The sequence below is a fragment of the Platichthys flesus genome, chromosome 11 (genome assembly GCF_949316205.1).
Source record: "Platichthys flesus chromosome 11, fPlaFle2.1, whole genome shotgun sequence".
Taxonomy (NCBI): Eukaryota; Metazoa; Chordata; class Actinopteri; order Pleuronectiformes; family Pleuronectidae; genus Platichthys; species Platichthys flesus.
Window position 1 is genome coordinate 20,116,572 of NC_084955.1, and position 144,179 is coordinate 20,260,750.

The 144,179-nt window shown below is 39.7% G+C and overlaps 1 protein-coding gene and 1 pseudogene across 1 annotated transcript; one reads left to right on the plus strand and one right to left on the minus strand.

Moving 5' to 3' along the window:
- The window catches only part of LOC133965177 (protein NYNRIN-like), a 7,560-nt pseudogene extending 1,153 nt beyond the window's left edge, over positions 1 to 6,407 (minus strand).
- Positions 6,408 to 32,111: 25,704 nt separating this feature from the next.
- On the plus strand, positions 32,112 to 110,914 carry grik3 (glutamate ionotropic receptor kainate type subunit 3). The gene is made up of 16 exons (XM_062399783.1): positions 32,112 to 32,554; positions 74,306 to 74,479; positions 74,624 to 74,881; positions 75,376 to 75,557; positions 77,997 to 78,050; positions 80,692 to 80,862; positions 81,849 to 81,992; positions 85,452 to 85,559; positions 87,641 to 87,754; positions 91,239 to 91,442; positions 97,282 to 97,505; positions 100,682 to 100,800; positions 105,971 to 106,188; positions 109,164 to 109,389; positions 109,622 to 109,872; positions 110,590 to 110,914. The coding sequence occupies exons 1-16, from the start codon at positions 32,440 to 32,442 to the stop codon at positions 110,782 to 110,784; spliced, it is 2,757 nt and encodes a 918-aa protein (XP_062255767.1). The 5' UTR covers positions 32,112 to 32,439; the 3' UTR covers positions 110,785 to 110,914.
- Positions 110,915 to 144,179: the final 33,265 nt, after the last annotated feature.

The window sequence follows — 144,179 nt, forward strand, 5'->3', positions numbered from 1 at the left end:
AAACAGCTGTACTTGTCAGCACTGCCCCCTCTTCACTGATCTTTTGCTTTAATCATTCATTGTGGGTGCAGCAGGTGGATGTTCTGGTTCTGGGACTCTCTTGCAGTGACTGGCATGAATCCATGTTGTCCTCTCAGCAACCTTCACCGCCGTGTGGGTCGTTAAAAGGATCTGGTACGGTCCTGTCCAGCGTCTGTGTCGCCAACTTTTCCGCCTTAGGTCTTTTACTACAACCCAGTCGCCTGGCTTCAGGTCATGAAGTGGTCCAGTTGCCGGGGTAGGGAGTGCGTCTTTTACCTGTTTGTGGATGGCAGATAAAGCAGAAGAGAGATTTGTACAATAACATAGCATTTCATCTTCACAGAGAGATGTTGAGGGCATTGGTCTTTTAACAGGTCCAATGCCCGTGTTCGCTGGGCGTCCGAACAGAATCTCAAATGGGCTCAATCCATATTTTGGTCTGACCCTCATTCTCATTTGCATGAGAACGAGTGGGAGAGCCTTAGGCCACGATAATCCAGTTTCCTCACAGCATTTTGCCAATTTGTTTTTTAGCGTGCCATTTTCTCTTTCCACCGCTCCAGCACTAGCTGGGTGGTAGGCACAATGTTTTCTCAGATCAAAGCCCAAATACTTACTCATTTGTTTCAGTGCAGCACTAACAAAAGGAGTTCCGTTGTCACTGCTGATTTTACTCGGGATTCCCCATCTAGGAATAAGTTCAGTGATCAACGCTTTAACTACGGCACCTGTGTCTTGTTTCGATGTGGGGAAAACTTCAACCCATTTAGAAAACATATCAACTATAACCAAGCAATATTTTTTCCCTTCACTCGGTTCAATAAAATCCATCTGTAGATGATCAAATGGTTTGTCAGGTGGAGGATGTGCAGCTTGTGGGGCCTGCATTCCTCTACCAATGTTGTTAGTAGCACAAATCATGCATGCTTGACAAAACTTCTGAGCGTAGCTAGAAAACCCCTTAGTGAACCAATGTTGTGAAATAGCAGCCATCATTGATCCTTTTGAAACATGATCCTTCCCATGCGTTAACTTTGCATAATGAGGAAACAGATATTTTGGCAGACAAGGTTTCCCCTCAGGGCCCACCCACACCCCATGTGTGTGTGTGCAACCACTTCTCTTCCAAAGTCCTCGCTCATCTGCTGTTGCTCTAAGTTGAAGGTCTTGCAGGTCAGCCGTGGGGGTGGTGGGGTCGACCTGTAAGAGGATGTGTGAAGCAGATAGTGGCTGGCGAGCAGCTGCTTTCGCTGCTGCATCTGCCCTGGCATTTCCTTGTGATACTGGGTCATTGTTGGAAGTGTGAGCATCACATTTACATACAGCAACCTGTTTGGGGAGGAGGACAGCATCAAGCATCTGAGACACTAGAGCATGATGCGCAATTGGTTTGCCTGATGATGTAAGGAATTCTCTGTGTTTCCAAATCGTGCCAAAATCATGTACTACACCAAATGCATATCTACTGTCAGTGTAGATGTTAACCCTTTTCCCCTTAGCCAATTTGCATGCTTCAATGAGAGCAGTGAGCTCTGCTGCCTGTGCAGACAGGGAAGCAGGGAGAGGTCGTGCAATCAATGTATCATGTGCTGTTACCACAGAGAAACCAACTTGATTTGCTCCTGTGTCTGAATTGCGAGACGCTGATCCATCCACAAAAAGTTCAAGGTCTGGATTCTGCAGTGGTGTTTCCTGTAAATCTGGTCTGGGGGAACAAACTTCGGTTATTGTTACTACACAATTATGTTGTTCACCATCTCCTTCTGTTGGAAGAAGAGTAGCTGGGTTAAGAACATTACATCTTTTCACAGTGATGTTAGGCATTTCCAACAGAATAGCATGATAACGGAGCCAGCGTGCAGCAGACAAATGAGATGTCTTTTGTTCCAACAAAATCATAGACACAGCATGTGGTACCAACAGGGTGAGTGGGGAGTACCCCACTAAATCCCTGGATGCCATTACAGCCTTCTCTGCCGCTGCTACAGCTCTGAGACAAGTAGGCAGCCCTGCAGCAACTGGATCAAGTTTTGCTGAGAAAAATGCAACAGGTCTCTGTTTGCCCCCATGTTCCTGGAGGAGAACTGAAGTCATGTAGCCCCCCTTTTCGTCAACAGCCTGTGTGAAAGGTCGGTCAGGGTTGGGTAGCCCTAAAGTCGGAGTCGTTTGTAAGGTCAGTTTCAAGTCAGTGAAAGCTTTCTCCGCGTCATCAGTCCATGTCACTTTGCTATATGCTTGTAAGCCTTGCCCGTGTGCGATTGCGCTAAGGGGCGCCTCGAGGACAGCATAATTAGGAATAAATGATCTACAATAAGAACACATTCCCAGGAATGACATCACTTGTTTCTTTGTGACAGGTTTTGGAATATTTTGAATTGCTAATGCTCTCTTAGGGGAGAGGGATTTGCCCTCTGCTGTGATCACATGCCCTAAAAATGAAACTTGTTCTTTTACAAACTGCAATTTTTTCAGGCTTGCTTTGTGGCCTTGTGCATCTAAATGTTTTAAGAGAGCTACAGTATCTTTTTCACATTGTTCTTTAGTTGGTGCACAAATCATTAAATCGTCAACGTATTGCAAAAGTGCACTTCCTGGTGTTATCTCTAATGAGCTCAAGCTGTCTTTTAGTGCCTGGTTGTAAATGGTAGGTGATTCACAGTAGCCCTGACACAGGCGTGTGAATGTATAACTTTCTCTGTTGAACTCAAATGCAAACCAGTATTGACTGTCTTTATCAATTTGAACGCTAAAAAATGCATTTGCCAGATCAACAACAGAGAACCATTTACTAGCTGGCGGAACTTGGGAAAGGATTGTATAAGGATTTTGGAACCGACGGAGCGCGCTGCTGTACATTGACAGCTTTCAAATCTTGAACAAATCGCCAATCATCAGGTTGTGATTCATCGCGAACTTTCTTGACCGGAAAAATCGGAGTTCTCACCGGTGAATCCTTGCAAGGAACAATTACACCTGCCTTCAATAGAGAGTTGAAAACTGGCGTAATACCATCGATGGCTTCCTGTCTGAGTGGATATTGTGATTGATGTGGTCTGTAGTCGGATTTTGGTTTGATGACTACAGGTTTCATGTTTCGAATTAAACCCACATCATGATTGCCTTGAGCCCAAAGTGTCTTAGGGACCTCTTTTAGAGCCGGGTGTGTTTCTGAAATGTTGTCTGTGTCATATAAATATGCATGTGCATTCTGAGTGTCTGTGTATGTGTCTGGTACCAGTTGAACAGTTCTGAATGTGTGAACAACAGACGTAAATCGTTTTCTATACACTTTCAAAGCAGAATTATACTGAACCAAAAGATCTGATGTCTTTTCCCAGACGTCAGCATGGACACATTTTTTTATCCACGGTCCCAAGTCTTGCCATTCATCATTTTTGTGTTTTGACAGTGAGACATGTGGATGGGAATCAGGAACGTCATAAAGGGAAGCAACCTCTGAATATCTGTGAAGGAACTGAGAGGGTGACTTATATTCTGGTTTAGATAAAATTACGGAAACAGCACATCTATGTTCATTCCAGAACATGCAACTTAGTGTTAACTTCTCTCTCACACAACTTTCTCTAAACCATCTTTTCTCAAATCTTGAATCTTTCCCTTCGTGTATGTGTGCAATGCAGTGTAAGTCTTCTGGATGCATATAAGTGGTGTCTGTTCCTAGTGTGACTGAATGTGCCTTATCCACTAGATCAGTGTTGATTGAGGTGACAACAGATGAGCAGAGCTTCCATTCATATGCATATAGCAGTGAATCAGCATTATACTTAATGCATGTGTAAATCTGTGGTTGATCCAGATCAGCCGTTCGGACCACTACGACACCTGATGGGGTGGAAATTAAAGAAATGCCCATAAGACACATTACATCTCTTCCCATCAAATTAATTGGACAACATGAGGATAGCAAAAATGAACACTTAAATTTTCCTGTGCCGCTATCACTACATATTAAAGGAGTCGTGAATTTTTCAACCACGGTGCTTCCTGAAGCCCCCACAGATCTAACAAATCGTCCACTCATTTTAGGAGGTGTTTCAAACATATTGCTCTTGATGACTGAATGTGTTGCTCCTGAATCTACAAGGAATGTAATGTCTTTCCCTAGCACTGTGAGTGTGTGCGTTGGCATATGAGCATAAGCATCTGATTGATACTTAACATATGTTTCTATAAGTAATTTGTCTTTCTTTTCTAAAAAATCTTTTACTTCTGTGATAGGTGTTTGTGTTGGTGTGGTGCATTCACCCTCTTGATGTGTGATGTGTTCCTCACGGTCTCGTTCTGTGTCCAAAGATGCTGGTTCCTCCCTCTCCTCCGCCCCCGCCTCGGTTCAATCAGCATTGTAAGGTTGCTGTCTCCCCGGACAATCTTTTGCCCAATGTCCCTTCTCTCCACAGAAAAAACAAATGTTCGGATCATAATTCCGCGTGCGATCTCCCCTTCTTCCTTGAAATCCTCCTCTACTCCGTCCGCGCCCTCGGCCTCTTGAATACCCGCGAGGTGCACCCGCGAACATGGTCAATGTGGCGTGATGCAGATCAGTCTCTCTTTCCTCCTTCTTCCTCTTGTCTCCATCTCTGATTAATTTCTCAGCATGCACTGCATGTGATTCTATCAAGCTGAGTTTTCCAGAGTCCCACTGGATGCATGTGTCCCCCTCCTCTGGTGTGAGGTGGAGAAAGGGGTTGCGGGTCTGGAATGTTGTATGGTGGAGGAAGTGGTGGAAGAGGTGGTTGAGGAGGTGGTGGCAAAGGTGGTAGAGGTGGAAGAGGTGGTGGAGCTTGGGCTCCTGCCTGTGGAAAATCCGCTTGCAGTGCAGCTTGGAGTTGTGCAGGTTGTTGTCTTCTTGGCGGGGCAGAGTCGAGGTCGGAATCCTGCATTTTGAAACACTGAGACACTTGTGAGGGTTTATCTGTCTTTACAAATGTTTGTTTTTTGTCCCTACGTTGTGCTTCTTCTAACCACATTCCATATCCCTTCCATTCTGCCTGAAATGTATGTTTCACTCTTTCTTTCTCCTCTAACTTTAGTCTCAACTGTTTCAGCTGCCTCATGCTAAAACTCCCCCCCTCTGGAAACCCACATTCATTCATCCAAACTTTCACCTGGTTTAATGCTGTGTCACCATAGTTCCTTCGCATAAAATTCATATTAGGACTACTCAGATCAGTTCCATCGAATTTTTCTTTACTGTTACTTTTACCCATATTAAAAAAAAAATTATGTTAAGTTTTAGTTATCTTAAATCTTTAATCAATCTCCAAAAACACTTTCGTAAGGAGCAATATAGGAAACGTAATAATATTAATATCCTCAAAACACTTTAGTATCCCCTATATAATAATCAGTAGTAATTTCCTTATAATTACTTGTTCAATTAATTTCTCAATTCGTCTCTTTTTTTTTTTTTTTTTTTTTTTCTTTTTTTTTTTTTTCTAATACACTTTTAAATATCCTGCCTACCCAACATAAATCATAGTGCACTAAAGAAGTTCTCTACATAGCGCGCTTTTTGTTTGAGTTGTCTGACACAATGCAAATACACTCAGTATTATGTCCTCTCTGTGGTTGCAGTCGAAACAACTCCTTAAGGTACCTCGTCAGTCTACCTTCCAGGTTTCTTCTAAACCTTGGTTAAAAATTTACAGGGCTTTCACCTGTCTGGAGGATCCCGTTCCTCTTAGACCAACTTCTCCGTAACACTATGCTTTGCTTGGTATATATTACACTTGAAATCTCAGATTCTCACCAGATAGATCGCAGCGCTGAGACGATCCGGGACTCGGGTCTTTAGTCCCTGCATCTCACCCGTATGGGGAGGTTAAGGTTGGAAACTTTTTTTTTCCAAGATGATCGGTCAACCGTTGACCCGAGTCCAGATCCGTCCAGACGTGCGATCCCACTTCTGACACCAAATTGTGATGGAAATCTGGAGATACAAGAGGCTGGAAACAACAAAGTTATCTACGTGTATTTAATAAGGGGCTTTCTGCAGAAAGGATCAACACAGGGAGACCACAAGGATCTCAGAGTGAGGATGAAGAACAGTCAAAAACACAGATCTTATATAGGAGGATTTAGGGCTGTCCTTCTGAACCAATCCAGGAAGGATACATGGGTGGGGGAAGGAGAGGAATCTAAACATTAGCAACTGATTCACATGTGTTTCCTTAGGTGATAAGAAGACATCCACTCCTTCCTTTGATGGGTAATTAAGTAACAAATGGTCTCAACGTATTTCAACACTAACAGTCCCGACCATAAAACAGCTCAAGTCATAAAAGTCTCTTGTCAAGGCTTCAAATGCTTACTATCTAAATACAAAATAGTTTGTCAACCTTGCTTAGTTAATTTTTCTACTACACAGTGAATAAAGGTATTAAACCTTTGTAGAGAGACTGAGTCCTCCTGAGTAGAGACAATTCTGCAGAAGGAACCCAAACCGATGCATTAGTCAAAGCAATTTAGCTTTGCAGTAAAAGTTGTCTTGTTTTTCTGCATCTTACAGTATTTTCAGCATCTGAAGATCTTAAGGTCTGAAGCGGCAGCATTTTTATATGAAAATATCTATGGCCTCTCGATCTCCAACTCTGAACCAACTCAAGAGTTCAAACTGTAGCTGCTCATGTTTTCTGCCCGCACAAATCTATGTGAGTAGAAATTCTATTAGGCTCAACATTTACCACATTTAAGCTTTAATGAGGCTGCCTCTAATTTGATCACATTTCCCTTTTTTCGAAGCATCAGTAAGAATCGTCCACGCCTTGTGAAAATTCTAAACCGTGATGCGAGACGAGTCTTATCGGGGAAGACAGATGGGATTGTCGATAGTTGACAGACATGCTGATAACGGATTTTGGTTTTATCTCCAATCACTTCATGGGGTGGAAAGCCTGACAGGCTGCATCTTCAAAGCAACAAAAGGCCAGAAACACACCACGCTCTGACAGATGGAGAGGCTGTGTTTTTAATAACCTCAGTGCCACCGCGACCCTGCGATGATGGCTGACACAGGGGTGCCAGCGAGGGACACCACACTGTCGCGCCTTCTTGGCCCTTCACATCTGTGCGGAGGCAAAGGTGGCAGCATCGTTTCAAACATCACAAAAACAGCAGATCAGTAGAAGAGGCACTTCTGGAATATGCTCTTCCTGTTTGTTTTGAACGATTAGTGATCAGATTTAAACGCCAGATGTCGGGTCACTGCTTTGCATTCCTCTGCTGCCTATTTTAAACACAATTAAATGCACAGCTCCCGAGGGCAAAACAATGAGATTCATGTGGTATGGCAGGCTTTTATATTTGTTTGTTATTCACTCACGTGCCGCAGCCTTCAAGTAAACACAGTCAACGGCAGGTCAGAGTCGTTTATCTTAAGTCGCAAAGCTCAGTCCATGTGACGTCCCCGTGGCTAAACTGACATCTCTCAGGGTTCAGCAGCTTTAACTGTCTCTGTGACAGTTACAGTACGAGCCACAACTGACCACAGAGCGTTAATGTGAACTGATCCCAGCGTTGAGCACTGCACTGAATTCTAATGTCAACAGTCACGCTCCTTTTTCATTGCTATTATGAATCATTGCCTGGCCATTTTCCTATTGCCCTAATGACTCACTGCTGGGTAGGTTAGCGGCTGCATAACTGATCAGTTCCCTCTCCGGATTGAAATCCAGCGAAAGCCCCCACATTAAAAACCAAGACAGTTCATATTTAAAACAATAAATTACACAAAGGCTGAGAGGACGCTTGTTCTCCATCACATATCATATTGCATGTATAGAGTGAAAGTGAAATCCCCGTAGAGAAAAGGCTATTGACTGACCATTTATAAATAATGGAAAACTCTACAGTGCAATTGGATTGGATTGCAGAGCTGCTGTACTGGGAGCTACTCCATGTATCAGAGGTACACAGTTTAAACAGCTTTGATGGAGTACAGGTAAAAACTTTAGTAATTGTTTTTGTCATTGATACCGAGCCCAGAGACAACTGGAGCGTAAGAATGACAGTGACAGTTGAAAAAGTTCATACTAAAACACTTACTATACATGTGTACCTGCTGTTTGTGAACCAATGTGTTCCAATTTGTCTTCTTTTTTCTCTCATAGCAAGCTACGATCAGCAAACCAACACATTTATGTTCAGATTATGAAATCTGAATTTATACATGTGTTCTGATGCCAGTCGCCTAAGTTGACAGCTCTCAGTTACAGCTAGAGTTTGAACTATAAATAATATGATAGAATTTATAATACAAAATGCACTGTATTATAAAATAAGTCATTACTTATTTCTTACTCCCACAGTAGGCAGAGGTGCTGCCTGGCTGTCAGATTCCCTGTAGATTTCTGTTGTTGCATCTAAGCCTTGTACAGCATGTCTAATGTGCCATGTAACAGAGATGAGCTAAAATGGCCTCCAGACCAGTGTTCCTCAAATGGGGATCTCCAAAACGATCATGATACATTTTACTACATTTTGTCAAATATCTCCCTTAGACATTCCTCTTGTGTTGTTCTTTTAAATAACAATGTAGAAGTTATAAAACAAAGGCTATGTCAAATTATTCCAAGGGACGTAAATAAGGGGGTTTATATCTTGATTGGGTCCCAAAATATGTCAACTCTAGAGTCTTTCAAACTTGGCTTCTTACTTGCTGAAGGGAAAACTAAAAAAGCCCATGGCCATGCAAGCGGCTCTGTCAAGCTGTGTTTTGAGCTAAATGCTATTAAGGCATAATCATGATGATCATGCTGACATTCTAATGTTAGGCAGGTCTGGTTTGTCCTATTCGTATGGTAATGTTTGCTAATAAACCAAAATACAGAGTAGGTAGGGCTGATGGGAATGTTATTTGGTTTGCATGTAATTGGTTATAAAGGAATTCAAATTGCAGAAAGTTCAACTTTGACTTCATAATGATGCTGGATGAAAAGTAAAAGGATCAGTAAAGTCACAAGTATTCATCCTGAAGCAAAGATTAATGAGTTTTGGCAAAACTCATGTTGGTGCAAAGAAAAAAAGAAATCAAGGATCGGCAGAGTTATAACAGTTTATCCTCTCATGAGCATAATTATCAGTTAAGTTTCACAGGAGTCCATCCAATAGCTGTGGAGATATTTATGTTTGGACAAAAGCGGCAGACGTAGCGCTCCGACTCCTCAGAGCAGACTTCGGGGAAGTGACAAATTTGCTCAGTCTATTGTTTTGTCTGAGTCACCTCCACCTAAAAAACTCTGCAGAGCTGTAGTACAACCTGTCCCTAAAAATAACAGCAGACTGTTTACAAGCAGCGGGGAACCTCAGGCTCAATCTATGCACATCTGTCAGGCAGGTTTGAGTAAGAGCATGCTGCATTATTGACGATGAGCAGCTTAGGGAGGATTTGGAGGCCAAGCCTGGGGAGGACATCTATCAAAGAGCAGCACATCTCTTTCCACGCTCAGGTACTGCAGTCCAGACAGGTGTGAGGGGAGAAGTGTGTGTTTGACAGGTTCTTTTGGACTGACCTTCAATTTCGTTACCTTTAGTTATCACCAAGTCTTCCTACTGGTTTTCCTACATTACAGATATTCTCCATGTGCAGTTTTACTCAGCTTTGTCAGACAACACACTTGAGGCTATTTTAGAACTCATTAGTTTAATTGGCAATAAACTGTAATTATTTTGCAGCTGCAAACAGCATTTCTACCCTACGACAAAGAGTGTTGGACGAGAGAATGAAAAGAAAGCCAGCTTCCCTGGATTTCTCCCCCTCCACGCTGCATGGCTGTATGGAGAGATAATAATTACAGCTGAGAGGCTGGGCAAGTTCATCTTAAAAGTTCCCCTGCACCAAAGGAGTCAATTTCTTCTCCCCTGCTTTCACAATAATACATTTGTGGGCTTGTCTGCGGCTTTCCATGACTCAATAAAAAATAGATGAATAAATAATAAGCTCAATTGAAGGCACTCGGTCAACATTCATGCTCCAGCTTCTTCTCCCTTTTACACAGAAACCTCCCTATTCCCTTCTCACATCCATTATTCATACATTTAGGAACGCGAGTGTGTGGTTATAAACCTGGCTGATGATGGGGAGTTGTACTCACAAATAACTTAACAGTAGGTATATTGAAAACACTGCATTTCCTTAGCATTTTGTGTAAGAGTTTATCCACTAGATCTTATTACAACCACTTGGAAATCCAGGGTCATGAGCAGAGGTACTGAATAAAACATTCAGTATTGTACATGATAGCATCCGGTGTGGTAGCATTAGATGTTTGCAGATTATAAATAACTGCACCCTACTATGGCATACTGTAAAACAAAGTAGGTTGGAGCTAAAGCTCATACCTTTGCCGAGGTCAAACAGCTGCTTTAAATTCAATCAAGCGGCAACAAATTGCAAACCATTCATACAGTTGTGAAGGAAGTACTCAAATGTTTTACTTAAATTAAAGTACAAATAAATCAACACAAATGTTCCCAAGTGAAAGTTCCACATTATCGTGAAGTAAAAAATACAGATATTTGCTGATACATGTTGTGGAGTATAAGTAAGAAGTCAATTTAAGTCCAATTTAAGGTTTCGTGTGTAGAATTTAGGGACATCTAGTGGTGAAGTAACATGTTGCAGCTGAACACTCCTTACATCACTCTCCCATTCCAACATGGTTGATGAGAACCTGTGGTAGCCTTCAGCTGTCAGGGGTTTAGTTTGTCCACACCGGGCTACTGTAAAAAATATGGCGGCCCCCGTGGAAAGGTAAATATAAAGTATTTAAATATAAAGTGTAAAGAAAAAACAACAATTAATACAATTTAGATGATCACACTGGTGAAAACATCACTAGGATAATTTTACATTAAACTTCTGCCAAACGATCCCTTTCACCTAAATCTTACACACTGGACCTTTAAGTAAGCACAGATACATGAAACATTTAGCAGATTTGCACCAAAATTTTGTCTGGTCTTTCTTGACCCAGGTCCTATAGTTTCTCCAAATCCCGTATTAATCCATTCAGTAGTTTTTGCGTAATCCTGCTGACAATCAAACAAACAAACAAATGCACACGGGTGAAAACATAAACTCCTTGGCAGAGGTAAGAGTGTGAGCATGTTTTCTCAATGAGAAATGAAGGTGGACGCTGTTTCCACCTTCACAACCAAATTAGTGGAGAAGGTAAACTAAGTGAAAGATCAAATCTCATCTGTGGCCAGTTAATGGCCTCATACCCAACTGTATGAGATACACCAGAGAAGGACAAGGCCTGGTTCAAGACTGGTGTGTCAGAGGTTCTGCTATTAACCTCTGTGAATGATTGTTTATTACGGAGAGATGAATAGCCTTTTGTGTGTGTGCATTTTTCTCTTTATATTTTTTCCACGTGTACATGTAAACATGTGCGCATGTGCACGTGCAAGTATCTCTCCCAGGCAATGAGACCTTGGACAGAAGAGTAATTGATTCAGAGAATCTTCAAATCAATTCTTGGACAGCTGGGGCCGAGGAGATTAGAAGTGAAGCACAGGCGGCCCGGAGTGCAGTCAGACAGGCCCCAGAGCAAACAGTAATCTCAGGATTATAGACCTGGGGGAGATGAACCTGTTTTCTCTCATTTCGTACCCTCTTTCTCTCCCAGCAGTGACAGTCTATATTCACTACTAACCACTTTCACCTCAAAATGCTGCACTCCTTTTTTTCAATCTGTAGAGCTGCACAATAACAAGGTGACTAAAAGCTCTTACTGGCATAGAAGCAAGATTTCAATGTGAGTGCATGAAAGTAAGGAAGTTGGTGTGGATGTAGACTGACAGATTTATATGGCTAGATGACTTTTGACCTTTTATATTCGCTGCATTTTCTTAATATAAAGCTCATTGTCGTGGCCAAGTCAGAGTCAAGTGAAGATTATCCGGCCTTGTAGCTCAAAGGGAACCACTTAACCTAATGAAGTAAATAAGGTAATGTGTTCAAAGGTTATTTGTATAATTGTTTTGCTTGGACTGAGTGCAGACGAATGATGCAGACCTTTGTCCCACGGCTGGAATATATCTCATTGCCCTTTCCAATTGATTGAATTAAATCACCAGAGTAAATCTGTCAGCTTAATGGTGGAAAAATTGGCCTTAGAAGGAGGTAAGGAGGAGTAATTTTAAAAAGAGCTCTGGAACAGATAGAACCACAGGCTGTGGTTGACACAGAATAAAACCCCCATGTGCCTTATTTGCAGTTTGACTTCTGAGTGCTTTTTTAACTCTGCCTCTGAGCAGCCATGAAAAATATAATACATAAGCCCCTAATTAAACGAAAGCCCGGGAGGTCCACTGAATGTGTATTTGCATTCGCAAAATACGTCTTAATACGAGAGGGGAAGAAAAGCCAAATCCATTACGATATTTCCACAGTTTCATTTGTTTCTCAGGAGATTTTAATGAACAATGCCACAGCTGAACATAGGGCAGTGGGGCAGAGCATGCTCACCAGTCACTCACTCAAGATCCTCTCCAGGGTCGCTTGCTTCTCATTAATATTCAGGAAAACCCACACGGTCTGAGTGAAAGTGTTTAAAAGTTCAGATATTAAATGTACCTTCATATCTCTCACAAATGAGGATCAAATACACCTTGACAACGACTCACTGTGTGTTTTGTTTTTGTTCATAACCATTTTAATAGACTGTAGCACAAAATATTTACTCCCATGAAATAGTGGCAGCTCTGCAATAAAGCGACAACATGTTGGCAAAGAGTAGCAACAGAATGCATAGCTATGCAATTGAGCAGAGACTACCAAATGAGCAGTTACCATAATGCTGTATAATCTTCTGGGACAAATGAGTCACTCATGCCTGACTTATCATTCTGTTCATCAAACAACCTCATGTTCCATTTTGCACCGCAACACTAAAACACTGCTCTTATTTGCACTGAATGGACATGGAGTCTATGAGAGGGTTTTTGGGAAAATAGCTCTAATTTATGATCGAGCAGAAGCTAAAGGAGTTGTTGTGCTATTGACATCACTTGATCAGCAGGAGATTGACTAATACTTGATAAAATAATTTAACAAGCACAGATTGTATATTATTTAATTTTTTTTTTTATGTGAGGAGGGTAGGTTTTCTTCTGCGTTTGTTTATTGGTTAGCAGGATTACGCAAAAATTACTCAACAGATTTCCATACGATTTTGTAGAGGGGTGGGGTATGACAATTTTATAAAAGCGTAATGGGAAAAAATTGAATTAAGTGTGTGCAGATTAAGTACAGATCTACTCAAAATCAAGATCGAGTGAATTTAAATGTGGTTTAAGAGGCCAGCCATGGAGGTCTCTCCTCACAATTACTTCTGTGAAAAGCTTTGAAACTGTTCTGTTTGAAGAGATTAGATGAGGAACAATAGCTGGAGGATGGATATCCCATCAGCATATTCCTGCTGGAGGGAGTTCAAATGAGGCCCCGTAACAGGATGAGACTTGTGTCAGCTGTGTGGTCACATTGATGAGAATGATGTCCCCCGCGATGCTCCGTCAAGGGCTCGACAGGCTCTTAAGGTGATTACTGGCTGATTAGCATTACAGTAATTACAAGATGATTCCTGATGTAGAAGTGTCTGTTGCTGTGCACTTCATGATCTCAGCAGAGGCATCCTTCCTGGTCCAGTGCGAGAGATGAGCAAACCTCTGACTGGATTGAGCTCACATCAGGGACATTCAACATGTAAGCCCCCTTCACAATGCCTGTTAATCAGTCTGAAATCAGAGCCTATTGAATTAGTGCCAATTTATGTGAATATAAGTGAGTCGTATTTATCACTGTACAAACAGGAACCAAGGTATGGAAACTAATATTTAAATAAGACTCATTGCTCATTGCCATGACGGTAACTGTGAGGATGTATCATAGACTGTATATAGTCAACATTACATGTCAATTGCCTTCTGGTGGCTCACTAAAGTTTAGGTAAACCCCACCAATTCCAATTAAAAACAAAAATACACGGGAATTAGATATTTGTCAAAGTTGTACAGTTGATACAGACTCACAATTGGTGGAGCATGTGTATCGGCAGGACCACGATACCACAGCTCCTTCCCCTGATCAGTACTGAGCAGACCGTGGCTCCAAATGACAACCTCAGAGCAAGAAGGCCTCATACTTAAAATGCTAACACACTGTTGATATTTTAGGTATGACACAAATGTCCACAGCAATTCATTCATGTAGTTGGAAATACATAAACAAAATAAAAATAAAACATTAATATCAAGATGGCGCTAGGAGTAAGGTCAGAGAATCAGTACAGTTGAAACTGCAAAGCAACTCACAACAATCCCTCTAATTGCAGCAGAGATATTGCTTTGGGGAACACACTGACCGACACACTGAAATCCATCCCCAGAGCCACAAAACCTTTAAATTACCATAGAAATTTAGCATACTATATTTAACACAGAGAATAACATTATATATTAATCTCATTATTGTATTATAAAAAGTGTAGAATTCCAGTGAGTTGCACTTTAGCAGTGGTGGAGTCTTACAGGGACGTTGGCTTTCAGTTTTCCAGAATTAGATGTAGAAGAAGAGGAGAGGCAGGCAGCCGGGGCTTGAGAGCAGACACACCATGGTTGTAATGCACCACAGTATGCGTGCAGCGATCCAAAACGGGGAGGGATCCGGAAGAGAAATTAGAGGAGCTCTTCGCTAAGCTTTCCTCTGAAAGCCTGGGGTTTGACAGAGCTGTGCAATTTTTATACTTGTCAGAATGTGTACCAGATGCATAACATGTAAATTGAACTGGCAACAAAACACAGCCGACAGGGGCAACAAATGCAACTGAGGTTTGAAGTTACCCTAAAATATCTAAAAGTATTACGAGAGAACACAATGAGTGTGAGTGTGCTGTTGTGGCCGCAGGAGTGGCTCTATTACTCCTTGCGAAAAAACAGTTGGAGGGTTGGAATTCTTAACATTGCCAGTGGCAGGTAAAAAATCAATAACTCCAAAATAAGACCACTGTTCCTCCAAATCCTCTATGATTACTCCCACGTCATTGCCTCAGATACTAATCGGATGTACAGTCTGAAATTACCCGTAGCTCAACATGGACTTGCAGTGTTGAGGCGGGGAGGAGTCCACTCTGACAAAATGATGATATCTACAATATATCCAATAGAAAATGTCTCTAATATGTCCTTGATAACATGCTTTAAGATAAAAAAAGGACTCCTATTTCAGCCATCGATAGCAGCTGGGTCTTCCCTGGCTGACATTTGAGTTTTTTGAATCACCTGGAGCAGAGCAACAATTTGGCTGCAACCTGAGCTGTTTTCGGTCACACCACATTGTGCAGGATTTAGTTAGGTGTGGCTTTTATCGTACACGCCAGCTGGAAAAACCTCGAAAGTGCAAATCCGGGGGGGATTTTCAATGGCAGAGAGAGGTGGCAAGAGTCCAAACATCGTGGACAAAAAATAATCTTCAAGAACTTGTCATGATCAACAAATCAGCTCCCTCAAATACAGGAGATGCCTTATAAATCCTAGTCTCAGATATATTTATTTTATCACGATGCTTGTGGTTTAGCAGAAGAGTTTGAATTGACCTTCTACTCTCTTTTAGCCTTTCCTTCTTTAACATTTATTCTGTACAGTTTCCCTGAGTGATTTTCTACATTGCCATAGAAAGAAGCACCTGAGCTTGTATTCATACCGTGTGGTTAAAAACAGCGCGAGGAAAACAGAACAAGTAATAAAGTGAGAATTTTTTCAGGTCACAAAAAGGTGAGATGCACCTATTACTCAAAAACCTGCCCGTCATCGGTAATGGATTTCGTCCTGTATGACTGCCGAGCATTGAGGCAAGAGGGTGCATCTAAAAAGAACCTCTTGCCCTCTGTGTCTCAGGGAACCTGATCTTTACATGTTGTAGATAGCTGAGGTATTTTAAAAATCTAAACTCCAATGTTGCTGCATTGAACATTTATCACATGGTTCACAGTTGACCAGTTATCCACAACCAGATGGAAAAACCGGACAATATAAAAGTGATACATGGAGCTTAAACGGAATTTCCTATCAAGTACAAAATATAACAAATACTAAAATGTGGACATGATTAAAAGAAAATGACTGCACTCTCCTTTGCTCAAACAGATCCTATGAGAATCCAGCTTTCTACTTATTTGTGAAATCTGAACGCTTTGATTCCTTATGCATTCACGCAGCCTCTTTTCAGACCATGGATTAGATTAGTGTGATTAGCAGGTGGCCACAAATGTTGATTAATGTGATTTGATACAAGGATATAATTCAGCCTGATGCCTTATATTTATCAGATCCAAAAAACAATTGACATAAATTATCATTGTTACCAATGCTCCTGGCATGAAATGTTCTCATAACCTATTCCCATATAATTAAACACCAGGATAGACAGATGGACGAAGAGAGAAGAACTGACAAATAGATTTAGAAAAGACAGACAGACAAGTAATGAGTAATGCCACATAGCACAGTGCAGTTTGTAATTTGAACGTTTTCATTGGTTAGTTGGTTGTAGGTAAAAAACGCCAAAACTAAATCCATTTGAAAAGGTAATGGCGACACCAGAGACTTTTCAAATGCTTTACAGAAAAGTCCATCAAACCAAAGATAAGCCAATCAGCAGCTTTACAGCAATTGAAACATATCAAGCAGATTGTGTTGTTGCACAACCTTGCACATGCAAAGTCAGGGACATCGTAACGGGGTATGCAAAGTAGGCAATCGCTTTGGGCACCGAACACAGAGGGGGGGGGGGCTCTGAGAACAGCTGATTACATTAGTCCACTGCAACGACAACATCTGAGAAATCCCCTAATCAGCTAAGTACAGGAGACTCAACAACACCATGGTTAGAGACTCACTAAAAAGCTCCCATGTCACTAGGGTTCAGTCAAAAGCTTAATACATTTAGAGGTTTGGTTTTGTGAAGGGCTCCCAGGACCCATTAGCGTGGGGCTCCAACAGTCCCTTGAAATGTTCCTGTGCAGGGAATAAGTATGACTGTTGTTTCTATACTGTGTATTTCCAGTGGTGATGATTGAAAGTGCAGTTATGACTCTTTTCCCAATTCATTTAAAAAGCGGTCTACTATGGTCTTTATAGCACAAAATAACTGCCTGGGAGTGTTACCACGATGTCTGTGATTATTAGATAGTATACATATGTCACGCAGGAAATCCAACATTCACAGTCACATTTTCAATTGAGACGCAAGAAGTAAGATATGGAATTATTTCACTTACATAGTCAACAGAAAAAAATGTGTAGAAACAAACGCAGACTACTGGAGGCAACACAAACCTAGCAGAGCATTTCACCAGCAGATGTGACAATGTGTTGGAAGGAAATTCAAAGAGCAACAGCTAAGTGCCTCCGATAGATGAAATAACTACACCATGTGTTAAAATATACAGTAATTCCTACTGCTGTGATCTATTTTGTTAACTGTTTTCACCATTAGAGTTCGCTAAGGCCAATAAGGACAATGATAACTGATGTGAACGTGGAGAGCAAATACTGGTTTGGCTGGAAGATTAAAATAAAAAGATTGATCAATAAGGGATCCCAACTGATCTATGAAGACTTCAAGTGATCAATGTCGTTTTTCTCGTCTGTAACACAAGACGATTGTTCTGTTGAAGTGAGTGAGCTGATCCTATAGGCGGAGCTCAGAAACTGCCTCTCCCTGCGATGGTAAAAGACCCTTGCAGTGGCTCCCTATTCAGCATGCAATGGAAAAGCAATAAACAAGCCTGAGGGTGAGGGGGGGGGACAGGACGGAGAGATTGATAGGCACGCCGGTCTGATCGCTCAACCAACAGAAGCTTACTTTACCGGTCCTGTGCTTTATGCACATTTGTGTTTATGAAATTGCAATCGATTGTTTCAATTACATGCGCGGTTGGACCATAGCGTTGTCACAATTGATGTGCTACTCCGAGTCAAACTTTGTGAAAATCATTCAAGTTGTAAGTGTTGTAAAAAAACAATTTTTCAGACAAATGCTTCTTTCATAATATGCCACTGTAGTCTGGCAGTACAGTTACACAGCCTCTGCATTTGACTGTGGTGGTAAAGCTGTTGTAAACGCCAGAGCTCTGGTCTTTGGATCAACCCTCATCGAAGGAGCTTTGGCTTGTTACAATAAGGAATAAATTATGATATAAGAAGCTAAATTAGGTTTCTCTTGGTTGTACTGAGGAACTCGGTGATCAAAAAAACACCTGGAATCAAACAGTTATGTAGCCCGGGCACATGCTACTTACAGGATGTCACCTGGGCAGTATTGTGACTTTCTGGAGAGACTAAGCATTTGTCACTTTTCAGTTAATGAACCACCAACATTGTCAACTGAGTCACTTCTTGAACTGAAGCTCCCCTCAATGTAACTAACCTACTGAAAGACCTCAAATCCTAAGAAGCAGACATAACACAATAATTAAGGTGGGGAAAATTGGTTGCCGAAGGTATGAACTTCAGAAAAGGTGCACATATGGCTATTGTAGTACTGAACACAGAAAGCAAAGCACACAATTGCCTTAGGCCCTGAGCGGAGAGGGCGCCCCTCCAGAAAGGCTGATCAACAGCAATGAAACTTTCTGAGAACCCCTTTGGATTCTATGATCACTGTACAGGATGTTACAACACTCTGGTTGGAAACCCCTTAATGAGGCCCCATGCCACTATTGTCCGGCAAACGTTTCGTAATTTTAGAGGTTTGATTCAAAGACTCAAATGTCTGTCACGTTCCATGTACCGTGTCCTAGGAATTAGTGTGCGATTTAAATATATCACAGCAGAAAGTAAATGTTTGTAACCATGAAAATGTTGTAACTTCATATAGTTTGTTGTCCTTATACAATATTGGACGTGTGTCAAAAGGAAGTTAAAATGCTAGCACTGAATGTTGTCACTTAGAGTTCTGGCAATATGTTCTGCATTTAATGTTCATGTGGTCCTTTAGATAAAAAAACTACAGAATCACTAACACATTTATGAATTAAACTGAAATAAACCGGCGATGTGATTTGCATTTTTTCCTGTACTCTTCACTGCCTTTCACCCCTTGAAACCATGAGACAGCTAATGAGGAAAAGCCCTTTTGGCTTCACTCCTCTGTTTATTACGACAGGCCCGGCTTGGATTAGGCCAAAAATATATGGGGTCCTTACTCAACTATATGATTTAGATCAAGTGTACTAAGCATAATAAGTTAAAAGTCCCACAGATAAGTGTTTTATCAAATTCAGATTCTGCCATTTTACCACTCTCTGCAGAGTGGTTGGTGCTGTTTGAGTTAAGAAGCACTGCTCCTCCGGAAATTAAGGGCAAATATTAGATGTGTAGTGTAGTAGCCTCCCACAAAGTGCTGCTGCTTTTTGTGTAAATGCACTCTTCAATCTTGTCGCTGTGTCCTGTACAATGGAAACACAACTTCAAACATTACCAATGACAGGAAGGCAAAGAGTAATCTATGCACACATAATGAGTTCAGGCAGCTCCATCAGGTAATTCACTTTTAATTACTATCACTGCATGAAGGTTCATATTTTTTCCAAACATTGGACTGTTGATTGGGCTTTTCTGAAAATATACTGATCATATTTTGAACAACGCTAAATGCTAAAAGAGGAAATATGAATTAATCTATGGCATCCAAAACGTAAAAGCTTTGGTGCATTGTTTGTTTGTATTAATAATCATTAAGGCAAAACCAAGCCATTTGTTTTAATACATTTTAGAATGAATGTAACTTAAAATTCACATGCATCTTAGATTTTTTTCACCAGCTTGATTAAGCAAATTGAGAATATGTTGGTTTTTCTTCAGTACCACTCTGATATAGATGTGTTTCCACCGACTGTTGAATGTAAATCCATCATATGCTGCAGTCTCTGCCAGTATTTTGTACAGGGAAGTGTTTGGGATCAGGTATGAATCCACTCTTACGCTTTCACTTTCCAAATGTCCAGCACATTTTATAAGACACACAGCGCACACACTCAATGCATCTTTGTTGTCAACTCTTTTAAAGTACTTCCATGCCAACCGTCATGTTGTTGGCAACCGTCGTGTTGAAGACCAAGTTGGCTAACTGAGTTTTGAATCAGTAGCTACTGCCAACTCCAATGACTCCATCCAAGTGGGAGCAAGGAGCTTGTGTAAAGGAATGATGTATTTCAGAAGGGAATATATTTGCTGCCTTATTTCTTATTGTTTTGATTTAAAAAAGTCTTTTCTTTAGAAAAATACCATGAACATTTTAAACGGGTTTTAAAAAGGTCGCAAAATCCTGTTTTTTTCCATTGGTTCTCAATCTGGTCTGGATGGCATTTGCTTGTTGCTTGTGCATTTTTTTCCTTCTGTTTTTTGAAGAAATCTCCGTCTGTGCCCCCATGATGTTACAAAATCTCTTCTCTGGTCCAGGTAATATTTGGCGAGGTAGACGCCTGTAAATATCAGTAATGTTGGGGACGAGATGCCCAAATGTTTGACAAAGTGCATAAAGGCACATCCATCGAACATTGTTGCTCCATTAACAAATAAATATTAACAAATTAGTTTTTCTAGCCATTCTTCTTGCATTATTTAAGGGCATATGGAAGTGAGTGTGGACTTGTAATTAAGGGATAAACTCGAATTGACGAGAGAACCCTCCTGGGTCACGTTAATGTTCAGCTAATGTCTCCCATGTTGTCCTGTTTCTCTCCATAGTTCATAGACAAGACATTCAACCCATGAGTGAAATAAAATGAAATCTCATTGTTTGCTCATTTGTCGTTTCCCACAGCTCACGACTCCCGTCCCTCACCAATTTGCTGAGGTAACACTAAGGTGTTGATTGAAATGTCTTTGCCTGTACACAAATCCCTGGCTTCTAATCCCCATAATTCCAGCATATTGTATTGTCATTAACCACTCGCCGGCTGGTAAATACAAAGCCTTTCACCTTTTATTTTGCAGCCCGTGGATAATTGCTGTATCCTCTCCTCAGAAGCTTTCCCATGGGGAGAACCCGGGCAGCACACAGCAAACAGGCCCAGTTCTGTTTGACGCCGTAATATGGAGCAAACTTTATTGTGGAGTATACTTGGCAATGGAAGGAAGGGCCTTGTACAGGTCTGCCATCGCTGAAAGAGCAGACATGGTGTCTAATTAGACCTTTGCAACCTCCCGGTGGTGAAACACTTAAATGTCTGGTCTTTGAGTTGAAGCCCCGACGTGTGCGGCTGCTTCCCGGTGGAGCCACAGCTTGGTGGTTTGTTTAACAGGATGGGGGATGCTTACTTGGAACTGAAGCTCTTCCTCATTGACAGTGGAGAGGGATGTCAAGATACAATATGACTGATAACAGACACTAAAGATGTATACTCTTCTCGGTTGCCAGTGGCAATAAGCCATTTACTATCTAACCGTCATTTCAAAGAGTGTTGGGATATGACTGCCGGAGATGCAGAAGAAATGAGCAGCCTTGAGCTTCATTAGAAAATGCGTGTGCAACAGCTTGAATAAAATTTACACCCTTGTCAGGTCACTCCCTCTTATTGACTATGCGAGTAAAGAAGGAGCGACTCAGTTGCACTATTTCCCATGGGTCCTTCAAGGGATGTCACCATAAACAATATAGGTTAATTAATTCCCATGAAACTTGTACTGGTCCATGATGACTATCTTCACAGGGATTCATGTGTCAACACAGAGACACTGGGAAAAAAAAGATACTGATTGAGTGGATGTTCTGCTGCAACAGGAGCGTCACTGGAAGCAACATCCGCTGTCTAGATCATTAGCATTGGTTCTACCTTCTTTCAAAAACACAACCTTCGTCCTTATCTTGAAGCTTTTAGAGATGCTATGGTTATTTTTATTTCATGTAATGCTAGATATTATAATAAGACAAAAATCTAAAAAGATTAACATGATTTTTGCTGGGGTTGTTTTGTGTTTCCTGCCTGATAATTCAACTACACTCTTTTTATGTGCAGGGTCTTCTTCTCTCTATTTATCAAATATCTTGGAGGAATTTGAGTCAAATGTCAAATATACCACAGCACATAGAATCCTCAGCGACTTCAGGCTGAATTCTGATGAATGTAGCTTCACACTGCTCCTATTCTTGGATCTAAAAGCAGCGCTTTACTCAGTTGCATCATCTGCTCTGACTTCTTGTAACTTTTATTTTATTAATATTTGCCTCAAGAAGAGTGACTTCATCTGTTTCTTGATTAACGGAGGTTCCCATCAACAGCCGATAGAAATGTGTCATTGTCCCCCCAAAGTTAAAGATCATGTTAATTATAGATATTAGGGGAACTCGCCCCCTTAATGTTTTAAAAATAAACCTGGAAAAAATGTTTTAGTCACTTCAGCCATTAGCTAGTTATGACTTTCCTCATACAGGCTGATCTAAGTCAATGCATTTATTGTAATCATTGCATTTTTCTACTTTGTTTTACATTATCCCTTCATTGTCAATCATATTCTTACTATATTTCCGGCTTATCTTATGTATTTCATGTATTGTATTTTCCTCCTTATTGTTGAGTCGGAAACTAAAGGGGACAGAGTGTTTGCAGTCAAGGCCTCGAGGCTCTGCAACAATCTGCCTGAGGAAACCAGGTCTGCTGACTCAGTCATTTCTTTCAAGTCTCTCTTTGAGATGTACGTGTATGACAGAGGCTTTACAGACTTTACTTGAATTTCAATTTTCTTTGAACTGTCTTTAAAATCTAATGATCTTATGACTTTGATGCTTTATTTTGCTGCTTTGTGCTGCCTTGTGAAACACGTATTATATATTAATTATTTCCATTAAGGGAGTATATTTTCCATGGTATGTTACAATAAATGTGCTCATTCAAATTGTATATTACTGTGAGGCACTCTGGGCATGTAATTACACCGCCACCATTGCAATAGTTGTGGCCAAAGGCTTTGTGTTTTCAGCTTGTCCATCCGTCTGTCGTATTCTCAGAAACACCTCGAGGGAACATCTTGTGATTTCACACAAACGTCCGCTTGGACTCAGGATTGACTGGATTAGAATTAGTCAAAGGTCAAAGTCTTCACTGCTTATATTTCTTGACACCTTCGCAGAGGCATACAGCCAGCAGGAGGTAATTGTAATTTTATATTGTAAAGCACTTACTGACTTACATTTCTTGTATTACAGTTTCTTCTTCCTCATAATTATTATTGTCATTATTATTTGCAAAAGAGACTCAAGTCAGAACTTCCCCTTGAAAATTGCTGATTTAAATCTAAGAAGAATCTCAAGTCCGAACTTCCCATTGTAAATGTATTAAATAAACCTCGTAAGATTTCTCTTTTTTTGCTTGTTTGGATTTGGACATTTTCCGCATCCACTTTAACTAAATTCTGGTAACTGTATAATAGAATTAGAATTGTGCTCCTGCTCCATTAAGCAAATTTACAATCGAACTATAACCAAACCGATGGTTCATTTAAAAAAAAAAAAATACCATGCTTCTGATTTTTTTTGCTCCGCAACAGATAACATCGCATGAGATGATCCACAAGATATCGTTGGAGAGAGACTGACTCCTGTAACTCAATATATGCAAATGTCAGCCAGGCAAGGTTCACTTGTAGTGATTATCCATGTACAAGATCTTTGATTAAGCAAGCGCGGAGCAGTGTACATTGATTGAAAGAGCACATTTCCAAAAGACCCCTGTCTCTCATTACAGTTTCTTTTTTTCCAAACCCAGTCAACGATTACTTCAGTTAGTGTGTTGGTTATTATTTATTATTATTATTTATTATTATTATTATTTTTGTGTGCTTTATGTATGCATGGATAAGTCAAGCATTGAATAGGTACTTGAACATGTAAACAAGGGCATCATCTGTAAAATAATCTAATAAATATTTTATGATTCATGTCCTCAATGTTTTGCCAAAATAAATAAACTAGAATATTACTGAACGTATTATCAACACCTCAAAATCAAACGAACTGCAAACAAAGAATAAGATGGACGTTAATGATCCTTGCGGGGATCCAGTCAAAAGTAAAATATATATACAGAGCAAGAGAATAACAATATTTACAAATATATCATTTTCTGCCCAATCCTTTTTTAATCAACCATAACATTTGTAAGTCTGCTATTAGTAGTATCCACATATTACAACCAAATGTAAAATTTTGTGACAATAAAGTGATTTTAAAAATCACGTGGTATCCACACCCCACTCGAATCGCAAGGTTTTTCATAATTTATTAAATTAACTCTCTATTGAAGAAGTTGTAAAACTAGTAATCGTGACCATAAACTCTGTATGAAAATGTTTACTGACGTTATAAATGTAGTGAGAAGTCGGGTAATTTTGTTCAATTAGAACTGAATTATTTTTGCAACTAGTGGAGTCGCCCTCTGCTGTTCATTGGAGAGATTACATATTTCAGGCACTTCTGCATTGGCTTCACTTTCCAGACCCCTAGTCAACTACCATTTGTCATTACATTCTGTGGTTTCATGACATGCGTTGCATAATAAAACACAGTCACAAAGTAGGAATACCACTAGAATGTTGTCATATTCTTGTTCTTGTAAAAAACTAATATTTTGTTGACGCGTTGGTGAAAGCAGGTCGTGAAGCGATCATGCCTCCAAACGTTCCTCGACTCAAGTGTGACAGGAGGGACTTGCCCGACATGAAAGTGTGAGTGACAAGCTGCTGGTTGGTATGTGCCTCACTTCACACTCATCTGTCCCTACAGTGATGGAAGGCACACACACACATCCCACTCCACAGGGAGACATGTTTCAGGCACAGGCCATACAAGACATAAATGATCCATGGTGCCTGAAGAATATGTTACAGTGGGTTCATTCACTCATGTTGCCAATGCTCTCTCTCTTTCTCTCTCTCTCTGCTTTCTTTAGAGATAAATACATAAATAAACTTCAGCTCCCCTGCCGTCTTTCAGGGTTTCGTGAGCATCCCACTGCTTTGCAACATGTTTTTTTTTCAAATCCGTTATCATAAATAACACAAAGGGTAATCCCTGACTCAGATCAACAAATACCAGGGTGTGAGTTTATCTCCCGAGATTAAAAACATGTTTTCACGATTTAGGGAAGCTGGGCCCTCGCATCTCACCAGAGTGGATGTAATCATGTGGGAATCCAGCGGAGACATTAATGCAGGAGAGCATGTGCACTTTGTAACATAATTAAAAGCTGTCCAGGGGTAGGGACTGCTGCAGGGTGCAATTACTCATAACTGCCAATGTGATAACATGAAAGTGTGCGGATCACTGTATTGTGGACAAATTCAAACACGTTTCCCATTATCGAGACACTTTCTTTCACAGGTTGTCTGAATGTGTGTACGCAAGTGTCGGTGTGGAACTTGTTTACACACACACACACACGTACAAAGGCACGCACAATCTTGAAGCGTTGAGTTGCTTTTGAATGAAAGATTCCTTAAGGTAAAAAAACACAGCGTAAACAGACATTGTGTTCATCCTTGTCTCAAATTATTTGACAAATTCATGTCTGTCTTACATTAAAGCCTAATCAGTGACTTACCTACGTGAAGACAATCATATATACGAAAGCCGACTGGTTCTCTAAACTCCCTCGCCCTGTAGACACCTGCTCTTTCATGATATCCATTTTATGTTACTGCAAGTTTTTAATGGGCCATTGATTTGGCAGACACAAACAAAAATATGGTGCAAATGCATTCTGAATTATTTATAATGTAGTTTTGAAGCCTCTCAGCTTGTTTGGGTTGGATGCAGCATATAATTCTCTTTGTTTGTGTTCGACTGGGTCATCAAGGTTAATTGAGTCTTACTTCAAAATTCTGGCCGGGAGCCACACATGCGCTCTTTACTGTATATTCATTTTAATTAATATAAAAGGAGCAGGCAGCCAGCCTTGCCAAGTCTAATGATGGGCAAACGCTGTGTAAACAACAACAAAGGCTGGCCCTGTTCGACTGCCTGTGCAATATTAGCCGACAGAGTTTCTAATCGTACTGCGGCTGTCACCACTGCTCCCTTTCCGTCACTGATAGATATGCTACTCGAGTGAACCGAGTGGCGAGCGAAGATAACCTCCGAAACAAAGCCTTTTGGGTATTGGCTGCTTGAGTATTTGCAAGGCGTGTCATGATACCGGCCACTTGTTCTGCCTCCCTTTGAAGCGCTGAACAAAATCTTAGATGGTAAACACACTTTAAGGACGCTTGGCTTATGTAGGCCGTCTTCTCTGAGTTCCACACTAGATAATTAGCCATATGTTTTTAAAAAGATTCGCACTGTGCCAACGTTCAAACCTGACGCTCTGCACTTATCTCAGCACAGACACAATTCCGGCCCTCTGGAGGAAAATGTGTGACTGTGGTGAGACTGGAAGGGCCAGCATCACTGTACACACAGTTTTATTGAAGATAATTGATATAAATTACAAAAATATTTGATGCCAAAGTGTTTCATTAAGATCCTGCTCTTGTTCAGCATTGTTTTACGTGACGTTTGTTGAGCTGAATCAATCAGTCAATTCATTCATTTGTTAATTTTACAGCAACTTTGACATTCAATGAATCTGGGTTTTTTTGTTTGTTTTTTTATGAGAAAATATATACTTTATTATCATTTATTTGGGTTTATGACCGTTCTGATGATGTTTGCTTACAGTTTGAAATTCATGATTATTTGTGTTTGTAGTCGGGTGATCAGGTTTATATTGTGAATATTCAGCAAATTCACTGAGGTTTTAGCTTCTATTGTCTGGCATTTATAAATGTGCATGATAACATTTTTAAATAATAGCCTGATTAATTAACGGGTGTATTTTTCTCCAACTGTACCAAGCAGATACGAGAGGGAGGTGAAATATTTAAACTTGCTTTAAACTTGCATCTTCACATCATTTTTAAATGTAATCTGAGAATGTCGTGATAGAGAATGAGGATACAGACTGCATTTTATTTGACTCCTATCTTAAATTTGTATCGTTACCTTTAAGGTATTTTTGACATGGAATAAATTGACAGTGGAGACAGACAGGAAATGTAAAGGATTACAAGCTACCCATTGCACCGTGCACAGCAGTACATCATGTACAGAACACTTGAACCTAGGAGTAACTGACAAAAATAACACGATACAAACATGAAAAAAAAAGAAGAGACAAACTATGCAAATAATGTGACCTCTGCTCGGGACTAAAAACAACATCCTGGTCCTGACTGTGTTCTGATGAGAGCTGGAGTACAGGTCAGGACAGGTGACGCAGACAATGAACGCGGGGTCAAGTATAATCACTGAGAGTTTTGCGTGGAAATGAATGTCTCGCTGATTGCACTCCATAGGTTCTCCAGTTCCAGTGGGATTTTAATTCACCACTTCGCCTCCTTGACCTCGTGGGTCTTCTTGCACATCGAGGACCAGTCACTTCTGAGCACCATGGATTTTGTTTAAGCAGGAGAATAAAGAATTATCAATAATAATCTCTAACTATGGTATTAATAGTGTTTTATTGAAATATCTATGAACTTTAATTCACTTAGATATAGACATGTTGATTTAATGGTCATGAAAATGTGGCTGCAGTGATGTTTTTCCCTTATAAACGCTTCAGAAATATTTCACAATTTTAAGCTGACATTCAGCGGTTATTGAAGATAGATGATGGCTGTGATAAGGATGATAACACTAATAATTCAATTGATAAATCAGGTTGGTCAGAAATCTATTATTACTCTGTGCTTTTCTCATCTATAACCAGTGGCTGAACCCCGCCAGCAGTCATTTCCCATCTCACAGACTGTCTGGATGACTGATCAGGGTTGTGATTGTCTCCCCTCGCCCCGACACACCACCGCCACGTCAACGGCAGCACATATATCTTGAGCAGTCTCTAACTCCGAGCCCAAGCGGTGTAGAGCCCCAGTAAACGGTGCAATCAGCGCCAGAATTGGGCCAATTCCTCATAACCTTGTCTGCGCATGGCACCTTGCTTTGAATCATAAGAGTGTGAGGCTTTAGCAAGTGTTCAATCTGTCAGCAAAGCAGCAATGTTTTTGCCCCCGTACAGACGAAGAGGGTAAATCGTCATTAAATTATCTGCCTCTGCCCACAAAGGCTGTATAGGCATTGTGGAGGTGATGTAACGGAGCTGCCACAAACCCCAAGCAGCAGATATGAGACCGAACAGCCCGATTCTTTAAGGCTGTTGTATAGTGAGGTGGTCAGGTACTGCGGACATATAGTAAAGAAACATACAACATGTTACTTGTCTATGAAATGATGAACAAACAATACAAACAAGATCTATGCCTTCAACCCCATTTTGTATTTGTCTATCTTTTATCCCGAGAGATCAACACAACTCCCTCAGAGTTTGAAAAGTTTTCTGCGGCCTTTTGATGAAACAAACTTCTTTCCTTTTAACAAAGCCACAGCTTTGTCAAAAGAAAAAAGTTATTCCCATCAAAAAAGACCCGAAAACAGCGTCTAATTTATAACCACATTAGACCTAGGGATGAGTTCCTGTTGACTCATTGTTGACGGGAGATGTTCGATCTTCAGTCTGGTGACCAAGTTCTTTGTGTTCCTAGCGAAGAGAAAAGCAAAATCAATGTCGAACACATTTCGCACGATTCATTCTTGAGGCTCAATCAAAGCGCTGCAATTTCTTCAAATAATTATGTACAATCTTGGCTCGCACATCTTCTCCAGGCAATCATCAGGTGTATACGCAAGCAGTGAAAGGCGCCGTGTGGAAATTGATTGTCCTCTTTCTTCTCTCTCACACTCTTCAAAAAATAAACAAAATGTGCTGATCAATCCAGTCAACTAAGTACACGTCTTGTCAATGACTCCAGCTTTACAATGGACTTGATGCCTCTAGAGCCATTTGTTACGAGCAACTTGCCAGACAAGGTATTGATCGCTGTCCAGTTGTAAAGGTAACAGCAATCATTTGAAGAAATAAGGCTGCTGTATATGGATGTGTGACCTGCTTAGAAAGTGTCAACTTCAACGACTTTTAATGTTTTCTAAAAGTACAGAGACTGGTTATATCAGCGATGGTTTCGTGCTGTTGTAATAGTCCCCAGTGTCCTTCAGTGTCTTTGTTGCTTCAATGGGGCCTTGCACAGCCACTTCAGATATCATTTGACAACCCTCAGAAAATACAGTAGGAATCTGTGAGAGCAGTGAGCCGTCTGGTTTATTCCTTGTTCAGTTTGTCGATGGATGTTCTTGTGCTCCTGAAAGACAGCGTGTGCATACATATGCCTTGTGTTATTTTAAATAGAAGATTTTGGCATTTGTATTTATAACAGTTTTGGAAAGCACAGGTTAATTTACCTGTTAAGTATTGTACTTTGCTAGGGTTTTCACTTCACAGTATTTTTTACTTCAATGTTAAAGAGGTTAATGAGTAAAAATATGTGAAATTTATTAAACATTAGTTCATGCTTATAGGATCAGACTCCTGTTTCTCTGTGGCTCTGATCATGTACATGAGCAGATGTTCAGTTCTTAGTTTTAATAATTTCGACAACTTCTTGAATGGTTTCATTGAAATACAATTTGAGCCCATAGAGCAACAATTTGCAAAATCAGGTTCAATTTGGGTTGAGGAACTTTGTTATTTCTTTTTCCTCCTCCTTTCAATCATCTCATGACCCCTCAGATTCATCTTGTGATACTTTGGAGGGGCCCAGCCCAGAGGTTGGGAACCACTGGATGAGTACAACTTACTTAACTGAACACATACTCACCCGGCCAGAATAGTAAAATACTACTTATGCATTATGGCAGCAGTTGTTATCAGTTATATAATCATACTATAAAATACGATAAAATTACCCTAACAGGGAAACATTTCTGCACAGATAGCATTGTATGTTTTACGCATATATATTTAAATAAATGTATTTACTTTATGTGTACATTTTAGATATGGTTTTGAATAACTTAATGGAAATCTGATTACATCTACTTCGATTTAAAGTAATGTGTACGACACAGGACACACCGGCACTGCTCTGGTCGCTTCTCATAATCCTCCTGGTTTGCTCCCCTTGTGGCACCACTGCCAATGTGCATTCCTACTCTTTGTGATAATAGCAGAAGACACAGCGATATAATGTCTTGTCTTCTCGTCTTCAAGTCTCCTTACAATGACAGGGGAGGAGCAGAAAGACAAAGCCGATAGCTTCATGGGAGAGTTATTGACAACTCCTGCAAGAAACACAAACAACTCAAGTCCGGTTTGCTCCAGCGGCTCTTCAAAATGTCGAGAATTAGCAGAGATCATCATCGTGTGCTTCACATTACCTCTTCGTGTCACAGCGGGGTAGCCCTCTCGCTCCCGGGCCGACCCTGCAGTTATCAGCCCAGGTGATTGAGAGCAAACACCACCGTCTCTCTATAGAGGGCACCCGCACACCCAGAATGTCTTGTTTGCTGGAGCTGTGTACATTTTGTATTTGAAAGAGCAGCAAGTCAATGAATCTCGATAATGCGAGAGCCGGGCCACATAACTCACGTTGATAGTCCTTACATTGTGCCAAGAGGCGATAAATCTGCTCTGGGAGACATGAATATGCAGTGGCAGTCAGTCTGGCTTGTTCTTGCTTGCATGCCCCCTGATGCACAGTTTATTCCTCTCCCCCATTCCAAACAGAAAAATAAAACCAATGAGCCGCAGTACTATCTCATCAACTGCGTTCTATTAGACCCAAATAATGTAGCAGTGCATTTTTTAGATTATCTTTAATAACTTCATTTCATTGATGGGGAGCACACAGTTTTTTGTATTAGGGCCATTAGAAATTGTAAATGGTAAAACTATAAATGTTATTATTTCCGACCTCATCTATCAATCTATCCATCCATCCATCTATCAACATTTAAAGAAAGCAGTCACAACTTACTCCCTGATAAACTTTCATCTCCAAAGCTTTTTTTAAATATTGTTACAAGTTTCATTCTCACTAAATACACAACACATTTACTGAGATCCACAAACCATATAGGTGCTTCGTCTATTGCAGTGATGAGACCGACAAGATCTGTGTGTGTGTGTGGGTGTGTGTGTGTGTGTGCTTGTATATCTAACTTGCAGTTTGTATTCGACGGCTCTTTGTGAGGCATGAAAAATGGGGAAGCAGATAGTCACCCAGCAGTGAACGGGGTTTTAATACACTTATTGACACAGACAGAATGTCTCAAATAACAGCTAAGCAGCCTCTTTTGTCAATGGACCATCCTCAGCTGACACTTATTTCCCTCGTGCAAAAATTCATTCCATTCACAGCACAGTGTGCATCCTGGGGATTTCCTTTCTCTATGTCTGTGCAGTGAATACACATTTCTGAATGTCCATCTTTGAAAAGGCTGAACAAAAAATAACAAATAAAAAACGGGTTATAAATCATAAGATATCAAATATGAAGGCGTAAACATAATGCCAGTGCATGCCGCATCTTACAAAGTGGAGAATCGGGTCATCGCTCCCGTTCACCTCCATAAAATACTTCTTGAACCTAGTTGACAACAATGCGTAACGACGCGTGCCTCTAGTGGCACCGAGGAAGGATTCTCGTCAGACGCACGCAGATGCACGACTCTCTGCACTTCATTTCAAATCAGCACAAACTACAAGGTGTATTTTGGTGGACGCTGTGACAAAGACATTTATCTTAACACATCTGGACGCTCCTCAATAACCTGCCTCGTGCCATCACCCCGCGCAACTGGAGACGTCGGCTCCACCACCTTCACAAAGTCTCCCTGCGCTTTACGAACTGGAATGAGAGACCGGAGTGATTAGACCGCGGCAACCGCTTCTTTTTTTTCATCGTCTGAAGGGCGTGTGCACATCCTTCGTCTCTCATCGTGCAACGCTTCTCTGGTTTTTGTCTTTCAGGAGACAGACTCATTTTGAGGCGACCCAAAGTTCCGCAGGCGCAGTTCTGCTCCACAGCGGTGCAGGGGTCTGGCTCGGCTGCTGCCGCTGCACTTGCCAATAGACAGATAGCATCGGCTGTAGGAGGGGATACAGAGACTCCTGCAGGCTAATTGTAGCGGCCAGTGTTCGCAGGTGTATCACTGACCCGCCTGTGAGGGACTTGGAGCTTCATCCTGACCGAGACGCGCTCAGACTTGTGAGTAACAGAGAGAGAGAGAGAGAGAAAGAGAGAGAGAGAGAGAAATCCTGGAAGAATGTGGCACCAAGTACAATGAGCGCAGATTTGTCGCAGACACCAAAATCCATATATGCTCCGTCGAGTTCAGTTTTTAGGAGCAATTCAGAGCCGTCTTTGGAATTTTAAAAAAGTGGATCCAACGACTTTACAACCATGCGAAATACTTGGCTGTGTCCCCGGAGCGCGATTTGGGAATACTGGACCTCGCTGATTCTATGTCTCTTTTGGATTCAGTACTCTTACGGGATGCCTCACGTTATTCGAATAGGTAAGTTCGCATCTGCCATCACACGCACACACTCACTCACACAGGCGCACGCGTTTGTAACCTTCAAATTTGCTCCCTATTCGGCTCATTTCAGTGCGTCTCATCCGTGCGCGCTCAGCTGCAGCGGGTAGTTTATTTTGGAGTAAATTAGAATAAGTCTCTTTCATTTAACGTGCGTGTCTTCCACGCGCGTGTGGATGACATTGTGCTTAAACCGAGAGCAGGCAGGGAGCAACAGGAGAGCACTGCATTAATAGTAGGCGATTGCCTATACATTTGAGGAAGCCTGCTCCTTGCAGCGAGATCTTGTGGGTTAGTGTGACCTCTACGCACCCTGATTTGTCCGTTCCATTTTCTGCAGCCAGTGTGTTGAGTCATCCGGCTCAATGCCTTGCCTTCTGCAAGTAAGTTTATTTTTAAAGAACAGTCTGATGGATTAAAAGCTACAGTTTTCAGTTTACACACCATCAGAAAGTTTCTAACTAGTTTATCCAGGGAGGTTAGTTAAGTTTATTTATTATCTCTTCCATCTTCTATCATCCCTGCAAATAAACACACACACACACACACACACACACACACACACACACACACACACACACACACACACATAATCATGGTCCAACTGATGAAATAGCACAGTAGTCCTGTGTTCCACCTCCTGATCGTCCATGTGAGACACAGGGAGAAAGAAGCCGGCTCAATCCCTCACTGAGGAACAATGTGAGAATTGTCATTCTGATGCTGACGAAGCGATGAAACATTTTGCCCCGAGAAGAGACAGGAGCAGAATGAAGATCAATAGTGGTTTTTGTCACAAGGCAAATCGTTTTTGACATTTGGCGGAGTGCCACGCAGGACAATTACTCAAAATGGCACTGGCCCTCATTATCACAGAGCACTTTCAACAGCCTGGCGAGCCGGGGCGAGTTTGTCTCGATGGGTGAAAGTGGAGGGATGTTGCAAAAATCCATTCTCTTGTGCTCTGTAACTGAGGTCACTGATGTCTCAGGAACCATTCGACTTTTCGTGACAGATCTGCAAGATTCCACGCGGGATTTCTTTGATTCATGATTCCTGTCAAGCTCAGTGGGTTGACAATGGGAAGCTCATTCAAATGAAAGTTGGATGGAGTAGAGCCTTGACATTTCACTGCTCCAAAACCTCAAAGGACCTTTTTTACATTTTCTTTAAATTTAAAAAACAAGTTTCAGCTGAAAGGTGTAAGAGCACAGAATGCTGTGTACTGCCGAGCATCACACGCAGCTGTCAGGGTGCAGGGCCCGGCTCGTCCCTGTGATTGACTGCTGCAGTCTGTGGAGCCATGACTTCTCTGACATTGCTGTGTATGGACTTTGGCGATGTCTCGAGAAACTGCATAAATCCTTAAAGCTCCCTCCCGACTGATCTGAAATCGTTCGGTCAAAGGAACATTTTTTTTTTTTCCTTCTTACTGTAGCAGCAGCTCAAATGAAGACCTGAAATAGACTTGGAAGGCTTTGTTTTTAAAAAAATGTCAAAGTGCTGAGACAAATTTACCTTGAAACGTGCTACAGTCGCACTATTGCTTTTTATAGAATCTATCACTGCTTGTGGTGCAGGAGCAGTTTGTTTGTGTGTATGTGTGTGTGTGTTCCTGGGATTGTTTTTTTGACATCCTGAGATGAGGGACATGCAAGAGATGGTTTCTGAATTTGCCTCTGAGCGAAAAAGAAAAAAAAATAATTTCAAAGGGCTTATATCTTCATATGATCTTTTGAAGAATAGTGTTTATGTGCAGCATCCACGTGTGTATCCATTTTAATTTGTCCATTAAAAAAAATACATGTGAAAATCAAATCAATTTAATATAATAATCTTTATAATTAAATTTACACAATTTCTGTTTTAATGCAGGACAAGCTTGAGGGTGTGGATATAAGATACAGTGTGTGTGTGTGTGTGTGTGTGTGTGTTGTGTGTATTATTATTGCAGAAATGCTGCAGTTAATATTCACTTTTTGTTGTTGTGTTTGGGAATGAGCGCCTTTTTGCAATATTTTGTAATTTGGTTCTTAGCGTGCAAGTGCGTGTCTGTGTCTGTGTGTGTGTGTGTGTGTGTGTGTGTGCTGTGTCACAAAAACCAACAGAGGGCTCTCTTTTAGTCTGTGAACAATGGCCAACATAGCTCCTCAGTACTGGTAACAAACACAAAATAAACCAGTTGAAATCATCAAGGTGGGCGGCGGTGGTATTTGAGCGCAGCGCTCTCGGTGTGTGCTGTGTCTGCTCTTAGTTAGGTGGCCTGTGCTCCATCTGGGTAATGGTGGGCATCCACAGTAGAGTTGTTGCCATTGATTTTAGTGCTTTTAAAGTGCATTGCTCTAAGTTGGGGCCAGATGGTCGCTCCGTCTCATTCTGGAGCTTCTATTTGTCGGAGGGAATAAAAGACTGCTCCTCCAGTATTTGGGCTCTTACACGCGGAGGTTTTCTCTTTACTCTCCCTTTGCCTGCCTTTTCATTATTCTTCTGTTTTGTCCTCCTGACATCTTTTCAACCTCTAATCCCATCTAGGAACCATTTGAGTTCATCGTCCAATTTTGCTTTAATAAAGACAAATATTCTCAAGCATGTGGATGCAATTCTCCCTGGATATAGCGTGTCTGCAAATTATTTGTATGTTTGCCAACATGAAAACATTAAGACTGATATTGAAGAATCACGATGATGAATTCATTGAATGTGACTTTTTGTGCCTTGTTCTGTTACTCCAGTGAACATCGTTCTGCCTTTACATTGCTCTCATCTCCATCAAATAGGAACTGTACAGGAACTGATAGGAAATATATTATATATCCAGTAATTATAGATTACTTTACGTCGTCTCCTTCATCTGTGATTTAATGAAACTAATTCATCATTTGTTGCCTCTCTTTTCTCTCAGTGAGGTTATTTGCTGCCTGACAGGGATTTATTGAATAATCAATTACTTTATCTACCTAATACTTAAAGCACTTAATCAGTGCCAGTTAATCAATCTCCCTCATGATTTCATGTTGATTTCATTTCCTCAGCTACTCACTCTTCCCTTACACCTGCTCACATGCATTTTTCATTTAGCCTCCCTAAAATGCTTCGCAGCGGCCATGACTCCAGACTTAATTATTGTGTGTGAAACGGCCCGGAGACTTACAGTAAATGTAAGCTGACAAATGTGCAGCACTTGAAGCTGCATGCAGTGTGACCACTCAGAGGCTTCAGAGGGATAAATTGGGTTTGTGGTCACCACTTTTGGTTGAAGTCTCCAAACACAGCCACTTCAGAGGCTTGTCGTTATCCCTGCACCAGCAGCAGAGAGAGACTGAGAAGTTTTCATGTGATTAACTCTTCCAGCGAGCTACAGAGAGTGCACTCTCCACTTGCATGCTCCCCGAGTTCCTCCTCGCCGAGGGTCTGTGCGAACGTCTCATCTGAAATGACAGACATATTTCAAGAGACTGTAAAAGGATGTAATGTTTCTTTGGAATTTTGGTTTTTAAAAAAGTCACACCCAAAGGGGCGCTTGTATCGAGATCACCCACAAGAGGATGGTACGGTCGGCAAAGGGAGGGAACTAAAGGAAAAAGTGTTTCATGATGCACAACAATGACGGGATGTTGCATCAAAAAGTTGTTTCAAATTAAGATGGCCATCAGTTGCTGAGTGGAAATGAATATTTCATTTGCATCTAAATTTAATCTCTCCCTACACAGAGGGAGGAAACAGGGAGAAGCCTGCTGGTGGAGGCTCGGTCCCGGGAGTTGTCGTGGTGAATATGAACAAAGGCTGGTAGAGGTCACAGAAGAATTGGAGACAGGGAGAAGCTTCTCTGATGTGTAATTCCATTATCTGCTAGTGAAAGCAGAGATTGAAGGGAGAGGGATGCAGCACTTGTTTTACCTGCGCTATCACACTCCCCTTCATCCACTTGTCTAAACATGGACAGATAAACGAACTGCAAAAGAAATAGCTGAGGCCTATTTTCTGCCTCTCTCACTCTCCGGCATCTCCTCTCACACACACACACACACATACACACACACTCAAGGACACACACTATGTAAAACCCATACTCGATACACAACATTTTCCAAAACATATGTCTGGTCTCAGTGGGCCTCTTGTACACAATCCAATTCCATTCTCTCTGTCAGCACACTCACGGCTCGTCATTAGCTTCAATCTCGCTGATGGGAAACGGCAGATGTTCGTTTTGTTGAGCAGAGGGTCCGTCTCTGAACGTGCTGTCTTCTGTACTCGCCTGTGATCCTCTTTAGATGCATTAGAAAGGAAGATCCTACTTCCACAAACAAATATGGGTTCCAGGTGCGCCGTAGACATTGTGTTTTCCTGAAGCGCTCTGCTTTTTTGTTGAGTTGAGTCAGTATAGCCAGTCAGCCTGTATTAAATGCGCTGTTGAGTCCAGCTCAAAGTGTATTAAGTAAACAGTTTGTTTATGTCCCAGACTAGGTGCAATAAATACGTAATGCTCGGAAATGTGCTCGTAATGTGTCTGATCAGTAATACTAACAAGACTTTACTGCATCGGGGAAGTGCAGGTACTTAGCTCCTTGTTCAGTCACACATAATAATGATCATCCAATAATCCCAGCCACTAGGGGCTAATAGAGCGGATCTACCAACCAGTAAGATAATCCTTTGACACAGCAGGGCCCTATCTAGCCCCAGTTAGCTTAGCCTAGCTGCTGCTCACACACCAGATGGTGTTTTCATATCGTACTACAAAGAGGGTGCTCTGCAGTGAAAGGTCTGCTGCAAGCATATGCTTCTGATGCCTATTGAAATAAATAAGGCGTTGGGTACCTTATGGCTATAAATTTCCTCATTTTCATTCAAAAAGTGAGGCAATCCATTTGCTCTTATATGGACACAAAATGTTGTTTTACAGAAAATAGTTCACTGCTTGTTCAGTGTCACTATTGAGAGTGAAACAGGAGATCTAAAGAATCACTAATGATGATTAAAAAAAAATCCATCCTATTATTCCTTAGCAGTGTAAAGCCATGTTGACAGTTTTGGTCTAATGTCACATTTTAGGTTTATACTTTCACACTAATACAACCAGACAATTTGTATTTAAACATGATTCCTAGAAATAACACACACAATACAGTTTGATATTTATATATGATATACAGTTTTCATAAGGAGTATTGTTTTTGAGAGTAAATAGTTGACAACTAGATAAAAACAACAAAATTATAATGATGAGATCTCTGGATTATCGTATGAAAAAATAGGTAAATAAAAACATGAGAATATGGAAATATGAGCATATATATATATATGTCCATCAGAAACAATAGCCTGATTGATTAGATCCCCAATATGCCTGGAGTCCCCCTGCAGGTCCCTCAGGGACTCAATGCCATTATAGCAGGACGTACACGTTTTGGATTTGACAGTGTTTTGAAATTCATGGCATGTCAATGTTGGCCGTTTCCCTATGAATATTTCCGTACCAAGGCAATGAATCAAATTTCATGCTCTAGCCATTTGTCTTTATTACATGCCCTTGTCCTTTCTATTTGACTCTCACATAGCAGCCCTCCTCGGGGCTCTGTCGGAAACATCAAAACAGTTTGAGAAGAAAGCTTGATCTCAGGGCATTTCTCTCTCAGGGTCATGTAACATAGTTAATTAAAACCATCTTGTTGGTGGTAATTTGGTGATTTTTTTTTTACATTTCAGCAAGCAGAGCAATTTGTCTTCACTTTTCCAGACACACTGTATAAACTGGCAAACAGCACACTCACACCATATAGTCAAAGCAGGAGAGACAGAGGGAAGGAGAAAGGAAGAGGGTAGTTACCTTAGATGAAGCTAGGGGACTCTCATTTAGCTTTTTAATTAGCTTGAACCGTTTGATCCCAATTTTTAAACCCGCCACGTTGCATTGTTGGTGCCTTTTGTGTGACACCCCAAGCCAGATAAAAACCAAGCTTTATTTCCGTGCCTTTCAAACACCACAGCGTTCGCTGGAGCAGTATTAGCTTTGCTTTCCCACCCCACATTAGTATCGTCCTTATCTATTTCCAGACGCTCCATGTAAACTTGGTCACCTCTGACACCTCAGTTACATACAGTTACATGCATGCATTAGAATAACAAGACCTTTTCTTCTCAACGCTGTAAAGCTATCAGGATTCAACAGTGGAGGTATCAGCTGCAGTGCACAGGTTTTAAATCCTATTTAACTAGGGATAAGGACATTGAATAGAGGATGACACTGTTTCATTTTGCCCTTTTAATCAAGCTCACATTGTTATAGGTGCACCGCAAATGTCAGGTCTTGGTTGTGTGATTCCCTAAAATTGCCATTCCATGACTGCGTATGCAGGAGTGTGTGTATTTCGGAGAGAGAGAGAAAGAGAGGAAGTGCGAGAATGTGCATGACAAGGGGATGTATAAGGGGAGCTGGCATACAATCCCTGGAGCGTAGGGGTAGAGCAGGAGTTAGTAATCATCTGTGAGAGAGTAGGCTAGAGAAGACTCACCCTCTATTTTCCCCCCAGAGACGAAGGAGAAGGAACAGATAAGACAAATCTCTTCAGGCCAAAACCACTACAAATGAATGACTATCACCAAAAATATCGGTGGAAACATAGATCCTCTCCTCAACACGTCCCCCTCTCTTTTCATCCCTGTGAGCACAACCACAGGAAGTGCACAAGGCTCGGGGGTTGCTTCCCTCGCCCCCTGATGGATAGCCGGGAGGTTAGAAGCCAATGTCAATTTAGTTAACACAGCCAATACCCAGAAGATTCCACTCAGCACTCATGCTGTGCGCAGGCAAGACAATCTGGGATAGCCTCCCCGGTCCCGGGAAATGTTTTTAGCGGCTGCCGATCTACTGCCCAGGTTGCCCCCAGAGAGCACTGTGGTTAACCACAAAACGTTCCCCCGTGACTCATCTGAAGACAGCTTGTCTGCATGTGACCGGCTTTAGATATATGGAACAAGACAGACATTACCATTGACAGGGACGAGAAAGAGGAGGAGAGATTGTGGGCGGTTTGAGGCTGGCAGTACATTTTAGTAAAGCGGTTAGTGATGCTCATGTGAATTAGAGCCTTTAATTTAGAGCCAGAAAAGGCTAGAAACTAATGGTCCCTGCAGGTTTTCACTTTTTCAGGTGGGGTTTGAGGAGGAGGGATGGCTGTCATAGTAACGGCAGCTCATGTAGTTGGCAAACCAGAATGTGAATGCTGGAGATTATAGCATGGGACTGCTTATCATCTGAGCAGCAGGGTTTGTTTTTCACTAATCAATTCCCTATCACAGAGTTAATGAAAAATTAGGCTTCTGATTGTTTTGTTCCTAAATCATGTTTTCCAGTCTCCAGTGTGTTTTCCTTCTTCTTTTACTGATCAGTCCTGTGTGTTGCTTGTGTTGTTTTTGTGCCAGTTTAAGCATGAATTTATTATTTTATACAAATTATGGAAATCATTACAAATTACAACTAATCATTTTAATGCCCCTAAACATAAATTGGAGGGTACACAGTTATTTATATAGTCCTGACACTAAACACGGGTATTTATTTGACCCTTTTTGCTCCTTTACCGACATTAAGAAATAAATCTGCCACTGCTATTTTTTTCCTTTTCCTCTGTGATAGATGATCGGAATTCACCAGGAAAACTTCAGATTCAACGAATTCAGAGAAAAGAAGAATTCAACTTAATTTCAGTTAACCCCTCAACCTCAGAGATGTCCAGAGGAAGAAAAAAAAGAGAATACATTTTGTGAAAGCTAATTTCTGTATAAAACCGGGCTAACTCTCAAAACTATGCTCCTATTTGCTTTTCACCGAGAGCGAACGTAACACCATGAAATCTGCCTGTGCCAAAAAATAGTCTGCAATCAGTGAGTATTATATGGTGTGATGAAAAGGATCAATTGAACCGATGCTGCAATAATCATATGCAAATTTAATGAGACATTTACGGTGTATAAATGCTGCTGATTATTCTCATTGGTAAAGCAAACATTGCACTGCACTGTCGCTCGCTATATTAGCCTAAAAACATCATGAAATATTAACAGCAGATATTATCAGGGTATTAAAACACACCAGTGGTTTCAACATGCAGAATATTTTGTATGAGTAAACTGAGGAAAAAATTCTCATCTACTTAATAAATGCTATTGGTAGTTTTAGGCCTTGAGTGGCCGGCGTGGCTGAAGGCTTCTGCGATACAAAACAAGGAAAGCGCTCTTCACCGTGATTACCTGTCTAGACTTAACTATTAAGACAACTTAGAGGGTTACACTGTTTAGAAAATGTCCGTATTGTAAAAGGTCTGAAAGGTTCATGAGTAATGCGACAATTTGTAAGTAAGTGGGTTCAACAGAGGTGAATAAAATGGGTCTTAGGTTACTGGATTAAATTTATTATTTTGATTAAAAACCCATTTTAATCATCTTCTTTATTCCTTCAACAAAAAAAACAAAAAAACAAAAAAAGCTGTTCTCTCTTTGGCCAAATACTTTCTCCTTTTCATTTACATTAATGAAAATTTATTTTATCTTCAGATGTATTTGGAGAAATTTACAACCATCAGAAAACTGACCACATTTAAAATAATTGGCATCACACTGGCATCACAGGACTAATGCTCTGTTAATGTCCCGCTCAGCCTCTCCCTGCACTGTTCACATAGGAATCCCATCTGCCCATCTGCCAGAGGGATAATTACCACAAAGGTGGTTAGGACCACGTCTATTGTGAGGCGAGCACAGGCTTACAGCATGCAGAAAAGAGCAAATCTTAATGAGGAAATGTCGTATAAAGATGAAATAATTAATCAGTTAATCAATAAAATTGTTAACACTCAACAGAATATTTCAACAGAATAGACATTTAGTAAAAATACAAAAAATTACATTTTCATATGATCATAATGTAATACCGTTTTGCCTGTTGGTCAATATACATAAACAACTGGCATTTTAGATTTATTCTAGTGTTTAGTATATGAAATAATAGTTTTTTTAATTAAAAATAAAGAAACACAATTTAAATCATTATAATTACTGATTAGAAATTTATAAAATATTTACAGCAATGTTATGTACATATTTAAGTTTCTGTTTTTCTTTATCATGGGTTTGATAGTATGTTAATAAATGGCAAGCCTGCTCTCTCTGTATTATTTCTTGGGCAGATATTAGGCCTTGGTTTTAGGATATTGTGATGTGTATTTTTTACTATTTTGACATTTTATTCTTCAGACCAAACATAATCGACAAACGTATCATTAATGACAATAAACATCAGTTGCAGCCCCAAATAAATTAGCCAGCGAATCAATGATAAGGCTTATGGTTTACGTGCAGCCCTACCTGTCACGTTGACAGAGCAGTCAGCTCAAAGACCCCTGTTTCAGATGTCCATACCTCCCTCATGTCCAGCGTGATAGAAAATCAGAGATTCAACCATACAAGGAGGAGGGTGGACTTTAAAGAGGCTGGATTTTGTTCCATCTATCAGGGTCTTTAGGGGGGCAGGGGACAATCAGCAGGGTTTTGTGAGCTGGATTTCCAGTCTTTAATGTGGCTGGCTCAAGCTCAGATAGATCAGAGACCTCACGTTCTTTGTCAATATTCTGCCTAAGCATCGGGGGACAGTATGAGATGACAGGATGGGCCTGGTGTGTGCTATTGTGAATGAAGCCCATTAGTGCGGGAAGCCTCTCCAGCCACTGTCAAAGTAAAAACAGAGGACAGAAGGAGATATTTCCTCCAATTACAAGCTTTGGTGCATCTGAGCACCATCAAGCTGCTGCCGCGTCAAAGTTTAATCCATTTATTAAATAATTTTTCTTTGACATTACATGTATCATGATGATATAAAAGGAATGCTCCCTTACTCCTTTATTTTCTCCTCCTCCTATTCCCCCCTTTGTCTTTTCTTTGGGAAAAGAAATAACCATTTATTGAAGTCATGTTCTTTTAAGAAGGTCACAGATAAGCTTTTGTTTGGGTTTCACTCACTTGCTCTCACTCTTTTCTCCGCAGGCAGAAGATGTGACCTCACTAACACACACTCATTGTGTTAATCCCTTGTCAGGGTAAAATGAGAACTCCTTTCTCTCACCTTTCCTGACCCACACCCCTTCTGTCTCCTCAGTGCACTTGTATAACAAGACTTGCATTTCAATTTGCAAGCCCAATCACTAGGCTCTTATGAGCTGCTGGTCGGGAAGCTGAGGCTCATTTAAACTCTTCCCCTTGTGCTTTCAGTCAATTTAAGATTATTTAATAGACATTTAATAGCTTGAACAAACTGCTTTCAATGCAAAAAAAGTTTTCTCTTTCTTTTTCTTTACATTTTATTTGATTGCAGCAATGAGCCAACTTTGCCTCCTCCCGGTGCTTCCCTGCTCATGTCCCTGTGCACCTTGATTTGAGACTCCGAGGTAGGGGGGGTCTGTGGGAATAGCAGCACATGGAAATGGGCTGGTGATTGCCGTCCTGTGCTTGTGGTGCTTGAGGGCTTGAGCGATCGCGCTCTTCAAGCCCCTCCTTGGTGGCTGATTAGCTGTGGAGCCCTGGAGCTCCGGAGTGACACACTGGCTCATCAGACTTTGCTCAGCCTGTCAGGGACCCCCTTGATTGCGCTGAATTTCATAATTGTCCCCCTCATTCTGCTTTAGTGTCCGGTGGGCTGCCATCTCATCTGCGTGTCAGAGAAGGTGCCACACAAGGCTTGACTTTTCCCGTCGCTATTCAGAAAACACTTGAAATGTCTCCAGACAAAAAGGGATGCGTCATAAGAGTTTCATCCATTCCGAAGCTTCCAGTTAACAGGTGATAACATGATAAATAATCCTCTATGTCTATTAATGGCCTATACATTTTAGATGCTAGTCAAATGGTGCCTTATAATAACATATTGAATTGTATATGCTGCTAAAGAAATGTGGGACATCATTTGTGCTTCTTCTTTCTCCTCGTCTCTGGCAGATTGAAAGTTAAAGCAGTAAGAACAGGGATCCCTGAGGTTATTGATTGATACATCTTGAGCTGCCCTAGGAGTGGAACTCATCACATCGAAAACTTTATTAATTATTTTTATATCCTGGCGTCAGCCTCCAGTGACACTTGAATTTCTCAAAATTGAGACTTGCACCCGTGACTGTAAGACATCTAGTGGACATTAGTTTGAAGCAAATCTTTAGACTTATCAACCTTAATGGGTCGGAACACAAAGGAAATGTCTGAAATGGATTTAAGGATTCAAAGATTTATTTGGCAGACGATGAGAAACCTAATGAGAAGGTAATTCAGTCGAGCAAATCACTCTCATGAGGCCAAATTGTTCACCAGGATGACATTGTTGGAGGTGAGACTGCCCACATGACCAAAGCACCAAAAGTTTAAGGTTAGGGTCCATCAGCTTTGCAACCTTGCAAAAAACTACAGCTGACTGAGCTTTTTTCATATAAATCATCACATATTTTTAGTGTCTTCTGAGGCAAAAGCCTGGACTATTCATTCATGTGTTGGTTCAGCAAGAGCAATTGTGCCTTGCATGTATCAGCCCCGTCTCAGGATCTGTGTTTGTGCTTCCGATTGGTCTCTCTCTCTGCCTCTGGTAAAAGGCCCAGCAGGTAGAGTCTATACGTAACTATAAGATGTTTCCATTCATCGGATAGTTGAGATGGCCTTCTGTCACGCAGCCCAGCAGCTGCTTTTTACTCAACCAAGGCACACAAAACAACAACAATCTCTTTTCCTCCTTCTTTCTCATTTCCTAGGAGTCATTCGCTGTGTTCACGACACACACCGACGACTTCCATGTTTTGCAGAAAAACTTGCCCACTGATCTTGATGTGTGCAATTATATTTAACTGCATGCCAGCTTTTATCCTACTTTCTACCAAAGAAGTGATGACTGCAGCCACAGGTGTAATCATGTCCTGACTTTTTACACACCAAATAGGATTTTTCCTGTTTTCAACCTTTGGATGAAATAACTTGAGTTTGTTAGTACATTTTCCATCTCTTATTTCTTATCAACAACCCCTGCAGAGGGAAATACAAAAATAAGAGGAGAGGAAAGAAATACCAAACGTTTTACTTCTCGGTATTGGTTCATTTTCTTTACACTGTTTACAAGACTGAGCTTCCTTGCTTGTGCTTGATACAGATAGTGTTAAATCTCTTGAATGAAATGAGTCAGTTTCAGACCTTGGTGATAGACTTTCAAGAGTCTTGTATTAAAAAGAAAATCCAACATGGCTGTAGCACATAAGTGACTTGTCATTATTAAGGCTCACATACATGCTGCCGTAGCATTCGAAAAGAGATATGTCTGTTTCAAACAATGTGGCTGTCACTGCTAATAAACACCTTACTTGAACTATTGGTGTCACCCCCACCCCCCATGATTTGTAGTGCTACTGCTTCATTTAGTTTCTTTCTTCTGTATCTGTAAAATTTCAGAAGTTGCATTCCAGAATTTAGTCTAGGTGTTTGCAGTGCATCAAAGGGGAGGCCAGTGAGAAAATATTGGCTTTGTCAAGGGTCCCTAAAGAGTACTGTAACCAGGGTAAAGATGACATGTTGGTTTATACCAACTCTGCTTAGCTGTATGTGTCTGATTGTGCAGCAGGAAGACAACGGAGATACAAATGATGATGATGATGATGATGATGATAGCAATTGATTTAAATTTTTAATTAAGCCGGCTGTGAGACAATTTCCCTTGTTTTAGCCAAATAGTTCATTTGACAGCAATGTTTACCAGCTTTTTGGCTTATTTGGCTCTGCAGACACATCTGCATCTTAATCCTCGGACTCTATCTAACTCAATTAACTTAATTATTTTGGCCGAAAAAATCTGATCTGTAAGGCGTTGCTTTTCTATGCTAGATGGTTCTAAGTCTATGTTTCCATGCAAGCTGCAGTAAACCTCAAATCACCTCAATGCCGGTGCTGCTGCTTATATAATCCCTCATATGTAGGGTTATTTAATATGCATTGCAGAGCAAGAAGCCACTAACACTGATGACTAAGGCTACAAGAAGTTGTGACAAGAGGTATTGTGTTTGCATTAGCATACACTTAACTGAATCAGACCTCATTACTGATCTGTGCTGAGCCGATACTAAACATTAAATCTGCTTCCTCCAAAGTGTTGCCTGATTGTTGATGGTGCAAAAGCATGTGGTGGAAATATGACACAATCTGTTATGTCACATAGTTCAATGCTCAAAATAAAGGTGTAATAATAGTTTTTTGCTTTCAACATTTGTTGGTGTCTTTTATGACTCAAATAAAGTTTAATATAAATAAATAGCACTCAGTCATCATTCTTGAAACATTGCTGTATCTACCATACAAAACACAGAGTTTTCAATGTGGAGAAAATGTGGGTGGATTTTCACCTACTGTGGATTCGGCTGAAACACGACTCCTGAGTCCACTGTCTAACCTTAGCGTCTTCCTCCTATGCGAGCTGAATGGTATGTAATACCTTGCAAAGCTTCACACCGCCTTGGTAATGTGTCACTGCTGGAGCCAGATACACTCCCCTCAGTTCAAAGTAAGGCATGTCATTTTGTTGACAAGCTGTAGCTGGGTGTCTGTGAGCAAGCTTCTGCCTGGGAAGACATGGGTTCTTTTAACACATTTTTCTGTATTCTCTCTCAGAAAATTCTGCATTGTGACACAAAGTCTGCCAGTGCTGTGTTTTCAGATCACTTAACTGGAGCATCGAGATGTGGCTGCAAATCAAAGGCCAAGTAATGATAGAGAACAAACCTGCTTATTCACACTGATAACAGGGGCACATCATGTGGGGGAGGAAAATGTATACATGCTTTTCAATTCAACGCCATTTCACCCTTTCTCTCTGAGCTGTATGGAGCAGTACGTATAGTACAGTCCAATGTTAGTATATCGGTAGAAAGAGACGGGCTAATTATTAATGCTCTGACCAAAATTCCCTCTGATTTCATAGACGAACCTGCTTTGTTTATGATCACATTTGGTGTAGAGATGTTACGATTACTCACTTAATCAGCTATCATTTAATGCCTAGTTCACAGTGAAATATTTAAGCCCAATTTTTTTGATGACCCACTCAGCCAACCTCATATCAAGGTTGCTAAGCCACATGACTATTGAAAAAGAAAAGCAGTGCCTGGTGGGGATTATGTGCATTTTGACCTTGGCCCTCACCAGTGAGGAAGATCATGGTAAATGCAAATATGTCAGTTTAACTGGTGTTTTACAGACAACATTTTAATGTCCTAAACTTTCCGGAGCAACAGGGAGTGTGAGAGTCACTAGTTGATAGTGTAGCATGTGGACATTATAATGAACTGGTGCTGTGGCTCAATTCTCCGATGGTATGAATGGCAATAGACAAAATGCCAGATTCATTGTCTTTTCTAAAGCTAAGAAACTTTCCCTTCCTTGCAGATTCTTTCACTTTAAACTGTCATGGTGCTTTGTCATTTTGCCCACATCCAGAGTGTAAACAGTATCACTTCAACAAAGGTATTATTAAGGTGTAATTGCACCCACAGTTTCAGCCTGCATGTCTCCAACTGACGCTCAAGTGTGAGAAATGACCTTCAATTAAATTCCTGTCAAAATGATGTCTGGTATCTCCAAATGTAATCAGCGAAAAGTTTGTTCAAATATAAGGAGGAGTGATACTGCTCTTCACTCTACTGTCTTCCTAATGAACAAACCGGGCTGGCATTACATTCCCTCACACGTCACCCCATGGTTGTCATGCTCTTTGACAGTGTTTAGCCGGAAAAAGGGTGATCATAAATTTGTGGAAAATTCATGATCAGCACTGCTGATAAGAGTTGGTTGATGTGAGGAGACACTTGACTTTAAATACACTTCAAACACAGCAACACCATAAAAAACCTTATCTCTTCCTCTGTCTTTCTCTGGGCACCATTCTTCTATTTCCCTCTCTTTCCTATGACCACACAGGCTTTCGCACTTAGATAAGACATTTGTGTTTTCCTGGCTATTTTCTATGAAGAGCATGGATATGAGACAAGACATCCATTATATAAAACCGTATTGGTTCTGAAGTGGCAAATATCACCGCCTTGTTTAACACTAACACCGTGCACACACACACTCACACAAACCTACGCCTCAGCAGGGCCTCTTTCATAATTTTCTTGTCAAGCACAGTAGTGTAATGTGCCAGGGCAAGCACAGAGTAAACAGTGGACAGATCTTAGATGTATCACTGTAATGGAGTAATTACCTGTCAGTGGTGGACTGGACATAGCCGCTCACCAACGCTGGTTCGAAGGAGTCAAAACAAATCTTGATTTAAGGTTTATATTTTCATCACCCGCTTCATTTTGTAGCTTTGTTTGTTTAAGCAGAGGTCAGTCCATTTTTTCCCATTATGCCGTTTTCTCATCCATCACCAAAGATTTGATAATGCAAAGAGTTGTTTTATAAACAGATTGGTGGAGGCTCTCTCCTGGCACTTTGATGCAACATTAGTTGTTGTTTTAGAGCTTGTTTATCTTTCTTTTTCTTGTGCACCGTTGTTCAGTTTATAGAGAGAAGCACATTAGGGGTGTTTTGGGGGGATATCGTTAAAATATTCTTGATAACACAACATGAATAAATACTGCCATATGATCAAACTCTTGAGCCACAGGCTCACTTACACAAATAAGAAATAAGCTCCCATAGCAAAGCAGCTGTCCCAATTTTCGTCAAAATCGATGGAATGGAATGGAAAATGATGCCAAAGATGGGTCTATGATGAATATGATGAAGTTAATAAACATAATCTCACTTTTCCTTTTTCACTTGAAATCCTGCACTGGGACACATGAAGTCAATCTGGTGTTCAGAGTATGTGGTGGCTGCTGTACTGAGAAAAATACTTATTAGATTTAATAGTACGTAGGGGAGGAAAAAAAAGCAATGAATAAATAAGAGGTTATACGGTGGTGCAATTCAAATCAGCCTTGGATTCAATTTGTCGATGGAATGGTAATAGCAAGGCTTGAGAGAGGAGGCAGAAAATGGTATGTGATTTCGCCCCACTCGCTTGCATCACACCATGCTAATTTGTGTTTTATGCTCTGGAAATGCAAGCCAAAACTGCTTTTCCCCTCCTCAATTGTGTACACAATTAGATTTTTTTGGTTTTCCATGTAATTTATTTATTTATTTGACTACTTGGAAAGCATTAACCTCAAACACTGGCTTTGGTCATCATTGTGAGAGCTGAACAGCTGTTTTAGTTCTCCTTCACAGGAACTACTTTCTGCCCGAGCGGCGGCTTACGTTTCATTTTCACGATGTCTGCGTAGCCTTGTGGCTCTCTTCAAAGACCACAAAAAATATGTGTGAATAAGAAAAGTGTAAATGGCCCTCTAATGACTCTCAGCAGGACTGCTCCTTCTATCTTTTATGAGCCAGGAAGAAAGGCGCGCATCATTATACGCTGCCCATCTGAAATCCACCAGCAGCGTGATGCTCAACCAAAAGAATCCCCTCCTGGCAAATCGGGCGTAATGGGACACATTAGCGTATCATTAGCCTGTTAGCGTGCCTGGAGGTCAGACACTGACTGCCAAATTCATGCTGCTGTAGAAAAACAGGAGCTGGCTCTAGATGTCTGTTCATTCATTTGTGAACAGATAAAACCGCAGTGCCGGCATGTCTCTATGAGATTTTGAATATTTCATCAGGATTTAGCGGGGATGATGATTGATACAATCCCATCTATTGTATCAAGAATCGACGGACTCAGTCAAAATGTATTCATAGACGTCTCAAACCAAGTGGTGACTCCTCACCAGTAGAAGCTCAGTACCTCATGCTTAAATGAAGGCAGCTGAAAAAGTAAATTGTATCCGGGCTCTCACTTGAAATGAACTTAACACTGTATTAACGTTTCCATATGAAGAAAGTCAGTTATGTCCAAGGAAATAAGGATAGTTCCGGAAAAACTGGGGCCAATATTTTATTCACTGCATCTATTCCTTTTTTTAAATGTCACTAGTCACAGCTCAGCAAATCTAAGTTAATTATAGGCCCATTGCATCAATCATAGCGAATAATTTATAGTGAAAGTTGGTTATAGCAAATTCACAGCCTGGAGGAATTTGCCCTCCTACGTTTATATTATATTCTTGTGTAAGAGATAAGAAAAAAAATTGTACGTTAAGACTGTCATAAACTTGTGAAGCAGCGCAAAAGGCGTTGTGTCACTGATGTAAAATTACAGAGCAGTTCAACCGAGATTCACAGGAAGATGGAAGGAAACCATGGTAACAGATGATGTAGATGGTGGTGGAGGACACGAAAGATAGATGGCCATGTGGGGACTGGTTATAAAGGAGAAAGAGAGAAAAACTGACAAGGGCTGTGACTGTAGCAGCCACGCATCTGTCACTCACTCCATAGCACTCCGTTGATGGGACCCAACCCCGAAATATATCTAATTTGACTCACCTTCAAATTGATACGCTCCAGCGGAGGCATCATATGCTGCATTATGGGGAAATGATTTTTGAATGGTAAAACAAATGACCTGCTCTGTCCTGCAGCACTGTCATGTTCTGTGGAGCAGGACATGCTTCAGTTTCCAAGGAATGATAAGTGACGTTTCAATGCATCACTGTCCAATCTCGTTGGAAGGGAGAGCTGGAAAAGTGAAGGAATGGTATGACTGACTCGGGCAGGGGCTAGTCAGCGGATAATGGGAAAGTCATCGGTGAGAGATGACTATCAATTAAAGGCACTTAAGGTGCTAATGATCAGCAAAGGGTTGCTAATGAGGAAATGTGAAGGTGGGATCACATCTCTGAAAGTCAAGTGGAGTGTTAAGATTCCAGCAGTATGCTAAAAGCCATGAATGCACACAGGCCCACTCGTCACACTATCAAGGTCATTAGATGCTGTAATCAACTTAGCTAGCACTGTTTCTGTTGCCTCACTCTAAAGCAGCGATGGAAAAATCATGTGCCGTGGTACAGCAGGTGATTACGCTAATTGGTTCCTTCTGTCAGCTAGAAGGCATGCTAATCAGTGAAACCACCTTCTGCAGTGTTTGGATGGAATAAAAACCTGTAAACTCGTGGCCATTTCTTGTCACACGGCTGCTTGTCTCTAGGTTATAATGGAGAATTGGAGAAAGTGCCAGCCTGGTCTTGTCAGGTGTCCACGATAAAAAGGTTTGAATATGTCAATATGCAAAACATACGTAGAATACTGCCGTACAAGTGCATGTACATGCTTTACACTTATTTTGTAAAATGTATATAAAACATCATCAGGAAAACACTGTTTAAGTGATGAATTTTGAATTATGACTAGATTATTAATGTTTAACTCATCCTGCATCATAGACTGTATAATGTATAAAGATGGATGACATGAGAGCTGCCCAAAAGTGAAGCCAAAGCATCTTGGTGGCTGGCTGTATCCTCCATATTGGAATCGGAACATTAGCTAAACTAAAACGTCTGACATTTTAGCTAGTGCTTATCACACAGATGAATGCTCAAGTGTAGCCTATAATCCATTATTTGAAACCTTGAAAATTAGACAAAACATCGTGATTGACAGCTGAGACAGACTCTCATTGGGTTGAGCATGTGTATCACTGGGACCTCGACACTCCGGCTCCATTCCCCAATCACTGCCATGAAGAAAACGTCATCTATCCAAGATATTTGGCTTCAATTCTGTACAGTAGGGGCAAGTGGAGACACATTGTCCATCTCTCTACACAGTCATTGGTCAGTGGCTGGGACAGCAGCAGCTGGAGAAATTATTTTTGTGGGTCTATCTGTCCACGCATCCATCTCATTCATAAGCATGATATCTCAGTGGCCTGGGCGAGTTTAATCATATTTGGCAACATTGACTTGGACTCAATGTCTAACTGATTAGTCTTCAGAGGTCAAGGTCACTGCAACCTCATGTGAGACACATGCTTGTGAATACAATTCATCAGGAACTCGAGAAGGGAATTTATTTACATCTGGCACACGTGTTCACTTGGACTCAATAATGAATTGGTTTGGTGGTCAAAATATGACAAAATATTACACAAAGGTCTGATGAGTGAGGACTTTTAAAAGACTTTATGACAAAAAAAAAGCTTCAAAATACTCTGACTGCCAGATTAATAATTACTAAAAGGGCAGGCTTATAATATGTCTGATATTGAGGACATCCTATCAGAAAGACAGTAACGCATGAGACTACCTACCGAACTCAATATACACTTTTCCTTATACAAAGCATTATTAGTGTATCTGGGTTTGGATCAACTCTTAAAAAATAATGTCTTATTTTGGCCTTCTCACGATATAACACCTATTAGACTCAACATGAAAATGAATGCAGTGCCTGATCATTGTACATGAACACATTTCTTTCAATGAGAAACCTGCCTTTGATACATTGTTCAGTTCTTAAGCTCATCAGCAAATGAGCGGTGTGGATTAAGCCAGCTCTATCTTGGCTTTAGGAAGAGAACATTGTCTGGGCAGGAAAGAGCATGATACCACTGACACTGCACACCCGCTCAGCACCTCCGGGTATTTGATTATCTCTGTAGCAACCTGCTCACGGATGACCCCCATTACCCACCTGACACTCAGGTCAGCCATGTATTGCGTCAAATAAAATGTACTTCCTGACAATCTCACACTCAAGGCCAAAGGAAATGTTGAGAGGCTGGAAGGAGTCTTCGACTACTATGGAACCATCTGTACAGGTTCATTTAATCATAAGCTACACTGATACATTGTGTGGTATTCCTCCAAGATGTCTGTGAGGAGCTGAATTTTTTTTTTTTTTTTTTACTTGTATGTGTTTATATAGGTACATGGAAGCTGTTGACATCCTCAAATGCAAAATTCTCCTTTACACTCCATTCTCTCACATGGTAAAGTCCCAAAACCTAAATTCAACAACAATGGCAGCTACATAGCGGTTGATAGAAGAAGAAGCTCACAGAGCATACTTACAAACTCCCTCTCTAGTATTTGATGGGTCGTTGATCTCGATTTTATGGCCACCTACTGGCCAGGCATGCTTGTTTGAGGGTTTGTTGCAATTTTATCTTGACAGATATTTTGTAAAATGACGATTGTGTGGACAAGGCTTTTTTATTTGTTTTATTGGTCTAACTTTAGTATAGACATTTGTTTCTTCTTCTTGGACAATGCATTATATTGTCCTTCAAGGTCAGTACTGCTCGTGGAGTTACAGACAACCACAAGAGTGATAGGAGAGTAGTTTTTAGGATCAAATCTGTTATATAAACACAGAGAAGAACAGCTCCTCAGTGAGGCTAAACCTTTTTACACACATGCTGGCCTGTGAAATTTGTGTCTGTGGTCAATGTCCATGTGATAAAATGCTCTCTCCAATTACTTTCTCATCAGATGTGTCCACAGGTGTAAGGCTTTCCCTTGTTCAGCAGAACTTCCGGGTTCCGAAGCAGATCAAATGTGAACAGAACTTCTCTTCCTCGGTTAGCCTTAAGGGTTTGGATTATAAATTCATAAGGATCCATGTCTAGAAACTGGCATCATTTCAGGCAGTTCATTTTCAAGACCAGTACTTGTGTTAATGAGAGCAAACCCCCCCTGAGAAAAATAGAAAGTGTGGATGCCAAAAACTGCAATATTTCAGCAATGAATATCATTTTAATAGTGGTATTTCTCACCCCGTTTCTCTTGGCAAAGTAGAAGCGTGACTAAGTATGTCTATGTCATTTGGCCATGTGGGTGTTTTGGAATCGAGTGCAAGCTTTCACATATCTCGCAGGTTATTTTTCCATCTAGTCAACTGTGTTAAAGAAATAGCAGAAACATATGCCATACATCAGTTATTATGTTTTGTTCTCAATATAAAACTAATTTGAAAATGGCCCACCATAGTTTACACAGGATGAAGTTATTCTCACCCTTTTTCATAATGGCAGATGAACACTTTTCTGTTCAGCACAGTTCGTTTTGAATCACTGTTACTTTTCAATTCCTCACACTTAACAAATATTGTATCTCATGATAGTCTATGCAGGGAGCTTGGTGAACTCAACAGTATGGTGTCCTACAGAGACTTCAAATGGCCAACAAGGCTCTGGGACTAGAGTACAGCTCTCAACAAACTGAGCTGCTGTCGTAGCCCCTATATGAGGCTCACAGGAGAACTCCCTAGCACCCACCCACACCTGCTAGGGACAAGCCTTCCTGTGGATGCCGCTCCTCTTCCTCCTCCCACTGGCAGCAGGGCAGGCGGTAATTAATTTCCACATTTTAACTGGGAGGCAAAACGCTTGCGTCCTGGGACTGAGGCGTGTGCCACCAGCCTACATTCTGGATTCAAGGGATTAGGATAATTAGCCCTCGGAAGAGTGGGCAGACAGATGGAGAGAGGAGACGATGGCACCTCGTGGCCTGGGACGCTGATCCCTCCTATTCTAGAAAATAAGTTGTAAACAATCGTTTTTTAAGGAGGGAACAACAGGGAAACCTAAACACAAACAGATTGCCAACTACTTTTGCCTTGGGTAATCCATCTGATATGTTTTTTTTTAAATACTAGACATAATTTTGGAAAACATTTCCAACTAGATTCCTCTGCTGGGGAAATCTTATCATGCTAACTTGTTGCAAGCATACAAGGGAGAGTGTGTATGATGCTTGTGTGTGTGTGTGTGTTTGTCTGGTTATAGACGCAAATGTAAGCAAGACCTGTTATTTCTGAAAATGGGCAGCTGCTAATAATGTGTGATGGATGGGCAGGGCGATTTGACAGCAGCTCTGCTGTGCTCAGCCTCCAGGATCATTCCTTCACTTAATAAAAAAGAGAGTGGACTTGTTGCAAGTCACTGATGCAGAAAACAGATTAACTCAGCTGGGCTGCACTCGCCCAATATCATGTACAACAAAAGCACCACCTCAAGTGGTGGTTGAGGACAGAAAGTACAGGAGGGGTCCCAGAGAAGGTGATGCTATGAATGTATGGTAGCATACAGTATGATCATATGTACACAGTATAGCAGTATCTGTTTGGACGTTGCAGTTTAACTATTTTTAAGTTACTTAATTCTATATACAATATTGAATATATTGTTTGACAACTTCCATGAAATAATAACATATGTTCATATGCTCACAAATTAATTCCAGGCAAATAGTAGTGATGAAAGTTAATTAATAAAATGAATCATCATTGCAGCATCAAGTTATTTTAGTACATTTAATTACTTGTCCGGTTTGTGATGGGTATTTTATAATTTTTATAATACCTTTTAAATATATATTCAAAAGATATAACAGATAATTTAAGAAAGGTTTGTTGCCATTCACCACAGTGTTTAAGAATGTGTAATGAATGTAGATTGCTGTACAAATACACAACACATATACAGTTATATATACAAATCCATTCAAAGCTATAATGTAAGGCACACAATCATGCATGACTCCATCTGGTAAATAAAAAAAACATTTCAGCTTGAATTTAAATTGATCCCATGATTCATTTTGAGTTTTTCAGGGAATGGGGTGTTTCACATATTGACGTCCTGACCATGAAGACATTTGTCCACATGAGTTTTTCTGAGGGACATCTTATTATTCCATCCATAGATAAACCCTGAGTTACTGAGCCAGAAACCACAAGAGGTTCCATTAGTTCACTGCAGCTCACGTATGAGCCACAAAGGCTACGTAGACATTAACTGATGGAGGTTTGAACCTGCATTTATTATTGACTTTTCCTCGATGGAGACGAGCTGTAAACACAACATTGACACAATCACCTTATAAAGATGTGTTGGCACACATCTGGTGGGGAGCGACATTAATATTCATTAGGAGTAATGTTTCTGGTCATGTGATGGATGTTAGTGCTCTACTACGCTCAGCAGCTCGTAGCTCGTTTCTGACACTGTGTAGTGTTCCATGCTGGTGTAGTGTGCAGTGAATGTCAGAGCATTTCTGCTGAAACAGTGTGACTGAAAATGGATTGATTGGGGCCACAGGACTGAACCAACGCAGACGATAGAGCAGCTGAAAGACGACACAATACTTGATAATCCTTCCACCAAGTTTTTTGTTTCTGTTCTGCAGTTGTTTTTTTCCCTGCTGACAAACCAATAAGAAAACCTACTAAACAAATGGACTGAGGTGGAAAAGAAGGAATCGATTAAAAATAAAAAAAAGTTATCGCCCTCTACTCTTTTTATGTAAGAGGAATATAGCTAGATAAGAAGTAAGGGATAATCATAGCGAACACCCAGAGCTCTCGTCTTTGGCTTCCGATTCTCACTTAGCAGACTGCAGCAGCATCACTGACAATACTAACATTACATGCCCTCAACTATGTGTTTGACTTAATGATTTCTAGCACCGGCTGACAGCTATCTTCCTCCCAGAGTGTGTTTTTGTGCTTTTTGCTCCCTCTCCTCAAGAGAAACACTGGAGAAATAAGTGACACTTAGCTCCGGAGACTGCAGCGCAGTGGTGCACTATGTCTGAGGCTGGCATCTGACGGACCGCAATAGGGGGCCTGCAATTGTGAATAGGCTCCACGCGTGAGTGGGGGGTTGGTGGTGAAGGAGGCAAACCAGCAGTACAGTGAAGGCTTTTGACAGGTAGACAGCAGGTGTGAGTAAAGTGGAGATACTTGTTTCTGTGCTGTATAACACTGAGTGTTTCTGATAGCACTTTTTTTTTATCAGTACACTACTTGTAAAGCTAGGGCATTTCTGGTGCATGAATTTTTATGGTTATCACTCAATTCACTTTCAATTAACGTAATAAATGCATAAATTCCTCCTGTTCCAGTGGTGCGCTTTGTAGATTTAAAGTTGCACTTTTAAAATGTCAGAGTACGGGATTGTTGTTCAGCAGTAATTGTAAGGACCTGGTGTAATAACTCTGTTAGGCGGTGAATGAGAAATTGCCTTTGAGGTCACTTTGTAGAAGTGCTACTGAATCCATTCTGTAGACTGGTATAATTACAGTTCACTCTGGAGTTAAAAGGCTTTAACAACTTTACTATTAATCACGCTGACCTTCAGTTTGAATCACATTCACAAGCATGGCAGCAATTTCAAAGTGTAAAACACTTTTTTGTCCCACTGGAAAATCTGATATTATGATTAGTGACGTAGCTGTGGGTTTCAGTAAAAAAAAAAAGAAACACAGAATAAAAGTCGGTCACCAGAAGGAGATGCCTTAGAGGTAGGGTTGTTGGGTTGTTTCAGATTTTTTTTTTATCTAATCTGTTGAAATACTCAAGCCATCAGTATATAAGAAATGGCTGATGTGTATGGCCCGTCATAATTGTAATGATTGGTTGGTGCACTGGTCTGTTACTACCCAACCTGTCTGCCTGCTCTCACAGCCCATGAGCAGAGTCTTCAGCCGGAGAGGCATGGACCGCTGAATCAGAGGCTGAGCGAGCGAGCGAGTCCCAGAGAAGTCGGCTTCCAGCAGAAGTGTGCGTTATGAAAGCCTAGTCTTGGCGAGTGGGCTGATGGGAGGGGGAGGATATTGTTTGCGTTTTCAAAGTGTAGCCTGCTCTAACTGTAGCTTTCCCAGGATTACCAACCCTATAGCTCTACTTCTTTGTATGTTTGAAGGTTTGAAGACATTCTAACTGTTCTCACTCTGTAAACTAGTTTAAAGTCAAAAAAACTTCCCAAAAGATGTAACATTAGATTTTCTCAGAGCATATGGCAAAAGCATGATCATTTTCTACACTGTGTAACATACCAATCATAAATCTTCCAGTGAAATGAACAACATCTAAAGCACATGAATCATTTTCATGTGCTCCAGTCTAAACTTAGCTGTTTTATCTTCTGGGAAATACAAACATGCTGGTTCTTTGTCTTAACAGCAGCACCTGGCAGAAACAACGACAAAGCCCGAAGGTTTTTTTGTTGCGCCGACCACAGCTTGAAATAAGAATAATTATGTTCAATTTACCTGGTAAGCAATCATTTAATTTTCCTTGTCACATTGAATAGGAATTAATTTGCAGGCAAATATTACACCATGAATTATTGAATAACTCATCTCCCAAGTCAAATTAATCTCGAGGATTGATGATGTGGATTTAACCTGTGATCGGAGTAACACATTTCATGAGTCATTGGTGACGCGTGTCGCCTTCACAAGGGCATTACCTAGTGATGACTTGATTTTCACTGACTATCCCTATTTGAATCCAGGTTGCACAAACAAACATTGGACATTGTCGCGGCAGTCGAGCGAATCATGATTGCATATCCACTCAGATTTTTAATTAAGAGTGTTAACGGATTACGACAGCGCATGAAACGCTGCACATCACATGCGTGTGTCCTCTCAAAGTTGACAGTGAGGTCCCTTAGATGTTTGGGATTTGGTCTCAGTGATCGCACAACAGTTACGCAGCTGTACAACCTGATTTTCTACAGTCTGTCATAGCATCCCCGGAAAACTGTAACAGGATATTATGGCCAAGGTAGAGCAGTTCATATTTGAGTTTCTTCAAACATCTTAGCGCTTGGGGCCATCTCTGCTTTGAATGACAAAACAGGTCCTTGACTCCAGCCACTCACACCAGCTTAACAGCACGTGTGCTTCCACATTTCATGTGCTGCCGTTGGAGTGACTGTTTCTAAACTAGTGCCACGTGAAAGTGCTTAAGGAAGCGAGTGGATCACGGTTGTTTTGCCATGTGCTCCTCTCCCTTTTTGCCACACAGCCCGCTCTCTTTAAACCAGGCGTTACGCTAGCTTTGGTCTCTTGATCCTACAAGCACCCTTGAGATTGGCAAGGTGGATTTAGCTGTAGCCTCCTCACATATGGCTTTTATTACAGTGTTAGATAGACATACAAAACAATGGCACTCCTTTGTTTCTCTCACGGAGGCTAGAGGGCAGAGTTCCAATGATTTTCAAGTGTATCCGAAGCACACACCAAAGAAGCCAACGGAATTCACCAATTCTGAGAAACCCAAAGAGAAATGTTATCATGCCTGTAAACCACATTATTGTAGTACAAAAAGTGAATGCACAGCACTGGGGAGCATTTCACCCAAGGGCTTCATCGGAAAAAAAAATAAGCACTATAAGGAATTTGTTTCTATGACAATAAAAAAAAGCACAAACACATCGAGCAAGACAACAGTCAGTTCCTGGAAGATTTGCTCCCACAAACAGGCCTTTTTCTCTTTGTCGTAGTGTCTAACATATCGTAGAGTTCAGGATAGACACGGCCAGAGCAAGCTTCTCCATTCTCTTAGTTACCAGGGTGATGAGCAGTGTTGCCATAGTTACTTTGAAAAAGTAACTTAGTTACTTTACAAGTTACTTGCTTTTAAAAGTAACTAAGTTAGATTAGTTACATAGTTACATTCAGCAGCTGCCGACAGGGTTAGGGTTAGGGTTAGGGTTGTGTATGTACCCTGATCTTTCTACTGAGGAGCAAGGACATTTTGTATTATCTCAAATCTGTATAATCATGAGAAATATTTTGGTTTAGCTCTCATTCCCATCCATCAAAATGCATTTTGTATGAACTGGACAAGCTGCAGCCTCTGTGGTTGAATAATGGAACACCAACATACTGGATTTGATGTGTTACAGCAGCTGAAGAAAAACTTGAATGTGTAAAGGGGAAATATGGGATTAATATATGACCTTGATTTGACACCCGGCCACCGGCATTGTGGTGGCCAGAGAGAAATCGCAGTGTGTGCAGCTTTTTTTGAAACCTTTTAGTAGTAAAAAAAACTCATAAGAAAAGCTGTTAGCCTGCTGGTTTCAGCGGGTAATGAACTTGTCAGCTCTTAGGTTTCAGAGCTGGTTGGCTTTGTCGTTTGCCGTTATTATTCAATTCAGCACCTTGATTTCTCAAGTCTCTGCTTTGCTGCTTGTTTTGCAACGGGTACACATTTTAGCTTCTCCCATTGGACCCAAGGTATTGAATTGCCTCTAGTTCAAAATAAATAATCTGCTCCCATAATGCTCGTACTGTGTATTCCCACAAATGCTAAGAAGCCAAAATGCTGTTGTTGCAACAGTACTTTCTGTTCTTTCTCAAGAGCCCATCAATAGTATTAGGTCTGCCAGATAAAAGCACTGAGACTTGACTGCACAAGAAGCTGAGGTTAGTATGAGGTATGGATTTGCCTCGCTCCTTTTTCACTTCATTTGAGATTTCTTGCCTTTTTCATTTGGCAGAGGAAAATGCCATCGGCTCAGGCAGCATACATTACTCTGCAGTGGATGGGATGAAGTTTTTATTATACCTTGTATGGCCTTGTGATACTTTAAAGCTTATTCAATGGACAAAAAGAAGTAAAGCTTCTGATTAAATAATAACTATGTGATGGCATAATAAAACAACAATAAAACATCAGTTAAACTACACAGTGTCACTCCAAGTGCACCAAGATTACAGCTGATATCATACACAATATGATATTAACAAGCCTACTAATTAATTGTTTGGGCTAATATTGTACGTTTAAACATTTTGCACAAAGTCAAACTCAGGTGTTAAACTATCATTAAAGTTGGGACTCTATATTGTTCATATTTCACTAATCAGCAACAGTTACATACATTAACGTACAGAGCTGAAAATATTAGTTAAATTAACAAATTAAATTAAATTGAATATTCAATCAACAGAAGTTATTCAAAACAAATAACCCCAGAAAAATCTGAAGCAACATTATTCTCTGAAATGATGGATCAACCCAAGTGAGCATTTAAACAAGGTTGAGATGTTACAGCAGGTTTTATTGCTAAATAAAATTCATAATTAAGAGCCAGGTTTATTAAAGGTTATATACAGCCGACATATTTCCTCTTATTTAATGCTTGCCAACACTGAGTGCTGAACCTGACCTTGCTCAATTGTAGTTACATTTATATTACAAATATGCAGATTTTCTATGAACAATAACAATATCATAACTAATTGTGTGGAAAGCCTGTTCTTTCAGTAAATACACTATTGGAACAGCAAGGCCAATACATTTACTCATTTTGGATTGAGGGTTAGAATAATACACACATGTTCAGAATTTAATTTGTTAATAAATTAAGGATGTTGCACCATTTGGATGAACCCAGCCCTGTTTAAAGGCGCTGGGTTAAATTTAAAAAAAGTTAAGTGACTAAATCTGAGTAACATTTAAGATTTGAATAATTATTGGCAGAATTTTTTTGTGTTGATTTCTGAATTAATTCTGCTGCAAAATGATGAATTAATATTGTTGGGCATGTTGCAGATTCAGACATGACACCACCTCCACTCTGCGTCACGGATGAGCTTCTATGTCCTGCATCATGAGCTCGTACTTTCTTTCTCCACACTTTGACCTTTCCGTCACTGTGGTAGAAGTAAATCATGGTCACATACAGTAAGTCCAGAAAAAGGTTCCAGAGCTTTCTCATCCCTTCTTTGTAAATTCCACCATGACCCTAAGATTCTTTCTGCTGACGAGTGGTTGGCATCATGCGGAGAGGCCTCTCCTGTATTTCTGCTCCTGAAGCCTTCTTCAAACAAGGGCTTGTAAAACCTTCGTTGTGGAGGTTGGTGGTGATGTCTCCTGATGTTTGTGCCTTCAACTGCTGTCGTTCTCCTTGGTCGACCTGTTTAATGTTGTTCAGCACACAAGTGGAAGGTTTCTCCTGATTTAAGCCCCTCCTCTTCATTTTGGTGTATCCTCTTGAGCATAAAACTGGTGAAACCCAAGGCTAGAACCAAGACTAAACATTGAGAGCCCGATTATATTTAAACAGCCAACAGTAAACACTCATTCCAATATATTTCCTACCTACAAAAATAGGTGGGTTGAAAAGGTTCTATATCTTAGAGTAACACATCTAAATATGGTTTTAAACCCAATCCCTCTCAGTGTAGAACAAAAACAAAGAGATGGCACTGCTGTTCCAGTAGCTCTGCACATGTAGTCTGTGTTCGGTGTTGAGTTTGAAAGTTGTCTGGAGCCTGAGCAGAACTCATTACCATACCTCAGACGGGGGAGTATTTCCACTGTGCTTTTCAGGTGGGTGATCAGACATGATGCACACCCTGTTGTATGGGCAATTCACAAGGCGCACACATGTTGTGTTCTCTCCACAACAAAGTGTTGGCTGATTGTCAGTACTCCACATGGAGCTGCTTTAGCGGGCTGCCATGTTCATGTCAGGGATCAAAGCAAACACTGAAGACAATTTATGCTGTGCAGCATGTGTGACCATCACTCTGAGGGCGAGGGTGGAGGGAGCAGTGTGAGAAAACAAGTTGTTGCCGTGGTCGGGGAGGTTGGCAAGAAGAAAGCGCTGTTGTTAGGATGCCTCTCTGACTCCTTCATCTTCCAATCATATTTTGTACTAAGCAATTTGTAATAAGGATGGGCATAAATAGAGAAACCTTGTGTTTTCATCAATTAAATAATTCTAGAAATCTCTGTCTGTATGTAAAATGCATATCTCAAGAACCGTTAGTTTTATCTTTTTCAGACGTTTGATCTGTATTTTTTGGGTCAACGCAAGTGCAGTGTCACATTTAGTGCACTTTGGACACACAATATACGTTCAATATTAATAAACTCTGAATAAACAGAGGACCGGTGCTCTGTAGCAGGGGCTGGGACTCATCAACGTAACCGACATTGTGGATCACGACAACAGCACAATCATGTACAGTGACATTGGAACTGCTCTTTGTGCAGCAGCTGTGGCGCAACTTCAGGGTTCTGTGGACCGAGTCCTGCAGCCGGTCTTTGCTCAATTGGTGCAGGTCTCAGGTTTTACAGTTTCAGACAGAGACTGTCCAACTTGCTTATGTGGAAATGCTCTAATTATGTTACATTTGTTTTGTATTTTGAATAAAAAATGCAAACAAGACTTTTGAATTACTGAATTATTACTGGGAACATAAGCTGTCCTCTATGATAGGGAAATTCTCTGACCTTCAGGATAAAAATCTGATAAGTGATGTTGAATTAAAATATTATAAATGATGTGCTGTAAGGGGATTTTCAAGTATATGAGGCATAGATAAATCCATGGGATGCAAGAAGACTATTATCTGATATCTTTGGTGAATTTAATAGAGAAAACATAAAAATCTTAAGCATTTTTCTACAGCATTGCTTCAGGACTTTATCAGTGACTGTGTAATGAAACACATACTTAATGGGTTTATTTAAAATGGCCTAATGGTGTTCTTGGTCTGTGTCCAAAGAGTCTCAGAAAGGCAATGCTGGAATAATTTAGACTAGATTTAACTTTGGGCCGCAAATTTTTTGTCAAGGGCACTGATCTCATTAGAATTTTTCCCCCTGTGCCTCTGACTGACGTTCATTTCCGTGCATTGGCTTTTTGACTCACACGTGTTTCTTTGATTCCGATTTCACCGCAATCGCTGGTGCGAGGGAACTTGGCACAATGAACAGAGATCAGTGATGAGACTCGTTGCACCTGTCAGAGCTGACCAGATCAGGTAATGAGGAAAGTCCCTCAGGATGTTAACGAAGCCATTAAGCACTCATGTGTGAAACTGCTAGGAAGCCGGCGATTTTTAAATCGTGGCAGCCAAATCTAAATTCCCGGCACATGGCACTGAAATGTAAATATCCTGCTCCTGCAAGGATGAGCTTGCTTCCATCTCGTTGCTCTAATCGGCTTTGAAAAGACGGTGCAAAGTGCTAAGGAATAATGCTTGTGCTCTGTGATAAAACAGGCAGCTTTTATTACAAACCTACAATAGTCAAACCATGTTTGAAAAATAAAGAAAATATTATCTCTGGGCATTTGGTTCTGCACACTAAGCATGACAGAGATCCCCAAAAAAGAGAGAAATATAATCCTCGTACGAGAGCATGATTCAAATCTACTTTTTACAACAGAGGTTTCATGTTGGCAGTCAAACATGTTGATTTACACATGAAGGAATGTCCTTCTATGGTGATTTTACATAAATGTTTAAAAGTCAGAAAAGCCTACAAACAGTATCTTTCATTCTGATTCTATAAATGTTGATGTTCATACAGAAGCGATCAGTTAAATGCCCCTCGGTCGACTGGTCCTTCACTTTTGTTGCTCTCCTGCTCTCTGCTAATCCCGCTGAGTACATGGCCTTCTTTACGCGCCCGGAGGAGAATAATCGTCCTCACACCACCAGCAAACTTGAGAGAACATGGATAAAAACCCAGCGCCACGGGCCTCAATTCAGATGCTGGGAGATTGGGCTTCTTCCCGAGGATGTGAACGCTGTTGGGGACACAGTGAAGTTAATTTCCATTTGAGTGCCTCCTGTCCCAGAAACTAGCCAGAGGTGTCCCAAATGATCTGACCTGCACCTCCCCTTCATTTGTCTACATTTACTTTGCATGTGTGGTCTGTCCAGCAATAAGTGGGGCAGATTTATATTTAGCTGCGCCTGCAATGACTTTGAAAAACAGGATGACTATTCAGACCTCTTTCAACCTCTCAGCTGCAGGGCCTTTTTCCTGTCGCTATAACATATATTTAAACTTCATACATAAGTTTGATATTTAACCGTTTTATTATAAATTCTGCTTGGAATTAATTTGGGTTGCAATCAAGCTTTTTTCAAAGATCTTTGAAAGAGAAAAGATCATAGAAGATACTTTGTCCTGTTTTCATAATGCCTCTGGCAAAAGGCACTACTTTCTATGGGTGGGGGACAGTAATAGCGCTGTCAAAGAGTTTTATACGTAGCGGAACTCAAACTCTTGTTCTAATTATGTTGAGCATTAAAGCAACTAAGTGGTTGTCAAAACTGCACGGTAATAAGGTGGCCTAGATTAAACAATGCCTTTCCGTTTTACTGTGGACTTTGAAGCCACTCGCAGCAATAAACACAGGCCTTGATATTAATTGCACCTTTAGTTGTAAAATCAATGTCAATTCCACTGCGTGGTTTTGTGACCCAAAGTAGTTTCCTATAGCCTTCCCCTTTGGAGCCCATATACATCGAAGCTTGGAGCTCTAACTCTCAGGTTGAGTCAATTGGTCAGCAGCAGGTTTGTGACCGTAAAATGAAGAGGTCCGCTTCAATGTGCCGCTAATGAAAATGAAGCCCCTCCAGTCCCAAAGTGACCCAACACAAAGAATATGAACATAAAACTGGATGGAGAGGACTTGAGCTACGAGGTCATTACACTGAGCCCTCAGTGCCGCTGTTTTACTGACAATCATCACATTATATTGATTCTGACATAAAATCTAATAGAATGAAATTTGAAAGACTTAAAAGTAAAAGTTATTCTTCACACATTTTATTTATGTATTTATTTTTAGTAAGAATGAGTGCTAACTTCTCACTGCAGCTAAACTTGTATCACCTGATTTAAATGACATACATAAAAAGAAGACATTACATTTGCTGAGGGCTGTTTGAGGAAAGCAAAAAATAAAACCCCGGCTTCATTAACACAGTGATCTCATTGAAACAAAGGAAGGGGCTGGTATTTCTTCTACACTGTGCTGTTGTGCAAAGGCTGCCTTACTCTGCAGCAGCAGCAAAGAGAAAACATCTCCTTCTGTTTTGCTCGCCTGGCAGATGAGGCCCACTAGCTTGCACACTTACGTACTGTAAATCCCTTCTTTCAAGTACTCGGACTGGGAGAAAAGGACATGCCCTGTCTCTTTTATTTCATGCAGTTATATTGTTTGCTCACAGTTGTTCCGCACATGATTTTCATGCAGACATGACTGACATTTTTCTTTTCATAGCTGATGAAAAAACATCACTTCAGTAGTGCAGGGCCTTTAGAATTTTGTTTTTAGTGTTACATTGCCATTAAAATTAAAAAGTTGTTGAAGTATTTTCCCATTTCCAATGCTCAATTATTATATTTTACATTTGTGGGGTTTGTTGTGATTGCAGGGGAGTGAATATATGGCCAACGATTATGATACATCAGATCTGGTGAATGTGAAACCGTAACTTATAGGTACAAAATCATGTTGCAGTGGGATTAAAGACTTAAAATTGAATAGCCTGATGAGCATAGAGACTGGAAGGGGCATTGCAAAGGAGGTTGTGACGTAAAGACCTAAATTAGATAATTTCATTGGTGTTATTAGTGGGTTGGATATGTCTTTAAAAAACAAATCTGGGATTTATTCAATGTCTGTTGTGATATAAATTGTTTTCAAACTGGTATATGATGCGGTCGGCCATTCAAACAAAAACTAAAATCACAACACAGCTGCACTGCATTTAATATGATGGAATTAATGTATACAGATCTTCTCTAAGCACACCCAACTCTGACTCACTTCCAGGGTCCCTGCTCATAAGATTTTAATTTATAATATTTGCATTGCGGCCTTTGTATTTCTCTCAAAATATATAACAGCAGAGTATCTGTACTCTAGTATTTAAAATACAGCCTTGGTAAGCTGGTAAGTATAAGCTTTACTTATGTTTTTGTGGTTATCTATATATAGGTCCACTTCCAAAACAGAACCACACTCATACACACAGGGATTGTTGAAGATGTACCTTTTAAAGCTGTTGTTTATGCACAGCGTGGAGCTTTCCCCTGCTGCTGGACACCTTTGTGTCCCACTGTGACAAAGTGCCAGGGCTGCAGGTCTGCATTTTCTACCACCATATGTGGACAAAGAAAGGTGGCAGTGGGTGAGGATAAAGAGGGGTATGGTGATGGACACAGGTAGCTTGGCACATCCAGAGCCCCCATCCACCTGGCTTTAGTCGCCATTGTCTCGCTCCCCGTTTCCCTGGCACAATGTTTGATTGAACTGGCAGCGAGGTGAGGATTTGGCATGAGGTGGGTTTTAAGTCCGCGATAACAATAGGCCACAGACAGAAGAGAGGTGTCTGTTTGCATCGTGCATTGTGGAATGGGATTGTCTAATGCAGGTTCACTGTGCATTGTGCAGTGTTTCTGGAAAGGGATTTGTGGCTTCTGAAAGGGCACCTGAATCCCACTGCTACGTTTGGCTAATCAATTCAGTGTCCTCACCGGGTTGGCCCCCAGCGGTTCTCATACAGTATGAGGCAGCTTCTCTTGACTAAAGCATCTCATTGACAGAGTCAATTTTTTGTAGCATACAGGGAGAAAGATATAGCCATTACTTCTAATTTGAAGAAAAGGGTATTTTCATTGCAAGCACGCCCCGACACCCCTAATCATGACCAGGGTGCCCTGCACGGTGCACAGCACAGGCTCCCGCCCTGACAGATTATCCGGTGTGAATGTTTGGGAATGATAATGAGATCAAAACACCTCACTAAGCTGGGAAGAGAGGGTGGAGACTGGAGAGGGAGCGGGAGTGAGGGGAAGCGAGCAGGGGAGAGGGTGAGCGATAGCTGCGATAAATTGCAGAAGCAGAACCACTTGAGCATAAAATTAGATTTTACAAATGTGTTGTTACCTGACAGTCCACTGACAGAGGGGATATCACAACATTATAGGCCAGCAAGAGTGCTACTAATCGTATAAAATAAATAAGAATGCCTCTCAGCTGTGATAGAGCTGGACGAAGATCCAATGTGGACAGTGAGTTAGGGGCAGAAATACATAATTAAAACATCCTTTGTCATTACAGGCCAAATTCAATTTATATGATAATCTATTATGCCCTTTGAAAGCTGTCCACATTACAACACATCCGTCTAAATGCTGTGACACTTCAAACATTGTCATCGACTGTCGATGTCAAATTTGGAAGAAAAACTGCTTCCAGTGATATTTGTCTCCTTTCTGTGCATATCTGTCATTATTCTCCATTCAAGACCAGATTCTCCTGCTGCGATCAATTATCATCATTGATTGTTATAAGTTGCTTTATATAAGTAAAATATACAAGTATATACAATGTATTTGCAATTATGTTGAAAGTCTGTCAAAAGTAAGAAATGTAAACAGTCACTCCTCCTAATGGATCGCTGTGAGAATGAGCATTGGAGGAGACAATTATTTGCCATGTTATTGGTAGCTACAATACGAAGGAAAATAAATCATTAAGACATGAATGGAGACAGAATGAATCAGTCTGAATGATGAATGGACATCAGCTTAGCAGACAGGCAGTGTGTTTGTGAGAGACAAGTCACGTTATCTAAAGCACGCTGCAAGAAACAATGTGTACCTGTATGTGAACATGTTTAATATATTTATTCTGAGGTGATATATTTATTGGGAAATATTCTTAGTGGATTGTTTATTGTTTGATATTTCAAAAAGAAAATCATATATTTTTTTGTATTTTTATATTGCACTCGTCTAAATATTGATTAATAAACAATAATGTTATATTGTGAAATGCTTCATAATCTGAGGTTATAAATCTAATTAAACAATTAAACATCACTGTCATTTTTTACCAAGCAAAGCTGGATTTCAATCCACTGTTAAATATTGTTGGAAATCAACAAAAGATCAGATGAAAAAATATCACTCAGCTGTTGTAAGTTAAAATTAAATTTGTATTGTTATTGTTTAACAATTGTTCTGAGAATTAAGGCTTTATTCTTCTAGTTATATCAATTTACATGCATTACCAGTGTACCCAGACGCTTACATAGGAGCGGATGCCACCCATAAAGTAAGATGGCCCATTTAATCCTTTAAGCTATTCTGTGCTTTAGCTTTATTTTGTAATGTAATCGCCCACATTACCAAAAGACAATAAGAAGGCTCTGTGAGATAATCATGACAAGCCTATTGATCTACAGAGGAAACACGGAGCTCGTGGTCCTAACGTTGTTTTAATCTTATGTCTGTAAACATATGTACAGTACAGGGAAGAATAATGCTAAACACATCATATTAGAGGGCACAGTGACATCTTTTAGGTATTAACATTTTCAAAAAATCTCGTTCTATATGAATAAGTTAATGTGATATCTTTTAGTTGTTTTATATGCAATGCAATTACAACGCAAGGCTGCGATCACTTTAACATGTTTTGAGATAGCACTACCACTAACATTTTTACTGCTCTACAATATACCAGATAGTGACTCATATTTCAAAGCACGCTTACCTAGATTTTTCCTCCAAAATAGCATTCGAAAATCATTTTTTGAGATTCTAAGTCCTGGTTAAATTCACCAGAGTAATCACTCATCCACTCACCTATGATCCATTCTTCCTGATAAGGCTAACAGGCGGGCGGGAGCGTTACGAGAAATACACAGGAACACATTGAACAGGTCACTGATCCACCACAGGGTTAGCACACGGAGAAAAACATTCACGCTAACACCCACAGGCAATTTAGAGTCTTTGATTCACCTGAGCCGCATGTGTTCCTACTACAGGGAGGAAACGAGACTGGTGGGGTGAAACCCAGGTGAACGTGTGGAGAAGAACCACAGCTAAGATCAAACCTGGAACCTTCTCGCTGTGAGGTGTCTCTGCTAACTAATGAGCCAACACCCTGCCAGACACCATTAATTAACCAGCACCCTTAATTTCCTGCCATGATACTTATCATTGATTAAATGTAAAAGATTGCTGGCCTGTGTTTTCTCTGATAGCAAGCACAGCATTGGCTTACTCAGCTACTGGGCCCAGCAGAACGCAACTGATGGTCCAGAGTGTTCTGTTGCTACCTGTAATTATGAAGAAACATATTCTTCCCAAAATTGGCTGCGTTTCCGAGTGTTTGTGGCAGTTTGCGTGTGTAATTCGCGCCGGTCATTGTTTGCTGCCATCATTGTGAAACTGAGGGCTGTTGTACGTCCAGCGAGACAGGAAGCTATTCACAGGGAGATTGGGAATCCCACCAGTGAAAAGAAAGTACAAAAGAGCAACACTCAGAAATGCAGTGGGCGAGTGCACATGTATCCAAGAGCATAATGAGCTAGTTTCATTGTTTAGGCTGGAGCGCTGGCAGCAAAGAGTTGGTTTTTCCAACTCAAGGTATAATGCAATGGAGGGCAATAGAAATAATATTAACTCCATGTGCCTACATGTCTACACATATGTATTATTCATTGTATTTATATGCAAAATGTTTTTTATTATTTATCTACTTCAACTTTCTTTTTCTCCAAGGTAGTCTTGTTTAAAAAGTGGTTTAGCAAAGTTTAGAAGGACGAGTGGGGTGAGGTCATCAGAGTTTGTAACCACTTGTAAGGTCGGATTCTTGCTTAGCAGAAAAATAACAAAAAGGCCCATTATCCTGTAGTGGTAATGGTATCCAGTGGTTTTAACACAGTAGTAAAACAGTGCATAAGTCAAATGTGACATTGCTTTGCTACTAAGAGCTGTTGACACTGTTTTATTCTGGACACACATTATTGGAAGGAACAACAAATAATGAAGTCATCTGCTTAAACTAGGAAGGGCTCATTTTAAGACAGAAGTGAAAATGTTATTATTCCTTTAAAAAATTGATGCTAGAAACAATCTTTGAGTTGTGTGTTTGTGTGATTGCTGTTAGAATCGGGACAAACACATTTCCAACACTCGTGTTTACATTGCATTACAACTACAAACTATTGGATGACGATCATAGATGAAGACAATTGTTCTTTGAATGGCTCCACAATAATACGACAGCTGTTGGATGAGATTGCATTTAGTTTTCCATGATGAATTAATTCAGATAAATTTAGAAAGATAAATGCAGCGTGTTTCTCCAGCAAATGAATCAACTTGGATAAAAGGGAAAACAAAAATTACAATAAAACATTTCTTCAGAATAATACTGCATCACTAGCAATCAGGAAATCCGACACGTGGTAACCCTAAAATTATAGAATTAAAGTATATTTCATCCAAACCTGACAGCTTTAATGTTAAGGTGCGAAATATGACAAACAAATAGCAAAAACCACCCATGATATATTTTATTTCAACATTGCAGCTGGATTTGGCAGATTGTCACCCTGTCACTCAGATCCTTGTCTTTGAAGTATTTTATCAGTAAATGCAGCACATGTTTAAAATCAGTATTTTTTGCACAACAGCAGAGAGAGTGGGTTTATGCTTGCGCGTTTGCCCAATTTGTTTGCAGGTTCATGACGTGTAAGGCTATAAGCTATATAGCGTGGATTTTTATAGCTGAATCTTGAAACTCGAGCCTGCATCCTTTAGGCCCTGCAGACCCGTCAGCACTCACAGCTACTGTTTTAGAATTAAATTCAGCTCGATTGTCATTCACTACAGATCACCTAAGGCTTTCATTTGCATGCAGGCCAAATGTTTTGTTAATGTATAATTTATTAGCTTGAAAAATTACATTCCATGCACTTGTACTCATCACTATGATCAGATGAACAGGTTTATGTCTCGATGAACATGTGTTTTGGTTCCAATATCCATACTTAACTCTGTGAGGTACTTTACGATGTACATTGTACATTGTATACACGATTCATTTGTAACCCCGTCAACATACCCTGGCTTTCTACTTTCTTGATGCCTTTGTTTTGTATAATTACATCTGCAAATCTTGTAAGCTTAACACATTTAATGAGTGTTAATGGATTTTGGCACCAGCAACACTGAGGATAAGCGGAATGCAGTATAATGGCATTACATACATCTAATACCTGCACCACAGCACAACAGTCTTTAAATTCAATCGTAAAATCATTTAAACTGCACCAAATTTAGCATTCTCATTGATATCAGTCCCCTAAATATGTCAGATTAGGAATTAGGAAATTACTTGAATACATAAAAACTGAAGTAACTGAGTATTTACGTGTGTTGTATTGTGTATAATTTGGCATAATATAAGAGTCAGAATTAGATTGTGATTATACCAAACAGCACAGGTACTAGAAGCCCCTCCTCATGTCTCAAAGTTTGGGTGGTCTAGTTTAATGTACTTTTAGCCACTGTAGCAAATTCCTCTCTCCACATGCATCAGTCGGTGGTTTATGAATGCAGCCATTCCACAAATTATGGAAACAGCTGCAATTAGTGGCGGATTTATATATTGTGGGGGGACCTTAGAGACTAATTAAAGGCCTTTGTGTGTGTGTCTATAGACATGCTAATTTCAGGCCTTTTGACGATGATTCACAAATCAAGTCACGTATTTATGCATCTCAATTTGTGCCCGCATTCAGTGTAGTTGTTTAAATGGGAGCTGGTAAAAATCGCTCCATCCATAATATTCCAATCTCTACATCATTAGAGTTGAGTTGGCGTAATGCTAAAAAGAAGTGATCTGCCCTCATCTGATGGAGTTGCAGCAGCTCTTGCTATTGTATTTATGGCAGAATTCTAAAAGTGGGAAACCATATTATACGCGGGACTTTCTTCCCAGAGAGCAGGTTTCTTCTTGTTTATTAAATTTGTTAGAGTGTTTCTGAGCAATGCACATTTTATCCTCTTAACAGTCAAATTACTATATACTCCAGTGATTACTTAATGTACTCTAATGAGATTTCCCTACGAAATGGAAGGATTCATTTATTTTAATGTGACGCATTCCACCGGGCGGTTTATGCATCATGCCCCCCGCAATCCGGGAAGGCTTTGAGTAATAAATAGTGAGATGATCTTGGCTCCCAGTCTTGCCACTGTGCCCATAGCAGCAGCAGATATATGGTTCTGTGATCTGGGCACTGGGGGTCTGTAAAGGGGCATCAGTGGGTCACAGATGCTATTTATAAGCTTAGCTCTCTGCAACCAGGTATTCTCTGGGATGGCACTAGGCCATGGAAGTGCAAAATCCCACAGAACAAATAATACAGCAAAACAGGAATATTGAACAATACAAATCCATTGCCTTTTGGGCCATATTACAATAGTGTATATTTTATTGATTATTTTGTCATCTTTCAATATTGGTTAAGGTTTGCAAGAAGCCAATAATAGTAGAACATATTTAGTTTTACTATAGTTCGCATCCCATAACAATATAAAGCAAACACAAAATGAACTAGTTACAATTTAAATCAGCAATAAATTGTCTTCGTTCTGGGAATAGATGCCAAATATTTTCATGGTTCAAGCTTTTTGACAGCCTTTCTCTCTGATGTGTTATAACTGGATATCTTTAAGATTTAAACTCTTTTCGGGGGAAAAAACAGCCAAATGTTGTGGCCTTGGACATCATCAATTGATTAATGGATCATTAAAAATAATGGTTAGCTGCCACACCAACAGCATGTGATTTATGAAAATGGGCCTATTGTCAATACAGAAATGACTGGATTAAAATTTAGTTGAACCAAGAAGTAGTTTTCAATAAAAGTAACTGTGGAATAGTATCCAATGCAAAACAAACTAGTAACTACCTTAATGCAGAGTCTTGAGAGAGTTGAAAGATTTAAAATGAGTATCAACATTTTAAGAGAAATCATAATAAAATTAGTTCAATATGTCTAATTAATTTACAACATTACTTCCACTGTGATGATTTGGTGTTAATAAATGTGTGATCTGAATGCAGAATAAGCTTGTTTTAAAAGGTTGCCTCAATTAAAACCGTTAAAGTTCAACTTAAATACAGATACAGACTTTTGAAGGCAGTGAACATTCTTTATAGATTTGATAGAAGAAGGCAGGCGCATTCTTCCTTGTTATTGAAAGGGATAATATGATGAGAGTGGAGGTGGAGGAGCTGGTCTCTCCATAAGCTGATGTTCCTACAGGCGTTTTTCCAGGAAGCTGTCGAAGCTGTCGTCTTCAAGGCTGAAGCTGAGCCACAGACGAACTTTGTTGTCTCACATTTGACAGTACTTGCGTTTCTTACTTCACCGATTACATACAATTTGTGGAACTTAGACTAATGTCAGAAGTGGTAGATGAGGACACAACAGTGGAGTATTTCCAATGTAAACACTCTGAATATAACTAAAATAACTGGATTTTTATAAATAGTTTAACCGATTGATTATGTTTCAATGTAAACAATTAACATTGGTCACATTTTAAATCAATACTACACTCTTTCAGAATGACATCATCAGGGTTACTAAATTTAAGATACCGGAATTTCATTTAAGTGATTCAATTTATATGAACGTTCATGGATTTTGCAGTTTAGGTTCTTTTTAATATGTACTTGAAGTAATGTATAAAACCACAGCTAAGGACATAAAGTAAACATAAAATCCGTCTTTTTGATCTTTTTTGATTTAGGTCTAGCATATGATGTAGTAACGTTCATCTCGTAACTACAGAAAAATAAGCTTTTTCTTCTTTCCGTTATCTGAGGGATGTAGTGTAGCCCTGATGTCTAATGTCTACTTTGATGTGAGCCCCCTTTGTGAGTTTTGAGCAGCAGTCCATCCCATCTGAAAAATACTTTACTTTGAATTTTATGTAAAAGAAGAGTACAGAGCCCACATATGTGCTCCACCAATGTGGTTGTATGTTGAAATAAAAGGACATCTTAATGGAGAGACAGCAGCCTAAACTACTCTGCTAGACTGATGGAACACACACACACACACACACAAACACATTATTAAATCCATTATGGCCTTGGACTTCAAAGCTGATATTGGTTTTTACCACATTCCCTGAAAATAGAGAGGGTTGCTCCATGTTTGCTGAGCAAATTCAATACCTTGTATAATGTGTACTGCTCCCCTCTCTGCCAATCCTAAGTGCAAATGCCTCTCGATATCATTTAGTCCTATATCTGGAATCCTGCGTTTTTTCTAGCTCTGCTTGTGCTAATGTTTGAGACTAACTGTCATGGGCTTTACGTATCCTTCTGTTTTTTTCTTTCAGGTGGGATTTTCGAGCAAACAGAAGGACCTGTTTCACTTGTCAGCGCTGAGGAGCTTGCCTTTAAATTTGCTGTCAATAACATCAACAGAAACAGGACTTTGCTGCCAAACACAACATTAACATATGACATACAGAGGATTAATATATACGACAGCTTCGAGGCATCGAGGAAAGGTGAGTGACTTCTATGGTGTTTGTTCAAGGACTGTGATCACACTGTGGAAGGACAACAAGAAGCCGGTTGGTCAAAGAAGCTTCATGTAAATTATTGGGAGTTGCTTTCTCCTCAAGCCTTTCTTCTGTCTTTTTCTTCTCTAGCTTGCGACCAACTGTCTTTAGGAGTGGTTGCAATATTTGGGCCCTCACACAGCTCATCGTCAAATGCTGTGCAGTCCATCTGCAATGCGTTGGAAGTGCCGCACATCCAGGTGCGATGGAAACACCACCCAATGGACAACAGGGACGCCTTCTACGCAAACCTATACCCGGATTACTCATCACTCAGCTATGCCATCCTGGACTTAGTGCAGTTTCTCAAATGGAAAACAGCCACCGTGGTATATGATGACAGCACAGGTGAGGAGATTGTCAGTGTTTACATGGACATCAATATTCGGACTATTGACCTGATTTGGATAATGATGTTTATGTAAGCTGCTAATAGAATATTTAACATCCCCTCCAGAGTGATTGGGTGTTTTCTCTCTAATTTTACAAAAGTTTACATTTAAAATCAGGGGAGGAGTCAAGCAGTTGGTCACTGCCCAATGTTGATATCGCAAAATATTGTACAAACTCCAATAAGACGTAATGTGATAAGTATACATGTCTAAATAATGAGAATAAGGTCAGAATACTCCACATCTCTTAATCTGATCATTACTTATTTTGAGTATAATATTACTCAGTCTAATGTCTTAATCAGGTTAATACAGGTGTCCATTTAACGTGTTTACTGTTATACTTCTATATAATGTAACTATAATGTTACAGAATCTATGTCATGTACCTAATTGTCAGAGCATTTTCTGTGTGGCCATGCCGTCATTCATGCTGTTTCTCTGCTTCAGGCCTTATAAGGCTACAGGAGCTGATAATGGCCCCATCCAGGTACAACATCAGGCTAAAGATACGTCAGCTTCCTCTTGACACGCAGGACACGAGGCCCCTTCTCAAAGAAATGAAGAGAAATCGCGAGTTCCGCATTATCTTCGACTGCAGTCATCAAATGGCAGCACAGATTCTCAAACAGGTTAGTGTGAGCCTTTCATAAAATGGCGTTTAGCCCTCTATTGATAGAACCGGACAAAATTAAATCTCCTTGTGCTCTGACATAAAGCTTTGTTTGACAGCAGTTAATTCTTATTACATTTGTGGTGGACGAACATATGGAGGGTTTGAATTAGCATTAAAAATAATATTAAAAATAACACCTGAAATGGGCGGATGGGCGGTTGGGCGAGTTGTGGACGAATTGCTGCCCTATTTGACTTTAATATACATCCTGTTTAAACATGTGTTTTGATATAAACAACCGCCAGTCAACAAAGAGCTGTCAACAAAAAATGAATGGAGATTGTGTAGGTGGTCTGATGCTCTATAGATGTCAGTGGCAGGCTGCTGCTGCTGGATCCTCCCCCCCTCCCCTCCTCCATTCATTCGCTGTCATCCTCTATTAACATGTTTACCAAATGCTTCATCTCCTTCCAAGTTATTTGAATAACTCATTCCTCCCAAGTTACTGAGATCTAAGTTGACAGATGTGTGCTCGTGGCCAGTTGACACATCTCGCACCATGAAATCAGTGTCCACTTGACAGAAGAAGTGAGAGAAGGTTTAGAGGCAAAACAGCTCCAGACAGTTCTACTCCATCAACAAATTATCAGGACATCGGTGTACAGACGTATTTTAAGTGTGATCATGAGAAAGCTAATTAAATTCAATACCATACAGTACTAACATGTAGTAAATTAGAATGTGTGTTGTTATGACACTTTGCTGTGATGCCTTCTAGAGAAGCTTTGTGCATATTTCATTTACAAAATACAGCGTTACATAAAACACAGCAATCATTTCTGTCAATCATAATTATTATATAAAGATTGGGGTAACCACTAAGAATAACTGTTTTTGTCTTTATTTATTTTAAGTGGTGTAAATGTTCAATTATGGTATAACTTTAATATCTTTGGTGTTCAAGCTGCATCAAGTGTGCTGCAAAAATAATTCCCTGTTGTAGGACAATTGAGATCAGAATTGTACTAATTGTATGATATATAAATCCCACCAAACATAAAGAATAACTTCAGTTCCACATATTTAATAATAATATATTGATTAATATATTTCTTTAAACAAGAAATACTGACATTTGACAAGCTGGAAGCAGAAATAAAAGAAACTTTCTTTCTAAGGGCAAAAACTTAAATTCGTATCACAAGAGTTTTGATTTGTAGTGTGACAAGATCAACTCCAGCTTTACAGAAAAGCAGCTCATCTCTAAGACAATAAGTGAAAATCTGATGTGCTGAATATAAACTGACCTGAGTGGTGCGGGGTGCGTACGTCTAAAGGAGAATCTGACGCTACTGTATTTTTAAAGGTTTGAAACATCACGTCTGAAACTACTGTATTGTGCCCTTGGGATGTTTCATTTGTCACGCTGTGATTGTCAACAGTATGTTGGGTCCCGTCTTTGTTTTGACAAGCTCACCTGCACTCAACACTCCTCTGTCACGTTGCACTCGCTCTTTGACAGGATGCAAGAAAATAAGAAGTCTGTCCCTGCTTGCTTTGAAAATCAAACCTCTCCTTTTGCCCTTCATTGTGTCATTTCTTTAGTATTAATCTTAAAACATGATTGTTCCACTGGCGAGAACAGGGACATATGGAGATAAGCTAGAATAAGAAAAAAGTGAATGTTGACAGAATCACATTGGATCACACTCTAAATTCATCCTGCAGTTGGTAAATACATTACTGTAATTAATGAAATCTCCTGCTCACAATACAAAACATCACTCATGTTTTCAATGTCACGCATTTGGCTTGATGTCTATAGATGGAGAAGTGAAATCTGCCTCAACATAAGCACAGCATCTTATTTACATAACCTTGGCTTTTTTTCCCCCTCCACGGCAGATGGTACAATTAAGAGGGAAGCACAGCCGCCATGGGAATGTGGTGTCTTTGAATGTAGATGGAGTGAAACAAGTGTGATTGAGTGTTGGGCTATGAGACAAAGATTACAGAGCTCTTCTGATTGAAGGCTCGCCTCTGGAGGGATAACGTCACTTGTCCTGAGCCATTGCAAACCGTTTAAATGCATTGAAAAGCATTGAGTATTGTTGCTATTCGGTAGGGTTAGGGTTAGGGATTTACATGTCATTTTAGGTAGGGTTACTTAAAATGACATGTAAATCTACGGAACACATATGGCGCAGGAATCTCGGCAAGTGATGGCAGACACTTGCATGTAAATAAACAGCATGTTAGTCAATATGGTCATTAAAATCTGGATATGTTTTTCCTTTACTGATGAAAGCCCATTCCGTGTGGCTCTTTGGTTTTGTTTGTTCTCACCGTGCTGTTGACTCTAAAATACCCTGACGTGACGAAATGACCATTTTCTCTCCCCTGTCTCCTTCGTTCACACCTTCCTCTCCCATCCTCTGTCTCCATCTCCTTCCAGGCACAGACCATGGGGATGATGACAGAGTATTACCACTATATCTTCACCACTCTGGTAATGTATCATGCTTGTTAATGCAAATAGAGTCTTGTTTGTTCTCATCTCCCCACCGCTTGAGGTTCGTGATGAATAGTGGCTAATTGCCAATGGGCTTTGGATCCAGTCCATTATATCAATTTTGTTTGACAAACTGCAGGCTTAATGGAGTCTTTAGTGTGCTGTAGAAAACACTCTGCTTTAGGTAAAGTCGACAAAAGTATTTGAGGGTGGCAGAAGGGAAAACAACAACAGCCCGAGATTCAAAACTGAACAAGATTTTCAATTTTACAAAAAGTGGTTCATCATGAGCTTTTACAGAATGATGCCATTTGTAGTAATTTAATGACCTTGCTTGCAGTACAGCACCAATATAAACCAGATTTTTAACTGAATATAATTCCACAGTTTATTAGCTTTTAAATAGATAAACTATATCAAAAGAAGTAATTGATTTCAGACTCTATGAAAGGTTTGTTTGCATCAATAAAATCATTAGTAGACCTAAAATAGACCTATCCTCAGTATTAACTCGCCTCCATCCTTAAAGGTATTTAAGTAGAATCACAGAAAACTGAAAATGAACCTCATAACCTCTATGAAGATATGGCAGCCCTATCAGAGCAGTAGTTTGAGCTATGTGTACCCTATAAACTGGCACCTGTATGTATATGTATTATATATATCTGATATAAACCCTAACATTATATCTCTGCTAAAATGATCTTGTTGGGCTACAATAAGCAGTCCCACTGGGGAGCCATGGCTGCTCTTCACTGTGACACTGGCTATCTGGTGACAACAGACTGAGCGGGAATGAATAGCAGCATGTTCGATGCTGCTCCTTTCACTCTCTGTTATTGTCTGTGCCTGCCTCCCTTGCGTTCACAAACACACACAGTGGCTGTCTCTCTGGACTCGGCCTGACTGTTGTGATAATGCGATATGACATAGAGGTCCAGGCATGATGGGTGTCATCTTTCACGCTCAACAGCGTGGCAATGATATTGTTCTGCCATGCGTCATGTTGGTGTAGCATGTGTATTGCTTTAATAGGGAAATACCCTTTTATTGTCAGTGCACTGTTTGATGTGTTAAGTGTATCTGTTTCCAAATAAATGGAAGAGAAAAATATATTTACCTGCAGTTTGACTTAAAAACTCGTATTTGATATGATTTTCTGGAACAAGATATGTTTTCATTCAGGGTGTCTTTATACAATCTCATTGCGGGATCTATCTAAATATGTTGTCATACTGATTGCCACACCCTTACTACGATTATACCTAGTGGCTTGATTTGATTGAAAATGATGAATACATGGTTTTATATTGCAATACAATTCCCCTCGAAGGAATCTCCTGATGTCTGTGTTTTATCCTCCGAGCTGAGGGAAATGGCGACTTATTAGAGCATGAAAAAAGGCAACAGCAGAGTAGTACGGGGTAATAACTTCCTTGTCCTTGTGAAATGAGTCTGTCATAGCTCTCATCTCACAGCACCTATCTCTGAGAACCTAAAGCTGAGCACATACAGAGCACTTCTACTTGTACTCAGCGATATGGGGCGTGTTCCTCAGGTAACACTGCTGTGTAATGTTGTTGTTGTTGGATAATGTTGTTTCTGTCTCATCGACGTGTGTAAAAAGGCAGTGCAGCATAAAGTCAACTTATAATTGGAACAACTTACTTCTCCGACTTTCGAAAATGCCCTGAGACAAAATGAGGATGGCGCAAAAGATGAATTATATTTTACAAACAATTCTGTCCCAGTTAGTTTGTATTCTTAGCTTCAAAGATACAAAAACTCGTAACCTGATCTACTTTGCTGAGTGCTTCTGAATGTCATATAGAACAATAGTGATTTACTTTGATCTTGGTTCATAAAAGATAGTACAGTACTAGATTCTATTGGGAGGGAAAAAAGAAATGAGGAGAAATATTTCAGTGACTGGCGGCGACCGTTCTTTAGTAAGTGTCTTACACGCTCTTGTTCCCTCAGCACTAACCCCACAGGGTGCTAATGAAATTTCTATGTTCATCCAAATGTCTTTTCCAAGCCCCCTGGCCCATTCCGACACGACATGTGTCAACATGTGACTTCACACTTCAGCTACAACGGAAATTACAGCGACTCAAATTGAATTGGTTTTTGCTCAGAAGTTGCTGGGGGAATGCAAGTGATGAATTATGAACATGATCCAACAGAACTGGAGATTTTTTTTGCAGTTTGCAATTTGTCCTTAGCAACAAATATGAATCTATACATTTTTCATGATTGATCATAATAATGAAAAAACAGGCATTTAGTTTGTGCAGTGTCATTCCTTACTATGTAGGTACAAAGCAAATAACAATTTGTTAATTCTAAAAGGATTTACCTGCAGAAAAATGATTCCGCCACAAGAGTCTTTTAAGATTTAATTTATTATACAGACACTGCTTTAGACACCGTACTTACTTTTCCTGATGTGGCATTGAAAACTGTATTTTTCGTTTCTTTCCCTCGATTTGATCTTAATATAGTATCTCTTTAATCAGCTGCTGCGTCACTCCTTTTATATGTGAGGAGGATGCATCCAGGAGAAGTACTTCAAATAAAGATGCTCATCACTGGTACAGTCAATGAAAATCCATATACTGCTGTCTCTCAAAAAAAGGACCTGATGGCCATTGACCTGGAGCCATATCGCTTCTGTGGTGTCAACATGACCGGCTTCCGCATCCTCAACGTGGATAATCCCCAGGTTGCATCCATTGTGGAGAAATGGTCGATGGAGAGGCAGCTACCACACAAACCTGACTCTGGCCTGCTGGAGGGCATCATGACGGTATGTTTTATTACTTCTGTGTTGTTCCATTTAAAGTCAGTCAGTCAATCTAAATGTCAACAAAGGGATCAGTGGCTTCTGTCCATGGTGAGAATTATATTTTGCTGTGTTTTACTTTTAGAATCAAAGTTTTCACATCAGCATTTCACACAATGCACACCATACATGAATTTAATTTACACAGCCTGAGGCTTTGCTCATGAATAAATAAAACTAATTATTTATTTAGTATGTGGACAGACTTGTGTAGTTTGGGTTGCTTCACTAAATATTGAATGGGAAAGACAGAGATATATGAATTTATTATTAATATATTTTTTTTTTATAAGGCAAAATCATTTGTACTGGTTCCAGCATCTTCTAAACAAATTTTCATGGGTTCCTTGTACATGCTATTTGTATTCAGTGACAGTGGGCAATTTAGTTTTTGGATTAAAGCTTTGATTAAACTTATTGACTAACCTCACCCTAGTAGACAAAGCAAGTGAAGCTTACACAAAGGTTTGTATTTGACCCAGGCCCCAAATCTCTGAAGCCGGATTACTCATAAAACTGACTGATAGGTTTATTAACAGTATACAGCAACTAAATTTGCAACTCTATGTTAAGTAAATACGACAAAGGTAGGACTATACTTTCAATTACCTGTTGAGAAATAAAGGATGGTAATTTATAAGTCAATTTATCTCAATTGAATTTGTGGAAAATTTGTATGATGGGTGTTTAAAGAGAGTGAAACATTAATGTACTTGAAGGAAGGACTAATCGTCACAGTATATAATGTATCTCAAAAATACATTGGCTGCACCAAAAATGTCAAAGAATTTATCATAAAAATACTTACAAGTGTAAAAGTGACCGTATTAGAAAAACAAAATCTTATCTTAAGATTGTCCCATATCAGCATGAATTTTAGATTGATGGATACCTGACTGTTTAATCTTTCTACAGGCATCAGCTGAAGTAATGTTCACCCCTTATTCCAGACAGATGCAGCTCTGACCTATGATGCGGTCCACATTGTATCCGTGTCATACCAGCACGCTCCGCAGATGACAGTCAACTCGCTGCAGTGCCACCGCCACAAACCCTGGAGATTCGGAGGTCGCTTCATGAGTTTCATCAAAGAGGTGATGTAACACCTTATGCATGTTGCTATATTTTGAATTGAGTGTAATTAATTTTAAAGCTCACTGATTGAGTGGTGAACATGACAATAGGAGTGGAGTGAGGACCGTGTAGTCATTTGAGGCTTAGCTATTTACCCAGTAAATCAATAATAGCCACATATAAAGAAAACCAAGCCTTGATAGACACATCAAAGCACCGTTGTTGTCAGCTTTATAAATTCCCTGTATTCATAACCTATTTTCCGGAAAGCACGGACTGTCACCTTTTGAGAGTGCAACTTGTGTAATCAGCTCTTATTTCATCTAACATGAGAGTCTGACAGTGCCTCCGAATACACAAACAAGTCTTTGCAAAATCGCAGATGAAGGGTGTGCAGCGATGCTACTATTTGTATCTTGATCTGTTCAAACAACAAAATCATTAGGATTTTTTTTGTCTTGGGTGTGGTCTAGAAAAGGCAGGAATTCCATTTGTTTCTCTTTCCATCTTATAATCACTCACATTACTGCTGAAATAAAGCATTAACCTCAAGCTACAGTATTTCATTAAAGCTCCGGCTTGTAACCAGAATTCATCATCTGTGGGAACTGCCCGATTTATTTGCATATGCCCACAAAGCAATAAGAGTGATGGCAACAGGGGGCTGTCCATATAAAAGGGTAAAGCTAAACCCTATTCCTCATCCACTTTTCTGTAACACAACTCAACTGATTTGAATGCTTTCCTTAGCCTCACTCTGATGAAAGAGAGGAACAGTGTGGTCGTAGGTGACCTGAGCCATCCCACCCATTCCTCAAAATCACAGCATCCTTTCCAACAAGTGTTTCATTCCCTAGGTGATTGTATTACATCAGCTAATTTTCACCATACCTTTTTGGCTACCAGGATATATAAAGATACGTAAGTGAACTAAGACCAGTAAGGTGTTGAGATATCCAGTGAGGCACAGTTTTCTGACCAGTCAGCATTGTGAGGTACAGTTTTTGTGCATTTCCTCTTAGCTTAGAGTGGCTGGTTGTAATAAAAGGTTTCTGTGAATGGTTATTATTGCCACAATGATTATTGTTACCTTGTTGACATGAACTGAGGTATATCACTCTAACAAAGTAATTAAAGGTACAGGCAGTGTCTTTCAGAAGGATTTAAAAGCACACAAAATCCAATTTTCTGTTTTTTGTTTGGCAAAAATGAGGGCCCAGGGTATATAGCCTCCCACGTTAAGAGTAGTTTCCCTGAGTAAATAGAATTAGAGCAACAATATATAACCATCCATTTATAATGACATATCCATGATGAACACCCTGGGAGAAAATGTAATCTATGTACTTGCGCTCACAATGCAACTGTTTCCAACCATCCCCACAACACCCAGAATTCATTGTGTAACATGTGCTCTGAAAACTGATGCCCCATATTATCATGTTTCTCAGCTACACATCCCCATCTGGCACAAGATCCACGAATACTATTGTTTGTGTCTGAGTTGCAGGAACAATATCTGCTTGTCTGCCAAATGCGCAAACACAATATCACATAGGCTTACATCATTACAATGCAAAACAAACAATGTTGTGTTTGTGTGTGTGCGGTCAGTTGAAACAATGAGCATTGTGAGGCTGAGATGTACCGTTAGCACTTGTGCTAGCAATTTGGTGTGATAATGACTGAAGTCAATAAGATATCATTACAGTGTTGTTCCTATGCAAACATACTGTCGTGTGAGGTTACAGAAACCCTTTCTCAGACCTGATTTACGATTGCTCCAAGATAAGTGTCTGACATGTTCTGAAGGTCGAATTGGTCCTTCAGATGTGATGTGGCTGAGGCATTTATGTCACTCTTTGAATTAGAGCAGTTTGAACATGACACCCACCTCTGCAGCAATAGGCAAGATGAAATGAGGTACGAGGCTTGGGAAAAGGAGAGTGCCACAAACTTCTCCTTGAAGCTTGAATCTCCTCACAACAAGCTCTGACAAGCGACAGGAGGGAACAATGGAGTTATAGCCTAAAGGCTTAATTATAGTCCTGCGACTGCAACTGCGGAAGGCCACGCAGCTGCATCGACGGATCCGTTTTGGTTTATGCTTCCTAAACGTGTTGCGCGTGTTGCAACGCAATTCACCTCCAGAACACTAGGTGGAGTAACTTAGTTTTTCGAAAACAAAACACACAAAGAAAAAACATCTTCTTCTTCGTCGAATGATTATTTACATCGCCACTCCGGCTCCTCATAGCCTATTTCTGGCGGACAAATCGGCCAGTCAGTGACGGGTTATATAAGTGGTCATACTTTCGGATCTCTTCTGCCAAGTGCTCTTCTATTTGGTCCATATTCGTTCTTCTAAATCTTCCGTGATTTCCGCGTATTGTGGGGCATGAAACCGGAAACTAGACTCAGGACGGGATGTAGTCAGCCGACCAATCACAAGCCTTGCGGGCTGCGTGAGGCTCGCGTCGTTTTGTTGTATAGTTAGAAAAATTGGCGGACGCACGCAAGCCGCCAGAGGGCTCGAAAGGGGCGTGTTGCGTGTCTTGCGTGCATGCGTGCGTCCGTGCAACACGAGTATAATTTGGCCTTGAGCCGCTGTTAGATTTTGGATTTGAAATATCAGCAAACTACAAGATGTATTACAGGTATGGTCTTGTGCCATACCAATGGATACAAATATGACAATAATTAAAGGAGATCAAATTAATAATATTAAATTAAAAAATAAATTGTATAGCATGGCATGCAATACAAATGGCAAGACTAAACCACAGCTGACAAGACCAATGACAAAAGAAGAGGTAGTTCCATTACTGCTGATAGATGGCTACCTCTATTAGCCTAAGTGTGAGAAAACCAGGTACTTAGCAGGGACTGTCGTGTTTGCATACGCGCACATCCATGGAGGTGGCGGGTATCAGGGAATCGTAATAGGGGCAGTTATGTGTTTTTCCCCCTCATGGGAAATCAAGCAAAAGGAGATGGTTGTTAATTAACTCTGTGGTCTGGAGGGAAAATGCTTTGGAGGCGTTGAGATGTAAAATGCAATTTAAAAAAAGGAAATGCAGCCTGTACAATTCGTGCTCGTACTCTTGGTCTATGGGTGTTCATGCATGTGTGAGTGTGAATGTTCTCTCAGTTGAAGATAGAGGCAGTTGTACCATGTTCTGTCGACAGCACTTGCATATTTCTCTGCACTAGTTCTTCATTAGGTTTTGCCAAATTGCAATATGCACCATATACTTGGTTCCCAACATAAGTTAGTGAGTGCACCTAGTGGTGACAAAATGCACTGCAACAGCACCATCACTATTAATACAATTAAATCTGAATCAATCTGACTGGGCGACTGTGAATAATGATGTTAGATTCCTGTAGTAGTTGCAACTGGTTGTGCCCTAGTTTAGTACATGGACAATTTGGAATTTGATCAATGAATATGGTTTTAAATATGTTTTATCTTTCAGTCCCACTGGGATGGTTTGACGGGGAGACTCTCATTCAACAAGACAACTGGTCTACGTACAGACTTCGACCTGGATGTCGTCAGTCTAAAGGAGGACGGACTTGAAAAGGTAACTTATTGAAATGCTAGCTTCCGTTACAATGCGTTCTTTGCTGAGATGGAATAAAACTTATATCAATGTATATAACCCCAAACAGCGTATAAAAATGTAAAACTTCTGTGACGATTACACAATAAAAAAAAGTAATGGAATATTGATTTCAGAAATACATCTCATATTTGCTTCCTGAGGTGGAACGGATAATGCAAATTTGACGGTATCATTTACCTCCTAACAAGGAAGCAAATTGGCTGCTTCAACATAAGCATAAATTACTGGATTATAAAGCAAATTGGATTAGGGTACACATTAGGGTGTTAATTGCAGCCTCTCTTAATAATAATTTGAGGTGATGCCCAAAATGCTGTTTGGCGGTAATGAGCTGTATAAACATGTTTTGCAAAAAGGGGGAAAAAACTAACTAAGAGGTTGGTAATGTAGAACTTATTTCATTATAGTGTAAGGCAAAGTACCCTCTGGACTATAACAGCTTTTCTCTAGTAGAGGGCTTTCATACATTATGAATACATCAAATAGGGATAAGTCCCATTATGACTTCCTCAAGTACTCCCCAAAGGCTCAGGACCATATAATAGCAGGGGCTTTTCAGCTTGTAACCCTTCTGTTCAAGAACGGAGATATTCACTTGTAACACTACTGCTTTGAAATTATTCCTCTTCTCCCTTTTACTGGCATCTTGTCCTGCAAGCAGTCAATTAAGTTGAAGTACAGTCAAATTGGAAAAAAGTATCTGATGGCATATTTGCATCTTCACATGATTGACAAGTCCTACACTCATGCATGTTCGTGTTGATCCAGCTTTGTGCTGCGGAATGCCATTTTTTAATATCCATGGAATCGGCTTTAACTATTTGAGCCTGTTAAGATGTGGACTTTTCTCAACTAATCCACTGTAATTGAATATTAGCCCAAATGTGAGCTTGTACTGGATTTATGAACAGTTCCTTAGAGTGCCACTTTTCAGTCCTTGCCGCCACGCTCAGGAGGGTGAAATAAATGTAATGCTTGCTGTGTGGTTGCATGAGTAAATAACTTTTGAATCAAGTCTTTTTGCTAAACACGTTTAATGAATTGAGCTAATTGTAACTGGGTACAATTACAAAGAGTTTTGCAAAGCGGAGAGCATTCACAGATATTTTTAAATGTCTCTCCTGGAGTCCTCTTTGGTTGTCTGACAAGCTGTAACTAGTGTGCTTTTCAAATTAGAGCATATGCCTCTCTCTGGATTAGGCAGGGAGGACATTAATAGAGGTTTTTCATGCTTTTTTTGCCGGGGCGCTGTGTGTCTTTAAATGGATCCACCTCGAGCAGGAAACCCTGTGATTATTAAAAGCTGTGTCTGTGGTAATAGAGAACGCAATAAAGATGGATGGCGGGATTTGGTAGAGGGTTTGACTTGCAAACAGAGATTGTAACTGACAGCCAGCGGACTATTTGTGCTAATGATACGTTCCAGAGTGTGTCTCCACAATATGCAGAGGTTCTTGCCTGAGGGCTTATCGCATGTATAACTCCTTTTATTTGTTCAAATCTCTTGGCTTTCCTTTCCGAGACAGCAGAGTCGAATTACTTTTACAGTGTAATTCAAATTGCAGCCTCATGATGTAACTTTATACAAATGAACTGTACCCTTGTTGCTGTATTTGCCATTTTAATAATTTTTCGGTTTGTTTGAGTGTCATTGTTTGGACTTTCTTTCTTTGTTATTCAGATTTACATGGATGTCAGATACTCACAACACCAGTGACATGTTAGACCTTCTTCATTATTTGTGTACTATAACCAAATTTAATATTTTGAAATATATCTAAAATCTGGTTTATAATGTACAATTCCTCAAATGACTCAAATTTATTTGGTTAGCTCATCGTACAAGATTTATTTCAAGATATACACCTAACTACGTTTTGCTTTTCAAACACCCTGACCTGCTGATATGAAGGTGACTCATCATAAGCTGCAGGAGATGTGTTCAACCTGGCTCTAATGCGTGGGACGGGTTCTCTGCTGGGGTCACAGCCCACCAACAGGCACAGAACTCTTAACTACAGGCTTTTCATCTTCCGCAGGTGGGGAAGTGGAGTCCATCAGGGGGTCTTAACATCACAGAAGCGCCAAAGCGAAAGGGGATGAACATCACAGATTCCCTGGCTAACCGCTCCCTCGTCATCACCACTATCCTGGTAGGTCACCTGTGCACCCTGGTGTGAAAGATAATACCTTGAAATTCAGCATAAGGTCTTATATCTGTCTCTCTCCAGTAGAGATATTCATTGTCATCCAGAGGGCATCAGCCATGTTATATTCCAGATTTAGTGCAACACTAAAAAAGAGATTCACTAAGTTTACAACATATCTTTGTGACATATTATATTTGCTAGATCTAAACATAGCACACAAATCACAGATTATAGATCCGATACTGTACAAAAATGTTACTATAATTGATGGTTTGCTAACCCGACCCTCCATTGTGCAGTCATAGCTTAACAGCTCTATCCAGGCACAGAATACCTGAAAAAGAAGTACATTGTTCAAGTGAGTTGTTTATTGCATGTATGATTTGAAATATCACTTTTACTTGTGTGTATATTGCCCACTAAAAACAACTGTAGGAATGGATCAAGCAGCGTTTTATATGTGCTCTAACATAAGCTGCAAATGTAGCCCAGCAAGCGTCCTCCTTACGCTTAAGGACTTGATTCGATTTGAAGGATCAGGAGGAGGTGTTGTTGAGTCCAGGTCTGTTGTCCCCGTTGATTTACGTCTCCTTTTACCTTAACCTGAACCTAATCCTACTCTAACCACTTTTATCGGCCTACTCCTGAGCCTTGGAATCTAATGTGTACCATAAATGAACCCAGCATTAATTCTAAGGCCAAGGAGCATTTCATCATCAACAGTTTTTGAGGTTGCATTCATTTTAAGCTCTGTTCACCACAGCACAGCCCCTGTGTAATATTTCTTTGTGGTGAGGATGCTGCTAATTCAGAATTTTGGCTCCTATTAGAGGCTGTTTGTTCTGCCCTTTAATGGATTTGAAGAAGCTTAAATGTAGTACCAGAAATAGCTTTACGTTAAAATCATTTACTGCAATATACAAATAATATTGCATCTTCATTTTAATGTCTCGAATCATCACAACTGGTGAGGAGTCGGTGCCTGGATCCTGCATGCAGCTTCAGCCCCATATTCTTTTCGAACAAAATCACATATGCAGCGATTCATTTCATATTTAACACCCTTTTACAGGGTTTCAAATTTAAAATGAGTCAGCTGGAAACATTAAAAAGTCAGAGATGGGGACGGCGTTTTTAACAACTCATGTTAGCCTAATTAGCAAGTTAACTACAGCTGATGAAGTGTGACAGCTCCAGTGGACGTTTCAGCTGGCAATGGCCAAGTGTCTGAAAACACAAAAGTCTGTGTAATAAGACCTTTTTTTTACTTTTCTCATATTTCTCAGGGATTGGGTCATGATGAAAAACAAATATGTATATATCAGGCACATTTAGGGAGCTTATATCAATGTTTGGGTACTAAAGTGCGGCTTCATTGAATTGAAGAGACATTTGGGGCGTTGCCAGAGGTATGTGCTCTACTGAGAGTCTTTCTAGTTATAAGATATAATGAACTGTGTTTTAGAAGGGAATTAAATACATGTTCAGAGGCTCAGAAAGAACTGGGTGATCCCTACAACAGTTCCACATCATGTAGAATCCTGTGCACTAGACTGCCACTGGATACTGGGGGGTTTCTGACGTAGATGTTCTCCCCCCCCGATGCACCTTTTCGGGACAGATATACAGGCTACAATAATAAACACTATCATTATGTCTATGTTCGCCAACAAGACTGTAATTTTGACGACTGAGGTTAAGTCATGACATAATTAATGCTTATCAGATGGTATTGTTCATTCCATCTCCAAGAGGAGAAATCGAATGAAGTTCTAATGATGCAATATTGAACTTGTATACACTTGTGCCTGCTAGTGTTTTTATGATTTAACCTCGGAGTTTGAGTGGTGTTAGATGTGTTCATCACAAAGAACTTCAAGTGATTCAAGTTCAATTAAACTTTTCCAAAAATTCAGAATACATTTGAATATCTCTGACATGTTCTTTGATTTGCTATTTAACTGGGAATCATTAGTTTAAGGTCATAAAACTAGCTACTTTCAAATTGCTGAAGAGAGTTCAGTCTTAATATCAATCTCTCCTCTACGGGGTAATGATATTGCATCAAACTGATTCCAGCGATGCATGAACAAGACGTCTGACAGCTTTATAGTGATAACTTTGTCGAAGAGATTAGGCACTTAATGTGTTTTCCTCCTTACATTAATTGTTTGCACTCCATTGCCTGTAATGTCTCTTCACAGGCCCACCTCCCTCCTTCTTTCTGTTATGCTAGCCCATGCTGCGACTGCGAGGGTAGAACTGGTATAAACACTTTGATTTGAGTTCAAACCTTGGGGAATAGCAAGAATTTGAAGGCTAGAAACAGATGGTAATGACTTTTTCCCTTAACATGCAAACTTTTAGATGAAGTTAATTGAACAACTTAAGCAAAGTTTGTGACTAAGCGCCTAACTCTCTAAATGCACTGTCAAGTATTCATATCTTATCATTTATTTAAAAGGACATCGCAATAGTAGCGTCAAAGTGGTGCTGTTTTTTAATAGCAAACAATTAAAGACATGTATCTTTCTCTGTATGTCTTTCCAGGCATTTTTAGTTTATGCAGTGTTTCATGTCAGGTTGTGTTACAGACCACAAAACAAAACTATGTCTAAAAGCCAACTGCACATGATGTTGTATTTTATTACGATAACTTCCTCTGTTCCCACCTACAAACTTATCACCCTTGACCCCATGAAAAAAACTATTTGTGTAATAAAGGGCACTATTACAACCTTTGCATGAATAGACCAACATATGTCCTGAAATGCGCAGCAGGATATGCAAGTCTATCTGGCAGCAAAAAGGTAACAGGCACTAATTAAAGGAAATCATCTATGAGCTATATTATGGGTCATTGTCACTGCAGGTGTGAGCTCACTTTCTGTCCCTTGGAGTTTGGTGACAGTTGATGTAGGTAAAGTTTTGGGCATGTTACATTATGATGCTGTATTCTGTCCCTGATCAACCTTTTACACAGACCAAAATAATGGGCAGCCAGACTGGATATTACAGGCCAGTAAAAGGTGGCAGCTACCTGACCATTAAATAAACAAACTGTGCACCAGCTTCATGTATATAGGTCAACACACAGCAGCGTGGGGACGACGGCAGGTTCAGTCAGCTCAACATTACAAATATAGTACAAACCGCTGGCAAACATTCCCTCTCTGTACATTACCATCACTATTGCAACGACTGGTTAGGGCTTTGCAATTTGAAAGACATTTACTTGCATTAGAGTATTAAAGAAGTCAGGTCTCCTTTCACTAATACATCAATGTAGGAGAAACCTCAGCCATCTTTCATATTTTAACACTTCCTGTAGCCGTACACCGAGTTGGAATCTGCTGTCACTGCCTGTTAAATGCAACAGTGGCTCATCAGCTCATATCACTTTGCTTCAATTAGGTGGATGTGCTGAAACAAATTGAAAAAGCTGACCTCACCATTGCTTTTCATTTGATCTTTTGGGTCTGCGCAGGAGGAGCCATATGTCATGCTTAAGAAGTCTGACAAGGCGCTGGTTGGGAACGACCGCTTCGAAGGGTTTTGCATCGACTTGTTAAAAGAGCTCTCCAACATCCTGGGCTTCACGTATGAGATCCGCCTGGTGCCTGATGGAAAATATGGCTCGCAGGACGACAAGGGCCAGTGGAACGGCATGATCAGGGAACTTATTGAACACGTAAGTTGTACTTCATATTGTCTGCTGCAAAATGTTTCCCAAAAGGCACATTTTGACATTTCTGGAATATATAAATATAGATTAGATTAGAAATTAGATAAAAAGATGGATGCAACACTTACATACAATAAGTAGCTAGATCACGCATCCAGTTAGCTTAGCAGTTGCCAGGCAACTAGAGAAGAAGTTACTCTTCCACCCCAGGTATACAACAAGAAGTTTTGTGTTTATGTTTTGCTTCGTGTTCCAAATGAGGTGTTACATGTTAATTGGCGACCTTCTGAGGTGTTGGTATATAGATTTACATAAATCCAGGCAAGCTGTTACCCCCATGTTCCCAGTCTTATTGCTCAGCTAAGCATTTTTTATTTATTATCCACACATGCAAGAGAGTGGTATTAATCCTCTCAGCCTATTCTTGGCAAGCAAATTAGCCCTTTTCCTCAAATGTCAAACTATTCCTTGAATATGCTGCATCTCTGCAATAAGGCAGCTCCATATACTGTAAATGTTTTTTTACATTATCACATGAACTTACAAATTCATGCCATTGAAGTGAACTGCTGGTTATGTCCTCTGTGTGGACAGTGACATAGTTATGATGGAGTACGAGTCAGGGGGAGCCTGCAAAGCTGTCAGTTACATTTATGGCACAATTATGTCAAGGTTGTCTAAATGTTAAAAGTGTGTTGATGCCAGACAAACCACTGCCTTCAGCTGAAGATCTGGGAGGAGCAATGTAAATGCATTGTATATTGTAAGGATACCGATCATCTTATTAATGCAGAGTGGGCAATCGCAGCTGTGTGTATCAAACTCATACATCCAGCGGCCATGAAGCAGCGGCTACCCCAATGCCATGGTTGCAATTCCCTGCTGGCATTTCATAAGCGTCCCTGTCAGTGCTCTCTCTTTGTCCTCAGCCCCATCAGGTCAGCGCTGTACTCAGCTGAAAACTTGTAATAGCTTAAGTGGCATTTATTGCAGGGAATCGTATGGCAGGAGTCAATGGCTTGGTGCTGAAAGGGTTGAGAAAGGTGGACATCCACTACACTTTGAATCAACATCCAAGCTTTTTGCTAGATCCATGATGATAACAATAACCTTGAGGGGAACAAATGGATTACTAAAGGCAAAGAACACTGGCACCGAGATGAAGATGCATGGTTCCCTCATTAAATTGCAAGTTCACTCGTTGTATTAGTCTGTTCTTCAGTTTAAAGTTGGTGTAGGTGTCCATTTAGTTTGTTCATTAACTCAGTCAAATAGATAAGAACAATGAGTGTGAATGAGGTTAAAGGTGTTTTGAGGAGATTTAGCATCTGGTGATTGAGACCTTCTGAAAACAGTGTAGCTCAACTTCTATTTTTGCTCCATTTGCATTTGGTTGACATCTTTAAAAAGTTATAAATAATAAAGCAATAGACAAATAGAGTTCACAAAATTGCATTTAAACATGATTCTCTTGATAAGACACTTATATATTGGAGCCTTTTTTAGGTCTATTGCTTTTGTGAATAGCAGCAGAAGTGTAGATTAGAATCTGTACTGCCAGTTATTGCTTTTACTGTTCCGTATCACATGACCAAGGATGCATGACGTTGCCTTTGTGGATTTTTAGTCAGTTCTATTTTGTGGTCCAGTGCTTTCCTTACCCTTGTCGGTATGGATAAGCTGTTCGTGATTCAGCAGACCTGAAACATAAACGTTAAGGCAAGCTCAAGAGATCTGACCCTGGAGTAATATGAGAGGCCAGTGAGAAGACGTAGCTACCTACAAACTACTGCAGCTGTATTTCTTCTAAACTTGTGAAATGTACTATGCAGTAAGTCGGTATCCATACAGAGTGGTCTATTCGAAAAACCTATTGTAAGAATTAATTGTGTACACCACATACAAATAGATACAGAGGGTAGAAGACGTCCAAGGTCATAATTTGTATCTGTTAAATTTGTATTCATAACTACTTTTTATTAACTTCTTAAACACCCATTCTCCCGCCGCTGTAAAACAGATAAATAAGATCTGTAACAGTTTACTGGGGATCAGTGGCTTTACTTAAAAAAGGGTCCTGACATTAGATAAGGTCTGTGTTAGTGTAGAAAACAGGGAAAAGTGTTAGTTTATGCTGATAAAATGGAGCTGAGGCACTAAGACATCAGTTCCCACAGTGTAGCCTCATAAATCATAGTTGTATTATAGAAATTACACAAAATTGTTTGACTGACATTTTCTTCAGAGAACATGACTTGGGTTTATTAAAATCAGTTGTAAGCCTCCATTCGTGTCTGTTATTCATTAACATTTGTTGCAGAGAAGGAGATGTGACAGAGAGTAGAAATCTGTGTGTGAATTTCTGTGTTTTGACTGTGATAGTATTACACATTTCAATCCTCGTGCTACTGATGCTTCTGAATGAGTAATTGCGATGTTGCCAACTGCAGCGATTTAGTATTGTGTAACATACAGCCCTTTATTAGCCTCTGTGTAGTCACAAAGCCTGCTGTGGTGCCAAAGGGCATTGTTTGGAAGGTGCTAAATGATGCAACAGGCCTTGTTAAACTTGATTTAGCCACAATAGATGATCACTTTAATCATGCTGTGATGCAAATGTTAACAGCGTGCTTAGCACATCATTTGTTTCAGTCATGGCAATTAATCTTTTCTTCAACAGATAAGTTATAGCCGGCCAAAATCCTCTTACACATATAGATATTGGACGAGGCTTCAGCCTGAATGATAAGCTGAAGCAACGTCATTCATTTGCATTCAGGTAGAAACGCCCATAATTGGGTATTTCATGGGGGAAACGTGTAACTGCAAGTGTGTGTGACTTTGATTTTAATCTCAGAAGCAGGATTAGGTAGTTGTGAGAGTGGCTAACCAATAGCTGTAAGAGCATGAGTTAAACTGCCACAGCAGCAAACATTTCCCTTGAGTAAATCACTTTCCAGACGACCTCACTCTGAAGCCCTCTACTTATGCAAAGTACCAATTTCTTGATTACAGTACGTGTGCTTCATCATTAGCCCTTTGTATATTTTGATACCAGACTACAGCATATAGGACCGTCCGTGTGTATTTATATTACTGTGGGTGGTTAGTAAATAAATGTCACACTGTGCATTTGTTTCCCACAATGCATTTTTTGTATAAGAGAACAACTGGTTATAAAAACCTTTTTCTTTTTACATTCCTTCAGCATCCAAGTACCAAAAACAGCTTTTGGTTGTCCTACAAATTATTTCCGCAATTGTAATCACAATCTTCAGACAAATTTGCATTTCAATCAGTAGGATAACAAATTTGCGTTAGTCAATTGTTTGGAAATTATTCTTATATCACACTACCTGCTCTAAGATGCATGTAGACTTTGGACTTTGTAAATAAGTGACAAAAGGCTTGTTTTTAATTAACACATGATTACTGCATATTTGGAATTGAGTAAATGCACTGATACCATCCACTAAGTATGGTCATTGTACAGTCAGTGAGTTCAAAATAAATGACTTTAATTCAGTTGAACTCTTACACACGCAGACCTATCTCCACAGAGCTGCGTCAGCGCAGGAGAATGGTTTGACTGCAGCCATTATCATTCTGCTATATATATGGGGAAAATGCTTATATTTCTTTTTAACCACACATAATTGTCTTGGGTCCCAATAAGCCAAGGATGCAGTTACGCTGCCCCTGCAAAACAGTAATGAAGGGGAGGGACATTTGGAATATTTGCATATGGGGAAGTGATCACTGCACTGAAAATGACACTTTATAGAAATATAGGAGTACAAAAAAGTAAAGAAGTGATTTTATTATCAAAGAGGTTTTTGTCTACATTGTTGCGTTGAATACATTAGCTCGCAAGAGCGAAATGGACTTTGAAAAGGTTTACAACCAGGAAGTGGACAGGGGAGAATGGCTGACTTACACCTGCAGCCTATATTAAGCTTAATCTTAGGTTTAATTTCATGAATCCTCCAGGCTGTTGTCAGGTGAGAAGTTCCAGAGGGAGAATACCACTAAGCCGACCATCTGCAAACCCAGATAACACCAAGCCATGTGGCATGCACTATCAGGTTATCTTGCATATGCCCAGTTTGTGTGCCTAAGCGGCAAGTAGAACAAGGACATGCAGCATGTATATTAGCTTGCCTTAGGGATGTCTGCAATCGCATGCTGGTTGATCTTCCGGCTGAGTGGCAGGTTGGTTCAGAGCTGCAGTTGGCAGCAGAGAACAGAGGGAGCAGTATGTGATGTAGAAATTTGAATATTTTAAGAGGGACAGCAGAGGCACCGCAGGATGCACTGGCTCTCCCATCTTTCCATCTCTTCAGAGGCCACTGTGCATTTAACCACCATGTTGCTGACCACAGGAGTACATAATCCACAGTGCCACATGCAAAGTGGAAATGTTTTCTTTCTGACCTTTGTTTACTGCTGTGTGGTAGTTATCAAGTGAATCTGTGGGAAGAGCTGTTTGAGCCACAGGGGAAGCTAAATTCATGTTTTGAATAGCCGTAGGGCCCCGAAAGTGAATAGAAACGATGGTTAAGCTGGTAAAAAACAGAGAAGATGACATAGAATACATCAGCTCGCAAGAGGAGGGCAGGACATAGCTGCATCACTCAGATCAGCTTTTCATCTCGTTAAGATTGAATGTGTTTGTAGAACCAGCACATTCCAGTCCTGTAGGGTTAGAAGTCAGGGTTTTGCATAAAATACAAAAAACACACAAGCAGTCTCATATTACTTGGTAAAAAGGCTGTACGGGGAACTGCTGTACGAACAAGTCCTTTTCCTCTTCCACTGCTCGATGTGTAGGAAGAAAAAAGCCTCCCTTTGTGAAGGGTCTGGATTCTTGGAAGATAGAGGTATTCAAGCGTGAACCAAGCAGCTGGTTTCATTAACCTCCTGTCCAGACATGGTGCAGGGGGAGTTGTGAGGGGCATTGAAATGTGCAGTAACCTTCCGAATATGCAGTTATACGCACACAATAGATGACTGAAACTTATCTGTATCTGTACGTGTCTGCTCAGCAAGTCCTTTGTAAGATGCCATAATCGTGTCATTATTCTATCGACATTAGGTTATGGCTGTAAAGATGGAGCAGCACAAGATACATTAGAACAATGTCTGTTTTCATTGGAGACAAAAACATGTTTCACATTCACTATTTACCAATTGTATAATTATATTTAAAATGAATGACTGTAAATGCTTGTGAGTCTCCTCACATTGAATAAAAGACATTTTAAAAATAAAAACTTAAAGCCCCTGACACAAATGTCACAGTATCAATGATATAACATGACTTATACTTAAAATAATATTCTTGGTAGATTTGACCCATTCAGAGTAATGCTAATGTCAGCATGTTAACAGGCTTGTAAAAGCAATGTTAACATGCTGTTGTAATGGGAAACTATTTCATAGTTGTTGAGATATATTTAGACTTTGTACTAAAGGAACACGGCCATCCACTATATTGAGAAGGTCGTTGCTCCTATCCCCTGTTCCCCTATTATGCATGCTGACGTTTCAAATGGCTCCTGATGGTTGTGCCGGCAGTGTGTGAATGGTGTGTGTTAGAAAAAGGTCTGTGTATAAAAGCTAACTATTTAAAGTGTCTGTAAAGGGTGATTGTGAATTGTAATGTTAAGAGCTTTGAGTGGTCGATAAGACTAGAAAAAGACAGGTTCCTCACCAGTGTTATTAGAATTCATCCTCTGGGTACCAGTCATCTTTCTACTACATGTCTTGGCAATCCCTGATTGTGTGACTAACAAACTAAAAGACAACAAAGACCAAACTATCTGTTTTTGTTTGTCTTCAACAGAGAGCAGACTTGGCAGTTGCTCCACTTACCATAACCTACGTGCGTGAAAAGTTTATTGACTTCTCCAAGCCCTTCATGAGCATGGGCATTAGTATCCTGTATCGCAAACCCAATACCACCAACAACGGCTTCTTCTCCTTCCTGAATCCCATGACTCCTGACATCTGGGTCTACATTCTGCTCGCCTACCTCGGGGTTAGCTGTGTCCTTTTTGTCATTGCCAGGTAAGTGTAAAATGTCTATATGCAATTGTTTCTGCAATTGTCTTTCATGCGTTTGTCCATAGGACTCTTGGATAGACATAATTTACACAGATATTACTGCAGACTTTTGAGGACATCAGTCAGTTTCTCATATTGTGTTAGCTGCCAGGTAGTGATCAAGGCAGTTATGTCTGCATGAGTTCTCCATAGACCAGAAGTGGGAGAAGGAATACAACCCAGCCACTTGAGTTGCAAAGTCCTGTGAGATATCTTTGGAACTAACAATGCAGCTTCAAACGATTTGCATTCAGAAAATCGTTTAAAAAAAATTTAAATAGTGGCAAAAGTTCAGCAGAACAAAAAGCAACAAAGTCGCACACCTGATGTGAAGCTCCATGGGTAGAATCTACAGTATTCATTGTTCATCTTTAGAATAAAAAAACTAAATTAGTGGCAGCAATAAGTGAAAGTTATTATGGATAGAGATTATCAATGTGACTAAAGAGTACTTCACTTGTATTTTTCTTTCTTTTTGGACATGAGCATGATGAATATCCTGTTAGTATCATTGTCAGTCTTTCCTCCTCTCATGCAAAGTGGTGCTTGAGGAAGTTCTTGAAAACTGGGCGTTGAAAGGAGTTCTGGGGTTTGAGAGCAAACAGCTGCGCTCCTCTTTCCTCATTCGTTATTGCGAGACCAAACAAATTCTGGAGTGGCTTCACATAAATACGAAATCATCTTAAATTGTTGCTTCAGCGAAATAGCTGAAAAGCTGCATCTTAAAATGTGAATCATACAACAATACAGAAAAGTGAACAATGAGATGCTTCAGCACCAATGGGCAATTTTAAATGTTGGACAGAGTTGTCAAGGTTTAGTCATACAGTACATCTGCTCGATCCTGTTAATCATGCCGCAACGTACATTTTATTTATTTGTTCAAGAGTGCACATTATTTCAAAACTGTAGATAAATAAAATGGAAGATAATGCTTGTATTAACGTTTACCTTTAAACTAAGAATGATTCGAGAGAATGCAAGTCCTGAATACAAAACCTGAAAATATACACCAAAATTGTCCAAAAAAATACAGAGGTTAAGATATGTTGGTTTGCCAGGAGTGAGAATTAGTTGCCATCTGTATATTCAATATGCAAATACAAGTATTTTATCGTCATGGTACGCAGAGATTTACAGTTTCAGTGTGTAAGATTTAGGTGAAAGGGATCTAATGAAGGCTAACGCAGGTTCTCTTTAGGGTCGGGTAAGATTTGTTAAGTGTAAGAGAACATTTATAATTTAATTCATATTATTCAAAACCAAAAGCATTTGGGAAGTTAAAATTTGACTTGTAAGTTTTAAATTTGAAAGAGTAACGGGAATGCAGGGGGAATAAAAACAATGCGGTCATTGATGTAGTAGTGGGGAAATTAGTGTAATTTAATGACTAGCAGAACTGAAACATTACTGGAAAGTGCAGGTTGCATCATTGGCTGCAATGTGCAAATTATATATAATGTCTGTAAATACAAACAGCTTTTTGCTTGTATGATGTTTCTGATGCCAAGCAGGTTTCCAACCTTGTCTTTCATGTAGGCTGTTCTCCTGGCCAATGGTTAATAGTGTTGTTTAGCAGGCAATTCTGTGGGTGGCTGCACAGTCTGAATGTGATTTTGAATGTGCTTTTTAGAAATTAGCAGAGAATTCGGCCGATACAAATCAGCTTTGTAACATTTTCTATCAAGACTGCACTTAGAATAGATTCAAAATTAATATTAATGTTTATGTCCTTTTCATGAGAGGTTTTGATGTACGGAACACATTTACCATGCCTCTTTACTATCAACCTACTTAAGTTATCTGACCATGGACTCTCTTTGACAATAAAACATATTTTTATATTCACTATAGCCCATCACAATGCAGAATGTAATCTTTAGGATTCACTTTGGTGGGTTCCAGGGATATTTACCCTTTTACTTATTTTGTTGTTTTAGCTATTAGCACTTTCTGTATCTCCTTAAAGTAATAAATATGCCACATTTCTGTCTGAGATAGTATCTGCAGTTGAAGGGATAAATTCTACTGGAATTCACCTGGAATACTTACACATTATATAAATATAATATATATTTCAAAAGGGGGTAAGTGTGTTTTATCTCAACGTCTACCTTTTTAAATGACTTGAGGAATAAAAGTGTGAAGCATTATCAGGCAAGTGTCACATTAAATGGCAGATATATGGAAAGATTGCTTTTTGGTTTGATGTTACTTTAGGAGAAGTCCTCACATTGTCAAATGTGCCATTTTAAACCATCTGAAAAATAGTATTTTTTTGCGTTGGTCACATTTAACTACAAAGCACACAATAAGTTCAGGGTGTTTTCTAAAGGTAAGACTTAGAAACCAACAGCATTTTGATCTACAATGTGTTGGACTTGACATTTCATCAGGGATTTAGCTTTTTAATTTTTCAAACATAAACCGGCTCATGTAGATTTTTCCCTACATGCCCATGTTATAGCCATACACAAAGCTGCATGAGTCACTATTTATGTGTGAAGAACGGCTCAAACAACTGTGTGTAATTTGTAAACTGTAGCTTGCAGTGATGAGTACATAAAGATTTAACCAACTCAGTAGTGACTCTCAGCCATACTCAGTTTTTGTGTGCTTTTAGCTCATTGTTTGTTTTAAAGTCGATAGCCTAGCTGTTTTAATGTCAAACTCATTTCTAGCAGCAGCAAGCAGCAATTGTCGCCTAAAAAGCTTAGATAACCAAATAAACATTGTGTGCCCACCTCTAAATGGCAGACAAACAACAAACAAGACTGTACAGTATTGCAAAGATGGATCATTATCTGCTGTATTTGGATATAAGCAACTGCCTCTAAATGTTCCCCTAATCAAGATACTTGTTCCACTGCCACATGTGGAACAATAAATTCAGATGTTTGAAGTACTACATTGTCGAGCTGCCTTCATAATAGTTCTTTCTCTTTTACTCAACACGAAAGGTGAAACTTGGAAATTGCAGCAAATCTCAGAATAGCTTGTATGCTAATATATTTCTTATTTTCAAATTCTTCTTGAACAAGGAACAGTGTTCAGAAAGGATAAATACTAGAGGAAGTTTTGCATTTTTTAGATCGGTAAAGCTTTAAAAACAGCTTTCTAACTTCTTGTTTCGTTCCAAGGTTCAGTCCATATGAATGGTACGATGCACATCCGTGTAACCCCGGATCAGATGTGGTGGAAAACAACTTCACCCTCTTCAACAGCTTCTGGTTTGGTGTCGGCTCCTTAATGCAACAAGGTACAGCGGCAAACACATTCCCTTCCCTGTCAAAAACAATACTGTCACACCACCCCTCCTCTCCTGTGCATGGCTAGCTCCCACTTTCTGCCTCTTTAAGCTCCATGATTTCCATTCTGTGACTGTTTCATAAGACATTTACCTGTCAAGAACAACTGCCGAGCTCATGACAAAGGAAGGCTGTTGTCGGCTACCTGCTGTTTAAAAAGAGAAAAGTAGGTGCCAGCCACTTGTCAGAGATTGGCAGGTAAGGATGGAAAACATTGCTGCATTTATTTGTCCATAACACAGTCGCTGGCCCTGCACAAGAGCTTTCTGAGTGTCATGACAAAAAGGGTAACTCGAAGTACATGTCTGACAAATGCCAGCTGTCAGCCATGCTCCAACTGGCTGGTGTGATGTTTTCAGCGCCGTATGAAATGGACCTTTAGTGACCAGCTGTAGAGAATCCATATGTCTCAGTCAAAACAGTTAAACACATAGCCTATCATCTTAATCTTAATCAATTAAATATACTGTATATATTTATGAATGTATTTAAATATGGACAATGTGACAGCTCCCATTCACTTGAATGGTAAAGTGGTCTGTATATCTATGTAATAATTCAAACAATATCTATCTGTCTGTCTGTATGTTACAAAGTTGAATTTAGTACGATGTGAAATCTTCAATTATAACAAAATTTCAATAAACATGGGATCAGCGCTCTGTGGCAGTGCCGGCTGGGACTCTTCAACGCAAGTGATGTTGTCGATCACAACAACAGCAACAGATTCTCCCGTTGGAGGGCTCTGCACACTGAGTCGAGCTTTATCAAGCTTTAAATGAACAGGTGAAAAGCTCTTTGTGCAGCAGTGGTGGTGCAGGCAGCAGGTCTTTACTAGCTGCTGCTCTATTGCTGTTGTTTTTACTTTGACAGAAAGCTGCAACCAGCATTATCACGAGTCAAGTCCAGACCGGCAGGTTTAGAATGGGCACTGCACCAGTATCATGTAATGCACACATTTAAAGCATAAAAACAACAGCACCAATTTCTTCTTTCAACAGGAAAAACCCAACATACAAAAATTCCAGCGGCAGATTAAATTCTACCTTGGGCAGTAGAAACCAAATGATTACAAATTGTTTTTCACTCATTAGGTGTCACTTAAAGGGATAGGTAAGCAAATGAAGGCCCCAGAAATAACTTAATGAAGTCAACTGTGCAGTGAAAAAAACCCAAGTAATAAAATGTTTAACCTCAATGTAACAAGACAAATCAAGGAGGCTCCGAGAGACCTGGGAGTGTATCTGTGCCCGTAAGGCTAGCAAACACATTCAGCAATTCATTAAGCACAGAAGCTCGGCAGCACTCTTGTGAAACTGCATAGCAGCTCTGCCAATTTGCTGGTGCAGACATAGGGCTACGGATGTAGCTGCAGCATGCAGAGGAGGGAAAGGAAAGGGAATCAAAACAAAATGAGCTAGTTAGTAGCCCATATTATTAAAATAAACAGTGGATAATTCACTATTATAATGTATACAGTGGCCCACTGTCTGTCTGTCAATGCCTGAGCTTCTGTGTGTCTCATATTTACCGTGACTGACTAAAGCAGCTGCTAATCAGCTCGTATTCAAAGCTCATATGGAGAAAAGAATATCACTGGGTAATCAGAGTTAACATGAAGTTCATGTCTGAACATATAGTGCATATTTTCTGTCATGTCACATTACCGTTTTGACAGGATCTTTAAATGAAAAACTGTCAAAATATCTTGACAGGGAGATTGAAAGTCGTCTGTGTTTCGATTTGACACCTCTGATTCTGGGATCCTGCAACACCCAGTCGTCCTACAGCCTCTCGTAGCACTTGCTGCCACTGGTATCCTCACCGATGTATATTCTGTTTGTGTCACATAAACAGGCATCTCTTGCTCGTCTGCCAAACTGTGACAGCAGCCGAGACGGGAGCCATTTCCGTGACATGTTTAAAATGCAAATGGCGTGTTTGAGGGGATCCAAAAAAAAAAAATCAACCAGCTTGTCTGTGGGAGGGAGGTGTCACAGATAACACAAAGAACACAAAATATGAGGAGGTGCAAAAGCAAACACTTTTTGCGCTTCAAACGCATTCCTGGGGGTCTCAGTAGACTTCTGCTCACAACAAACATATGTCTGATCATTTTCCGCAAATTGGTTTCCTCATATAAAATAATTTTTGAAAGCACATTTGATTTATGAGTTGATTTATTCCCAATTCTCTCAATCTCTGAGACATTATTGCTTTCATTTTCTACCCGTAGTTTTTAAGCCTGAAATATTATATTCTCTATTTGGTTTTTCATGCTTGATTTAATTAGCAATGGCATTTTGTCTGTTGTTAAGAAACTGAAGCCTCTTCTTGAGATTCAGATCAAGATTTACTTGCGATGCAAAAAACATTTGCATTCACAATTGAAATAATTTCAAAGTAATTAACAATGAATTAAAGCCCCCAGCACTGAACAACAGCTTTTGTGTTATGATTCTATAGAGAAAAAGCTGAGTGCAGGTAATGTTCTCATGGGAAAGCCCAGTTCTCTCATATTAATGTGGGGCATTGCTAGTTGGGAGAAACACTTCAGACATTGGGGGCATCATGTTAAGCACAAGGCACTCCTGGATTCACAGAGAACAGCTTTTTGTGTCCCAAAAGACTGACAATTCAAAAAGCATCATTAGATGCAAAACAGTCTGTTCATTTACACAAAGGAGAATTGCAGAGTGACTTCTTTATGATCTCCTCTTTAGAAATGTGGGGCTCTGTCGTGTTAGTAGAAGCTTCAGAAATATCTATATAGTAGCTACATGCTCAAGTATTCACTGATGCCGTAAGACATACAGAATCAATTAGTAGTCAAATGGAATTATTTAACTCTCGCAAAAAAATACTATTCACAGTAAATAATATTCATATTACAAAATAACTGAATCATCAATAGTGGAAATGTAAAGACTCAAAACTCCCTATTCATCTTGAGACATTAATCTTGAAATGTTATGTAAACTCCTTTTCTAATGTTTTTCGTATATTTCTTTGTATCTTCTTTAGCGATGCTAATTTAATAATATTGTATAAAATCCTGAACTTGGTCACACACATAGGTCCTAATATTGTACACAACCATTTACGGCATTCATATCAGTGAGATATGTGATATTTACCTTAACAGAGTCTGTGTTGTCTTTCCTGAAAGAACGTTAACATTTCCTTGGTTTCCTTGAAGTCCTTCTTAGAGTAAACAAATGCCATTTTTACATCGTTTTGTTTTTTGAATTTATTAGTGTTCTGATGCAGAGGCACACACAGTTCCCTGCTGACAACAGCGCTTTATAGTGTGGAATTCAATTGAGTTACCCGTTGCTTCACTTCATTTTTAGTGCGACCAGGGAATGCATCTGGATCTTCCCCCTCTGAAGTCAGAGTGAATTAAGGGACGCTCCTGTCGTCCCTTGTTTGCAACCATGTAGTCTTAGTCAAACCTCAAAGGACAAATCCAATCAAATTTGGTGGGAGAGGTTAAAGAGCTGACCACTCTGCTCCCATTCTGTGGGGTTGTTACTCTTCAGATTGCCCTCATAAATCTTCTCAGTAAAGTAACAGAGTGCACAAAGCACAAGGGTATTTTAAAGGTTGTCAGAGATGAGATATAAAGTAACTTTAGTACCAGTCAGTGTACCATTGTAAACATAGTATTACTCAGCAGAGGACCACTCAAAGTCAAGGCTGATTCAGAGCTGTAATGTCACTCGGGCTCCGCACAATTGTATATCTTGATTCTTCTTGCATTTATTTATACAGACTGTGATGATTTGTTTGCAAAATAGACCCGCATGTACGTTTGGTAAAAACCTGATAACGTGACGACATAGAAACAGAGAAGGAAAACTGAGTGAATTATAATCGTGTCCGTTACATGTCTCATTTATATTTGATCTGACATCCTACAGAGATGCGCTTTTCAAAGCAATACATCAACTTGTATGTTCACCAAAAACTAATTTCCGAAAAAAAAGATTAATTAGCAATAGGAGGAGGATAGACTACTATTGATGCCAAAAGATACGTTTAAATTGGGAACTTAATGCCAAAAGTCCTTTCGCAAATCTGTCGTAGTGATTACATTCGAAAGCAGCTGCCTAACTGATGAGTATGACTTAGGAGTGTTTGCATTTTACAGGGACTTGTGACTTTTCTAAATGCGCTCATTAAAGGATGCATATTTTAATTTCAATTTAGACATTAGATCTAAAGTTAGATCTAAAGGCAAAATAAAAACCCTAACAATGATGATTTCTCAAGTCTAACAAAGAAGAAAACCAAATCAAACTACCACAGTTTACTTTATATTCTCCCCATGTAAGGCCACCATTTCAGGACATACTCTCTTGGGTCATAACAGCAGTCTGCCCCCCAAATGTGAAGCCCGAGGGACTTGATCAAACCCTGATGGCAAGCTGCATTATAGGGCATGAACCCTCCTCCGTGTTAGTGGATGGGACATGGACCCAACTGAAGAGTCAAAGTACATGTCAAGTACATTTATCTTAAAAATGGTTTTGTCATTTTAGCCCTGATCCCACTGATGTAAGTTCAAATGTTGTTTTTTTCAGTAAGTTTGGTTTTATATAGTTATCTGATGCCTTCAAAACAGGATGAAACCTCATGATTGACACCTGAGATGGCTCACAATCAGACCCCGCTGACTCTGGCTCCAAATGTGCAACTGTTCATATCAGGAATGTTTACATGTCTTGATAGTGGGAGGAAGTAGAGATGTGTCATCTCTCTTTATATATACAGTCCATGGTAGTGTCATTCAAACATTTGGTTGTGTGAGAGGACATGTCGAAATACAACTGTAGTCATCTGCAGCAAAAGCCTGAACTGAGAGTTTTTTTTACACCCAGTGTTACATTTTTGGAAATTTACACTTTCAGGTCTGATCTGCCTACTTGATATTCTTAGCTTGGAGTAATTTCTAACCTGCCAAACATTGACGGCACCTTGATCAACACCAGTTGCCCTGCTAGAAATGTTTACAGGCTAATTACCAGAAATGTCAGTGTTCATGTTTATGCATTTGTTAAATTTTGTTACAAATTTGGCTGCTACAATTTCATCTTTCTCACTTTGTGTTGCTTACAGGCTCAGAGCTGATGCCCAAAGCCCTGTCAACCAGGATCATTGGCGGGATATGGTGGTTCTTCACACTGATCATCATATCATCCTACACAGCGAATTTAACAGCTTTTCTCACTGTGGAGAGAATGGACTCAGCTGTGGACTCAGCTGACGACATCGCCAAGCAAACAAAGATTGAGTATGGGGTCGTCAAAGATGCCGCAACCATGTCCTTCTTCAGGGTACGGTATTAACATGAGCAGCTACGATTGAATCAAGCCATTTATTTATTCTTGAAATCAATTTAATTTACATTTAAAAAAAACGAAAGGTTACATTATCATTTTATCGATAGTGGAATTGTTGTAATCATTTCCATTTCCAATGTAAAAACAAACTAGCTTAAGTTTGTCAAAAATAAACTCATACAATAATAGTGCTGTAAAATGTGTGTGTTCAGAAATGTGGCAAGATGTTGAATCTTGGACTTTTTTTTTAATCTTTAGACTTTTTCTATATCTTTTCTTTCTATATCTTTATTATTTATTTATCTTTCCCCAGTTAGATCTTGAGTCCCACAGCAAAGACACATTCTTCAGCTTCTCCACTCCTCTACACTGTTTGATGTGTTCCTCCATAATGATTTTTTTATTCCAAAGTTTCAGCGTTTGCCTATAGGGTCCTTCACTTTATTTTATTATTTTTGAGCAATAGATGTTGCTGCTGCTGCTGCTCTGGTGCTGAATAACACATGTAACAGACTTACAGTTTCTCCAAGTAAGAAAATGAAAACACTGGGCATTTATATTGAAGATAGTCCATAAGTTTACAACAGTCAATAGATAGACACGAAAAAGAGAAGGGATTTTTCTTGGGCAAATTTTGTTGCTGAGCTCATAAATGTTGTAGGCTTCATTGTTGAGTTTGCTGAAAGGTTTATGATTTTGATCCTGCAGCTTTGAGAACGTGTTTTGGTTTGGGATATTGGTTCATGATGTGCATTGACATAATTAGTAATGACTTTTGTACGTCGTCTTTTTTGTTTATTATGCTCATATTTAGGTTCATTATTTGAATTTGGGATATATAACTTAAAAAGGTTTACAAGCTCTAATGTTGCCACACATCTGAAAGGCTTGGTTTTAGCTGCTAAGTCTTTGAGGCCCCCCTCGCTGTAAAGCCCAGTCGGCTCTGATTGGCCAGTTGTTGTGAAGGCTTCCAGCACATTTAGGAAAAGTTTTCTCGATTCTTGCTTTACCTGGCTATAGTAGGGAGCTTATAACACAGAGAAATTGGAAAAACTGAAAAAGCCTGTGTATTCTTTAAAAAAATGTATTTAGTTAGTATACTACAATGTAAGTGTACTAACTTATTACATTTCATCCCATGAATATTAAATTGGGTGTAATGATAAAGAAGCAGCCTGGATTCAACTCGACTCGTTGACCCTTTGAAAAGAAATCAACCTTCGCTTCCTCTGATTAGCCATGTGAAGTTATTTAAGATCTTTCTGTGAACTTTTCTAAATTGCGGTTGTGATTGTCGCGTCATAAATAGAAGGCGACACAGGTGTCTAATTACCTCATCAAAGCGGCAAGGCTCGAGTGCCCTCTGCTCTCACCTGCACAGAAAAGCCCTGATGATGTAGACTCAGTGAGGCAGAGAAGCAGGATAAATACTGAGGATAAGGGCTTTGCAGATGTATGTAACCAGAAGGATTTGGCCCTAAAGTTATGTTAGGGTGACATACTAAGTTATGTGTTTTGCTTTAATTCTATTAAATGTGATTTGTAGTTTAGGATAAGACCACTCAAATGAAATGGACTAAAGAAAATGGACTGCTGTAGAAATTCCTCCCATAGCATGGAAGGTTGTGTCATAATTTTGGGGGGAAATGGATAGAAAAGATCCAGTTGTCAAAGGAAAATTGTTCCTGTAGCAATAAAGATGAAAACATTGAACCAGATATTGTAATAAAGTATTACATGTAGGTATAATAAATGTTATATATTTGTAGACGCTTTAGTCACCCCCAGACATATGTAACACTAAATATGCATCATTACACCCCTTTAATATTCATGACATGAAATGCAGTCAATAAATACACTGACCCCAAAAGACCAAATACAGTGTAATGCTAACTTCTGTAAATGTTCACCAAGATAATCATTTAGCAATGACAAGATATAAGAAGACACACTGTGCAAGTCACAGTGTCAGTGTCGTATAGAAACAGTTCAAGCAAATACATCACGCTAGACACAATTTAAGATGTCCACAGAAGGTTGCCATGTCAATTGAATGCTCTCTTATGAGGGGCTGTTGTTTCGTTAAATTGCAAAGGATATCAAGAGCACAGAAGGGCACATTTAGACAAGTCAACTGCTTCCAAAGGATGAAGTTTTCATCTGCTTTAAAAGGCTGAAAGAAGCTGGATGTGGCCGTATTTTGTACTCTGGGCAGGGAGAAGGAATCTATATGGAAGCATTCATCAACAGGAGACCTTTGGAATCACATACTGCTATAATTCAAACCAGCATCTTATAAGAAGGACACTTGCAAGTAATCCCAATTGGTGCTTTTAAGTTTTAATATCAGACTATCACATCACAGTTTAAAACAACAAATACCGTGTTTCTACTGGAGTCACACATAATGGAGAGCTTCTGATAACAGCATCTTTCACAATTTGAAATGGCTTAAAGTCTTTAGACAGTAATTATCTAGGATTAGACATGGCATAAATGTGACCTCACATAAAATTGCATGAAATACCACATAGCCTGATGCAAGACTAATGGAGAGGCATTCTATTATTGCTGCTTCAGTAGCACTTATGAGAATAGATGTGCACAAAGCTTCAATTTACTCCCCTTTAATCCTGTAACAGTGGAGATCTGTGGGAGTAATCACATAAATCTGTTTGGTCACTAGCTAAAGGATCCATATTCGTAAAAAACTGTGTCTATAATGTAACAAATGTATTGCCTGTGACAGTTTTTAATCAGGCATTTAAAACTCCCCATGACATACAGTCATTCTGCCCTTCAACAATATTAGTAATTCAAGCTTCAATTATTTGGGCTACAAAGTTATTAACTATTTCTCAGTGATAAAAGTATTGCATATTTAACGTTTTTTTTCTTCTGTATTGAGAAAGATTGTTCAAATAAGGTTAAATGTATTTTAAAACTAATCTTTCCCTCCCTTTCAGAAATCTAAGGTTTCTACTTTTGAGAAGATGTGGGCCTTCATGAGCAGCAGGCCAAGCACGTCCCTAGTGAAGTCTATTGAGGATGGGATTCAGAGGGTGCTGAAGTCAGACTACGCCCTCATAATGGAGTCCACCACTATTGACTACATCACTAGGAGGAACTGTAACCTGACCCAGGTGGGAGGGCTCATCGATAGTAAAGGCTACGGCATCGGCACTCCCCTCGGTAAGACATGCAAATGACCTGGGAATATATTTGAGAATCGAAGTGATACAAAAAAATCCAGAGTTTTGTGTCGCCCTTCAAAGTATAAGGGGGATGTTTTTTAGACCATGCAACTGGACAGGATGGTTTTTTCTCCCTGCAGACTGTGTGCCACAACGTGTGTATGAGCCTCATAATCACAGACTGCAGCTGGCATTTCTTCCAAGTAAAACCGACCTTATGTTGCTTCCAGGCTCCCCATACAGGGACAAAATCACCATAGCAATCCTAAGCATCATGGAGGATGGGCGCCTACACATGCTGAAGGAGAAGTGGTGGAGCGGGAACAGCTGCTTGGATGAAGAGCGTCGTGAGGCAGGGCCCATGGGTATCCAGAACCTGGGTGGTATATTCATCGTGCTAGCTTCTGGCCTAGTGCTGTCTGTCTTTGTGGCGATTGCTGAATTCGTCTACAAGCTAAGGAAGACTGCAGAACGTGAGCAGGTGTATATCCCCATAAATCACACACAACATGCTATTATATCTTAATTTGATCTCTATTCTGAGTTTTGGCTGAATAGATGGGAAACTAATCTAGACTTAATTTAATTACACTGCACACATTTTTTTAACCTTGATTTTACCAAACAAGTTGCTTAACATGCCTATTTTGTTTTTGATCCTCAGCACATAGCCTCCAAACTGAAGCTGTGCTCTTTTCATGGCTTTTAATTTGAACATGTTGTAAAAGATTTGCATGTCTGTGGCTAATCCCCAGGAGTACTTGGCCTTAACACTACATTTACTTATTTTAACAGGCATAATTGCAAATTGGAGCATAGAAAATGTATCCATTATTAGTCATTGAATATGTCAGAGTAGCATGAACCCTTTACTGTTGTTAATAGCTAATTTGACTCAAGCTAAGCGAGTTGTTGCGTGCACCATACTTGTTCACGCTTTCTGACACAGCAACAATAATGAACTGTGTGCAGGCTTCATGTGGTGGAGCTGCGATTTGACATTGCTGACAGCCACGGACACACACGCACACACACAAGCGTTAACACAATATGAATGTTGTGTTCGTATGCATTTTGTACTGTTTAGAGTGTTGACACTCTCTGCTGTCAGAACAATTTAAAGCTAAAGCATTTACCCCCCATCCCTTTCCCCTATTCTCCTTTTATTCTCCTCCCCGCATCCTCCCTTTTTGCCCAGAGGTCTTTGTGCAGTGCCATGGTGGACGAGATCAGACTGTCGTTCACCTGCGAGAGGCGAGTGAAACACAAGCCTCAGCCTCCAGTCATGGTGAAGACGGATGCAGTGATAAACATGCACGCCTACAACGACCGACGACTCCCAGGAAAGGACAACATGAGCTGCAGCACTGGGATGACTCCTGTGTTCCCATGACATTGTGTTCCCCCCAGGGCAAGAACCTCATAAGCAATGTGTCAGGGGCAGTGCCGGAGACTAGAGACAATGGCATAGACGGAATCACCAGATACATCATCAACCACAGTGACATGGGGACACTCACAAAACACGGGCATCTCAAAATGGCAGCATCCGCCACACAGGTATGACAACATTCACCACTTTAATCCAAACCACAAAAGATTTGAAAAAAATAAATATGTGGGGCGGTCGGGGAAAAGAGTACACCCAAATATTCAGTTTTAAGTCTGTTTACGTGCGCAACATAAAAACACAAGAAAACACACAAAATTTCAAGGAATCCTCATCAGTGAAAAGACTGAGAATTGTACTGGACTGAAGGCTTTGATGAGAATGGCAATAAATGACAGATATACAAAAGGACAAGGAAGTGCAGTTTTCATTGATTTTGTTTTGTTAAATATCATGTTCTAACCTTTATCCTGTTGATTTATACAAACTCCTACATAGCCTTTGACAGCAGAAAATAAAGTTACCTCAAACCAGTTCTCTAGGCTTATATGGTAATTTTCGATTTAAAGGCAGTAGGATATGATAAAGGATCGTTTGAAAGCTTGGTTCACAGGGACAACTGTTCAGCAGTTTGTTGGTTAGAGTAGTGATGTGTACATTGTTCCTCAAAAATTAACCATAGATGCAAAACAAGCTACAATTGAGAGAAATCCATATTAAACAGGAAATTCCACTATTGATGACTGGATCAGTGTTATGTGATAAATCTGGCCAGAAACACAAATTATGTCAGAAAGGATTTTGTACATGATTGAATTTTAATCATTTATATTGCCAAAGATCTGACCATTAAACAAACTATATACTGACAAGTTAGAGCCATAACTGCTAACTTAGCTTTGTAGAGAGCAGTCACCTTGAGGTCCATGCAGAGTAAATCGTAGTGGTGTAAATTTGACTATCAAGGGGTTCTACGAATCCCTTGGTGTAGGGTAACATGCAGACTGGGAATTGTATTTGGGGCAATTGTGGCATTGTCTTTGCTTGGTTAAAAAAAAAAAAAAAAAACTCACTTCAAACTATCATTATTAAGAAATCTACTGGAATAACTTCCTAATCCGTGAAAAAAAAGACATTGGTCCTTTGTGAATGATTAATCAATTCCAAAAGTCCAGGTTCAGTTTTTCAACATGGTTAAAATGATAGCATGCTACAGAATGGGCTGGAAGGCATTGTATCAATAAAGAATTGTAAGGCACAGAGACTTTGACCTTAAAACTGAAGAGCATTTTTGAGTGCATTTAATTGTGACATACCCATCAAAATATGCGCTGGTCTTTTTCCATGGCTACATGACGGCTCAATATCCCCAGTATTTCCGAACATGTTGTTGAACAGTTACTTTATTTTACAGGCCTGTATCAAGAGGCTTTTTTTTTCACTAAGTGTAATGAAAACTGGCCAAGGTTTGCTTTTAAATGAAGATTTTATCTTTTTTTTTACCCCATTACCTGTTGTGAACAGAGTAATTCCATACTTGTAACATGCTGAAGGAAAAAGTGATGAATAGATGGTGAATAGACTGAGGACAGATGTTTTGTGTGTTGATGTTGACTTTAATGTCTGTCCAGTAAGTATATATGTTAAGCGAGTGTAATTGAGAGCTGTGTGAAGATTTGAAGAGTCTGTGGGCTGCTGCCACGTGGGAGCTGAACAAACAACAAACCTCTGTGAGATTCAAGTTGTGGAAATGTCGAAAAAAAAAATATATATGACTAAATATATGATTCAAGGAAACTCCGATCTGTAAAACTTAGCGTTGGTTTGGTAGAGAGTCACTGTATAATTGTTTATCGATTCCCTTCTGCAAAGTAGAGTATGTAGATAAGATCAGCAGGAGAAAATGTATTTTGCTAAATTTATACTGTTATAAATGAATTCTGTTCACAGTCAAATATGTTATAGATGCTATTTATTTCATTAGAGAGTTCACTTTAAACTACTTCCCCAGTTCCATAGACCCAAAACGCTTTAATGCATTATATTATTTGATGGCTAGTGTATTTCTACAAAGTGAACGTGAAATGAAAATGTTTAACTTTCCCAAGAATTTAGCGGAAACTCCCTTAGAGTAAGGTTTAATCTTATTTAACTGCCCCTATACTTCTATTGAGAATCCAATAAGGACCAGGGGCCATATTCATAAAGCTGGTGTCGAACCTCTATGGAAAATTGTTACCTGAATTGAAACTTGTTACAGGTAAGACAAGATCCTGGTATTCACTAAGAGTCTTAGCCCTTAAGAGAGCCTCCTTGAGTGAAAAACTGTTCATAGCAGGGACAAGGATTTTTTAAGAGGCTTTAAAATTCCTTAAGCTGACGAGAAAATTGTGTTATTACGTTTTTTTTAAGATAACGTTGCCAGTGGTTGTAAGTAAGTGAAACAGCGCTCACCTGTGCATGAAGAAACCAATTTCTATGCTGCAATCTCCGTTTTTTGCTTTTAGACTGCAGAACACATGAATATGACACTGGTGCTGCACGGGAAGGAGGCGTTAACTCGCTTTGCTATATTCTGCCTCACCTGCCTCTCTGCTTGCGCTGTAACATCAGGTTTGAAGTCTATTCCTAAAATGGTTTTACACGTGTCCACAAACTAAGTTAAGTTTAAACATCGCTCATCTCTCCAGTGCTTCCACTGTTCTTTTAATCCATTTTTTTCCAACACCTTTTAAATGAACTTGTCTTACTAGCGAGTAACAATTTTTTGTCTTGTGCTTACTGAGCTGCTAAGAGAACTTCCCTTGCTGGAAAGTTTTAGGCTAAGTTTGGAGTTGTATGAGAATGTTTGTGAATAGGGCCCCTGGTCTAACATGTGGCCACAGCTGAAAAGTGGCTATACTACATAACGTTACCCTCATGTGTACTGTAGCTTGTCATGCAGGTCAAAGACTCAAGTTTGCCTGTATTTCACGTCTCTGATATGTGAAAAGAACTGAAATCATCATAATCAAAATTAGTTACAACAGGGTTTCTGATTTGGCTGATTCAGTCTGTTTGGTTACTGAATATATAAATATATATATATATATATATATATCTTTTTATAAATCAAGGTTAATAATAATGTCATTTTACACAAAAATTCTATGAACTGTGAGAGAAAAGTAATGCAAAATGTAAGCTACATAACCTGTGTTCCATTAGCAGTGTGTGAGTTTTGATTTCCCCACGGTCATGACAGTATGCCTTTTAATGTATTCCTTTCTTTTCAGTTGCAAAGCTTCTATCATTTGGCAGAAAACCTCTCAAACAATATGTTTAATATGTTGGTGCCAACCAGGGTTTTCCTTGTGGACATGCAGAATTTATATGAATATAGTTTTTTGTAAGGTTTTGTAAAAAACAAAGGGAAAAAAAGATTTTGTTTTCCTAGTAACTGTATGTGTTAAGAGAACCTTAGAATAAGCGACATCTGAGTAAAACACGGGGAAATTCAACAAAATGTTTAAGAAAAGCTATTGAATTATTTTCTTTTTAACTCACTGTGAATAATTCAATTGTACAGTTTGCTGTATGGGTTCTATGAAGTTTTAAATAAAAAATACAAACTATATATATCTCCTGTTCAGCTGCTGATTGATTTGTGTTGTCCTGCCGTGCTTAAATCATGTAGGAAAACATGGCTTTAGCATGTTTAAGGAAAACATGTGACAGCCATTTAGGATGTTTAGTGAGTATAATTGTGTCCACTCTTGCAATTAAATTCAACTTACAGTTAAATTGAGCTTATAGTTATATGATTATCACCAATACTGTATATCTCTTGCTTTATACAGAGCTAATTAAAGTGTTGCAGAAGTTAAATTCAAATATAAAGAGACTATTTTCCAACATTTTCATCTCTATGTCTCCAGGGATAAATCTTCAATAATTTCGAAGACCTTCGGTTTCTGACTGCTCGAGATCAACTCTAATGTTGATGCCCACAGCTTAAAGCTACAACGATGTACTAAACTGTAATCGCAGTGGGATTATACTACTGAAATACTACTACAAGGTCTAATGGTAAACAACATAAACTCAAATCGCCTGATGAGCAGGATCAATTATTCATAGTGTGTTTTGTCACAGTAATTATACAGGAACAAAGCGAAACAGATGTGAGGATAGTTAAGGACGGTAGCTGCCCAGACTGGGAGAAGGATATAGTTACTGGCTAATGCAGGTAGGAGATCTGTGGTCTGAAAAAAGAAGGAGGAACCATTGAAGATTGAATGTCTGAGGAGCCCACAAATAGGTCTCAGGTTAGCAATAATTCAGTACAACTCCCAGATACTAGAATAGTTTTTATATTTCGTATCCATCATATTACTAGTAAATAACGAAAAATGTGATTTGCTGGATGTTAATTTTTATATAGGTCCTTTCTTTGAGATCCATAAAATTCAAACCCCTACAGCAGAGGATCTTTGCAGTCAGATGTAACAGCTGCTGCATGGCGAGCCTCAGATCGCTCATGTAAAACATGGTGCGCTGCAAATCGAGAGAGAAAGGAAGGAATAAACACCTGCCACAAACGGTGCTCATGCATGAATGAGAATGTGTCGTGACGTGAGGTAGCCAATCAACCGCGATAGAGAGAGATTAACCTTGCTGGCGTAGAGATTGCAGACGTGCCTGTTAAAAAAGCCAGGGAAACCCCAGGCCATGGCGTTGAGGAGCAGCGGGTTCATAATGAACGATGGGCAGGGGCCTTGCGCCTAATGGGAAGATTTATTATCTTTCACTATCAATTAATCCCTTTGGACAGACCGGGGCCAGCAGGAGCACATCAGGAGTATGTAAAAGAGAGAGAGAGAGAGAGAGAGAGAGAGAGAGAGAGGGAAACAGAGGGAGGATAGGAGCCAGCCAGATGAAGAGAGAAAGATGTGAAAGGACATGAGAGCTGGAGGGAGCAGGAGCAGTGGGGCAAAATGAAAAAAGATGGGATGAAATTAGGAAAAAAGCCAAGGAGAATGAGGGAAGGATTTCAAAGGAACACCCACAACAATATGAGAGTGAAGAGAGAAGAAAAATGGATCAGCGACAATGTCATTAGAGGACGATTTTGTTATAGAATATACGCAATGGAAGACAGGTTAGGAATCAAGTGAGATGAATATAAAAATAAATCTAGTGAATTTAGAATGGCACTCAAAGGGGCATATACCTCTACCAAGGCCTTACATTCTTCCTATGAAGGTACTTTTCAAATCTGTAAGATCTAAAAATTACTTACACTCAGTTCCCAGATTTTTATTATTTAATTAATTGTCAGGGAAATCAAAAAAAATCTAAAAACATCATATCTCGCAATGTTAAAGGAAGAGAAAGAAACTCCTACATCCACACCAAACGTAGAAAAAGTAAAATTAGTTGAAAGACTGATACAACACCACAAGCTACTCTGTGCACATGCCTTTTAAGATTAGCTATATGTTCAGCTTGAAAACTGAGTGCTGCCATAATGTAGGTCAGTAAGTATAGACTATTTTAAGACACAGGCCTTCCTGAAAATAAACTGCACAGTTACAAAATGGATTTTATTAAAATGAATCATTTTATTCAAAGCCAATTGTATGTGGTGGTGCTCAATTATGTTAGAGGGGCTTTTAAGGGGGACATTTTGTCCCTCATTTTTTATAATGGAAAGTCTATGTTTGATTTAATGTTAATGGGCTGCAGTCTAATGCAGGACCATAAACTATTTATCTAGAGTGGTTTTACATAGTGTCTCTAATGTTGTGAAGAGCTGAGGTAATGAATGACATTTAGACTTTGCCTTACCTTTACAGATTCATGTCCTCAGATTTATACTCACATATTTAAATATAGTGTACAAATGAGATTCTGAGAGGAGAAAGTCCAACCTAAAGCTGACCTCCAGCATCTTTGCCATCATGGTGACTGCCCTGGTCGGTTCCTCATGCAGGCTGGTGGTGGATTTCTCACTCTGATGGCACACGTCCAGACCAGTGCTCTCTTTGTTGACCTTGACTGTGCCGTCAATGCATGATGTTCTGCTTCACACTCCGGGGTGATGTGCTGGAGCCCAATGGCTGTGCATCATTGGACATTTGGGGGTGAATGAATGGCTGACCCGTGCCATGCCCGTCTCCGTGGACCCAGTGGGTGAGAGACCCATCCTGGCTGAAGCTGCACCAGAGGATTGGCTTGATGGGAGGGCCAGTGTGCACTGAACCTTATTATGGGCAATGTCAGCCCAGGATATGTAGCTGTAATAGGATATGAAGCTAAATAACAATTGTTCTGGAGGAATGGCTGTCCATATCACCTTCAAATAAAATACATTTTTCAACTCCTTCCTGAGGATTTGAATGATATTGCATTGTTTTGATTGTATTTACATTCTGTAATTATTTCTTAGTATATTAGTTTTTAATCTTAAATATGTGACCTTCAAAAATTAACTGTGCCTTTTCAATAGTGCATTGTTGAATTTTCACAAGGGTGTAATGAAAGGTAGCAGTGAGCTACAAGTGACAAACTGCACGTGCAGCTGTTCTTGGAGGGAAAAAATTACTTTTAAATTAGAGATAATGGGTAACAACCATTCAGTTTTATTCACTTAACTTTGCCCTTGTAACAAAAAGGAAAACCAGAGACTCATCACATGTATTTCAGGCTCCAGGTCAAATATTGAAACTACGAATACATTTTCACTCTCATACATGGGCAGCGTGCCAGAGCTGGATTACAAGTCTAATAGAAGGTCGATAACACTGCCCATCCCAATAACATTAAAAAGGATGAGCAAATTAATTGGTGTGTAATTACAGTACACCGTACTGCTCTAATGAAGTGGTACCACAGTGGGAATGCTTGTGCATATTCTCCCTTCCATAATGAGCTTGGCATTACACGTATTGTGTTTGTACCAGGAAACGCCATATGGCTGAATGAGAGAAAAACAATTGTTTATCCCAGATTCCGTCTCTTTCACTGAAAAATCCCTCACAGCACCAGTATCAGAGTTTTTTCTTTGTACTATCATGTTGAATTATCCATTTGACTTTATGTGAAATAGCCTGTTACAGACATTGCCCAGGAAATGCCTTAGTGACTTGCTCTTTCTGTTCTGTCTTTGACCCTGATAATGACTGGAATAAAGGCTTTTATGAATATAAATATAGAACTGTATGAAAGGCTTTTTTTCTCCAGTGTACATAAAACAAAACTCATGAACGTTTAATGCAGAGGAGTGTTTGTCAAGAAGGTACTGTACTTTTGCCGTTTAACATTGTGTTATGCACTCAGTATAGACACTCTAGGTTCACCTCTTCATTTATGTAAATCATACACTCCTCTACAGAGTGTGTGTATGATATTCAATGTTTTATTGTTAGCATACAGCAGCATCCACTTGCATCAGCTTTACTATAATAAATGGACATCATAATTTAGTAGTTGCAAGATGGCTCAGATTTTACCTACAGTTTTAGGACATTCGCTAAACATTTAGAATTTAGTAATTTTTCTTGGAAAACATGACTTTGTGCAGGGATAACCTTGATAAATTTGAAATTCATTCAGTTTGTAATCTAAACAAAATACCTAATGCTTGTAGTAGCAGTGGTAGTGAAAGGGTGAAGGGCTTGTTAAAAAAGTTATTGTTTTTGTTTCAAATCAATGAAATATAATTGGCACGCTTTTTAATCAACCTTCCCAAATGGATATTTCAAGTTGTATGCATTGGTATGTTACTCCATTACAGTACTATTAAACATCCCTGTCAATGGTTGACAGGCACATTTTAAACATTTGGACAATAATGACACAAAAATAAATGGTTAAAAAAGAAAAAAACGTTTAACCATTGTAAAAAGCGGACACTCCCTGCCCCACATATATGTCATGTATTAAGGTTGCCAACAGCCTTCATAACCTATAACACTCATTGTCTTCAGCTTTGCTTAACTGTCATAACTGGGATATTTTAAATGGTGCAGATTTGAAGTGATTTCACCCACGTCTCCAAAACATCCCAAAATTGCTGTGTTTTTCTGCTGCAACAAGACCGGCCATCAGCCCAAACAACAGATCACAAACCAGCAGAATACCTTTGAGATGAGCTGGTTGAAACGGTAGCAGAGCATGAATGTTTCATTGTAGATACTTCAGAAAATGCTAGATGTTATCCTGTCACCAAAGACTGAGATTCACTTGAAAGCCTCAAGCATTTGGTTGAGTCCAAGCATTGAAGAATTGAGTCTGTTCTGGATGAAACAGGGAAAGCTTTGACATTGTAATGCAGTTGCAAGCAAGCCTCATCTAATTGTAGAACTGTAGTGGTTGTTGCCTGCAGGAGGTATCTCAGTTAAAATTGCAGCAGATATTACTTTCTTTGCCAGTGGGATATACTATCACCATATCTTAGTGTTCCCCATTAATCACCTTGACTTTGTCGGACCACCACAGTTTAATTTGTCCTTCAACGGTCTCATAATAAACAAAACCAAAATGTCACACCTTACAATAACATACAATTTATCTCATGTACTATCTTGTACCATTTCTTTATTGCAGAGCTGTGCACAGCACATCGATTAACTTAGTTGCTTCTTACCTGACCAGCAGGGGGACCAGTACAAATCTCACTGAATCAGCAGGCCAATTCATTTTAAAATGAAAAAAGTATATCATGTTTCTACTTTCCTTTACAGGCAGATATACCAAATTCAGTGAATTGATAGCCCTCTCAGGATACTTGCCAGTTAGTGTTAGCATGAGAGCTAGCAAAGTGTAGCTCACTGGCCAATCACAGGATTACTCTGCTTTTATCGTAGTTGCTTTCCTTTCCTCTAGGTGGCATAGATTAGAACAAGAAAATTCTGTTCCAATAGCTGAGCAGCGTCCTCTTCTGGTGAATCAACGCCCTAGTAAACTCTGTTTGTGAGCGAGGGTTACAAGTTATGAGCTAGCAAGCTAGTGTCTTGAGTTGTGTTCACATCGTCAACATTAACAGATGAGCTTGAGTGTTCCTGGCTAGAATTATTAGATAAAATGTCAACATGGTATGTCTGGATTTTTATTGCAAAGCAACTCTCTCTTCATCAGACAGGAACTCCAAACCTCTTTGCTCGTTTCTACCTGAGAAAATGCTGTCAGTGTTTTATCCCACGGTTGCATGCAGCCTACAGCAAGGCTGTTTGATGTTGGCCCAGGACCAGATTCCATTTGGTTCCACATGGGGATGAAGCTCACTAGCTGATGATTTGGTATTCTCTATCAGACTGTGTCCCCACATTTCAATCCTTTGGCTTGGGAAGCTGCCAATGCATGCAGCAATAGTGTTTCATGTCTGCCTAAACATTTCTTACAAAACACCATGTGCGCATATCCAAAACATATAGATTGTATAGAATCAATATGTTTTGACTTATCTATGACCATTATGGGTGTCTGCGTTTGTCTCTGCTAAGCCTTTTATGTGCTGAAAGTACATTTTGAGTATTGGCAGCACAGCAGCATCTGTCCTTACTTGGTATATTAATTATAACGACTTGATTATGATGATAAGTGAAATGGAGGCTGTCTTTTACTACAAGATGCTATTGCAGAGAAGAAACAATTATTCCACCAGCTAAATTCAAGAGTGTCTTTTTCAAAACTATCTTTGCCTCCTTAGTAAAACATGATAAATCCCCAATGATGGAAGTCAGACAGTCTCTCCTTTTTTCCCTCTCCTCTATAAGAGAACATTATATGGCCTGCCAACAGGGAAGGTGCTAGAGGGTGTCTGGCTAGCTGGGAGAAAGTTTATGGTCTGTGAAGGCCAATTTGAGATGCGTGCAGATGGAGGCCAAAACAGAACTGTCACCGTCCTCCCTCTGTCGCGCTCCAATGGAACGGTGAAGGAAAAAGGACGATCACTGAACGATCAAAACTCCTGTTCAAAACTGTCTGACATTTTGAGAGGTAGTGGCATGGATGTGTGTAACATAAACTGCTCATTAATGTTAAATAAGGAAGTGACAGTTGGAGGGACTTGGCATACAACTCTCTTGGCACCTGAAGCGGGATTGCGAGCGATGGCTGGGAGCTTTGTTTAACCCAAAATGTGGTGGTTAAGAGACAGAACAGCTGCTTCGGACTTCGATGACCAAACAAGTTCTTTTGTTTTATATCTCACAAGCACCTATTTTAATGGCATTTTATCTCAAATTAGTAGACTCTGGGCATCATGATAATAACGATTTTAATTAGTTTACTATAATTATAATTAACTTTCGAATTATACTGTAATAAACATCTTTTAAGAGTTGATTTCAACTCTTCTGACTGTTTCTTGACAGGGTTTCCCTTGTTTAAGACATTTAACTAACATCACTTTATACCACAATAAATACTGCGGCAGCAAACAAAGTCATACACTGTAGCTGTAAAGTGCATGATTAAAACGTGTGTTTCACTTTCAGTATTTATGGCAGATGACTTACGTTGTGCTAGACTAGTTTTAGTGTCCACACAAAGCTGGAGAAATGTTAATGTATGGCCTCTGAAAATCACAATTTATGTCCCCCACTGTGTTTTATTTTTGTGGATCCTTCTTGCCTGTATTTATGAGTAGGGCCAAATGTAAAGTCATATTTATTTACAGAGCAGTATTGCTCAATGAGGCTTTGTTAATGCAAGCTAGTGTCTCAGATATAAAAGATAAAGAGGCAGCACCTGTAGCCGAGCATAAATGGGATGGTGTATTACCTCTTTTGTCCACATGGAATAGCTGAGTAATTTAATTTAAGAGCCCATTTAGAGATATAATGTGTTATTTATAATTCTGAGTACAATTATATGAAAAAATACATTTTGTAGGTATTGATGTTGATGTGTTAAATGAAGGGGATGTGGATTTATTTCTGTCAGGAGTGAAACTTGGAAAGCTGCTAACTGGAATTTGTCCAAGCTCTCAAGTTATACTTTGGTATAAAGAGTCTCCAGTTCAGAGCGAGGATTCAGAACCACAATACTCCTTTACAGTTCCTTTCCTTTGACTTCTGCGACTAAAGACCGTTAGGAAATGCTGTCTGGCATGAAACAAGTGGCACGGGCTTCGATGGCAGTTTGTGCCATTGCATATGGGAAGTCCTTCAAAGTCAGCCGTTGTGCCGCAGGCAGCATTCTAATGAGGTCATCAATAACCTGCAACAGCTGCTCAGAGAGAGAGACCTCATCTGTTGAGCTCGAACCACCAGTGACTCTGCTGTAACTGAACAAACAGCTCCAAAATAATGAGGGGTATTGTATGGAACATGCAGCAGTGCTTGACTATGAACCATTAAATGGTAGAACAGCAGTAAATAAAAAAAAAAATGACAGGAATGACAACAAATGAGAAACTTGACAGTCACTTGCAAGAATGAGACTTCTAAAACAAGGCACTAGTAAACAAGCTTTCATCCTCTACATAGGATGCATTTACTTTGGACCAATCTGGAAGATGTAAACAAACGTTTAAGCACCACCCACAGGCAGGTGAATAAAAAAAAATACAAATGAGCAATTTTTGTAATTAATAATTGTGTCTGTATTTTTCAACCACAGAGCCAGACAGATATTCAAAACAGAAACATTACCCTCACTTGTCAAGTGGGATTTTGAAGATGTATTTCTCACGCAATGACATTTATCATTCCTAGATGTTGAAAACCTGATTAGCAGCATCTGAGATAACATTCACTACTGATGGATCGACTCGGATGCAGGCCACAGCCTTCATCATTATTCCGTATTGGAGGGAACATTTGTCTTGACTAGAAGAAACTGCTTGGTTTGTGGTGTCTTGCTGCTGTTGGCTTGAAAAAGCAGCAGCGACCTTCAGGTTGTGATATCAGTAGCACAATTTGGATGGATGACTCCTGATTCTCAATTTTCTACCCGGAAACATGTCAACGTCAAGCTTTAGTCTTGTATTGAGTGAAGAGCATTGGTTTTCATCAACATTGCATGGTTGACCCCTTCGTCCATCTCCCTCCCCTGTCTCCATGTTGGACACCCCGTGAGCTCATCTACTAGTGTGACATTTGCCGCATGGCACCTGTAACCTCAAGATTCTTCTTGTGCCTCTGTAGCTGTCAGAGCAAAGACAGCAATACTTGTCTTTCTCTCTCCCTTTCTCTCTGTTATGGATGGAGCCAAAAGTCCGTTCCTGTTTTGACAAAGAAACACACAAAGAGACAAAACAGGTGCAACTCTACTCGCCAGAAACAAAATGTCTGCCAGCATACTTAGAAAGCCTTTCTAGGGAATACTGTTTTATGAATGTCTTGTTGAAACTCCAGTCAGAGAACAGCCACTACAATTCATACACTTGCTAGAAGTACATTTGCTGAGATGCTGCAGGATTTTTATATTTGTTTGTCTGCGGGCTTCTAACTTCCCCACTATATATATATATATATATATATATACATGAAAATGGGAAATAGTCCTTAAAAGGTCAGGATAATTATATATTCGAGGAACACTGATAGCTGATTATCTGGGGTTTGTATCGCATTGGTTTGTTAATAAATATATTATTATATGTGTAAGAAAGTGTCAGCAGTATTTGAAAAGTTGTGTTGAAATTGTGCAGCATTGTCAGATTGTCTATTTTAGATCTAAGCCAAAGTAACGGTAAGATGGCTTATCTGTTTAAATCTAATGATAACAGTGCTCTTTAAGTTGCTTAAAAATGTACCTTCCCTCTTGAAATGCATTTTCAAATGACTTATGGACCACAACTGTCATCGGCATTACACTCTAGGTGTCCTAGATTAGTTGTCCGGTACCCTATATTTTATTTGCACCTTGCAACTCGGCAAGTTCTTTCATAAGTAGTTTCATCTGCAGAGAAACAAGTCCCAGCTCCCGTTGACTATCCATTATAAAGCTGTCAGTGCACTGTGGCAGGGGGTGCAGCACTGTTAAACAGAAAAAGAGAAGAGAGACTTGATTTGCTATGGCTAGTGCTAGTTCCAATCAACAAGAAATTATATATTCCACCTAATTTATAGCTGTACGACAATGTTCTATGCACATCTGGGCATAAAAACAAATGTGAACTACTACAGTTTCGATTTACAAAAATATCCTTTGGAAGAGTTTGATCTTGGGTGATAACATTTAGAGAATTGGTGTAACTGCAATATAGTGTGATCAAGAGATTTCTCTCCATAGTTAAGATTATGGAATCACTGTCTGTCTACAATAGAGCTAATGCCAACCTACTCCTCATGCAATAGTTTGAAATGTGCAACACTACATATGTTACTACACATGTTTAGTTACCCATGTTAATCCTGTTACTTTTAGACTTGGGAAACACAATTTTTACTGGAATTGCAAGCAGACCTAGTTTTGGTGTTGGGCAACATGAATCAAATTCCAATAAGCTCACATTTTCTCAGTAGTTCTGCCAAGATGGCTCATGTGCAGAGGCAAGTGGGGAGGTGGTGGAATGATTAGGAAGAGGTTAAATCTGAGGCTCACTTGCAGTAGTTCACACTAAGGGTGGAAGCACAGCTTCAGCAGATGCTGCTGGAGAATTGCCACATAGTCACATATTATTCATGGACGCCCATTCTAATTATAAGAAAAGCACTAGCTGACAGTAGCTTCGCCACAATAGTAATATAAATCCACGGTGAAGTTAATGAATGAGACCAAACTTAAAATAAATGCATGCATCCCCCTTTTAAAGTATATTCATGCAACATAAATCTGCTGCTGGTGCTACTGAACAACATTCATTTCTTCTGAGCATTTAGACCCTCCTAACCTTCATTCTCTCTTGTATTATAGTGGTTTCTTCTATTAAAGCACCTCATCTGTCAATTAATCACACTGATTATATATTTATTTACATAATGGAATCCATTTAGCCCTGCAGGTCCTCTTCAAAATGATCTATTGCCTTATTGATAGACTGATTTCTGTGAACTGCGTGAGTTCCCCTAATTGTCTCCATTGATTAATTTTCACTATCCTGTCGCAAATATCTCCTTTATTTAGGTTTAACATTTATTTCTATATGTGTGCATGCTCTGGCTCCTCCAGGAAGGTTTGGTTTACAGATTACCATATCATAAGGAGATGAGTGATCCCTGTTTAGCTGATGGAATCTGATGAGTAGGATCTGCTTGCAGTAAAATGCGGAAGACACTGGAAATGCACCTGGCTACAGGAGTGAAGTTACAGAGGAGAGGCTACTGTATACTTGGATGAGACACTGGATGCTATTGAGTGGGCAAAGAGAGTGAGAGTAACATGTAGTCTGACCTCTCCTCGTCCTCTCTGTAACTTTGGCAATAATTAACATCATAATGCTGCTATTTATGGCACCTGTTAAATAAGGCAATATCTCAGGATTGATTTTGCTGCCGCTCGCTCTCCCCTTTGCGCTTTCTTCCAACACACGTTGGATTTGATAACTCAAGCTCTATTGATTTTTATATAAGCAAAAATAGTCTGAAGATGGCATAAACAAAAAATATTCCATGTTTTTTTAAAGATCAAGATTTAAATGTTTTTGTTTGGTTCATAGGGAACATGAGGACTTTGGATATTGTTGTATATTCATTGTTTACACATGAAATGATTTGCCAATCTTTTTCAATTGATGCATTATTTCTAGAAATAAAGACAATATTTTCTGTACGGCTGTATCAATTTTGGGGAAATAAATGCAATATGGTTGTGCATCACAACTTCACACGCCCAAGGCATGACATCGGAAAGAATGTCACCTCTCCAGCTGCGAGATTGCCTTCTACGCTATACATCTTGTTGACACGGTTGTGAGGATAAAATGTGTTTTTGGAGATAGAGCTGATAGAACCGTGGGATGATATACTGGGAGATTCCTGCCTGGACACAAATGGAAATACACAATATGCAACAAATGCAGAAAAGGGAATGGTAAGCCAGTGTTTTGGGAAACATCTTAAGGGGTGGAGCAAAAAAAAAAAAAAATAGGGAAAATAGACAGAGAGGGAGAGACCATAACGTTCAAATGGCAGATTGGGATCTAGCTTCCTGAGTTGGGGAGAAAGTGACAGAGACTAATGGAATTCTGTGCCTGGTGTGATTAAGAGGCTGTACTAAACCTGAGATAATGTGCTGATATCTGCTGGGAGCTGCTTGACGCAGGCAGATCATAATCAGTGGACCCAAGATAGTCGAGAAGCTGCTCACCTCTCTGCAGCTCTCAGCTGGCCCTACATATCCAGTCTTGTTGTTTCTGAGGAAACAAACCCATCTCCTCTTTATTAACTGATATTCACATACAATGATGATTTGGTAAAAAGGTTTAGGCAATGTCTGCACATGTGTTTGTGACTCTTTCTTCTTTCATTTAGCATAATGGAATAATATCCTTCACTATTATATTTTATCTGATGTTTTTTTTCTAAAAGTATAAACAGCTGACTCTTTTTTCTTTTAAATAATAATTTGGGAGCATATTCAAATAAAAAACTTAAAATATTTACTAGAGTAAACAGAGACTGTGTTGCATTTAAACTTGCTGATGTTCCTATGCATGGTCCTTAGGCTTCACTGTGCCGTTGCGCATTTTAATCTTAATCAATGTTCCGTGCTCTAATGAGAACACTGGTTTCTACACGCTTGTTGACCTGCCAGATCAGGATGTACTAACTGTGATCAGAGCCTTATTAGCCTAGGGAAGGTAAGCATCAGCCTCTAGCACCATAACAACCCCGGCCAACGAAGCGAGCTCACACCATTCAGGGAAATACAACCAAACCTTGGGTGGGACTTCAGTGCAGCACCTGTGGAAATATGACTCTCGTCAATTCATTTCCTACTGTCATTACTACTTAAGTGGTCCTGTGGGACACCTTTACTGCAGAATAACAAGTCTCTGCATCGCAACAGCCATATGTCCTGGGTATTCCCTGGGGAAGACGCCGCCGGCAAACCACAGCCCATTTCCATCCTGTCAGTTTCAGGCAGGACAAGCCTGATAACTTTATGTTGGTCTGCAAAGATGGATCAAGATGAGCTACTTTGCTTCGTATTCTGAATAAAAATCAGCAATCACAGTTCGAGCTGTGTGATGATTCATACTGTGCGTGTTCTAGTGGAGTATCATGGTTATGCTGCCTTCCTTTAAAAGCATAATAAAATCTGACTTTATTTGATCAGAATCAGATCATGACATCCAAAGCCATGTTTTATGAGGTACTTAAACTCAGCCGTGCCACCATAACGTCAGGACTCAACTTGTGTTTTACAGCTGTGCAAATAACGACGTGTCACAGAGGGCTATAATGCCAAAGGGTGTGGTGCAGAATCCGTATCAAATATTCAGTGGATGAAACATTGATATTAAGGGAGCGAGGATAGAAAGTTTCTGTAGCTAATCATCTCATCAGCCTCAATTTGAAACTTGATAGAAAAGTGTGTCAGATGAAATATGGTTAAACACGGACACAAACTGCAGGTGCAGAGTGATACAGGTGATGGATTAAGCAAGGAAACCCCAGCATGGCTGTACTACATCTCTGAGTATTACTGTATCTGTATGAGGAACTGAACGTAATCAAAGGGAGTACAGCTACATCACTTGACCATGTACTGGCATTATTACAAGCTTTTAACATAACTGCATTACTGACAGTATAATGTGGAATACATTGCATAAATGAGTAGAGTAGCTCATTGTTTATTTTTTATTCTCTTGTGTTCATTATTAAATTAAATGACAAAATCCAATTAGTAGTGTGTATTACCCTTTCTTGCAGTTTGATTAAGCAAGTAAAATATTATGGCTGAGGGTAAGCCAATTTAGGTTGCATGGCAAATCTTTCAAATAACAAGTTTTTTAATGAATGTGCAAATATTTACTACATACACAAAAGGCTTCATCTGTCAGCAGTTATGGATAAATGCTGTAAAGACTGACCCTTACACAAATGTCGAGATTATAAACGCACAACATTAATGTAAATAAAACTGGCATACATTTATTCATGTTTCATTCCTCCCATGTAATTGTGTAAAATAATTTGGACACACACACACAAAGATTTCTCTTCACGGGTTGCTGCCCGACAATGTTATGATTAGGCTGAATATTTCCACTGTCATCACAGTTATTATTGTAATGCGTTTTCCTTACCATTGGATCGTCAGGACAACAAATATTTGAATAGAAATTACCTCAATTTCGAGGGAACATTTAATTTGGCTGGAGCGCGTGTTATACATCTTGAGGAATGGCAACATGTCAGCCCTGCCAAGCCGATTCCCCAAGCAGCTAAAAATGACAGTGCTTACAGCCAGGATTGTCTTCGCCGCACATGTGTGCCGAGTATTTTGGATGTCACTACAAATATTTTGCAAATCAGGTGCAGAGGATGTTTTGTTTTTCCTCTCACTCTGATTATATTCACCCTGTTTCTTCCCTCCTCCCGTGCAGCGCCCCTGACACAGACAGACCATGTTTTCATTGTCAATCCAACAATTACCTGACAAGGTTTTCAGAAAACACCTTTCACCATGTCTTTACATATTAATGTGATGATATGTCCAACGGAGAACAACAGCTGTTGGAATAGTTGATGGTTATCACTTCTTATTTTCTCGAAAACGGTAGGTGTCATTTATAATCTCCTGACATATTGCAGCTGGCTCTATGGAGGAATTGCTTCAACATAAGAAGAAAAAATACCTTCTCCTGACATCTACCGGGGTGAATAAACTACGCGGAAAATATAATGTATGACCCCAATTTGTTCGATGCTTTTGACAGATGTCTTTTCTCACAGGTCGGAATGATTGTGAGGAGGTTTACCTTCTCTTTTAACCAATCTTTAGCAAGCGTTGGGACATTAACTTGGCAGAGCTTGAGGTGTGTAATCTTGGTGAATAGCAGTGTCATATATCAAAACACTTGGCAAGAATCTTGGATTCAAAATTGTTTGGAAAAAACAACAAACCCTGAAGTGAGACGCCTGCTTACTGCTTACAGTGCTCCTGACAAGGAGAATGAATCTGTCCCCAGTACTCAAAGGATTGTTTGCTTTTAGTTACTCTCGTGCTCTGCATCCTGAGTGACTGATTTCAGGGCTTGACATTCTCATATGTTTGACAAACAATTACTTCTTTAGCAGGTTTTTTCTGAAATGGAAAGCAATGCGTTCCACTTGACCACTCTGCGCCAGCAGACAACTTGATCAATTGGCGTACAAGCTTTCCACTCAACAAAATAATGGAAGTAAATATGAGCAAAAATCTAAATTGCAGAACTCGAACAGCGCTTTGTCAAGGGGGACATCAGCAGAGAAAATGGAGCGCTCGTGAAACAATGGAAGAGAAGGAGGGAGAGCATCTATTTGTAATAATAAAGTGCAAATACAAGCATCCGTTCCTTAATGGAACTCTTCACTGTATCACTCATTGCTGCCCCCCCACAAGGCTTAGCAAGATTGACTACACCATATGTTAATCTGGAGCTTTTCCCCTCATAAGTGGCACTGACGGCATAGTTTTGGCACTCCCTTTGTCCTTCCCATAATGCATCAATCCCAAAAGCTAATTTAGGCAATCACTTCCCAGACGCCACACACTAAAATAAACTGGGGCTTTTATTTGGTTGTTAGATCGCCCCCTTCTACTCACTTGGTATATCTAATAATGAATCTGCCCAGATGTTTTCCTCCGTTGAGCTGAACATACAAACTACCACTAATAAAAGCTCAAATCGAGGGGTTTTACCTACCTGACCAGTGAACACCTCCCACTAACCTCTGTCAACATTTAATGTTTTTTTTCTTGACTTATATCCCATCCTTCTAACAAGTTTCATAAAAATCATCTCTGTATTTTATGAATAATCCTGATAACAAACCATCCCACTAGCCAACGTACAAGCATACAGGATTGAAATCAAATACTCCTCTCTTAACAGGGTAAATACATGAATGAATATTTCCAAATTTTTTCGAAAAAATGAAATTGCTATCGTGGAGTAGTCGTTAATTATAAAAATCAAATGTTTAGGAGGTTTGTAATGTCACTTTGGTACAATCTGTTAATAGCGCTCCACTACAATGTGCTAATCTGAAGTACTCCCCCTGCTACACTCTGTGTGTGAACGCAGCTCTGATTATTATTTTTTTGTGATATCTGTATCTCATCTAACCTTGTAATGATATTCCCTTGTCCTACCTCAGCAGGCCTCCCCATCCCCCCCACAGTTACCCTGCTGCTGCCATGCCGCCATTTTTAGCCCCATAATTTCCTTGGCAGTAAGCTCCTGATGAGGTGGGTCAGGGATGAAGACTTCTATTAACTCAAATGTTGTACATGAAGGGAATTGCAGACCCATAAAGCAAGGTCTTGTCAGGCTCCCAGGTGAGCTGTAGCATGAAGAGCATAGCCTCCCTCTCCACCCACTTGCAGATTTGCCTTTAAAGTTTCAGTGCCCGAGGGAGGAGGTAAAAACTTTAGAATGGCTGCTTTATTTTCCCCTCTATGTCTTGTATTCATTTATGGATCTACTGTTTAATGTAAATGACTAATTCTAAAGAAAACATTCTGCACAGTTAATGAACATAAAACAACATAATGTTTAATCTGAGATTGTGTTCATACAATTATGTTTCAGTGATAGTAACAGATACAGATTGAGGATTTTTTTGTATTTCAACCATAATCAAATTTCTATTTTTATTTATTGTCCAGAATTTGCAACCGGATCTGTACTTTTTCATTTTCTCTGTCTTTCTCTCTGAAAAGGTACATTGTGCCCCCTAACAGAGCCAGGTAAAGTGAGAGCACAGGTCGACTTTTTCTACTCATGGTTACAAAGCAGTTGACCCATTAAAACAGAGTGGGCAAATAAGAGTAGACTGGGCTTGATCGGAAGGGCGGCCTTAAAGAGACAGGAATCTGAAGATTAGAGCATGTAAAGCGTTTAAAGCATATCCCAAATTTAAATTATGAACCGGAATATGAGGATATGTCTCCATTAACTTAATCTAAGATCTTGATTACCTATAGTGTTTACAGTGAAAAGATTTTTTTTGCAAACTTCCAAAGATATTTTTTTTTCTCTTTTTCAAACATTTTCGATAATTAATCTGTTAAAACCCAAATGTGTGAGAAGTAATCATATTTAAGTGGCTACTTCCAAAATAGCTTACAAGTTTGACTGTGTCTGTCATTGCTTCTCTTAGTGAAGTGAAAATCTTAATCCTGTTCATGAGTGTTTACTGGATATTGCCCTCATATTGCGTGTGTTCTCATTTCCTGAAATTCTCCCGGAGAACGTATACAGACACTTGTCTGTCCAAATGTCAGCAAGGAAAACTCGTTTTTTTTTATCTATGATCTTTTTCATTTTCTTCCTTATCTACTAATAGCCTCATGGAGTTTATCCCCCCCAAATATTATTATTATATTTTTAGTCCATTCTAAATCAGGTATAGTGTCATGATTTGTTTAAAAGTTATTAGATCACTGTGTGAATGTAAGTTAAGAGTGTAATTTCTGCTCTTTAAATTTAAAAAGTAATGTGTATTAATATGTGAAAGTATGATATTGAATTGTCTATTGACTCTTATTGGAAAACATTTTGGGGGGTTTTAACTAATATGCACCATTTATCAAAAGTAATTTGTCTTAAATGTTCCTCTGCAGCTGTGTTGCAGCTGTATCGATTCGACACGAATGGCCTGGGTATTCAGGGATATTCCGCCCACGTCAAGTTCAAAATGAATTCTAATAATTAGTTGATAAACTCCTCCGTTATGTCAACAGTGTTACATTCCAAGTGAGGTTCATGCAGTGTAAACAACAGTGATTGAAGCATGTTATCTTTCCTGCCATTTGACACTTTTATAAGGCTGGGTTAAGACGCCGCATGCTGTCAGGCAATAAATCTTTGTTTTTTCCCAAGGTCTAACCATGTTAATATTTTCAGGACTGGCTGCGGTTATTTAGAGAGCAATATCTTAGCCAGTCTCATCAGTGTTTGACAATGTGTCACTAAAGCTCATGTCAGAACAGGTGTTCTTTTCAATACAGGTATTCAGCAGCAATTTATCAGTAATTCCTGAAAATATTGATGATTTTCAGGATTGGGGGAGTGGATCAAATCAAAGTATTTCTCGATAATAAATCATATATTATTATTACTTGCCAACAAATTACATGAATCTAATAATAGTTTAATATAACCATGTTTATAGTATTAAAAGCATCATTTGGCACAATCAAAAGCAGTGGGTGTATACCCAGTATCCAGAGGGAACGATGAGCTAAACTAGGGGGTGGGGATAAGCATGCTCTTTAAAAGTGTTTGTCTATTACTGCTGTGCCTATCCTCTGATGTGTTATTAGCTTAGCAACTCCAGAGCAGTTGTTTCATTCCACATTATCGTCTGCGCTAGCGGGGCTAATTGTAGCCACATTGGGCTGACTGACAGGCAGCCTGTCAAGAACAATATACCCGTTCATCAGCCGAACTCCTGTCGAGACATCAGTTGTTTGGTGCTTGTTGTTTCTGCCTCTTATTGCACCAGACAACATCTGTTCAGAGATCAGTGCTCTAGACTGAACAGGACTGTGGTCTTGCTCTCTTTTTATGTCAGTTAGACTTATCAAGATCGGTTGTGGCAAAGATGTGCTCTTCATTGCATGGCCTGAGGTCCCAAAATCCCCCAAAAACTGCTTAATTTTCACTCGACATAATGCCCAAAAATAGATTTAACATTAGATTGTTTAGAAGAAACAATGCCTTTTTTGGTCAATTGTAACAGCACTAGTTTATCCCCTTGGCTGTTGGTCATGAAACTGTACAAAAAGGGCACATCCTTTACTGTAAATATTTTTGACATAATTATAATACTGTGAAGGATTTCATTAAGAGTCATACTTCACAGAATTATGTGAAAAATATCCCTCCACTGTTGACATTGGATTCTACCTGTGAAGTTGTGTCTGTCTGCACTTTAATGAGATTCTGTGTAACGGTCTGTTTAATCTGGCCTCAGTGCAGGGATGAATATTATGATTAAGAATATGACATTGCCACTTCCACACCTTGAGAAAGTGATGATTCTACACGTGTTGGTTGTCGCCTTGCGTTAAACGGCTGTTTCATTACTGTCAGCGACAGATGGCGCGATCCCTAACCCGACACACCGAGCTGCCGCTGAAGAGGCTCTTCAAAATAGACTAACATGACAGGAGCAGAAAGACTTCCTCTGTGTGCGTTATTCTGAAAAGAATATCAATCTAGCTATATGTGTTGATAGAGGAGGTATTGTATCATCCTCAACAACAAGTGTCCCCCTGATGTTTGGGTCAATTTGGTGTCAGAAAAATACCTCAGACAGGAAAGGAGCCCATTTACTTCGGGACTCCCCAGCTGAAATGTAACACTTGCTGTAATTCATCACCTGTTTCAAGGGAGGTACACTGCTGCTGGCCATTACGACCACTGAGGGTTTAACCACAGCCCAGAAATGAGGTGTAGTCATATACTACTAGAGTGTAATCATGTGGATCTGTATGAGCAGGTTGGGCACTCAGTGATGGAGTACCCAGACTACACTGAATCTCGTTGGATCATTTGGACTTCATGCTTTATAAATATATATTGTTCTGTTCCCACGGTGGAAAAATCCATAACCAAGACCTGGGAGGGTTTGATCTCTGCCTACATATGACCAAGGCCAGTTTTGTTTGTTCAAGGTAAACAGGTCAATCTATAAAGAAAATCAACCTCTATGGATGCGCTTATACTTTTGAGCAGGTTCAGTGGAGGGAGGAGATTTGTGGATGTACAACACTGCAGACAGAAGTTGGTTGATACTTGACTGGCTGTTTGTTTTATGAGGGAGCGTTGTATTTCATATGGAGGCAGATGTTAAGGGAGTAGATGAATAGGGCAAACCTTCCTCTCCGTAGTCTAGATCAAAAGAGTATTTCTGGTTGTCTTCAGAAGTTGCGTAGTGTACATAGGCAACTGGACTTGAGTGGAAAACTGACAAAAGCATTTTGGATGAGAGGTGAACCATCTTAGAGAAACACAAGCAAGTCCAGCTGCCTATATGTACATTTGTACAACTTCTGTAGATACCATGAGACATGGATGATTAGAGTTTATGGCAATGTGATATTTACTTTCAGTGCAGGTATGCAGTGATATAATGACATGAAAGTGTTATTTAAAGAATACTAGTTACTAGATGAAATATACATTTTATAAAAAAACAGAGGAAGATAACAGATTATCCCTGTAATTTCATTGCAATATATATATATATATTTTAAATTATTATTATTATATATTTTTTCAGGCATCAGTTTGAATATAAATGTTTGGTTATCCACATTCATTGAAGGAGGTTGAAAACACCCGGGCCAGGGAGGTTAGCTGAGTTGTACAAGACCCTTTTGTTCAGGAGACTGAACTCCAACTGAAAGCTGACATAATGATGGAGGGAGTCCGGATGGGACCTTGTCAGCAGGCCACACCGCCAATCCCCAAGAGCAGTGCCACAGCGGATGAGGGTGCCACCGCTCTGTCCGTTAACATAGAAAAAATGAGGGAGAGGTAAGCTGAGGACTGTAAAACAGGGTCAGTGGAAACTCCCTCTGTGTATTCCCACATCAAGAGATGAGAGAAAACGCACAGGCCTAGAGAGAACACATTCACAGAGCAAGCAGTGAATGGAGCTCTGTCAATTTGCCAAAGTAGCTCGGGTGATTAACATTTGAACTGTGGCACATCAAGAGCCCCCCTGTGGATGAATGGTCATTCTATCAGCCTAATTAGGGAAACCTATTCAAGGATGCCAAGCACAAATTGCTCAAACCAAACTGTCACGCATAGGTAGAGAATGACAATGGCAATCCAAAGTAAACAGTCGCTTCTTGCAGATCGCTGAAATCCTACAGTAAACAATATTCAGAGCCAAGATAAGCAATGAGCTTCTAAAACTGATGGACTGTGTCATAATCGTCACCGGTGTAGCACCATGGTAAATTGGTTCAATGTGGTTGCCCCCTCGAAATAAATAAAATCTTGGGAATGGCAGCTTGGTCGCCAATCAACTGACTACTGAGACATGAACACACATGCACACACTTCAATTTTTTGTGTTTTTTTATGTATAACGGCTTAAAAACACAAACCTTAATTGCACTATTTTTATTTCAGTCGAGATCTGTTGATTTTCAGTGACACAAATAAATGCCAGTGTTTAACTCCAAGGAATAACAATTTCAACTTGAATTCACTTCACGGTTCCAAGCAATGGATCAAAAAGCAGCTAGTCCTCCAAATAAGTGGACTACCACATTTGTAAGGACACAATAGTGCCTTGCCAGTGCTTTATGCTGTTTCTCTGGCTTTCCTGTCGCGGTGAACCCCTCATCAACAATTTATGAACTTTATTCACACAAAACAACAAGAATCTACTGTATATGAGAAACCAGCACAATGAAAGTTCCAATTCCCTTAACAAAGCCTAGTTACAGTCGGAAATATGACAATTTCGTAGAATATGCTTGATATTCTTCCATCACATTGAGTATGAAGCTGTTTTTTAAGACATGAACACAAAACACATGTCTTTCACATATGAAGAATGCAGCAAGAGACCGGGTCAGACATGTTCACAAAAATAGGAAAATGTACAGACAGCTCAGGCTCAGGTAGAGCATGTAGGAGGCAAAACATTATGTATAAACTCTGCTGCAGAAATCTAATGTTTGTGTACAGCACATCGACAGCGGCAATTTCCTCATAACTTCTTGTTTTTCCAAGTTGACATGTTTGATAGTGTTCTATACGTGCATGTAACCACCTTTACGTCTCAAGATATTTGTATTTTTCATTGATGTCATCAACACACCCACTCGCTTGCTGTGAAATTTCAAGACATTTTCATGCTGTATCCTTACATCCACTCACTCAGATATCTTTTAAATTTGCTCGATGAAAGGTATCCCTCAGATGAGCACAGTAAACCTCATATTTATATCTATAGTTTAGGGGAAATTTGAATCTTTACATGCATGTGTTGTACATTACGAATCCAGTTGTATTGCTGAATGTCTTCCACTAACATTACTCTACCTTCCTAGTGCAGCTCTTTGCTGAAACTCAAGTTATAACTTGTAAATGAAAGGATGAACAGTGCATATCATTACGGGTTTGATTGATCCTGGAAAAGATAATGTGCTCACATAAATTCCTTCATAGGGGAATTCAGTATACCGCACTTTTTTCTCCACTTACAGCAGTAAATTGCTGCTATTAGAGATAGAGAGGCATCTCTCTTCCAAGTGTTAAGTGGGACCACAGTCATTTTGGTGCTAAAGTGTTCACCGTTATTGACTGTTCTCCTATATCCGTTTTTTGTTGTTTTCCCGTCTCTTCTCTCTTCAAAATCTGCATGATCTTGTTTGATAGACGTGTTTACCCAAGCTCTGGATGGAATTCATTAGCCATAATTAAGCATTTACTTGATCAGGAGGGGAAAAAAGGATTATGTGAACTCAGATTAAAGGAAACTGAGTGAAACCAACAAAGAGATTATCAAGCGCTGCCAGGCAAGCAGGCTGCCTTTGGAGTTGGGCCCTCTGTGATCGCTATCTCGTTAGTTCTTTATTCAAGCAAAAGCTGGAAACAAGCTAGGTTTTTTTCAGATTCTTTTGCTGGAGCCTATAGACCTGAATATCTCATGGACGAAAGCTTGAGTGGATTCTCTAAATCTATATTAAATGATTAATACCCTAATTCTTGATTTAGATTTTTTGGATGTTTCCGAATAAAAATACTATGTTTTATCTTTCAAATTTCCCACGAAATTAATAAAGTATCCATCTATCTATCTTTACCTCACTTTGTCTGTATTTTTGCATGTTTTTGTGAATGGGGCACTGTATTGCATATTTCAAGTGTGACGACCATAGGACACAAGGAAGACATTTCAACATTAGCAAAACATCCTATGAAGAGAGGTCTCAAATTTGTAAGTTAGACCATCGAAGAAGTACATTATCACAACCTTCGCTACTATTGCTCTGTTTGTTGTTGTCAGAAACTCTTGACCATTAACAGTAGTGCCAACATAAAGGACACATGGATGTATCACTTGAAACAGGTGTATCACATGTAATGCACTGCTGGGTCAATGTTCAGTCTCCGTGTGCATTCATGAAGAAATCAACACTGTTAAAACAAACTAGAGATAACCAAGGAGGCGTTCTAGTTTTCTTCCTGTGCATGTACATAGAATACAAATAAATTACTCTATTCAGCAGGAGGTGGCATCCTCATGTATGTCCACTAACCTTTCTCTTAACATGTGTCCTTAAACCATGTTTCATGGGACAGTGCATGTCAGTAAAGACTTATGATGAACCTGACAAAGAACGTGTGCATAGAGAGTCAAGGCAAAATCTCAATAACAACATAACATAACATGTTCGCAAGGGAGTCATCGACTTTAAAAAGCTTGATGTATGCCCACGCTACCTGCCCAGCTCCAAATAACAGTGCGATGGGGGAAACATCTATCTGCTGCTGCTGCTGAAAGGAGGTTGATCAGAGCGGTGACACTGATTTGAAGCAGGTATAGATAATAATAACATAGGTACAAACAGGAAGATACTACCAAACTGAGAAGCGCTGAGGGGAGCAACAGTTTGGGGTGATAATTGCTTTTGGATGTGTTACTGTTAGAAAACTCATAAATATTTAAAGTAGTAATTCCATCTATTGTTAACATACCAATTGATAAGTGCAGTTTCAGAAATTATTGCAGTTTTAGAAAACATGGTCTGAAGCAAAACAAACATACAAAATTTCCATTGTATCTATCCAGCCATTAATGCTTATTATTGCTCAGTCAATCGGAAAGCACCCACCACAATTAGAACTCCACAATCTGTTCAGCTGCAGGTATATTGCACTTCTTCAAAGTCAAAGTCAAATAATAAACCCATTATAAACTGCTTGCAAACGTATGCTGCTGTGAATCTGCATTACAACAGATCATTGGAGCTTCAGGCTGTCGCAAATACATTGGTGGGTTTTGAGTCTTCATAGTGGTGGAGGGGGCCAAACATTGCAAACACATTATGAAGTTGTCAGTGTAGCAGCTCTCACGGTGGATAACACAAACATTGGAACAGCTTTAATTTCACCTGAATGTCTTCCTAGACATTGGTCGCTATAATAAATAAAGAACATAGCATGATGTGAAAACCTTGTGAATACCCAAACCACTGTGGAGAGAAATGTAGTTTTGATTTTGTAATGTGAGTGAACAGCCTCCCTAAAGTATTACTTGAATGTCTCTTTTATCAAAGGCTTCTGTTTTTCCTCTATCTTGCCTAATGGATAAGACATAGCTGTCAGTAGATGAGTAATTCCTCTCGCAACGCCTTTGCACATCCTGTCCCTCCAATTATTTTTTCCACCGCTGATCTCGGTCCGAGGAGTTTATACAGGGGATCAGTAACAGAAAAGGATACTGACATGCCTCCCCACACACGGGTCTATGTGCAGTGATTAATGTAACAGTGTGATTTAGGCCCAACATTACTGACTGGTTGATTTGAGGGCTGCAAAGTACAGCCTGTCGGAGCTCTGCTGTAACACTGAGAGGAAACTATAATGAGACCTTTCAGAGATGCCAAGTGGCTGGAAACCAAAGCATACCTGCAGTTGGCTGAGACACCACGGCAGGTTTAAAGATAAAAGGAGAAAAATATGATGGATTTAAAACTTACTGGATTCAAGATGTTTGATTCTGGCACTAAAAAAATCTATTATATTAGATCACAAAATATTATTTTGCAAATCATAGAAAATTTTATTGAAAACTAATCTGCGTGCACGTCTTTTGTATCATTTTATTTATTTTACACTCGTACCTATCAAGATAGGGCATGAAAATATTGCATGGAGCTGCTCCAGAGACACTCAATTAGTGTAAATTATAATCTTTAAAGAATTTGTGATTAGCTTGAGCTTTTTGTTGCGGGTTGATAGTGATTAACAAGGATCAGGTTACATCATCATAAATCTACATGGAAATCAGTCTCCTAATTTGAATGCTGCAGGTTTGATTAGAAGACTGTGTTTCCCTACGTGTGTGTTTTAAATTTTGATTTTTTCTTTCCGTATGATCAATTTCCAGAGAATTATAATCCATCTGCTGCATCAGGTGACTCTTAACAGCTTGTATAGCCCTGAAAATTATAGTGACAATCACTTTCCAGTCTATACCAATTTAAAATTAAACCACAACCATTTTAGACAATGCTGAGTATGATACTTCAAATATTTAGTATATAACTTGTATAAATAATTTTGTCTCAATTATTTATATGACTATGATAAACAAAATAATACAATTGCTTCAGGCTCAGTTGAACACCATATAATTTTATTGTGATTTTGCTTCATTTACTGGATCATTGTAAACAAGAAGACGAGTTAAGCTGTGAGCAGAGATGCTGCTAACATTACCTCCGATTGCCATCAGTGTTCACTGTTCAGGTGGTTTTCACTGCAAGCCGATTATCTGCAGGTGTCCTCCTATCTAAACAAACTGCCTAGCTAATTAAAAGACCTAATAAAGCAGTTTTGCATTAACCGATTATCGGGGAGGGCTAAAAGAGGTTTGCTAAGATTTTTTCACAGATAACCTGAGATAAAAGTGATAGCTCATGACCAAGATTACCTTAATTTAAGGGCAACTTCTATCTTTTCTTTTTCTGAGATACAGGAGTGCTAAACGTCTCCTCCTTTCTAAGCTATAGCTAGGAGTTATAGTGGACAATTTAGAAAAGAATGTGAATGAAAGGGAAACTATAAATACTAAGCGCTGATTAGAAGGTTAGGAACAGGTGAATGGGTGCACAGGGAAGGCTCAGGTGGCTAAGAGGCAGGAAAGTCGGGGTGTGACACTTCCAGATACAAAGTAGACAAACAGTGAACGAATGAATGCATGAATGAACTGTGACACGTGGACCATTGGCTTATCCCTGAAGCTCTGGCCTTTCTGTTGCCTCATTTATACTGTTTAATTGTTGGTTCTAAATTAAACTAGATGGGCATTTATTTTAGTCAAACTCTAAACACTATCAGAACCAGATACTTGGCTTATATCCATATCTACAACTCTGCAGACATCAGCACTCATTTCCCCAGACGTGTTCACTTTTGCACAATGAAACATTTGCATGCATCCACAAATACTGCAAACACACCCCAATAGGGAAACTACATGAGGGTATTACAATTTTCACTGTGCGACAAGACAATAAATCAGCTTGTACTTGAATATCTGCACATCAGTGCAATGTCCTTTGGTTATTGTAATTACAAAGTGCAATAAATCAAAATAGAAACTATATGCATGTTCCATGGCTTTTCTCCATCCCAGCTTTTTGTTTTTTCAGATGATCACACTGCTGATGCAGCTTTTCTTTAGACAACAAGCCCTGGAGAGTCTAGTGTGTCTCAGCAAATATGAGAAATTGACATCGGAGGTAATGAAGTGACTGAAATAAGAGTAGGGGCTGCCATATGATGCTGTTATGATGTATTTTGTCCTAGGGATCTGAATTTAGTGCATTGATTATCATGCTTTTGACTACCGTATGGCATAAGTTTTAAGCTCCTCAACAGATGTTTTCAATCGGACGGACACCAAGGCGTTGTATGTTCACAGTAAGAATAGCAAAACAGGCTCTATGTGATGCCAGTGTGTGTAACAGCCAAAATGAGATGAGGACAATGTATGCTGCAGGGTGAACCACAGCGACTTTATTATGGGTGTGATAACCAAAAGATAGAATATAATTAATGTGACATACAGCTTGTCATCTTTACCAGCAGTGGAAAAAGTGACAGATGTAAACTAGCCCTCTGAAAACAGAGCACTAGGGTTTTCCGATGAACTGAACGTGCAGAAAACTATTACATGATTGACATCGCATTCCATTGAACATTTAAAACAGTCACTCCAATTTTTGCTTGCCAGACAGAAAAGGAGCACTTATAACTCTCCATAGGTGAATAAATAATGCATCTGTGATGTTACTCTTAGCTGGACTGTCATCAACAGGCTACAAAAAAGGACCCAAGATTCAATTGTAACATTGTTGGGTTAGTAAAAGGAACTTATTCTAGCAGGAGGTAGAAGTGCCAAATTCCAAACAGGATCCCACGTGGCTACAGTCAGAAAAGCCAGAGTATCCAGCATTAATTCTGCATCGCTGTAGGGATACATGTCATATTAGGTTAGGTGGCAAAAGAAATGCATGGCTTAGGTTTCCAGGCTTTGCAAGCATTTCATGCATTCTCTGTATTTGGGGCTGCAGCAGAAGAACTAGGGTAAAACTCAGGAGAGCAAGCTGCCCTTCCAACTGCCCATGAGGCCAGCAGGCTGTCACTACCACTCTAACAAAAGTCAACTCCACAGTTTGATTTGTGCACATTTCAGACATGCATCCCAGTTTGTGCAAGCCGTCAGCATTTTACACTGTTTTAGTGATGACATCGTCTGGATAAAGACCAGTGGTTTTTTAAAATGTAGGAGGGCACAGAACCACTTAAAAGGCGCACAAACCACCACAAAGGCCTCCCAGTAACTTTATAATCTCACACTCATATCAGTCCCCTAAATACGCTTGATTTTAGTTTTTCATCAAGATACATGCATTTTCCTGGGTAATTGGTGAAAATGTCAAAAAGCCTCTTGGTAAAGTGATAAATATTCCTCAACCAGCCCCTTTGCCCTGATCTGTGCCTAAATTGAATTGGTTTATTTCTTGGCCTATGACCCACTTTCCCACCAAGTTTTGTTAAATCCATCACTCATATTACGATTTTTGGAACAACCAACAGATAATTCATCCAGCTTTCACTTTTGTTGAAGCTTTGCAAGTCTCAGTGTGCCGTGGATGACTGGTTCAGTCAGGAATGAACAAGATGTTATCAGGAAACGTGGGCTTCTCATGATGAAGAATGTTCTCTGGTTTCCATGGCTACTGAGAGATCCAATGTAGCAGAGCAGGATTGTCAGTCTCAATTACAAAACGGCTGATTAGCATCAAGGTACTTGTGCAGGAGGAAGTCGTAGAGCATTTCAGAATCACAGGCAGCTGTGCGACTGAGGAGCAATCAAAGTGTGTGATTGCCGTCATTTGATAAGAGCTTTGTTTGTTTTTAAAAAATATACTAAAAACTACTAAGAGGTTAGGATTTCTCAGATTTCCACATCAGAATTGAAATGATCTTGCACTTTTTTCTTGTTAGAGATTCCTTTACACAGTTTTTCCAATAATTAAACAAGTGTATCTGAAAGTATTAATTAAAATGTCCTCGTGCCACTTAATTGACAGTGAAAATAATTCACATTCTTGCAAACTGTGAAATTAATAGTCGCATGGGATTTTAAGAGCTATGAAAAAGATACAAACTGGGGAAAACTCTCGGAAGTTATTTGCTCCTTTTTTTTTATTTGCATGCCCCAAGCAACCAAAGGGAAGGATCTTCTATTTATCTCTGTCGCTTTGCCCAGGTCAGGCAGAGGACACAATCAGGCTAATAACAAAATTAGCCTTGATCAAATTACTTCTGCCTTGGTGGTTAATGATACTCCAAAGTTTGGAGCCCCCTGTAGCCAAGAATGAACATTTATCGGATGTTTATAGTGCAGTTGAAGTTAATTAACTGTGATATTGCAGATTAATAATGCTTCTAGGCATCCTTCAGAATTCCACAACAGTTACCCCTAACAACAGAGTTATCACTGAGCCTGAGCTAGAGCCTTTGACATGTGCACTGTCAGCATGTTGTAATGTCATTCCTACCTAGATAAGTAAATAGATGGTTAGACATTATATGGGCTGTGGTTCAATGTTCTATGTTCAACCTTAAACTCTGAAGATCTGGAGTTTTGGCTAAGGACAATGCCAGGGTAAAAACTCTAAACTATTGAATCAACTCCTGCCATGATTTCTGTCGGAGCCCAGGGCCACTCTGCCTCCCAGTCAGACTTCACAGCCACAGAGCTCTCAGTCTCCCGATGGGAGTTCATGCTCAGTGTCAGGTGTCAGGTGGAGTTAGCCGGGCCCGGGAAAGATGACTCCATTGTTTGTGAAAGCCCCGGTCATTGTCACACCGCATCTCTAGCCGCAAGGAGAGATGGGACAGGATGGCTTCTAAAGTGATCTGATTTTTTGTTAGTGGAGGTAACTGCGAGGAGGAATGTGGTTCATTTTACAGTACAGCTGCATCTATTTGGAATTGCATCATGGGTTGTACAGCTACATCTGCCACGGGGGGAAACTGCACAGTGTACAGACACTCCTCTGAAAGAAGATAAAGGCATAAACATTAATGGAAGCAGAAGAAAGCTACACATGGTAACAGTTTTCACTCTTCTAAATCTTACCTCCGATACTGTGGTACGCGTTGGCTTGATATGAAATGCAAACCTCTACATTTAAAGGGGTGAGAGCAGAAGAGGTAAAGCAAAACTCTCCTTGAAATGGAAGCGAATATGATAGCTGTCACTAAGAGTCACTGCACTTGTCTTATCAGCAGGCAGCCCTTTAGATGACGTGTGCTTATTGTCATGTAGCTGCTGTCAGTCCTGCAGAGAGAGGTTAGAGTGACCTGACTATATGAGTGTTTGACTCTCAGATGACCCTGTAAGCAGAAGTCTCTAGAGTCCAAAACAGCCCCCGCACATCTATGATTGATCCAAGAAGTATCAAGGTTTTAAAAAAAAGCTTGCATTATTTCTTTAGCTCAGGGCAAGTCCTTGCGATTTGAAAGAAAAGAAAATGACGGGCAGCAGTGAGAAAACACATAAATTGAATGGTGATAAAACTGGGGTGTTTTATTCCGTGGTTTGTGGATTTACAAGGTCACCTTGCTTTCGAGAGCAACAGCAACAGGAAATCCAGTAACCAACTGCTCTTATCAAATTCAGTACAAGAGTTTCACTTCCATACAGTACATCCAGGACCTTCAGCAGCTCACATACACCGATTTGGATTATGTAGCACTCCCTTCTCTGCTCTGCTATGGTATCACCACCAGTTCTCCACTCCTCTTCCTTCTGAATTGACCTTCCAACTTCAAACATGTCTGAATTGTAAAAAATGTCAACCAATTGTCCATCATAGGTTCAACACCTCCTTCTACCCACTGAATGAAAATAGTTCTCAACTCACTGCAATTACTCAGTGAAAGTCCCATGTACCTACCTTTTAGCTGTTATTGTATTTTACTATACTTCTTTGCTCTTGTATGGTTGCTTTTAGAAATATTTTAAGGACAG

Coding starts and splice junctions, on each gene's coding strand:
- grik3 (XM_062399783.1), top strand. CDS start 32,440: ATGCGAAATACTTGGCTGTGTCCCCGGAGCGCGATTTGGGAATACTGG. Junction 74,882..75,375: donor GGTATATGATGACAGCACAG/GTGAGGAGATTG, acceptor TCTCTGCTTCAG/GCCTTATAAGGCTACAGGAG. Junction 75,558..77,996: donor CAGCACAGATTCTCAAACAG/GTTAGTGTGAGC, acceptor ATCTCCTTCCAG/GCACAGACCATGGGGATGAT.